General features: G+C 49.8%; 3 protein-coding genes, 1 long non-coding RNA gene, 6 other non-coding genes and 1 pseudogene across 11 annotated transcripts in view; 7 read left to right on the forward strand and 4 right to left on the reverse strand.

Moving 5' to 3' along the window:
• LOC137302132 (ferritin heavy chain, oocyte isoform-like) overlaps positions 1-1,252 on the forward strand; it is an 8,769-nt gene extending 7,517 nt beyond the window's left edge. The window contains exons 3-4 of the mRNA XM_067971803.1: positions 436-561; positions 915-1,252. Coding sequence (XP_067827904.1) covers positions 436-561; positions 915-1,070 — 282 coding nt within the window. The 3' untranslated portion in view covers positions 1,071-1,252. The remainder of the gene's footprint in view (positions 1-435; positions 562-914) is intronic.
• Positions 1,253-31,989: 30,737 nt separating this feature from the next.
• On the forward strand, positions 31,990-32,061 carry trnah-gug (transfer RNA histidin (anticodon GUG)). Its single transcript has one exon. It is a non-coding gene; the product is annotated as a tRNA-His (tRNA).
• A 3,014-nt stretch (positions 32,062-35,075) lies between these two features.
• Positions 35,076-35,148, forward strand: trnaf-gaa (transfer RNA phenylalanine (anticodon GAA)). Its single transcript has one exon. It is a non-coding gene; the product is annotated as a tRNA-Phe (tRNA).
• A 9,889-nt stretch (positions 35,149-45,037) lies between these two features.
• Positions 45,038-45,109, forward strand: trnah-gug (transfer RNA histidin (anticodon GUG)). The gene has a single exon. It is a non-coding gene; the product is annotated as a tRNA-His (tRNA).
• A 5,457-nt stretch (positions 45,110-50,566) lies between these two features.
• On the reverse strand, positions 50,567-50,648 carry trnal-uag (transfer RNA leucine (anticodon UAG)). The gene has a single exon. It is a non-coding gene; the product is annotated as a tRNA-Leu (tRNA).
• Positions 50,649-55,758: 5,110 nt separating this feature from the next.
• trnad-guc (transfer RNA aspartic acid (anticodon GUC)) lies at positions 55,759-55,830 on the reverse strand. Its single transcript has one exon. It is a non-coding gene; the product is annotated as a tRNA-Asp (tRNA).
• Positions 55,831-59,479: 3,649 nt separating this feature from the next.
• On the forward strand, positions 59,480-65,764 carry LOC137302285 (zona pellucida sperm-binding protein 3-like). Its single transcript, XM_067971928.1, has 9 exons — positions 59,480-59,880; positions 60,777-60,892; positions 60,980-61,083; positions 61,175-61,352; positions 61,438-61,564; positions 61,645-61,724; positions 61,806-61,927; positions 62,000-62,134; positions 65,640-65,764. The coding sequence occupies exons 1-9, from the start codon at positions 59,695-59,697 to the stop codon at positions 65,762-65,764; spliced, it is 1,173 nt and encodes a 390-aa protein (XP_067828029.1). The 5' UTR covers positions 59,480-59,694.
• Positions 65,765-67,949: 2,185 nt separating this feature from the next.
• LOC137302371 (uncharacterized) lies at positions 67,950-107,455 on the forward strand. 2 transcript variants are annotated; one of them, XR_010958446.1, is made up of 4 exons: positions 67,951-68,575; positions 68,674-68,865; positions 74,519-74,608; positions 102,893-107,455. It is a non-coding gene; the product is annotated as an uncharacterized lncRNA (long non-coding RNA). The 2 variants fall into 2 exon arrangements; XR_010958445.1 differs by having other exon boundaries at positions 67,950-68,865.
• Positions 92,387-92,558, reverse strand: LOC137302574 (U2 spliceosomal RNA; annotated as a pseudogene).
• LOC137301966 (probable G-protein coupled receptor 139) lies at positions 99,571-101,265 on the reverse strand. The gene is made up of 2 exons (XM_067971683.1): positions 101,252-101,265; positions 99,571-100,522 (listed from the first exon to the last, which is right to left on the reverse strand). Exons 1-2 carry the CDS (start codon positions 101,263-101,265, stop codon positions 99,571-99,573), a joined length of 966 nt encoding a protein of 321 aa, XP_067827784.1.
• An 18,539-nt stretch (positions 107,456-125,994) lies between the features above and the next one.
• Positions 125,995-126,067, forward strand: trnaf-gaa (transfer RNA phenylalanine (anticodon GAA)). Its single transcript has one exon. It is a non-coding gene; the product is annotated as a tRNA-Phe (tRNA).
• The last annotated feature ends 17,025 nt before the right edge of the window (positions 126,068-143,092 follow it).

Here is a 143,092-nt window from a genome sequence, read left to right on the forward strand (position 1 = left end):
GAGTCATCTTGGAGGATATCAAGGTTAGATTTAATGGAGTGGCCTTCTGAATGGCTCCCCTTAAATGGACAATTTTAAATATTTCTAAAGCAATTTGTTCTAATGCACATAATTACATAGAATGTCCAGCACAGAAACAGGACATTTAGCCCAACTGGTCAATGCTGGTGTTTATGCTCCACATGAGCTGCCTCCCACCTTCATCTTGCCCTATCATCACATCCATCTATTACTGTCTCCCTCAGTACTTCTCCTTAAAGACATTTATACTATTTGACTCTTGGTTGTGGTGGTGTAATTCTATATTCTTGGGACAATTGGTTCATGGCAACATGGACATCTGATTGCTTTTCACCCCTATTTTCCTTCAGTACTTTCTTGTGTATTTTGTTTAATCCATTAAGTGAACTGGCTGAGACCTGATTCCCTTTTCAGAAGCCAGAGCAGGATGAGTGGAGCAATGGTCTGGAGGCGATGCAGAGAGCTCTGCAGATGGAGAAGAATGTGAACCAGAGTCTGCTGGATCTGCACAAACTCTCCACTGAGAGGACAGACCCTCATGTAAGTTTTTAATGTGGGCCTTTGGGTAAGTTCGAGGTGGTGGAAATTTACTGTCCTTGAGCCTATTCAAAAGATCTTCATACCCAATAGCTTTGTTGGTGTCATGCTCAAATTTTATTGGGGAGGGGAGACAGGAAAGGGAGATTGCCCTACTGTCTGCATTAGAAGTAAATGTATCTGATCCCAGGATCTAAGCACTTAATAGAGCAAAGTTACTGTATAAAATGCATCAATCTAAAGTGCACCACTTGACTATCCTCCAGACCAAGAAGATTAAAATCCAAACCCTTGGAGAAGCTCAGATCTTCCTCCATCTCTTGCTGGACATAACTATTTTCCATCTTTTCTTCCAGTTGTGTGACTTCCTGGAGACCCACTACTTGGATGAACAAGTGAAGATGATCAAGAAGCTTGGAGATCACATCACCAACCTGAAGAGACTGGGAGCCCCTGAGAATGGCATGGGAGTGTACCTGTTTGACAAGCTCACCCTGGGGGAGAGTGATTGAACTGACTGCAGGGATAAAGCTTATTGTTCAGTACTCCTGTTTATAGTCTGAAGAACCCCTATCCTGTAGCAATGGTGACTTTGTACTAAGAGCTGTGAGACCTGGGCTCTTGATGTGAAATGTAATAGTAACTGGAAATAAACTGTTACAGAAGACTGGGTTTTGGCTCCTTGTAAATTGAGTGATTGCTTATTTTTCAGATTAACATAATTCAGCTGTTGTAACAAATTAAATTGGGCTATGTATTGGCTTTCGGGTGAGATTCTGCCCTATGACATTTTTTCTTCTGGGGTCATATCAATGTAGTGACTTGGGTGTTGAGGGCCAATGGGTCTGCCTTGAGTGTAAATTGTATTTATGCAGTAAAATGATTACTGCTGATTTCAATGCAAAGAACAATACAGTAATGAGTTACTGTTCCTATTCGTACTGCATATTATCAACTGTTTAACTCATTAATGATGCAAAATCAGCTGATTTAACATTTTGTTCCAATAAAACACAAGGAAAGTGAACTAGTAATTTCAGTCCAATCGGCAATTTTTTTAAGAATAGTATCTGCCTGGGGAAGAACAATCCAGATGCTTTTTTTTTCAAAGATGCTACAGACCTCAGTAGGTAGTTGGGGTAGCTTATGAAATCACTCACTATTACTCCTAATAAACTGTGTTTGTTTGGAGTCAAATAGGTCTCATAGGGGGGAGTGCAGGTTCCCTGTTTGTCTATTTCCCTTCATTTTCATCTTCTGCCCCCCCCCCCCCAACCCCCTGTTAATCTCCCCCATGAATAATAAATTGGGTATGGTACAGGAAAAAATACCTCGAACTAAACTCCAGCAAACAAAATCTTCCTTCTGGGAGATGTAGTAAATGCACTAAACAACTAACTTGAACCATTAAGTTGAATAGATAAGGCTCCGAAACTCTTCCATACCACTACTGTTCCATCAATTCATAAACCCAATATAAGCAGCTCATCCATAAATCTATCAATTTGTATTTATCCCATTGTGCAGTTAATACTAGATTACAATTCTAAATTCTACTGGATCACCATTTCATTTAAACCAGGTTAAATAGATATTTTGCCTGAAACTCCACATCCCAATGCCATCAATTCATAAACACAATACAATCAGCTCCTCCATAAATGTGTCGATTTGCCTATAGTCCTATTGGGCGTTCCATACCAAATTGTAATCAACCTTTCCAAATCCTATGGGTTCTCCATTCATCTCCTTCACCCCTATGAATGGATTCAAATGTTGATGCTGTAGCTGTAATTATCCAGTGTTTCCAAGTGAAGTTTAGGAACTTGTGACTTGCACTGGGTGTGATCGAATTGCCGTCTTCAGTCAGTCCATGTTAATATCTTTATATTGATGGAGTAAATAAGGGGAAACTGATTCCAGTAGCAGACCGGTTAGTAACCAGCAAACACAGATTTAAGGTGATTGGTAAAAGAACCAGAAGTGACACGAAACTTTTTTCAGTGTTCTGATCTGGAATGCATTGCCTCATCGGGTGGTGGAAGCAGATTTAATAACTTTCAAAAGGAAATTGGATAAATACTTGAAGGGGGAAAGAGCAGGGGAGTGGGACTAATTGGATAGCTCTTTCAAAGAGGCAGCATAGGCACAATGGGCTGAATGGCTTCTTTCTGTGCTGTAATAGTTGGATATTATGATCTCTAAAGGCACTTTTGGGATATCAATGTCACCACATTTCATACGTTGTTGAGCCATAATTTTACGAGTCAGTGTGGATTATCTGGTAGCTTTGACTGCTGCATAGTTCGCACCTTTGAGGTGTAGTCACTGTTGTAAGGTAAGAAATGCGGCAGTCAATTTGCCTCCAGCAAGGACCCAAAAACAGCAATGAAATATTGACCTGATAATCTGTTTTAGTGATGTTAGTTGAGGGATAAATATTGGTCCAGATATTGGGGAGAACTCCGCTGCTCTTCCTCGAAATAGTGCTGTGGGATATTTTACGTCCACCTGAGAGAGCAGATGAGGCCTCGATTTAATATCACATCCAAAAGACGGCACCTCCGACAGTACAGCACTCCCTTAGTCAGCCTAGATTATGTGCTCAAGTCTCGAGATGATGACTTGAACCCACAACCTTCTGACTCTGAGGTGAGAGTGCTGCCACTGAGCCACAGCTGACACAAATGGAGATGTTTGTGTGGGTGACATTGCATTCAGTAATCTTCACTCCCTCTCATTCTCGCTGAATATCCTGAATTTTACCAAACAACATTTCATGAGAATCAAAACTAAAAATGATGCATCCCACAATGCTTTGCCCAGTTGATGCCCCCATGCTGCCAATCCTCAGACACACCCATTCTCTATATTAGAACTGGGGACGATTCACACCATCCATGGGATGGAATTTCCATTTCTCTGACCAATGGATGGTTTGCAAATTCACTCAAGACAACTTGATTGCTTTGAATATTGTCTCAACATCACAATCACTAACAAGTAATAAACTTGACCAGATTATGAAAAGCCACTTCAGTGAAAATATCAAATTATTATCAAATAATTCAAAGTTATGATTTCAAGAGATTGAAACAAAGAGAAACTTTCAGATTTTTTTTTTTCTTTTTTTTTCACTTTCAGATTTTTTTTTTTCCTTTTTTCTTTTTTTAAATTTTGTTAGGCCCCTCTTTTATAAGAAGGGGCTGTGGGGTGTGCTTAAATACTAAAACCAAACAAACCAAAACCAAGTGTTCAAATTAAAATTTTATTCTCCTCGTCCAGGATGCACTCCAGCCCCTGCGGTGCCCACCGGTCGTGGAAAGCCTCGAGCGTACCGGCAGACACCGTGTGCTCCATCTCCAGGGCCACCCGGGCGCGGAGCATTCCGCGGAAGAGAGGCAGACAGGCCGAGCGACCGCCCCCACGGACCGCGAGCATCCTGGACCTGTGGATGGCCACCTTGGACAGGCCCAGGAGCAGGCCCACGAGAACGTCCACCGACCTGCCCGCTCCCCTCCTCACCGGGCGGCCAAAGATCAGGAGCGTGGGACTGAAATGCAGCCAGAACTTGAGGAGCAGCCCCTTCAAATAATCAAACAGGGGCTGCAGTCTCGCACACCCAGTGCACAGATGGAACACGGACTCCTCCAGGCCGCAGAAATCACAAGCGGCCTGGGTGTCCGTGAAATGGCGTAACCGCCGGTTGCACGCGACTGCTCCGTGCGCCACCCTCCACCCCAGATCCCCGATGGAACACGGGAGGATCCCTGAGTAGAGAGTCCCCCACTGGGAACCCCCGTCTCCGCCGGACGGCAGGATGGTACGCCAGGGCGTGTCCAGCCGAGAGACGAGGGCGAGGAAGTGGATGGTGTGCAGGAGCAGCCCGTACAGGAAATCCCTCCGCGCGGTGTGAAACGGCACGGAGGGAATTTCCGAGAGACGGCTCAAGTTGTGAGGCGCGGCCCCCCGAGGGAGGTTCCGGGGTTTGGCGCCGAGGAGGAACTCCGTCCGAACGGGGGTCAGGTCGGACGGGATGGCTCCGCACGCCTGAGCCGCCTCCACATCCCGAGTGGAGTCAGGGCCGAGCGCCGATTTCAACGCCCGGATGGCGATGGCCGCGTCCCCGGCACGCCACGAGGACATCCGTGCGGCGAGCGCCCACGGCTCCAACCAACCCGACCCACCGCCATCCAGGACGTCCCTGACTCTGGTCACCCGACCGGCCACGGCCCTCCGCACCAACAGCCGCGAGTGGCCGAAGCCGATATCGCGGAGGAACGGATTCCCGAGCAGCGGCTCCTGCAGGACGGCCGCTACCCCTGACGGGCGAGAGCTCCGACCGGAGGCGACCATGTTCCAGACCCTGAGCAGATCCTGGTAAAAGACAGGCAGCTCCTGCAAAGACGTGCGGCCGCCCACCAGCGAGACGAACAGGAGCTGCGTGTCGTAGTTCAGGCCGTGCAGCTGGCGGAAAAAATACGTCGCCAGCGCACGCCATCTAAGAGGACGCTCAACGTACAGGTATTGCCGCAGCGTCCGAAGGCGGAAAGTTGCCACCTGGGTGCGGACGCACACCAGCCCCTGACCGCCCTCCCTAAGCGGGAGACTCAGGACCGCGGCAGCGACCCAGTGTATCCCTCTGGCCCAGAAGAAGTCGACAAACTTCTTCTGAATCTTGGCGACAAACTCAGGGGGGGGGGTCAAAGTGACCAACCGGTACCACAACATGGCGGCCACCAGCTGGTTTATGACCAGCACACGACCCCTGTAGGATAACACTCGGAGCAGTCCTGTCCAGCGCGCCAGGCGAGCGGCGACCTTGGCCTCCAGCTCTTCCCAGTTCGCCGGCCAGGCTTCCTCGGCAGGGCCGAGGTAGACTCCCAGGTACCGGAGGTGCGTGGTACTCCAGGCGAAAGGCCTGAGCTCCTCCGGCAGGGAGTCCACCCGCCACTGACCCACCAGGAGTCCGGAACATTTCTCCCAGTTGATCCTTGCGGAAGACGCCGCAGAGTAGACCTCTTGGCACTCGCGCATCCTCCGCAAGTCAAGGGGATCCGTGACCACGAGGAGCACGTCGTCGGCGTAAGCCGAAAGGACGACCTCCACGTCCGGCTCGCGCAGAGCCAGTCCCGACAACCTCTTGCGCAAGAGGCGCAGGAAAGGCTCCACGCAGACGGCGTATAATTGGCCGGACATGGGGCACCCCTGACGCACTCCTCTCCCGAAGCGAAGGGGCGCCGTCAAGGATCCGTTAACCTTAATCAGACACTCCGCGGCGGCGTACAGAAGTCGGATCCGGGCGACGAAATGCGACCCGAACCCGAAAGCGCGCAGAGTCCCGAATAGATACTCGTGATCCACCCTGTCGAACGCCTTCTCCTGATCTAAGGAAAGGAAGGCGACCGACAGACCAGCCCTCTGGGAATGGTGGATCAGGTCCCGGACCAGATGGATGTTATCGTGGATCTTCCGGCCCGGGACCGTGTAGGACTGGTCGGGGTGGATCATGTGGGCCAGCACGGTGCCCAGGCGAGCAGACATCGCCTTGGCAAAGACCTTATAATCCGTGCTGAGGAGGGAGACCGGGCGCCAGTTTTTAAGGTTGCGGAGATCCCCCTTCTTAGGCAGCAGGACCACGACCGCCCTGCGCCACGAAAGGGGCATCTCCCCGGTCGCCAGACATTCCCCCAGGACCCGCGCGTAGTCGCCCCCGAGGACGTCCCAGAAGGCCCTGAGGAACTCCACGGTCAGCCCGTCCAGCCCCGGGGACTTGCCCCTGGAGAGCTGGTGGAGGGCGCCGGTCAGCTCCGCCAAACTGAGCGGAGCGTCCAGACGCTCGGCGTCCTCCGGGCCGACCTTCGGCAAGTCCTCCCACAAAACTCTGCGCGCCTCCTCGCTGGACGGATCCGGAGAGAACAGAGCCTCGTAGTAAGATCGAGCCCGGGCCCTGACTTCCTCCGGGTCCGAGACGAGGGACCCGTGGTCGGCCAGCAGCGTAAGGAGCTGCTTACGAGCCCCCCGCCGCTTTTCCAGCGAGTAGAAGAAGGGAGAGCCGCGGTCCAGGTCCCGCAGGAGCTGGAGCCGCGACCTCACGTACGCTCCTCGGGACCCGACCAGTTGCAGGTCCCTCAGAGCGTCCTTCCTCTCCTCGGACACCTGCCGCAGGGCCGGATCCTCGGCGGCCTGACCGAGACGGGACTCCAGGCCAAGCACCTCCTGCTCCAACCGCCTGACCTCGGACTCCCGCCTCTTAGTCGACCCCCTCGCGTACTCTTGACAGAAGAGGCGGACGTGAGCCTTGCCCACGTCCCACCATAGCCTCAAGGAGGAGAAGCCTCCCCGCTTCCCTCTCCAGTCGCTCCAGAACAGACGGAACGAGTCCCGGAACCGCGCGTCCTCCAGCAGCCGGTTGTTAAAGTGCCAGTACGCGGACCCCGACCGGGCGCGGAGCAGAGCGAGCTCCATCCACACCAGGTGGTGGTCCGAGCACGACACCGGCCGGATGGAGGCCGACGGGACGCAGGAGGCGTACGCCCGCGAAACGTACAGGCGGTCGATTCTGGAGCTCCCCCCTCCGGCCCTCACAAATGTGAACTGGCCGGAGTCGGGATGGAGATTCCGCCAGACGTCCACCAAGTCGAAGGACCCGACCAGGTCCCTCAACTTCTCCGTCGCCGTTCGGGCACGCGCGGGACCGGAGCGGTCCCTCGCCTCGAGGGTACGGTTAAAATCCCCCCCGAGGATAATGCACTCGCCGGCGTCGACGGAGTTTAGGTAAGTAGACACTTCCTCAAAGAAGCTCACTTGCTCGCCCTCGGACCAGGGGGCGTACACGTTCACCAGGTGAAGCGGCACGTCCCCGTGGCGAAGGGCTACGTGGAGCAAGCGGCCCGGCACCGGCTCCTTGACCCCCAAGATCTCCGGCTGAAAAGTCGGGGCCAACAAGATGGCCACCCCGCTCGAAACGCTGGCGAGGTGACTCAAGTAGACCCCCCCTCCCCATTCCAGGATCCACGTGGCCTCGTCTCCCGGAACGGTGTGGGGTTCCTGCAGAAAGCACACCGCATACTTCCCGTCCCGCAGGACCGAGAACTTGTCAAATCTACGGCGGGCGTCTCTGCCGCCGTTGATGTTGAGGCTGGCTATGGTTATCTCCATGGCAAGAGCACAGCGCAACCTACTTAAACCTAACGCGCGGAGGGAGCGGGGCCGCTAGTCGACCGCCACTCCCTCAAGAGCCCGGTGAGGAGGGATCTGAGCCGACGCAGCCCGACCCCGCCGTCGTCCCCTTCCGCGGCCACGGACGCGACGGCGGCCAGGACCGAGCGGATTAACTGCGCCGGCTCCGACCAACGGTCGAGGGCCAGCCGGACGCCATCGCGACGATGGCTCCAAACGGACACAAAATCCCGGAGCTCCTCAACGGGGATGAGGAGAGACTCGGTGTCGGGCACGAGGGCGTCCACCACCTCACTGGTGGCGAACTCCAAATCCTCCCCAGTGCCCACCACCGAGTCCCCGTCCTCCTCCGGGTCATCGTCGCCCGCGGCCGACCCACTCCCCGCACAAGGTGCGGAGAACGAGACGGCCGCGCCGGCCGGCCCCGCCTCTGTCACGATCCCACCCCCCGGATCGTCGGCAGAGGAGTCCCCCCCGGGCTCTACCGGGGGCTCCGGGTCAGAGGGCGGCGCCGGGCGGGGACCCTCCCCATCCTCCGGGCGGTGAAAAACAGGCACCCGGATATAAGGGGAACCCGGGGAAACCGGGGAGAACGTGTACTCCAGTTCTCCCACCTCCCCCGGCTCCGAGCCCAGATACTGGGAGGAGGGGGTCCCCCCACCCACGTCGCCACCGACCGACCCGGCCGGTGAGATGTTTTTATTAAACCCCGCCACCAGGTCGAGCAGGTCCTGGGAGAGGTCGAGCCGGGGGCAGACGAATCCGGCCTCTTCGGCCTCGCCCACCCCGGCACCCAGGACGCCCGACCCGGTGAACAGGGTAGTGTCGGGTAAATGCGGATCCGCGACCCCCCCTATCGGCGGGGTCTCTCCATCCCCCCCGGGAGGCACGGGCACGATCTCCTCCCCCCGAGAGGTAGATGACCCCCGCCGTTGTTCGGATGTCACGGGCGGGGCCACAGGATCCGCGACCGGCACCGACTCCCCTTCCACGGGGGGCCGTCCCTTAGCAGGGAGCCCGTTCGCTTCCGGGGAGTGGTGCCTCTTTTTCTTCCAGGAGGGTCGCGGAGGGAGGGGGGACTCCATGTCTGCTGGGACCCCCGCCTCCGCTCCCTCCTGATCACCCGCCAGCCCGGGCTCTGTCGCGACCGCGAGATGTTGACTGGCCGCGGTCACGGCCTCGGGCTGACTGAGATCTTCTCTGTCCCGGGGACCAGCCTCTAGATTCTTCCTCTTTCTCCGCGCCTTTCTCTGGCGAGGGTTCCCCTCCTCCCCCCTGGCGGAGGCCTCGACGCCAACCTCCACCCGCGCAGTTGACTCTCCCGACGCGGGGGCGGGGTTGGGGGGAGGAGCGGTGGCGGCGCCAGCCCCGGCCGCCGTAGCTGTTTTGGCGGCCTGAGAGGCAGGGCAGTTCCTCTTCAGGTGCCCCACCTCCTTACAGGCATGGCACCGCCCACCCTCTGCCGTCCAAAAGACGCGGTAAGGGGTCCCCTCGTGGAGGGCGTTAAAGCCCCCCTCCGTAACCTCCTCCCGTGCCAGCTTGACGAATGCCTGGCGACGGAAGGAGTAAACATGCCGGAGGCTGTTCTCCCTGAGTCCGAGCGGCAGCGGCGTTACCCCCGACCTCACCTCCCCCAGTTGACGTAGGTGGGGGAGGAGGAGCTCGTCCGACAGGAAAGGCGGGACGTTGGATAAAATGACTCGCTGCGCGGTGGCCTCCAGCGGGTCCACCGGCAGGAAGGTCCCGCCAACCGTGAGCCCCTTACTAAGGGCCAGGGACACCGCCCGCTCGGACCTCAGGAAGAACACCGCCCTCCCGTACATTTTTGAGGCCGCGACGATGGCCGAGGGGCCGACAACCTCGGCCATGGCCTTTACGCAGGCCTCAATGGTCATGTTGGGGTGGGCGTAGCTCTTCACCCCATGCTTCCTCGTAATGAGGCGGAAAGGCGCCGGCCCAGCAGGAGCGGCACGAACTGTAGGAGCGGCCCCCGAGGTAACCGCCGCATACGTCCTGCTGGGTCCCGGCACCGGCGAAGATGGTGAAGCCATGACCTAAAGAGCCACACCCACCCCAAGTCTCAGGCCTTTGGATGGAAATTGGCCTTTTTTTAAAAGAATTCTTGAGGATACCTCTCTCCCCGAATCCCAGTGCTTGGTTGGGAGAGGGCCCCTTTGTTGTTTTTATATATTCCCAGAATACCCCGGAGAGCAAGGGAATATCCCAGAGAGCAGGAGAAGGTGGGAGGGATGGATGGCAGAATGGGAAGGAGGGAGTCTGCAGGGGTAGGCTGCTGCAGAAGTGGGTGGAAGAGGGGCGGGGTTGCACCTTAAAAGGTGGATCCTCTTCTGCCTGTCTTCCGGTGGGCAGGGGGAGGAGATGTCTTCCCCTAGACAGCTGGAGCTGCCTAGGCTCAGTCCTCCAAAGATTTGAAAAAGAAAGTAACTTCACCCAGGCAGCTCCAGCTGTCCCGGGCCAGACACTTGGGGGGGACCCCTGTCCTCTGAAGTCTTCTTCCTCCCCCTACCTTCAGCCGACACACCTCACTGCACCGACCACCTCTTCCTCCCACTGGTTGGTGCTCTTTTTCTCCTTCTCCCTCCCTCCTTGTTGATGGTGGTTTCTCCTTCTTTCTCCTTCTCCTTCTCCCCAAGGGACCCAGGCAAGGGCCTGCTCTCTCTGCTCTCTCTGCTCTCCACTCCACTCAGTGGCAGTCCAGCCACAAACACCTCCAAGGCCTTGCTGGTCTGTATTGCAAAGCTCTGATTGGCTCTGGATATCAATCTCTCCCCCAGAGCCCTGTCCTTTGTTAATTGGTGCCTGGATTTTTTTTTTTTTTTTTTTGTTTTTTTTGTGTATTAGGCCCCCCTTTTATAAGAAGGGGGGGTGTGGGGTGTGCTTAAATATAAAAACCAAATAAACCAAAACCAAGTGTTCAAATTAAAATTTTATTTTCCTCGTCCAGGATGCACTCCAGCCCCTGCGGTGCCCACCGGCCGCGGAAAGCCTCGAGCGTACCGGCAGACACCGCGTGCTCCATCTCCAGGGCCACCCGGGCGCGGAGCATTCCGCGGAAGAGAGGCAGACAGGCCGAGCGACCGCCCCCACGGACCACGATCATCCTAGACCTGTGGATGGCCACCTTGGACAGGCCCAGGAGCAGGCCCACGAGGACGTCCACCGACCTGCCCGCCCCCCTCCTCACCGGGCGGCCAAAGATCAGGAGCGTGGGACTGAAGCGCAGCCAGAACTTGAGGAGCAGCCCCTTCAAATAATGGAACAGGGGCTGCAGTCTCGCACACCCAGTGTACAGATGGAACACGGACTCCTCCAGGCCGCAGAAATCACAAGCGGCCTGGGTGTCCGTGAAATGGCGTAACCGCCGGTTGCACGCGACTGCTCCGTGCGCCACCCTCCACCCCAGATCCCCAAAGTAACACGGGAGGACCCCTGTATAGAGAGCCTCCCAATGGGGACCCCCGTCTCCGCCGGACGGCAGGATGGTACGCCAGGGCGTGTCCGGCCGAGAGACGAGGGCGAGGAAGTGGATGGTGTGCAGGAGCAGCCCGTACAGGAAATCCCTCCGCGCGGTGTGAAACGGCACGGAGGGAATTTCCGAGAGACGACTCAAGTTGTGAGGCGCGGCCCCCCGAGGGAGGTTCCGGGGTTTGGCGCCGAGGAGGAACTCCGTCCGAACGGGGGTCAGGTCGGACGGGATGGCTCCGCACGCCTGAGCCGCCTCCACATCCCGAGTGGAGTCAGGGCCGAGCGCCGATTTCAACGCCCGGATGGCGATGGCCGCGTCCCCGGCACGCCACGAGGACATCCGTGCGGCGAGCGCCCACGGCTCCAACCAACCCGACCCACCGCCATCCAGGACGTCCCTGACTCTGGTCACCCGACCGGCCACAGCCCTCCGCACCGACAGCCGCGAGTGGCCGAAGCCGATATCGCGGAGGAACGGATTCCCGAGCAGCGGCTCCTGCAGGACGGCCGCTACCCCTGACGGGCATGAGCTCCGACCGGAGGCGACCGTGTTCCAGACCCTGAGCAGATCCTGGTAAAAGACAGGCAGCTCCTGCAAAGACATGCGGCCGCCCACCAGCGAGACGAACAGGAGCTGCGTGTCGTAGTTCAGGCCGTGCAGCTGGCGGAAAAAATACGTCGCCAGCGCACGCCATCTAAGAGGACGCTCAACGTACAGGTATCGCCGCAGCGTCCGAAGGCGGAAAGTTGCCACCTGGGTGCGGACGCACACCAGCCCCTGACCGCCCTCCCTAAGCGGGAGACTCAGGACCGCGGCAGCGACCCAGTGTATCCCTCTGGCCCAGAAGAAGTCGACAAACTTCTTCTGAATCTTGGCGACAAACTCAGGGGGGGGGGTCAAAGTGACCAACCGGTACCACAACATGGCGGCCACCAGCTGGTTTATGACCAGCACACGACCCCTGTAGGATAACACTCGGAGCAGTCCTGTCCAGCGCGCCAGGCGAGCGGCGACCTTGGCCTCCAGCTCTTCCCAGTTCGCCGGCCAGGCTTCCTCGGCAGGGCCGAGGTAGACTCCCAGGTACCGGAGGTGCGTGGTACTCCAGGCGAAAGGCCTGAGCTCCTCCGGCAGGGAGTCCACCCGCCACTGACCCACCAGGAGTCCGGAACATTTCTCCCAGTTGATCCTTGCGGAAGACGCCGCAGAGTAGACCTCTTGGCACTCGCGCATTCTCCGCAAGTCAAGGGGATCGGTGACCACGAGGAGCACGTCGTCGGCGTAAGCCGAAAGGACGACACCCACGCCCGGCTCGCGCAGAGCCAGTCCCGACAGCCTCTTTCGCAAGAGGCGCAGGAAAGGCTCCACGCAGACGGTGTATAATTGGCCGGACATGGGGCACCCCTGACGCACTCCTCTCCCGAAGCGAAGGGGCGCCGTCAAGGATCCGTTAACCTTAATCAGACACTCCGCGGCGGCGTACAGAAGTCGGATCCGGGCGACGAAATGCGACCCGAACCCGAAAGCGCGCAGAGTCCCGAATAGATACTCGTGATCCACCCTGTCGAACGCCTTCTCCTGATCTAAGGAAAGGAAGGCGACCGACAGACCAGCCCTCTGGGAATGGTGGATCAGGTCCCGGACCAGGTGGATGTTATCGTGGATCTTCCGGCCCGGGACCGTGTAGGACTGGTCGGGGTGGATCATGTGGGCCAGCACGGTGCCCAGGCGAGCAGACATCGCCTTGGCAAAGACCTTATAATCCGTGCTGAGGAGGGAGACCGGGCGCCAGTTTTTAAGGTTGCGGAGATCCCCCTTCTTAGGCAGCAGGACCACGACCGCCCTGCGCCACGAAAGGGGCATCTCCCCGGTCGCCAGACATTCCCCCAGGACCCGCGCCTAGTCGCCCCCCAGGACGTCCCAGAAGGCCCTGAGGAACTCCACGGTCAGCCCGTCCAGCCCCGGGGACTTGCCCCTGGAGAGCTGGTGGAGGGCGCCGGTCAGCTCCGCCAAACTGAGCGGAGCGTCCAGACGCTCGGCGTCCTCCGGGCCGACCTTCGGCAAGTCCTCCCACAAAACTCTGCGCGCCTCCTCGCTGGACGGATCCGGAGAGAACAGAGCCTCGTAGAAAGATCGAGCCCGGGCCCTGACTCCCTCCGGGTCCGAGACGAGGGACCCGTCGTCGGCCAGCAGCGTAAGGAGCTGCTTACGAGCCCCCCGCCGCTTTTCCAGCGAGTAGAAGAAGGGAGAGCCGCAGTCCAGGTCCCGCAGGAGCTGGAGCCGCGACCTCACGTACGCTCCTCGGGACCCGACCAGTTGCAGGTCCCTCAGAGCGTCCTTCCTCTCCTCGTACACCTGCCGCAGGGCCGGATCCTCGGCGGCCTGACCGAGACGGGACTCCAGGCCAAGCACCTCCTGCTCCAACCGCCTGACCTCGGACTCCTGCCTCTTAGTCGACCCCCTCGCGTACTCTTGACAGAAGAGGCGGACGTGAGCCTTGCCCACGTCCCACCATAGCCTCAAGGAGGAGAAGCCTCCCCGCTTCCCTCTCCAGTCGCTCCAGAACAGACGGAACGAGTCCCGGAACCGCACGTCCTCCAGCAGCCGGTTGTTAAAGTGCCAGTACGCGGACCCCGACCGGGCGCGGAGCAGAGCGAGCTCCATCCACACCAGGTGGTGGTCCGAGCACGACACCGGCCGGATGGAGGCCGACGGGACGCAGGAGGCGTACGCCCGCGAAACGTACAGGCGGTCGATTCTGGTGCTCCCCCCTCCGGCCCTCACAAAGGTGAACTGGCCGGAGTCGGGATGGAGATTCCGCCAGACGTCCACCAAGTCGAAGGACCCGACCAGGTCCCTCAACTTCTCCGTCGCCGTTCGGGCACGCGCGGGACCGGAGCGGTCCCTCGCCTCGAGGGTACGGTTAAAATCCCCCCCGAGGATAATGCACTCGCCGGCGTCGACGGAGTTTAGCTAAGTAGACACTTCTTCAAAGAAGCTCACTTGCTCGCCCTCGGACCAGGGGGCGTACACGTTCACCAGGTGAAGCGGCACGTCCCCGTGGCGAAGGGCTACGTGGAGCAAGCGGCCCGGCACCGGCTCCTTGACCCCCAAGATCTCCGGCTGAAAAGTCGGGGCCAACAAGATGGCCACCCCGCTCGAAACGCTGGCGAGGTGACTCAAGTAGACCCCCCCTCCCCATTCCAGGATCCACGTGGCCTCGTCTCCCGGAACGGTGTGGGTTTCCTGCAGAAAGCACACCGCATACTTCCCGTCCCGCAGGACCGAGAACTTGTCAAATCTACGGCGGGCGTCTCTGCCGCCGTTGATGTTGAGGCTGGCTATGGTTATCTCCATGGCAAGAGCACAGCGCAACCTACTTAAACCTAACGCGCGGAGGGAGCGGGGCCGCTAGTCGACCGCCACTCCCTCAAGAGCCCGGTGAGGAGGGATCTGAGCCGACGCAGCCCGACCCCGCCGTCGTCCCCTTCCGCGGCCACGGACGCGACGGCGGCCAGGACCGAGCGGATTAACTGCGCCGGCTCCGACCAACGGTCGAGGGCCAGCCGGACGCCATCGCAACGATGGCTCCAAACGGACACAAAATCCCGGAGTACCTCAACGGGGATGAGGGGAGACTCGGTGCCGGGCACGAGGGCGTCCACCACCTCACTGGTGGCGAACTCCAAATCCTCCCCAGTGCCCACCACCGAGTCCCCGTCCTCCTCCGGATCATCGTCGCCCGCGGCCGACCCACTCCCCGCACAGGGTGCGGAGAACGAGACGGCCGCGCCGGCCGGCCCCGCCTCTGTCACGATCCCACCCCCCGGATCGTCGGCAGAGGAGTCCCCCCCGGGCTCGACTGGGGGCTCCGGGTCAGAGGGCGGCGCCGGGCGGGGACCCTCCCCAGCCTCCGGGCGGTGAAAATCAGGCACCCGGATATAGGGGCAAACCGGGGAAACCGGGGAGAACGTGTACTCAAGTTCTCCCACCTCCCCCGGCTCCGTGCCCAGATACTGAGAGGAGGGGGTCCCCCCACCCACGTCGCCACCGACCGACCCGGCCCGTGAGATGTTTTTATTAAACCCCGCCACCAGGTCGAGCAGGTCCTGGGAGAGGTCGAGCCGAGGGCAGACGAATCCGGCCTCTTCGGCCTCGCCCGCCCCGGCACCCAGGACGCCCGACCCGGTGAACGGGGTACGTATATCTATGGGCGGATCCGCGACCCCCCCTATCAGCAGGGTCTCTCCATCCCCCCCCCCGGGCGGCACGGGCACGATCTCCTCCCCCCGAGAGGCAGAAGACCCCCGCCGCTGTTTAGATGTAGCGGGTGGGGCCGCAGGATCCGCGAGTGGCGCCAACTCCCCATCCACGGGGGGCCGTCCCTTAGCAGGTTTCCCCTCCGCTTCCAGGGAGTGGGGCCTTTTCTTCTTTCCGGAGGGTCGCGGAGGGAGGGGGAGCCCCATGTCTGCTGGGGCCCCCACCTCCGCTCCCTCCTGACTACCCGCCAGCCCGGGCTCTGTCGCGACCGCGAGATGTTGATCAGCCGCGGTCACGACCACGGCCTTGGGCTGGCTAGACCCGTTAACGTCCCGGGGACCAGCCTCCTGGTGCTTCGTCTTCTTCAGCGCTTTTCGCGGCCGAGGGTGCCCTCCTTCCCCCCCCGGCGGAGGCCTCGTCGGCAACCTCCGCCCGCGCAGTTGACTCTCCCGACGCGAGGGCGGGGTTAGGGGGAGGAGCGGTGGCGGCGCCAGCCTTGGCCGCCGTAGCTTGTTTGGCGGCCTGGGAGGCGGGGCAGTTCTTCTTTAGGTGCCCCACCTCCTTACAGGCATGGCACCGCCCACCCTCCGCCGTCCAGAAGACACGGTAGGCTGTCCCCTCATGGAGGGCGTTAAAGCCCCCCTCCGTCACCTCCTCCCGTGCCAGTGTAATAAAGGCTTGGCGACGGAAGGAGTAAACATGCCGGAGGCTGTTATCCTTGAGGCCGAGCGTCAGCGGCGTTATCCCCGACCTCACCTCCCCCAGTTGACGCAGGTGGGGGAGGAGGAGCTCATCCGGAAGGAAGGGCGGGACGTTGGAGATGACAACCCGCTGCGCGGTGGCCTCCAGCGGGTCCACCGGCAGGAAAGTCCCGCCCACCGTGAGCCCCTTGCTCAGGGCCAGGGACACCGCCCGCTCGGACCTCAAAAAGACAACAGCCTTCCCGTAGACCTTGGAGGCCGCAACGATGGCCGAGGGGCCGACAACCTCGGCCATGGCCTTCACGCAGGCCTCAATGGTCATGTTGGGGTGGGCGTAGGCCTTGACCCCATTCTTCCTCGTCAAGAGGCGAAACGGCGCCGGCCCAGCAGGAGCGGCAGAAACAGCAGGAGCGGCCGCCGCGGCAACTCCCGCATACGTCCTGCTGGGTCCCGGCACCGGCCAAGATGGTGACGCCATAATCTCAGGCCGATGGATGGAGACGGCCTTAATGGACGTCGGGATAACCGCCTCTCCCACGTCTGCCAATATTAATTTGGGAGAGGGGCTCCTTTGTCCGATGTTTATGCCTTAAGAGGTATAGCTCACAAGAGCAGGAGAGCAAGTGAGGGAGGGATGGCGCCCAAAGAAAGGAGGGAGTCCGCAGGGGTGGGCTGCCGCTGAAGTGGGTCGAAGAGGGGCGGGGCTGCACCTTCTTCCTTCTGGTGGGCAGTGGGGAGGAGATGTCTTCCCCTAGACAGCCGAAGCTGCCTCGGCTCAGTCCTCCAAGGATGGAAACAAAAGAAAAGTAACTTCACCCAGGCAGCTCCAGCTGTCCCGGGCCAGACACTTCGAGGCGGAATCCCCTGGTCGAAAAAGATCTTCTTACCTCCCCCCTACCTTCAGTCGGCCACCCCGATCGCCGTCGACCTCCTCTTCCTGCTGTTTAAGGCTGACAGCAGCAGCAGCACACCCCTCGCAGCTGCCTGATGTTTTTCGCCTCCTTCTTTCTTTCTCCCTCCTTCCCTCTCGATGGCTCTCCTCTCCTCTGTGCTCTGCACCTGCTTGCAGCACTTCCGCAAGGCCACACTCGATTGGCCGGCAAGTGGCTCGCCAATACCGACCGGCCCCAGCACTCTCCTCACAGGCTGGGAAGTTTTTTTTTTTTTTTTTTATTTCTTCTCTAATTAGGCCCCCCTTTTATAAGAAGCGGGGGTGTGGGGTGTGCTTAACAACTAAAAACCAAACAAACCAAAACCAAGAGTTCAAATCAAAATTTTATTATCCTCGTTCAGGATGCACTCCAGCCCCTGCGGTGCCCACCGGTCGCGGAAAGCCTCAAGCGTACCGGCAGACACCGCGTGCTCCATCTCCAGGGCCACCCGGGCGCGGAGCAACCCGCGAAAGAGAGGCAGACAGGCCGAGCGCCCACCCCCGCGGACCGCGAGCATCCTGGACCTGTGGATAGCCACCTTGGACAGGCCCAGGAGCAGGCCCACGAGGACGTCCACCGACCTGCCCGCCCCCCTCCTCACCGGGCGGCCAAAGATCAGGAGCGTGGGACTGAAGTGCAGCCAGAACTTGAGGAGCAGCCCCTCCAAATAATGGAACAGGGGCTGCAGTCTCGCACACCCAGTGTACAAATGAAAAACGGACTCCTCCAGGCCGCAGAAAATGCAAGCGGCCTGGGTGTCCGTAAAATGGCGTAACCGCCGGTTGCACGCCACTGCTCCGTGCAACACCCTCCACCCCAGATCCCCAAAGTAACACGGGAGGACCCCCGTATAGAGAGCCTCCCACTGGGGACCCCCGTCTCCGCCGGACGGCAGGATGGTACGCCAGGGCGTGTCCGGGCGAGAGACGAGGGCGAGGAAGTGGATGGTGTGCAGGAGCAGCCCGTACAGGAAATCCCTCCGCGCGGTGTGAAACGGCACGGAGGGAATTTCCGAGAGACGGCTCAAGTTGTGAGGCGCGGCCCTCCGAGGGAGGTTCCGGGGTTTGGCGCCGAGGAGGAATTCCGTCCAAACGGGGGTCAGGTCGGACGGGATGGCTCCGCACGCCTGAGCCGCCTCCACACCCCGAGTGGAGTCAGGGCCGAGCGCCGATTTCAACGCCTGGATGGCGGCGGCCGCGTCCCCGGCACGCCACGAGGACATGCGAGCGGCGAGCGCCCACGGCTCGAGCCAACCCGACCCTCCGCCATCCAGGACGTCCCTGACTCTGGTTACCCGACCGGCCACAGCCCTCCGCTCCGTCAGCCACGAGCGGCTGAAGCCGACATCGCGGAGGAACGGATTCCCGAGCAGCGGCTCCTGCAGGACGGCCGCTACCCCCGACGGGCGAGAGCTCCGACCGGAGGCGACCATGGTCCAGACCCTGAGCAGATCCTGGTACAAGACAGGCAGCTCCTGCAAAGACGTGCGGCCGCCCACCAGCGAGACGAACAGGAGCTGCGTGTCGTAGTTCAGGCCGTGCAGCTGGCGGAAAAAATACGTCGCCAGCGCACGCCATCTAAGAGGACGCTCCGCGTACAGGTATCGCTGCAGCATCCGAAGGCGGAAAGTTGCCACCTGGGTGCGGACGCACACCAGCCCCTGACCGCCCTCCCTAAGCGGGAGACTCAGGACCGCGGCAGCGACCCAGTGCATCCCTTTGGCCCAGAAGAAGTCGACGAACTTCCTCTGAATCTTGGCGACAAAATCAGGGGGGGGGGTCAAAGGAACCAACCGGTACCACAACATGGCGGCCACCAGCTGGTTTATGACCAGCACTCGACCCCTGTAGGATAACACTCGGAGCAGTCCTGTCCAGCGCGCCAGGCGAGCGGCGACTTTGGCCTCCAGCTCTTCCCAGTTCGCCGGCCAGGCTTCCTCGGCAGGGCCGAGGTAGACTCCCAGGTACCGGAGGTGCGTGGTACTCCAGGCGAAAGCCCTGAGCTCCTCCGGCATGGAGTCCACCCGCCACTGACCCACCAGGAGTCCGGAACATTTCTCCCAGTTGATTCTTGCGGAGGACGCGGCAGAGTAGACCTCTTGGCACTCGCGCATTCTCCGCAAGTCAAGGGGATCGGTGACCATGAGGAGCACGTCGTCGGCGTAAGCCGAAAGGACGACCTCCACGCCCGGCTCGAGCAGAGCCAGTCCCGACAGCCTCTTTCGCAAGAGGTGCAGGAAAGGCTCTACGCAGATGGTATATAATTGGCCGGACATGGGGCACCCCTGACGCACTCCTCTCCCGAAGCGAAGGGGCGCCGTCAAGGATCCGTTAACCTTAATCAGACACTCCGCGGCGGCGTACAGAAGTCGGATCCGGGCGACGAAATGCGACCCGAATCCGAAAGCGCGCAGAGTCCCGAATAGATACTCGTGATCCACCCTGTCGAACGCCTTCTCCTGATCCAAGGAAAGGAAGGCGACCGACAGACCAGCCCTCTGGGAGTGGTGGATCAGGTCCCGGACCAGGTGGATGTTATCGTGGATCGTCCGGCCCGGGACCGTGTAGGACTGGTCGGGGTGGATCATGTGGTCCAGCACGGTGCCGAGGCGAGCAGACATCGCCCTGGCGAAGACCTTATAATCCGTGCTGAGGAGGGAGACCGGGCGCCAGTTTTTAAGGTTGCGGAGATCCCCCTTCTTAGGCAGCAGGACCACGACCGCCCTGCGCCACGAAAGGGGCATCTCCCCGGTCGCCAGACATTCCCCCAGGACCCGCGCGTAGTCGCCCCCTAGGACGTCCCAGAAGGCCCTGAGGAACTCCACGGTCAGCCCGTCCAGCCCCGGGGATTTGCCCCTGGAGAGCTGGTGGAGGGCGCCGGTCAGCTCCGCCAAACTGAGCGGAGCGTCCAGACGCTCAGCGTCCTCCGGGCCGACCTTCGGCAGGTCCTCCCACAAAACTCTGCGCGCCTCCTCGCTGGACGGATCCGGAGAGAACAGAGCCTCGTAGTAAGATCGAGCACGGGCCCTGACTCCCTCCGGGTCCGAGACGAGGGACCCGTCGTCGGCCAGCAGCGTAAGGAGCTGCTTACGAGCCCCCCGCCGCTTTTCCAGCGAGTAGAAGAAGGGAGAGCCGCGGTCCAGGTCCCGCAGGAGCTGGAGCCGCGACCTCACGTACGCTCCTCGGGACCCGACCAGTTGCAGGTCCCTCAGAGCGTCCTTCCTCTCCTCGTACACCTGCCGCAGGGCCGGATCCTCGGCGGCCTGACCGAGACGGGACTCCAGGCCAAGCACCTCCTGCTCCAACCGCCTGACCTCGGACTCCCGCCTCTTAGTCGACCCCCTCGCGTACTCTTGACAGAAGAGGCGGACGTGAGCCTTGCCCACGTCCCACCATAGCCTCAAGGAGGAGAAGCCTCCCCGCTTCCCTCTCCAGTCGCTCCAGAACAGACGGAACGAGTCCCGGAACCGCGCGTCCTCCAGCAGCCGGTTGTTAAAGTGCCAGTACGCGGACCCCGACCGGGCGCGGAGCAGAGCGAGCTCCATCCACACCAGGTGGTGGTCCGAGCACGACACCGGCCGGATGGAGGCCGACGGGACGCAGGAGGCGTACGCCCGCGAAACGTACAGGCGGTCGATTCTGGTGCTCCCCCCTCCGGCCCTCACAAAGGTGAACTGGCCGGAGTCGGGATGGAGATTCCGCCAGACGTCCACCAAGTCGAAGGACCCGACCAGTTCCCTCAACTTCTCCGTCGCCGACCGGCGATCCGCGGGACCGGAGCGATCCCTCGCCTCGAGGGTACGGTTAAAATCCCCCCCGAGGATAATGCACTCGCCGGCGTCGACGGAGTTCAGGTAAGTGGACACTTCCTCAAAGAAGCTCACTTGCTCGGCTCCGGACCAGGGGGCGTACACGTTCACCAGGTGAAGCGGCACGTCCCCGTGGCGAAGGGCTACGTGGAGCAAGCGGCCCGGCACCGGCTCCTTGACCCCCAAGATCTCCGGCTGAAAAGTCGGGGCCAACAAGATGGCCACCCCGCTCGAAACGCTGGCGAGGTGACTCAAGTAGACCCCCCCTCCCCATTCCAGGATCCACGTGGCCTCGTCTCCCGGAACGGTGTGGGTTTCCTGCAGAAAGCACACCGCATACTTCCCGTCCCGAAGGACCGAGAACTTGTCAAATCTACGGCGGGCATCTCTGCCGCCGTTGATGTTGAGGCTGGCGATGGTTATCTCCATGGCAAGAGCACAGCGCAACCTACTTAAACCTAACGCGCGGAGGGAGCGGGGCCGCTAGTCGACCGCCACTCGCTCAAGAGCCCGGTGAGGAGGGATCTGAGCCGACGCAGCCCGACCCCGCCGTCGTCCCCTTCCGCGGCCACGGACGCGACGGCGGCCCGGACCGAGCGGATTAACTGCGCCGGCTCCGACCAACGGTCGAGGGCCAGCCGGACGCCATCGCGACGATGGCTCCAAACGGACACAAAATCCCGGAGCTCCTCAACGGGGATGAGGGGAGACTCGGTGCAGGGCCCGAGGGCGTCCACCACCTCACTGGTGGCGAACTCCAAATCCTCCCCAGTGCCCACCACCGAGTCCCCGTCCTCCTCCGGGCCATCGTCGCTCGCGGCCGACCCAATCCCCGCACAGGGTGCGGAGAACGAGACGGCCGCGCCGGCCGGCCCCGCCCCTGTCACGATCCCACCCCCCGGATCGTCGGCAGAGGAGTCCCCCCCGGGCTCTACCGGGGGCTCTGGGTCAGAGGGCGGCGCCGGGCGGGGACCCTCCCCATCCTCCGGGTGGTGAAAAACAGGCACCCGGATATAGGGGCAAACCGGGGAAACCGGGGAGAACGTGTACTCCAGTTCTCCCACCTCCCCCGGCTCCGTGCCCAGATACTGGGAGGAGGGGGTCCCCCCACCCACGTCGCCACCGACCGACCCGGCCCGTGAGATGTTTTTATTAAACCCCGCCACCAGGTCGAGCAGGTCCTGGGAGAGGTCGAGCCGAGGGCAGACGAATCCGGCCTCTTTGGCCTCGCCCACCCCGGCACCTAGGACGCCCGACCCGGTGAACGGGGTACGTATGTCTGTGGGCGGATCCGCGACCCCCCCTATCAGCAGGGTCTCTCCATCCCCCCCGGGCGGCACGGGCACGATCTCCTCCCCCCGAGAGGCAGAAGACCCCCGCCGCTGTTTAGATGTAGCGGGCGGGGCCGCATGATCCGCGAGTGGCGCCAACTCCCCATCCACGGGGGGCCGTCCCTTAGTAGGTTTCCCCCCCGCTTCCAGGGAGTGGTGCCTTTTCTTCTTGCCGGAGGGTCGCGGAGGGAGGGGGAGCCCCATGTCTGCTGGGGCCCCCACCTCCGCTCCCTCCTGACCACCCGCCAGTCCGGGAACTGTCGCGACTGCGAGATGTTGATCAGCCGCGGTCACGACCACGGCCTTGGGCTGGCTCGACCCGTTAACGTCCCGGGGACCAGCCTCCTGGTGCTTCGTCTTCTCCAGCGCTTTTCGCGGCCGAGGGTGCCCTCCGCCCGCGCAGTTGACTCTCCCGACGCGGGGGCGGGGTTCGGGGGAGGAGCGGTGGCGGCGCCAGCCTTGGCCGCCGTAGCTTGTTTGGCGGCCTGGGAGGCGGGGCAGTTCTTCTTTAGGTGCCCCACCTCCTTACAGGCATGGCACCGCCCACCCTCCGCCGTCCAGAAGACACGGTAGGCTGTCCCCTCATGGAGGGCGTTAAAGCCCCCCTCCGTCACCTCCTCCCGTGCCAGTGTAATAAAGGCTTGGCGACGGAAGGAGTAAACATGCCGGAGGCTGTTATCCTTGAGGCCGAGCGTCAGCGGCGTTATCCCCGACCTCACCTCCCCCAGTTGACGCAGGTGGGGGAGGAGGAGCTCATCCGGAAGGAAGGGCGGGACGTTGGAGATGACAACCCGCTGCGCGGTGGCCTCCAGCGGGTCCACCGGCAGGAAAGTCCCGCCCACCGTGAGCCCCTTGCTCAGGGCCAGGGACACCACCCGCTCGGACCTCAAAAAGACAACAGCCTTCCCGTAGACCTTGGAGGCCGCAACGATGGCCGAGGGGCCGACAACCTCGGCCATTGCCTTTACGCAGGCCTCAATGGTCATGTTGGGGTGGGCGTAGGCCTTGACCCCATTCTTCCTCGTCAAGAGGCGAAACGGCGCCGGCCCAGCAGGAGCGGCAGAAACAGCAGGAGCGGCTGCCGCGGCAACTCCCGCATACGTCCTGCTGGGTCCCGGCACCGGCGAAGATGGTGACGCCATAATCTCAGGCCGATGGATGGAGACGGCCTTAATGGACGTCGGGATAACCGCCTCTCCCACGTCTGCCAATATTAATTTGGGAGAGGGGCTCCTTTGTCCGATGTTTATGCCTTAAGAGGTATAGCTCACAAGAGCAGGAGAGCAAGTGAGGGAGGGATGGCGCCCAAAGAAAGGAGGGAGTCCGCAGGGGTGGGCTGCCGCTGAAGTGGGTCGAAGAGGGGCGGGGCTGCACCTTCTTCCTTCTGGTGGGCAGTGGGGAGGAGATGTCTTCCCCTAGACAGCCGAAGCTGCCTCGGCTCAGTCCTCCAAGGATGGAAACAAAAGAAAAGTAACTTCACCCAGGCAGCTCCAGCTGTCCCGGGCCAGACACTTGGGGGGAAACCCCCTGTCCTTGTATGGTCTTCTTCTTCCCCCTACCTCCAGCCGTCCACACCTCACGGCGCCGACCTCCTCTTCCTCCCTCTGTGTTGACGGCCGAACCCGCAGCAGCACACCCCTCACGGCTGATGTTGATGGTGATGGTGTTCTCCTTCTCCCTCCTTCCCTGTTGATGGTTCCTCTCGTCTCCTTCTCCTCTGGCTGACTGTGCTGTGCTCTGCTCTGCTCTGCTCTGCTCTCAGCAAGTTGTTAGTGTCACAGAGATTAACCTCTCACTACAAAAATCCCCCATGATACCAAACAACTCAACTGTCACTTTACCCACCAACCAGCACCTTTTATACAAAACCTGCAGTCACCTGACTCCAATTCAATGATTCGCTGTTGTGATACGATTGGATGTGTTTCAGAAAAAAACTCAATGTCTTTAGAATCCTCCTTTCATTCAATCATTTCCACTGTCCTATTTCATAAGTTTCATTCGAAAAAAATGAAGAAAAGGAAAGAAAAAATGATGGAGATAGTGAGCGGTGTAACTGAGTTCAGAGATACAGAGAGACACCAGCAGAGGGAGGTAGAGAGCGGTGTAACTGAGTACAGAGATACAGAGAGACACCAGCAGAGGGAGGTAGAGAGCGGTGTAACTGAGTAGAGAGATACAGAGAGACACCAGCAGAGGGAGGTAGAGAGCGGTGTAACGAGGTGCAGAGATGCAGAGAGACACCAGCAGAGTGTCCAGGAAACCAACCTTTTATCTGAAATCTGAGGCGGGATCTAAACTGCACAGTGGAGGAAGCATTACTGTGTATCTAACCCGTGTTGTGCCTTTCCTGGGAGTGTTTGATTTGACAGTGTCGAGGGAGCTTTGCTCTCTATCTAACCCGTGTTGTAACTGCCCTTCTACAACTGGAATGTTTCTCCTTCTTTCCTCTATGAAAACCCTTCACAATTTTGAACACCTCTATCAAATCTCCCCTTTACGTTCTGTGCTCTCAGGAGAACAGCCCCAGTTTCTCCAGTCCCTCATTCCTGGCACCATTCTAGTAAATCTCTTCTGCATCCTCTCAAAGGCCTTGACATCCTTCCTAAAGTGTCCAGAATTGAACACAATACTCTAGCTGAGGTCTAACCAGTGTTTTATCAAGGTTCAGTATCAACTCCTTGCTTTTGTATTCAATGCCTCAATTAATGAAGCCAAGGGCCCCATTTGCTTTCTTAACAGCCTTCTCAACTTGTCCTGCCACCTTCAAAGATTTGTGTAATTACACCCCCAGGTCTCTCGATTCCTCCACTCCATTTAAAATTGTTCCATTTAGTTTATATTACCTCTCCTCATTCTTGCTACCAAAATGTATCACTTCACAATTCTCTGTATTAAATTTCATCTGCCATGTTTCTGCCCATTTCACCAGTCTGTCTCTGTCCTCCTGAAGTCTGTTACTATCCTCAACATTGTTTATTACATTTCTGAGTTTCGTGTCATCTGCAAACTTTGAAATTATACCCTGTACACCCAAGTCCCGGTCATTAGTATATATCAAAACGAGCAGTGGTCCTAATACTGAGCCCTGGGGGACACCACTGTATACTTGCCTCCAGTCTGAAAAACAACCGTTCACCACTACTTTCTGTTTTCTGCCCCTTAGCCAGTTTTGTATCCACGCTGCCATTGTCCGTTTAATCCCATGGGCTTCAATTTTGCCAACAAGTCTATTATGTGATACTTTAACCTCCCTTAATCTCTCCCTGCATAGAAACTCCCCGACCCATATTCATGGCCACCCCCTGGACCTTGCAATCACGTGGCCTCTCTACTCCCGATCGTGTCAATCATGGATAAGGCCATCTCTGATCACTTCCTTGTATCCCTCTCCACCCACATGGAATCATAGAATCATAGAAAGGTTACAGCACGGAAGGAGGCCATTCGGCTCATTGAGTCCATACCAGCTCTATGCAAGATCAATCCATGTAGTCCCACTCCCCCAATGCACATCACAGAATGAACACAGGAATCCCACTTTCTATGAGCGGTAACAGGCTGCGGTTATGGTGCAGACCGGGACCCAGGGCTGAGGCTGTGCTCATCAGTTACTCTGGGAGTGGAACAGTCTGGTTCATGACTAGCCGGGGGTGAGAGTAACACCAGGGAGTCAGGCTGGTGTTTCGAAGGGTGTGGGTTCCAGCTCCCGTTCCAGGACTGGGACACATGATCCAGACTGACTGTTTCGTGCTCAGAGGGAGCTGCATCGTGAGAGGTGCTGTCCTTTGAATGAGGTGTTTAATGGGGGTCCCTTCTTTCTGCTCCGAGGTGTAAAAGATCCCGTGACAATTTGTGAAGAGCCGTGTCTCGTTCCTTGTCTCACTGAGACTCTCAGTTAATTGGTTTGTTCTCTCCACAGATTCGGCCTGACTCGCTGAGTGTTTCCAGAATATTCTGTGAGTGTTTCACTGAGCCTCGGGTTTTACAGTGAATGATAAAAGGATTGTAGTCAAACACTTGGCCATGAGCTGCTGAGTGACCTGTCGGGACATTGTTGCTTTTAGTGCACTGTCCCTTTAAGAGCTGTGGTCTGCCTCATTTCTCAGTGTGATTGTGGGTCTGACACAGAAGCGAGGGAGGAAGCAGCAGCCACAGCCCGAACTGCAGGCAAATTGCGAGGCTGGGACCAAAAAGCTGTTCTGCCCACACCGGGAGTCGAACGCGGGCCGCCTGTGTAAAAACCAGGAATCCTAACCGCTAGACCACATGAGTACTGAAGGGATGGTCAGCAGGAAGGGTACTGAGACTACACCCAGAAGGTTTAATGGAGGTTGACGATTATGACAGGTTTTGATACAATAAATAAGGAGAAACTGTTTCCAGTGATGGAAGGGTTAATAACCAGAGGACACAGATTTAAGATCAATGGGCAAAAAAGCCACGGGCGGGGGAATGAGGAGAGATTTTTTTACGCAGCGAGTTTTTATGATCGGGAACGCACTGCCTGAAAGGGCGGTGGAAGTGGGTTCAATCATAACTTTCAAAAGGGAATTGAGTGAATAGTTGACATGAAAAAATTTGGAGAGATATGGGGAAAGAGCAGGGGAGTGGGACTAACCCACTTCCTTCTGTGTTCATCCCTGGAAAAAACTCTCCCCCAGGTCACTTACAACAGCACTTTCAAATTCCTAACTGTCTGGACTTTGGCCCTCCATTCACCACGACATTTCTGCAGCTACCCATCTGCTCGATCAGACCCTCACCTCCATCTTTGATGCCCTTCTCCCCATTAAAACCATTACTCTTCTCTCACCCTGGTCGATCCTCCTGGTACTGCCCTCATTTCCACTCCTGTGAGCCCAAGGGACGCAGACTTGAACATTTATGGTGGACAACTGGTTAACCATTCATCACCAGATCTGGCTGGACCACATAAAGCACTATCGGGTCCTGCTCTCCTCTGACAAAACTGCTCACTATTCCAGGATCATCCTGGAATGTAAAGATAACCCCCGGCTTCTCTTCTCCACTACAAACCATCTTCTTACACTCCCCTCCCCCCTATCTTCTCAAACATCTCAATTAGATCACCCCTTAACCTCCTATACTCAAGGGAATAAAAGTCTCGTCCACAAGACCTGTCCTCATAATTTAACCCTTTTAGCCCCGGTATCATTCTGGTTAATCTGTTCTACACCCTGTCAAGGCCAATATGTCCCTCCTGGGGTACGGTGCCCAGAACTGAACACAGTTCTCCAGATGTGGTCTAACCAGAGCTTTATGCATCTGTATCATAACTTCCACCCTTTGTATTCCAGCCCCTTGAGATGAAGGCTCACATTCCATTAATTATTTTTTGTACCGATCCACTAGTTTTTAGTGATTTCTGGAGATGGACCCCTGAACCTCTCTGCTCCTCCATAGTTCCTAGTTTCTCGTCATTTAGAAAATACTCTGATTTATCTTTTTAATGTTCTAAGTGGATTATATCACAATTCCCCACATTGAACTCCATCTGTCACAGTTTTACCCTCTCATTTAATCATCAATGTCCCTTCGCTACTTCCCGCTCCCATCTACACTATTTACTGCGCCACCTAACTTGTTGGTTTAAGGGTGAAAACTGCCCTCCGCTTCACTGTAAGTGCAAGAGACAACTTTGTCGATGCCGTGTTGTGTTACAGACCGGCTCGTTGGACCTGCTCGTTTCATCTCATCTCATTTTCAGCAAACCGGAATATTCCTGAAATAGAGGATGGTGAATCACAGCTCGAGAAACCGATCCCCTCGACCAATGGGGACTGCGCCTTCCAACAAATAGGCATTGATGGGGCAAGGTGAGTCTGCTGCTCAGAAATAATACAGCACAGATCATCACTCGTGCAAGTTTCACACCCTTTAGTTTGGAAAAGTAAACTGATGGGAGACAGCTGCTGTCGTGAATGGGTTTCCAAAACTCAAATCAAATGGATTTGTCCTGTGTTGTGAATTACTATTTGTCTGATTCAGGTCATCAGAGCAGTGGGGACTGCATTTTGTACATTCCGAATACCAATGCCCTGTCACGTGAGCCTGTCGTTCTATTCCCGTTCCAAGTCCTCTTTTAAATTTCGATGACTTCCCCGAAATTTGCTTGGAGGACTGTTCGAATCGCAGTCCAGCCCTTCCCACTGTCGCATCCTCTAAATCTCCACCCAGGATTTTCACTGGTGCAACTTTCATCAACTTGGGCTACTTTTTAATTTCAAAAGTAAAGTGCTGCGGATGCTGGAAATCTGAACTATAAACAGAAAATGCCGGATACACTCAGCCGGTCAGGCAGCATCTGTGGAGCGAGTTCTGATGAAAGGTCACCGACCTGAAACATTCCCTCTGTTTCTCTCTCCACAGACGCTGTCTGACCTGCTGAGAGTTCTCAACATTTTCTGTTTCTACTTTTAATTTGTTCTTTGTATCAACTCTGCCGATCCGTGACTCGACCCACTGCGCGGCATCTGGTGGTTCGGATTCGGGGATCTCACCGCCGCGGTGTGGGTTCAATTCCCGGTCAGGAAAATAATTTTCACAAAACAATTATGAAGTTTATTAACTGAACACATGAAACTGAAGAAACTCTGTGAAAAATGAATAATTGTTGTAATCGCCATTAATGAAGCGATAACTTTCTGCAGACTGACTGACGGAAATACTAACATGGTTACCGAGTGACACGTGGGGAAGTTATTGTGTTTTGCATGTGATGAACTTTTATCCGTTCGCATTTTAAAGACTGTATTTTAAGAGAGTGGTTAAAATGTTCAGTGTTTATGACATCAGGAATGTGGGACAGCCGTTGCGAAATTTAAAAGGAAAAGTCAATTATCGCCCCCTTTTCAGAGGAGCAAATTCCCAAATAATGTTTCCACCCAGGATTGAACTGGGAACTTTTCGTGCATGAGGTGAACATGATAACCACTGCACGACGGAAACCGCTTTTCCGTTTGTAGCATCGTGTGGCTTCTCCGTTAAACAACATCACTTCTGTCCCACACTAAAAGCTCTCAATCCTTCCCTTTCACAAACATTTCACGAATCAAAACTTCACAAGTCACACAGGAAAAAGTCTTCATTTCAAAATCATTAAACTCCCGAAGGAGCTGCGGGGACAGACTGAGCAAACCTGCGTTCAGTCGTCAAAGGCGGTGTGTGAAGGGTGTGGGTGTGTTGTCATCCTGAGAGACAGCGACAGGCCCGTGACACAGAGCGAAGGCAGGGACTGAGAAATGTGGCCATTCAGGTCCATAAATAGGCAGACACTTAGTCCCAGTCATTCATTCCGACACACGGTCCGGTAGTTAGTCAGTCAGTCGGGTCGGGAGGCCTGCAGACAGCAAACAAAGAGCCAGAGAATAAAGCAGAGACTCAATCAGACGGATAAACCGGGAGACAGACAGACAGACAGTGAAGCGGGCAGGGACTCAGCCCTGTAGATAAGCAGACTGTATCCTTTGCCTTTGACCCTGATTTGTCAGTAATAATTTAAAACCGCTTCTGGTTCGGTCCCTTCCTTTAATCCTGTACAGCAGCAGTGACAAAAACTTTGTGGATTTGAGGGTTGAGCCGAATCCGAGTCAGTTCCCGGTCCCCGGGAGAAATCCCCCAATTCCTGGGCACTTTGTATCAATCAGCAGTTAGCAGCAAAAAGTGTTATTAATGTGAGTAGTGGGACTGAGAAATATTTAAACAGCCGACACCCTGTAAAACAGAGCTTCAAGTATCGGTTTAAATAAAGTTCTGAACTGACAGAGCGGAGGGCAGATGAGGATTGAATTAAATCCCAATTCACTGAATCTAAACAAGGTTTAAAGAAGTGAATCTGTCCGGAGTGGGATTCCTGGGCCTGTGTGTGAGCTGGACCTGGATCGGTCCCGTTCAGTAAAGAGAGACCGGCAGGCGGCTCCCAGACACGGCTCAGGCCGGGACCGGCAGCTCTCGGCCGGCAGCGGCTGGATTAGAGAGCGGGGATCCTGAGCTGCTGTTGAGGCGGTCTGGCTGCTGCTGCTTCCGCCTCTCGCCCTCCGAGAGTCCCGGCGGCGGTCGGTACCGATCTCCCTCCTCTGGATCCGGATCCACCTCCTGTCGAAACTGACAGCGTCTGATTCCCGATCAGAAAGCTGAGAGTTCGAATCAGGTCGGGATCACAGCATTTTCACAGTGGCTCAGGGTCCTGGGACTGGTTTTAGATCAGTGTTTGAGGGATGGGCTGTTCAGGTTTTATGCTATAATAATGATCAGAATTAAGTTTGATGCTTAAAATACTTTTTTTTTCTGTTACTTACTATTTACACACTCATCAGTTTCAGACAGAAACGGGTAAGAATGTTTCAGGGATGTGATGTGCAGCCTCATCTCCCATCCTTTAAGTCCAAGGTCGCAGACTTGAATGCTTATGGCGGACAACTGGTTCAGCCATTCATCGCCAGATCTGGCGGGAACACTTAAAACACCATCAGGTCCTGCTCTCTGCCAAAACTGCTCAATATTCCAGGATCATCCTGGAATGTAAAGATAACCCTGGCTTCTCTTCACTATGAACCATCTTCTTAAACCCCTCTCCCCTGCCCCTCCCCCCTCACCTCCAACAACAAGTGCGAGGAGCTCATGGACTTCTTTGTCACTAATACTGAGACCATCCGTTCAGCTGCCTCTGCCGTTTCCCTCCCTTCCCCCACCCACAAGCTAAACTTCCCCTAAGGTTCCCCCTGCCCCAGCCCTGAACTTACATCTTTCTCCAGTTTCTCTCCTATCTCCCTTCTTGCCCTCTCTGAGCTCATCTTGACCATGAGACCCATCCCCTACTCCTTCGACCCAATTCACACCAAACTACTGACCACCCAACTTCCCTTCCCGGCCACCATGTTAGCCCAATATTGTTAACGATTCCCTCTCCTCAGGTACTGTCCCCCTCCCCTTCAAATCTGGCGTCATCACACCCTCCTCAAAAAACTCACCCTTGACCTCTCGGTCCTTGCAAACTACTGCCCCCATCTCCAACCGAGTTGAAAAGTGGGATCATTATATCAAATCGAGAGACTTTTCACCTCCCCCTCCAAATATTCAAACCACCGTTCAGGAGGAGAACCCCTCTGCTCGCTGACCTACATTGGTTCCCAGTCCACCAACATCTCAAATTTTAAATTCTCATTCTCGTGTTCAAATCCCTCCATGACCTCGCCCCTCCCTATCTCTGTAACCTCCTCCACCCCGACAACCCTCCGAGATCTCTGAGCTCCTCCAATTCAGGCCTCTTGCGCATCCACGATTTTCATCGCTCCACCATTGGCGGCCGTGCCTTCAACCGATTGGGCCCATAGCTCTGGATTTCCCTCCCGAAACCTCCCCGCCTCTCTACCTCTCTCTCCTCCCTTAAGATGCTCCTTAAACGCTCTCTACTTGCTTAAAAACTGTTTAATCTTCAACCTTTTCCAGTTCTGACGAAGGGTCATCGACCTGAAACGTTAACTCTGTTTCTCTCTCCACAGACGCTGCCTGACTTGCTGGTTATTTACAGCATTTTCTGTTTTTATTTCAGCTTTCCAGCATCTGCAGTATTTTGTTTCTAATATCTCCTTCTGTGGCTCGGGGTCAAATATTGTTTAAAAAAGCTCCTGTGAAGCGCCTTGGGACGTTTTGCTACCTTAAAGGCGCTATTTAAAAAGTTTGGGCAGATCGCTTATCACTGACATGTGGCGCCGTGATCGTATAGTGGCTAGTACTCTGCGTTGTGGCCGCAGCAACCTCGGTTCGAATCCGAGTCACGGCATAGTGTGCGCTGCTTCTTTTGTTCTCCCGCGCTTGCAAATATAATGCAACAATCGATCAATCCTAAATACGTGAAAAAAATTTTTTTTTTGGTGGCGAAAACCTATTTATTCCATCAAATCCCAGCACTCTCACATGCCTGCACTTGATGTTCCACAGTTCAAACCCGCCTCTTCTCCCAGCTTTTTCATCCTTCCACAGTCAATAGGCCGCCTTTACTTTCCTCCTTCCATTTCATGGACACTTTCCTGCTCCATTGCCGACTCCAACATTCACTTTCACGATCTCACGCCTTTAAGTTTGTTCTGCTCCGACCGCTGTTTCTATTGGGCACATGTCCCATTCGCACCAATGTTCATTTGTGCCTTGAAACCAGTCGATACATTTCGATCTGCGTGACCGCTCGACAGACAAACACGACGAAAGCAGGGCTGGTCTCTGGAAAGACAGCCGCCCGATTGTTCACGAAATTTACTTGTGGAATCTTGTGATCCAGGGGATGGTAACTGAAGAACTGGTTTTTGTTTTGATGCTTGTTGGCTCTTTTCTCTCAGCAGTTGATGTGCGTGAGTGACGGGCAGCGCTACAGAGCTGTGAATGGAGGTTGAAAGGTTCACATTTGGCAAGTTGGGGCGGTGCAGTCAGATCGGAAGTGTTCCGCCTTGATCTTAATCTTTCTGTTGAAACCTGTGATTGAATCGAGTAGAGGATAAATGTAAAGAGCGCCTGTGGGGAAAAAGGAGCGATTACAGTCCATGAGTGAAAGGTCTTTCAAATTCTCGTGGCGCAGGACGCTGTGTCCGGAAACGGCAGATTTTAAAACGCGTGTGTCGGAAAGTAAAGTGCGATCTTGTGTGTGAGAAGAGCACAAGAAAGTTGTGCTTGAAGCTGCGCCCTTGAGGCAAGTTGAAGGTTGTCAGGAAAACTGCTATAGTGAAAGCTCAAAAATAAACCCAGAAACTGCTGGTAACACTCAGCAGGTCAGGTAGTATCTGTGGGGAGATACTCAAGTATTTATCCAATTCTCCTTTTAAAGTTACGATTGAATCGAGCTCCACCATCCTTTGAGGCAGTGTGTTCCAGATCATAACAATTCGCTGTGTAAAAAATCTCCGTATTTCCTTCTAGTTCTTTTGCTAATTATCTTAAATCTGCGTCCGTTGGTTGCCGACCCTCCCGCCAGTGGGTGAAGTTTCTCCTTATTTACTCGATCAAAACCCCTCTTAATTTTGAACACGTGGGTTACTTCTACCCTTAACCTTCATTGCTCGAAGCAGAACAATCCCAGGTTCTCGAGTCTCTCCACACAACTAAACCCCACCCCTGGTATAATTCTGGGAAATCTCCTCTCCATCCTCTCCAAGACCTTGACCTCCTTAATAAATTATAGTGCCCAGAATTGGACACAATACTTCAGATGAGGCCTGAACAATGATTTATAAACGTTTAACATAACTTCCTTGCTTTTGTGCTCTATTTCTCTATTATTAAGCCAAGGAACCGGATGCTGTTTTAACGGCTTCACCAACTTGTGCTGCCACATTCAATGATGTTGCTGAAAACTGTCGAAACTTAACACTATACAAATGCATTAACACCCAAACAAGAAGTAGAATGAGAAACTTTATTGAACCCCAACTTGTATACAAGTGGAAGTGCACCTCAAACAATGGTTGAGGGTGCAACTTCGCCGAGTCAATGAAACAGCTCATGTTTGTACAATTCATTCGGCAACGCCCACCTGTTACAGAATATGGGCGTACACGTACATTCTTTATTGGCTCAGGTAGTTGGTCAATCAAGTAGTGAGCCAGCCCCCGAACATCCAGAGCCATCACGGAGGCCTGAGCAGATGTCAGCTCTTTTCTTTCTCTCTACATTCCTGTTCCTTGTTATCAGTAAGGCTGGAGCCAGTCTCAAGGCTTCATGGCCATTCATCAGCTCTATTATTATTATATTCTGTCCTTATCTCAAGGAAGGCCAGGCTGTGCTAGGCCTAATTATCAACATACCAAGGCTCAAACGCAATTACACAATTGTGCTTACTTTGTGTTTGTGGCTAATCCTATCATGTGAGTTAATAAAGAGTTAATATGGTCAAGTATCCCGTCATGCACTTCCACAAAATTACCAGTAACACATTGGGTGAGAACGAATAACACAGCACGGGCCAGGATGGCGGAGAGAGACAGAGACACGGGTTGTGATCTGTAACTTTTTATAAACACTTCAGCTTATTTCACTCCGTGTCCAACACCGTGCGGTCACCCCTGGTGTGTCAGCTTTCAGTGTTTATACACAGTGTAATGTATTGAATTGTCCCTTGGATCACACGGGGTGGGAGACGGGGGTCTGTGTGCGGAGGGTTTGGGGGGTGAGCTCTGATTCCCGCCCTCTTCTGGATTGAAAGGAGAAAAGAATGAATGAGAGAGAGAAGCGATGTGAGAGAAGGGATGATGGAAGAATTTGTCCATGAACCGGATTAAAGTGGCCAAAAATAAGATAATATTAAGATATCATCAGCAGAACATTAATACAAGCTGTAAAACAAAAGCAAAGCAAAATACTGCAGATGCTGGGAATCTGAAGTAAAAACAGAAAATGCTGGAAATACTCAGCAGGTCAGGCAGCATCTGTGGAGAGTTCTGATGAAAGGTCATCGGCCTGAAAGGATGTTTCTCTCTCCACAGATGCTGCCTGACCTGCTGAGTGTTTCCCGCATTTTCTGTTTTTATTATTAATATAACCTGAGCTCTGTCGAGCGTTTGTTGGGCGATTCACTGATAAAGCTGGGAATTGAGGGGAAGCTGGTTCATGGCGAACCCCAGCTCTGAATCCCCCCGGCAGAGAGTTCAAGGAATGTTTAATATAAATGAGATTCAACGACAGTCTCAGAAAATCTCTCCTTGATGGTCGGTCTCATTCTCACGAAGTGAGGAATGAGCGGGAGGGGCAATTCCACCCGGGGTTATATTTTATTACAAGAGGATGACACAAAAAATAGTTTGATGTGGGGCCGAAATAGCTCAGTTGGGAGAGCGTTAGACTGAAGATCTAAAGGTCCCTGGTTCGATCCCGGGTTTCGGCCGTTTTCGGGTTATTTTGTTTCTTCTTCTTTGGGCCGATTCTCGAACAATTATTGACACTGACATTTTTACCCAACACTGAACGGTTGGGGATGGAATAGAGAGACATCAAGGATGTCTGTATTTAGCTTTTATTTCTCTATTTCCTTCTGCCTTTCTCTCTGGTTTTTGTCTCTCTCGGTGCCCGATGAACATTTGATTTGATGCATTTGTCCTAAACTGATGCCTTTTCCACATCTCAGGGCGGTCAGACACGCTCTGTCTGTCTGTTGCTGCTTGTGACCATTAACGGGAACAGGCCGCGAGTTAAACATTTATCAGCAAACCGCCAGAGAGATAACACAGCGGGAATAAAACACATTGCCTCACATTGTTAGACACCGAGTGACACAGATTGCAATGTGAGTCAGTCAACAGACCCGGAAAAGGAAAGAAATAGAGAGATAGAAAAGAGTCATAAAAAGAAAGAAAACCCTTTCTCCACCCCAACAACAACAACAACTTGCATTTATATCGCGCCTTTAACGGAGTAAAACGTCCCAAGGCGCTTCACAGGAGCGATTATCAAACAAAATGTGACACGGAGCCACATAAGGAGATATTGGGACAGGTGAGGTAGGTTTTAAGTGACTTAAGGGAGGAGAGAGAGGTAGAGAGGCGGGGAGGTTTAGGGAGGGAAATCCAGAGGTTTGGGCCCAGACGGTTGAAGGCACGGCCGCCAATGGTGGAGCGATGAAAATCGTGGATGCGCAAGAGGCCTGAATTGGAGGAGCTCAGAGATCTCGGAGGGTTGTCGGGGTGGAGGAGGTTACAGAGATAGGGAGGGGCGAGGTCATGGAGGGATTTGAACACGAGGATGATAATTTAAAATTTGAGATGTTGGTGGACTGGGAGCCAATGTAGGTCAGCGAGCAGAGGGGTTCTCCTCCTGAACGGTGGTTTGAATGTTTGGGGGGCGGGGCTGTGATAAATATCTCGATTTAATATAATGATCCCACTTTTCAACTACCCCGAATTATTACAATGCTGACCTGGAACAATCTAGAACATACCGCAAAACAAGACATTAAGATCAATGGTTACTTGTGCGAGGAGTTTAAAAGATTCTTCTAAGAAGGAGAAGGCTCAAGAAACGGACTGTGAACATTTCATGATGGTCTATTTATTTGTGGCCAGAGAGAGGGATGGAGTCGGTGACTCGGGAACGGAGTTTGTGCGAATATTTAGTTGGAGGAATGTTTTTCTCATCCATTACTGGATGTTGAAAAAGCAGTGTGAGAAATCAGAGACAGTGGAGGGGTCGAGACAGGTGGTCAGGTCGAGGTGGGTGTTGTCAGCGTACATGTCGAACCTGACATTTTGTTTTCGGATGATATCGCAAGAGGCAGCATGTGGATGAGAAATAGGTGGGGGTCAAGGATAGATCCTGAGGGAACTCCAGAGGTCATGGTGCAGGAACGGGAAGAGAAGCCATTCCGTTTGATTCCCTGGCTACGATTGGAGAGATAGGAATGGAACCAGACGAGCTCAGTTCCACCCAGCTGGAAGACGGAGGAGAGACACTGGAGGAGGATGGTGTGGTCAACCGTGTCAAAGGCTGCAGACAGGTCGAGAAGGATGAGGAGGGATAGTTCACCACGGTCACAGTCACAGAGGATGTAAATTGTGACTTTGATTAGGGCCGTTTCAGTATTGTGGCAGGGGCGGAAAACTGATTGGAGGGATTCAAACATGGAATTGCGGTTGAAATGGGCACGGGTTTGGGAGGCGACAACACGTTCAAGGACTTTGGAGAGGAAAGGGAGGTTGGAGATGGGCATTATCGACCTGGATCTGTACTTTCATGGAATATATATTTGAAACGCGAGGTCTCTCTGTTCATTCACAGCGTCTGTGCCGTTCTATTGAGTGTGCACTTCCAGTCCTTGTTTTTCCTCATAAAATATATTATCTCATAATTTCCACATTAAATTCAACTTATCAACTGTCTGCACCTTCTATTAACTTGTCTATAGTAGAATTACATAGAATTTACAGCACAGAAACGGTCCATTGTGCCTAAATGTTCCATGACTGTGTTCATGCTCCACATTCCCACCCTTCTTCACCGCACCCTATCAACATATCCTCTATTCCTTTCTCCCTCATGTGTTTGTCGAGCTTTCCCTAAATGCATCAATGCTAGTATCCTCAACTATTCCTTGTGGTACCGAGTTCCACATTCTAAGAACATAAGAAATAGGAACAGGAGGAGGCCATGCGGCCCCTCGAGCCTGCTCCACCATTCACTCAGATCATGGCTGATCTTCGATCTCAACTCCACTTTCCCGCCCGATCCACATGTCCCTTGATTCCCTTAGAGTCCAAAAATCTATCGATCTCAGACTTGAATACACTCAATATCCACAGCCCTCTGGGATAGAGAATTCCAAAGATTCACAACCCTCTGAATGAAGAAAGTCGTCCTCACCTCAGTCCTAAATGGTTGACCCTTTACCCTGAGACTAAGACCCCTTGTTGTGGATTCCACAGCCGGGGGAAACAGCCTCTCATCATCTACCCTGTCGATCCGTCTCGGAATTTTTCATGTTTCAATGAGATCACCTCTCATTCTTCTGAACTCCAGCGAGTATAGGCCCATTCTACGCAATCTCCACTCATAGGACAACCGTCTCATCCCAGGAATTAATCTAGTGAACCTTCATTGCACCGCAACTAAGGCATGTATGTCCTTTCTTAGATAAGGAAACCAAAGCTGCACACAATGCCCGAGGTGTGGTCTCACCAAAGCCCTGTATAATTGCAACAAGACTTCCTTACTCTTGTACTCCAACCCCCTTGCAATAAAGGCCAACATACCATTTGCCTTCCTAATTGCTTGCTGTACCTGCATGTTAACTTCTTGTATTTCATGTACAAGACAGCAAAATGAACATCAACATGGAAACATGGATAATTTATGGCACAGATGGAGGCCATTCAGGCCATCATGTCTCTACAGGTCGTAAAAGAGCCACCCCGCCTAATCCCACTTTCCAGCACTTGGTCCGTAGCCCTTTAGGTTATGGCAATTCAAGTGCATATCCAAGTACTTTTTAAATGTGATGATGGTTTCTGCCTCTACCACCCTTTCAGGAAGTGAGTTCCAGAACCCCACCACCCTCTGAGTGAATTTTGTTTTCCTCAGCTCATCTCTAATCCTCCGACCAATCCCCTGCTAAATGGGCCCTCTGCTAAGGGAAATAGGTCCTTCCTGTCCATTCTATCCAGGCCCCTCATAATTTTATACACCTCAATTAAACCACACCTCAGGCTCCTCTGTTCCAAAGAAAACAACCCCAGCCTGTCCAATCTTTCCCCATAGCTAAAATTCTCCAGTCCTGACAACATCCTCATAAATCTCCTTTGTACCCTCTCAAGTGCAATCACATCTTTGCTGTAATGTGGTGACCACAACTGTGCACAGCACTCAAGCTGTGGCCTAACTAGTGTTTCATACAGTTCTAGCATAACTTCCCTGCTCTAATATTGTATGCCTCGGCTAATAAAGGAAAGTATTCCGTATGACTCCTTAACCAACTTATCTACCTGTCCTGCTACCTTCAGGGATCAGTGGACACACACTCCAAGGTCTCTCTCTCCCTCCACACCTCTCAGTATTCTCCCATTTATTGTGTATTCCCTTGCCTTGTTTGACCTCCCCAAATGCATTACCTCACACGTTTCTGGATTGAATTCCATTTGCCACTTGTCTGCCCACCTGACCAGTCCACTGATATCTTTCTGCATTCTACTGCTTTCGTCCTCACTATTAACCACACGGCCAATGTTTGTATCATCTGCCAACTTCTTAATCATGCCCGCTACATTTAAGTCTAAATCATTAATATATACCACAAAAAGCAAGGGACCTGGTACTGAACCCCGTGAACCCCAATGGAAACAGCCTTCCAGTCACAATCCGTCAACCATGACACTTTGCTTCCTGCCACTCAGCGAATTTTGAATCCAATTTGCCACTTTCCCCTGGATCCCATGGGCTTTTATTTTTTTGACCAGTCTGCCATGTGGGACCTTGTCAAAAGCCTTGCTAAAATCCATGTACACTACATCAAACGCATGACCCTCATCAACCCTCCTTGTCACCTCCACAAAAAATTCAATCAAGTCAGTCAGACAAAACCTTCGCTTAACAAATCCATGTTGACTGTCCTTGATTAATCCGTGCCTTTCTAAATGAAGGTTCATGCTGTCCCTCAGAATTGATTCCAATAATTTGCCCACCACCGAGGTTAGACTGACTGGCCTGTATTTACTGGGTCTGTCCTTTTCTCCATTTTTAAAGAACGGCCAACTTTAGCAGTCCTCCAATCCTCCGACACCATGCCTGTAGCCAGGGACGATTGGAAAATGATGGTCAGAACCTCCCTTATTTCCTCCCTTGCTTCTTTCAACAGCCTGGGATACATTTCATCCGAGCCTGGCAATTTATCTACTTTCAAAGATGCTAAACCCCTTAATACTTCCTCTCTCATTATGTTTATCCCATCCAATATTTCACATTCCTCCTCCTGAACTACAATCTCTGCATCGTCCCCCTCTTTTGCGAAGACGCAAATTATTCATTGAGAACCATTCCCACGTCTTCCACCTCCACGAATAGGTTATCTTTTTGGCCTCTAATAGGCCCTACTCTTTCCTTAGTTATCCTCTTGCTCTTTATGTATTTATAAAATATTTTGGGTTTTCCTCAATTTTACTTGCCAGTATTTTTTCATGCCCTCTCTTTGCTTTCCTAATTTCCTTTTTAATTTCACCAACATTTAATTATTTCTCACCATTTAAAACATATTCTGTTCTTTTATTCTTCCCATCAAAGTGAATAACCTCACATTTCCACACATTGTACTCCATCTGCCGCCTTCTTGCCCACTCACTTAACCTGTCTATATCCCTTTGCAGACACGTTGTGTCCTCCTCACAGTTTACTTTCCCATCTTGCTTTGTATCGTCAGCAAACTTGGACACATTGCACTCGGTCCCTCCATCCAAGTCGTTAATACAGATTGAAAATAGCTGACACTCAAAAACGGCCGGCATTCCTCTCTGTTCAGTTAAGAGGAACTTCCCTGCTTGGAAATTCGTCCCAGCCTTGTTGAGGTGCAAAACGTCCATCTTGTGCAGGTCTTTAATATTAATCAATACACAATGAGGCCCTGGGAAAGCGAATATCTCTCCACAGATGTTGCCTGATCTGTTGAGTGTTGCCAGTAGTTTCTGGGCTTATTTTCGAGCTTTCACTATAGCAGTTTTCCTGACAATCTGCAACTTGCCTCAAGGGCGCAGCTTCAAGAACAACTTTCTTGGGCTCTTCTCACACACAAGATCGCACTTTACTTTCCGACACACGCGCTTTAAAATCTGCCGTTTCCACACACAGCGTCCTGCGCCACGAGAATTTGAAAGACCTTTCGCTCATGGCCTGCAATCGCTCCTTTTTCATCACAGGCGCTCTTTACATTTGTCCTCTACTCGATTCAATCACAAATTTCAACAGAACTATTAAGATCAAGGCGGAACACTTCCGATCTTACTGCACCGCCCCAACTTGCCAAATGTGCACCTTTCAAACGCCATTCGCAGCTCTGCAGCGCTGCCCGTCACTCACGCAACTCAACTGCTGAGAGAAAAGAGCCAACAAGCATCAAAACAAAAACCAGTTCTTCAGTTACCATCCCCTGGATCACAAGATTCCACAAGTAAATTTCGTGAACATTCGGGCGGCTGTCTTTCCAGAGACCAGCCCTGCTTTCGTCGTGTTTTTCTGTCGAGCGGTCACGCAGATCGAAACGTATCGATTGGTTTCAAGGCACAAATGAACATTGGTGCGAATGGGACATGTGCCCAATAGAAACAGCGGACGGAGCAGAACAAACTTAAAGGCGTGAGATCGTGAAAGTGAATGTTGGAGTCGGCAATGGAGCAGGAAAGTGTCCATGAAATGGGAGGAGGAAAGTAAAGACGGCCTATTGACTGTGGAAGGAAGAAAAAGCTGGGAGTAGAGGCGGGTTTGAACTGTGGAACATCAAGTACAGGCATGTGAGAGTGCTGGGATTTGATGGAATATGAGATTTGCTTTCACGGATCAAAGATGACTGCATTCTATGAGCATGAGAGGCAGAAGACAAAAGAAGCAGCGCGCACTGTGACGTGACTCAGATTCGAATCGAGGTTGCAGCAGCTCACAACACAGATTACGAACCACGATCCGATCACGGCACCACATCCCACCTGTGCTAACGTTGTCTGTACTATTTACCTTTAACGTAGCAAAACGTCCCAAGGCGCTTCACAGGAGCGTTTTGAAACAAAATCTGACACCGAGCCACAGAAGGAGATATTAGAAGCAAAATACTGCAGATGCTGGAAATCTGAAATAAAACCAGAAAATGCTGCAAATAATCAACAAGTCAGGCAGTGTCTGTGGAGAGAGAAACAGAGTTAACGTTTCAGGTCGATGACCCTTCGTCAGAAATGGAAAAGGTTGAAGATTAAACAGTTTTTAAGCAAGTCCAGCGTCAGGAAAAGAGATGGGGGAGGAAGGGGAGGGGAGGAAAGAACAAAAGGGAAGGTCTCTGATAGGGTGGAGGGCAGGAGTGATTAAATAACAAAAGGGATGATGGTGCAAGGAGGGTGGTAATGGGACAAGTAAAGAAACAAAAGATGGGTCTCGAGGAGCTGTAAATGGCAAAATTTGAACCACAATCAGCACTTGCTGTCCGAAAAAATGTGATCAGTGTTTATGATCTGAAGTTATTGAAATCAATGTTGAGTTCAGAAGGTTGTAAAGAGCCTGATCGAAAGATGAGGTGCTGTTTCTCGAGCTTATGTTGAGCTTCATTGGAACGGAGTAAGAGGCCGAGGACAGAGAGGTCAGAGTGGGAGTGGGACGGGGAATTAAAACGGCAAGCGACCGGAAGCTCAGGGTCACGCTTGTGGACTGAGCGGAGGTGTTCAGCAAAGCAATTACAAATAAATCACTGTTTCACCTGGAAGGAATGTTTGGGACCCTGGAAGGTGGGAAGGGAGGAGGTGAAAGGTCAGGTTTTGCATCTCCTGCACTCGCATGGGAAGGTACCGTGGGGAGCAGAGCGGGTGTTTGGAGTGATGGAAGAGTGGACCAGGGTGTTGTGGAGGGAGCGGTCCATTATGAAGGCTGAAAAGGGAGGGGAGGGGAAGATGTTTTTGGTGGTGGCATCGCGCTTGTACGTGGAGGAAATGGCGGAGGATCATACATTGAATGTGGAGGCTGGTGAGGTGGAAGCCAAGGACAAGGGGGACCCTATCATGGTTCTGGGAGGGAGGGAGGGGAAGGGGTAAGGGCAGAAGTGGAGTCAATAGGACCGACACAGTCGAGGGCCCAGTCAACTGCAGTGGAGGGGAATCCTCGATTGAGGAAAAAGGAAGACATATCGGAAGCATTTGTGTGGATGGTGGCATCATCAGAACAGACACGACGGAGATGGAGAAACTGGGAGAACAGAATAGAGTCCTTACAGGAAGCGGGGTGGGATGAAGTGTAATCAAGGTAGCTGTTGGGGTCGGTGGCCTTATAACAGATATTGGTTGACAGACCATCCCCGGAAATGGAGATAGAGAAGTCGAGGAAGGGAATGGAAGGTTCAGAGATGGACCGTGTGAAGGCGAGGGGAGGGTGGAAATTGGAAGCGAACTTGATTGGGGCGAGAGCAGGAAGTGACATCGATGTACCAGAAAAAGAGGCGAGGGGAACAGAGTAGTACTGGAACAAAGAATCTTCCACGTATCCCCCAGAAAAAGTCAGGCATAGCTCGGACCCACATGAGTTCCCATAGTGACATCTTTCATTTGGAGAAAGTGAGTGGAGTCAAAGGAGAAGTTGTCCAAAGTAAGAACAAGTTCAGCCAGACGGAGGAGAGTGGTGGAGGATGGGGATAGGTTGGGCCTTCGTTCATGGAATAGGCGGAGGGCCCGCAGGCCGTCCTGTTGTGGGGGGTGGGGGGTGGGGGGGGGGGTGGTGGTGGAGGTGTAGACGGACTGGAAGTCCATGGTGAAAAGGAGATGGTTAGTGCCGGGGAACTGGAAATTGTTCAAGTGGCGCATGGAGTTGTAAGATTCGTGGATATAGGTCGGAATAGACTGGACGAGGGGAGAGAAAGTAGAGTCAAACTAGGAAGAAATAATTATCCGGGGGCACGAACAGGCTGAGACGATGGATCTCCTGGGTCAGTTCTGCATGTGGATCTTGGAAGGAGTTAGAAGCGGGGTTGGGGGACAATGAGGTGGAGGCCTTGGGGAGGAAGATCTCCAGAGGAGATAAGGTCATTGAAGGTCTGGGAAACTATGGCTTGATGTTCGGTGGTGGGATCACGCTCCAAGGGAAGGTAGGAGGAGGTATCGGAGAGTTGGCGTTCAGCCGCCGCTAGGTAGAGGTCTGTTCGCCTCACAACAACAAGAGCGCCGCCATTGTCAGCAGGTTTAATGACAATGTCAGGGTTGGACCTGAGAGAACGGAGTGCTGCGAGTTCAGATGGAGGGAGGTTAGAGTGAGTGAGGGGAGTAAAGAAATTGAGACGGCCGATGTCACGCTGGCAGTTCCCAATGGAAAGATCAAGAGAGGGTAAGAGGATAGAGGGAGGGGTCCAGGTGGAATGAGAAATCTGAAGATGGGAGACAGGGTCCGCTGTGCGGGGGGAAGACTCCTGGACAAAGAAATGGGCGCGGAGGAGAAGGCGACGGAAGAAGAGCTCAGCATCGTGACCAGCTCGAAACTCATTGAGGTGGGGGCGTAAGGGGATGAAACTGAAGCCTTTGCTGAGGACTGACGTTCGGGGTCAGAGAGGGGAAGGTCAGAGGGAATGGTGAAAACACGACAAAGAGATTGGAGGGAGGGGTGGGGTCAGAGGAAAGTGAAGGGGAAGAAGGATCGGGAGGGGTGTTGGTATCTAAGAGTTGTTGAAACTTGCGGTCCTTGACACCTGAAAGGAAGGAAAAAAGTTTTTTGTTGAAGCGCCGGATGAGGCGAAGGATGAAATGGAACTGCGGACCAGGACAGCTCTGAAGGAGAGAGAGTCGGTGCTGCTGAAGAGAGAGTGTTTGATCAGGTTTCTACTAAAACTCACTTTCACAGACACATCTCCTTCATCAGCAACTGTGTCCGGCTCCGACTTATTCCACGTGGATTCCAACTTAAATTCCACCCTTCAAGTTTCGGATCCACCCATGATTCCAGATATCTCCATGATATTCAGCGTTCCTCCAACCACTGCTCCCGCCGCTTCCTGAGATCCACGCTCAACGCCACGCACCGCCACATGCTCACTCTCGACCTCTCTCTCCACGCATGGTTTTTATCCCATCCGCGCCATTATTGCATTTACCGTTTGATGTGTTGGTTCCTTCATTATATTCATCCAGAAGTCCTGGGTCTTAGTCCAATTCGAAGCCACGGTGGATGAATTTTGCATTGCTCGCTGAACTCTGCTCAAATCAGCAAAGTCCTGATTGGCGGCCGGAGATGCTGCGAGTGTAAGATGTGAATAACGTGAAGTATCAATCAAAGTGCACAATTTCTGTTTAATCTTCAACCTTTTCCAGTTCTGACGACCGATCATCGACCTGAAACGTTAACTCTGTTTCTCTCTCCACAGATGCTGCCTGACTTGCAGATTATTTACAACATTTTCTGGGGTTTTTTTCAAATTTCCAGCATCGGCAGTATTTTGCTTCTAATATCTCCTTCAGTGTCAAATTTTGTTTGAAAACGTGACTGTGAAGCCCCTTGGGATCTTTTGCTACTTTCAAGGAGCTTAATAAATCCTACATGTAGAGCAGTTCCAGTTGTGGTGTGGTGCCGTGATCGTATAGTGGTTAGTACTCTGCGTTGTGGCCGCAGCAACCTCGGTTCGAATCCGAGTCATGGCATAGTTTTTGTCTTCTGCCTCTCTTGCTCATCGAATGCAGTAATGTATCAATCTTTAATGCATGAAGTAAAACTAAATATTCCATCAAATCACAGCACTCTCACATGCCTGTACTTCATGTGCCGCAGTTCAAACCCGCCTGTTCTCCCAGCTTTTTCTTCCTTCCACAGTCAATAGGCCGCCTTTGCTTTCCTCCTTCCATTTCATGAACATTGCCGACTCTAACATTCACTTTCACGATCTTATGCCTTTAAGTTTGTTCTGCTCCGACCGCTGTTTCTATTGGGCACATGTCCCATTCACACCAATGTTCATTTGTGCCTTGAAATCAGTCGACACATTTCGATCTGCGTGACCGCTCGACAGACAAACACGACGAAAGCAGGGCTGGTCTCTGGAAAGACAGCCGCCCGATTGTTCACGAAATTCACTTGGGTGATCTTATGATCCAGGGGATGGTAACTGAAGAACTGGTTTTTGTTTTGCTGCTTGTTGGCTCTTTTCTCTAAACAGTTGAGTTGTGTGAGCGACGGGAAGCGCGACAGAGCTGCGAATGGCGGTTGAAAGATGCACATTTGGCAAGTTGGGGCGGTGCAGTAAGATCGGAAGTGTTCCGCCTTGATCTTAATAGTTCTGTTGAAGCGTGAGATTGAAGCGAGTCGAGGATAAATGTAAAGAGCGCCTGTGGGGAAAAAGGAGCGATTACAGGCCATGAGCGAAAGGTCTTTCAAATTCTCGTGGCGCAGGACGCTGTTTGTGGAAACGGCAGATTTTAAAGCGCGTGTGTCGGAAAGTAAAGTGCGATCTTGTGTGTGAGAAGAGCACAAGAAAGTTGTTCTTGAAGCTGCGACCTTGAGGCAAGTTGCAGGTTGTCAGGAAAACTGCGATAGTGAAAGCACAAAAATAAACCCTGAAACTGCTGGCAACACTCAGCAGGTCAGGTAGTATCTGTGGAGAGATACTCGCTTTCCCAGGGCCTCATTGTGCATTGATTAATATTAAACACCTGCACAAAATGGACGTGTTGCACCTCAACAAGGCTGGGACCAATTTCCAGGCAGGGAAGTTCCTCTTGACTGAACAGAGAGCAATGCCGGCCGTTTTTGGGCGTCAGCTATTTTCAATCTGTATTAACGACTTAGATGAAGGGACCGAGTGCAATGTGTCCAAGTTTGCTGACGATACAAAGATAGATAGGAAAGTAAGCTGTGAGGAGGACACAAAGTGTCTGCAAATGGATATAGACAGGTTAAGTGAGTGGGCAAGAAGGTGGCAGATGGAGTATAATGTGTGGAAATGTGAGGTTATTCACTTTGATGGGAAGAATAAAAGATCAGAATATGTTTTAAATGGTGAGAAATCATTAAACGTTGGTGAAATTAAAAAGGAAAATAGGAAAGCAAAGAGAGGGCATGAAAAAATAGGCCTCTTGCGCATCCACGATTTTCATCGCTCCACCATTGGCGGCCGTGCCTTCAACCGACTGGGCCCAAAGCTCTGGATTTCCCTCCCTAAACCTCCCCGCCTCTCGACCTCTCTCTCCTCCCTTAAGACACTTAAAACCGACCTCACCTGTCCCAATATCTCCTTATGTGGCTCCGTGTCACATTTTGTTTGATAATCGCTCCTGTGAAGCGCCTTGGGACGTTTTACTCCGTTAAAGGCGCGATATAAATGCAAGTTGTTGTTGTTGTTGGGGTGGAGAAAGGGTTTTCTTTCTTTTTATGACTCTTTTCTATCTCTCTATTTCTTTCCTTTCTCGGATTCTGTTTTCCGGGTCTGTTTACTGACACACATTACAATCTGTGTCACTCGGTGTCTAACAATGTGAGGCAATGTGTTTTATTCCCGCTGTGTTATCTCTCTGGCGGTTTGCTGATAAATGTTTAACTCGCGGCCTGTTCCCGTTAATGGTCACAAGCAGTAACAGACAGACAGAGCATGTCTGACCGCCCTGAGTTGTGGAAAAGGCATCAGTTTAGGACAAATGCATCAAATCAAATGTTCATCGGGCACCGAGAGAGACAAAAATCAGAGAGAAAGGCAGAAGGAAATAGAGAAATAAAAGCTAAATACAGACATCCTTGATGTCTCTCGATTCCATCCCCAACCGTTCAGTGTCGGGTAAAAATGTCAGTGCAAATAAATGTTCGAGAATCGGCCCAAAGAAGAAGAAACAAAATAACCCAAAACTGCTGAAACCCGGGATCGAACCAGGGCCCTTTACAATCTGTTGAACGCTCGCCCAATTGAGTTGTTTCAGCCCCACTGTAAACTGCACTTTGGGTCATTCTCTTGGAATAAAATATAACCCCGGGTGGAATTGCCCCTCCCGCTCATTCCTCACTTCGGGAGAATGAGACCGACCATCAAGGAGAGATTTTCTGAGACTGTCGGTGAATCTCATTTATATTAAACATTCCTTGAACTCTCTGCCGGGTGGATTCAGAGCTGGGGTTCGCCATGAACCAGCTTCCCCTCAATTCCCAGCTTTATCAGTGAATCGACCAACAAACGCTCGAGAGAGCTCAGGTTATATTAATAATAAAAACAGAAAATGCGGGAAACACTCAGCAGGTCAGGCAGCATCAGTGGAGAGAGAAACAACCTTTCAGGCCGATGACATTTCATCAGAACTCTCTCCACAGATGCTGCCTGACCTGCTGAGTATTTCCAGCATTTTCTGTTTTTATTTCAGATTTCCAGCATCTGCAGTATTTTGCTTTTGTTTTACAGCTTGTATTAATGTTCTGCTGATGATATCTTAATATTATCTTATTTTTGGCCACTTTAATTAATTCACAGTCAAATTCTTCCATCATCCCTTCTCCCACATCGCTTCTCTCTCTCATTCATTCTTTTCTCCTTTCAATCCAGAAGAGGGCGGGAATCAGAGCTCACCCCCCGAACCCTCCGCACACAGACCCCCGTCTACCACCCCGTGTGATCCAAGAGACAATTCAATACATTACACTCTGTATGAACACTGAAACCTGACACACCAGGGGAGATCGCACGGTGTTGCACACGGAGTGAAATAAACTGAAGTGTTTATAAAAAGTTACAGATCACAACACGTGTCTCTGTCTCTCTCCGCTATCCCGGCCTGTGCTGTGTTATTCTTTCTCACCCAATGTGTTACTGGTGATTTTGTGGAAGTGCATGACGGGATACTTGACCATATTAACTCTTTATTAACTCACATGATAGGATTAGCCACAAACACAAAGTAAGCACAATTATGTCATTGCGTTTGAGCCATGGTATGTTGATAATTAAGCCTAGCACAGCCTGGCCTTCCTTAAGATAAGGACAGAATAGAATAATAATAGAGTTGATGAATGGCCATGATGCCTTGAGACTGGCTCCAGCCTTACTGATAACAAGGAACAGGAATGCAGAGAGAAAGAAAATAGCTGACATCTGCTCAGGCCGACGTGATGGCTGTGGATGTTCGGGGGCTGGCTCACTACTTGATTGACCAACTACCTGAGCCAATAAAGAATGTACGTGTACGCCCATATTCTGTAACAGGTGGGCGTTGCCTAATGAATTGTATAAACATGAGCTGTTTCATTGACTCCGCGAAGTTGCACCCTCAACCATTGTTTGAGGTGCACTTCCACTTGTTTACAAGTTGGGGTTCAATAAAGTTTCTCCTTGTACTACTTGTTTGGGTGTTAATGCATTTGTATAGTGTTAAGTTTCGACAGTTTTCATCAACATCTTTGACTGTGGCAGCACAAGTTGGTGAAGCCGTTAAAACAGCATCCGGTTCCTTGGCTTAATAATAGAGAAATAGAGCACAAGAGCAAGGAAGTTATGTTAAACGTTTATAACTCATTGTTCAGGCCTCATCTGAAGTATTGTGTCCAATTCTGGGCACTATAATTTATTAAGGAGGTCAAGGTCTTGGAGAGGATGGAGAGGAGATTTCCCAGAATTATACCAGGGATGGGGTTTAGTTGTGTGGAGAGACTCGAGAACCTGGGATTGTTCTGCTTCGAGCAATGAAGGTTAAGGGTAGAAGTAATCCACGTGTTCAAAATTAAGAGGGGTTTTGATCGAGCAAATAAGGAGAAACTTCACCCACTGGCGGGAGGGTCGGCAACCAACGGACGCAGATTTAAGATAATTGGCAAAAGAACCAGAAGGGAAATAAGGAGATTTTTTTTTACACAGCGAATTTTGATGATCTGGAACGCACTGCCTTAAAGGATTGTGGAGCTCGATTCAATCGTAACTTTAAAAGGAGAATTGGATAAATACTTGAGTATCTCCCCACAGATACTACCTGACCTGCTGAGTGTTGCCAGCAGTTTCTGGGTTTATTTTTGAGCTTTCACTATCGCAGTTTTCCTGACAACCTGCAACTTGCCTCAAGGGCGCAGCTTCAAGCACAACTTTCTTGTGCCCTTCTCACACACAAGATCGCACTTTACTTTCCAACACACGCGCTTTAAAATCTGCCGTTTCCGCACACAGCGTCCTGCGCCACGAGAATTTGAAAGACCTTCCGCTCATGGCCTGTAATCGCTCCTTTTTCCCCACAGGCGCTCTTTACATTTATCCTCTACTCGATTCAATCGCATGTTTCAACAGAACTATTAAGATCAAGGCGGAACACTTCCGATCTTACTGCACCGCCCCAACTTGCCAAATGTGAACCTTTCAACCGTCATTCGCAGCTCTGCAGCGCTGCCCATCACTCACGCAACTCAACTGCTGAGAGAAAAGAGCCAACAAGCATCAAAACAAAAACCAGTTCTTCAGTTACCATCCCCTGGATCACAAGATTCCCCAAGTAAATTTCGTGAACAATCGGGCGGCTGTCTTTCCAGAGACCAGCCCTGCTTTCGTCGTGTTTGTATGTCGAGCGGTCACGCAGATCGAAATGTATCGACTGATTTCAAGGCACAAATGAACATTGGTGTGAATGGGACATGTGCCCAATAGAAACAGCGGTCGGAGCAGAACAAACTTAAAGGAGTGAGATCGTGAAAGTGAATGTTAGAGTCGGCAATGGAGCAGGAAAGTGTCCATGAAATGGAAGGAGGAAAGGAAAGGCGGCCTCTTGACTGTGGAAGGAAGAAAAAGCTGGGAGAAGAGGCGGGTTTGAACTGTGGAACATCAAGTACAGGCATGTGAGAGAGGTGGGATTTGACGGAATTGAAAGGTTTCACCAAAACATTTTCCTTTCATGTTCTGAAGATTGATTTCTTGCTGCATCCTCTCAGCACATGTGGGAAAGGAAAAAATCGGTAAATGAAACTCTGTGGAGACTCGGATTCGCACCGATGTTACTGCGACCACAACGCAGAGTGTCAACCACAAAACGATCACGACGATGTACATCAGGTGTGGCAGTTGTGCCCCAACAACATTAATGGCACGCATGACACTGCTGAGAAAAGAAAGATTTTGGTGATGAGGGTAAAATAATTAACAGCTCAAATTATGGCAGCGGTGGGATTCGAACCCACGCCCCCGCAGAGACTGGAGCCTAAATCCAGCGCCTTAGACCGCTCGGCCACGCTACCATTTCACAAGGGTGTTGTCTAGAATCTCGGAACTGGTGATTGAAAAGCGGCTTTCCGACTCTGACCTTTGAGTCCAAGATTTTTGCCTTGAAAGAATCAAATAAAAGGGCTTTCTTTGCACTGTTCTTGCGACCAGGTGGCTGAGTGGTTGAGGTGATGGACTGCTAATCCATTGAGCTTTGCCAGCATGGCTTTGTATCCCAGCCGCGCCATTATTGCCTTTTTTTAATCGTTCATGGGATGTGGGCGTCGCTGGCGAGGCCACCATTTATTGCCCATCCCGAATTGCCCTTGAGAAGGTGGTGGTGAGCCGCCTTCTTGAACCGTTGCAGTCCATGTGGTGAAGGTTCTCCCACAGTGCTGTTAGGTAGGGAGTTCCAGGATTTTGACCCAGCGACGATGAAGGAACGGTGATATATTTCCAAGTTGGGATGGTGTGTGACTTGGAGGGGAACGTGCAGGTGGTGTTATTCCATGTGCCTGCTGCCCTTGTCCTTCTATATGTTAGAGGTCGTGGGTTTGGGAGGTGCTGTCGAAGAAGCCTTGGCGAGTTGCTGCAGTGCATCCTGTGGATGGTACACACTGCAGCCACAGTGCGCCGGTGGTGAAGGGAGTGAATGTTTAGGTTGGTGGATGGGGTGCCAATCAAGTGGGCGACTTTGTCCTGGATGGTGTCGAGCTTCTTGAGTGTTGTTGGAGCTGCACTCATCCAGGCAAGTGGAGAGTATTTCATCACACTCCTGACTTGTGCCTTGTCGATGGTGGAAAGGCTTTGGGGAGTCCGGAGGTGGGTCACTCACCACAGAATACCCAGCTTCTGGCCTAATCGTGTAGCCACAGTATTTATATGGCTGGTCCAGTTAAGTTTCTGGTCAATGGCGACACCCAGGATGTTGATGGTGGGGGATTCGGCGATGGTAGTGCCGTTGAATGTCAAGGGGAGGTGGTCAGACTCTCTCTTGTTGGAGATTGTCATTGCCTGGCAATTGTCTGGCATGAATGTTACTTGCTACTTATGAGCCCAAGCCTGGATATTGTCCAGGTCTTGCTGCATGTGGGCACGGACTGCTTCTTATCTGTGGGTTTGCGAATGGAACTGAACACTGCGCAATCATCAGCAAACATCCCCATTTCTGACCTTATGATGGGGGAAAGGTCATTGATGAAACAGCTGAAGATGGTTGGGCCAAAGACACTGCCCTGAGGAACTCCTGCAGCAATGTCCTGGGGCTGAGATGATTGGCCTCCAACAACCACTACCATCTTCTTTTGTGCTCCGTCTGACTCCAGCCACTGGAGAGTTTTCCACTGGAGCGGCAGCTGAACGGATGGTCTCAATCTTTGTGACAAAATAGTCCAGGAGCTCCTCGCAATTTTAGTGGTGAGGGTGGAGGAGGCAGGTGGTGCAAGAAGTCGGTTTGTGGTCGAGAAGAGACACCGGGGGTATCTTTGGATTCCTGGATAATCCTGGAATAATGAGCAGTTTTCTGTCTCTCTCTGTTTCGGGCTGGTGAATTCGCCCGGGTCTGTTCACAGCGAGATTCTGCGTTTTATTTCTTCCTCATTATTGTGGTTCTGTCATCGAGGTGAGGATTTTAAAATCTGTTCGGAGATCAGTGAAATTAAATCGGAGAAAGTGAAAAAGTCCGAGTCCGTTTTTCACCGTATTTTCTTCATCCAATATTGCTGATAAATGAAAGTGAAGCTTCTAAAGGCAGACCTTCCCGTCGGGGAATTGACCCCAGTCTCCAGGGTGATAGACACTGATACTCACCATGATACTAACGAGGAACTGGTGCCGGAAGGGGATGTCCGTTCACCACAGATGCTTCACGTTTCAGTAAATCTGTTTGAACTATTCTTTTGATGACAGTTTGTTTAACTTTCCACGGACCACTGTTGAAAGAAGAATTACCGACCACTTTCCGTCTCATGTTGGATCATGATGTGGGGAGTGCGGGAGAGAGTGAGACAGAGAAAGACCGACTCAAGAAAACATAGAAAATATGAGGCACATACACAGACAGATGGACACAGACATGCATACACATGGAGTGACTCAGAAATATGGAGAGACAGAACATGGATAATTTGGCTGATTTTTGTTCTATTTCTGTGGTAGATTTCGTGAAATCTCACAGATCAATGAGCATAAAACTCGAGGTGTTCAATGCTGTGGAATTTTAATTCACTTCAGAATTATTAATTCCACAAGAAACCTGTTGAATTTTGAAACGCAGAGATGAACACGTTGATAAATGACGGGATCTGAAGTCTCTCAGATTCGAACCTGTGCGAGGGAAATGAATGAAATTTTAATCTGTCACCTTAACCACGAGTCAGTTAAAATCACAATCGCTCTGCATCCAGTCTCCAAACAGTCTCTGTTCAATAATATTCTGAAAGCGACAATCAGCTGTTTATTTTTCTCTGTAGTTTTTTTTAGGAAGAAGCTCGGCGAAGACATAAAATTAAAAGTTGGCGTCTTATAAATGCTCACCACGATAATAGAGAGAAAGAACGAAAGAAAGACAGAGTCAGTTGTTCGTTGTCTAACAAAGAGAAGGAAATGTAAAAGGTTCTTTCAACAGTGGCCCGTGGAAAATTAAACAAACTGTCATCAAATAAATCGTTGAAGAAATTCACTGACACATGAAGCATTTTTAACACCATCTGGGGTGAGTGTAGAATCAATGCAGTAATTCATCGTTAGTCTAGTGGTGAGTATCCCCCCCTGTCACGCCGGAGACCGGGGTCCAATTCCCCGACGAGGACGTTAAATTTTCGCCGCCTGTCAAAGTTTTTATCTGCAACATTGGATGTGGAAAATGCAGTGTGAAACTGACTCGGAGATTCCCACTTTCCTCAATTTAAATGAACTGATAGTCCAGCGGTTTTAAAATCTGCTCTCCGCGTCACTCTTCACCTCGATCTAAGAATTGCTTCTGTGATGGTGGGGATATCGGGAGGAGGCCGAGATGGATCATCCACTCGGCACTTCTGGCTGAAGATGGTTGCTCACAGTTCAGCCTTGTCTTTTGCACTCACGTGCTGGGCTTTACCATCATTGAGGATGGGGATGTTCACAGAGCCTCCTCCCGTTCGTTGTTTAATTGACCACCACCATTCACAACTGGGTGTGGCAGGACTGCAGAAGATCCGTTGGTTGTGGGATCGCTTAGCTCTGTCTGCAGCATGCTGCTTCTGCTGTTTGGCAAGTCGTCCTGTGTTAATTTCAGGTTATTGGAGGGTGTATGTTTGTGTGTACATGCGGTGTGTCTGTGTGTGAGTGTGTATGTAGCTATGGATGTGTGTGTTTGTGTATGTGTGAATATGTCTGCGTGTGTCTCACTTTTTCTACCCGTTTCTGAGTGTCTCTCTCTTTCTTTCTTTCTGTCACTTTTTCCCTGTTCCCCACATAATTTTTCTCTGGACCTTGACTAACAAAGAGATAGAACATAAGTCTTCTTTCAACAGTGGTGCGTGGAAAGTTAAACAAACTGTCATCAAAGAAGTCGTTAAAATAGATTCACTGAAACATGCATCCTTTTCATTGCTGTATGTGAGATCTTCCGAGTCGGTTTTCTCATCTGCGCCTGTTCCGAGACCTGTCTCTCTCTGTATCTCCGTCTTTTTTCTTTCTGAATGTCTCTCTCTCTCTCTGTCGATTGGTCTCTCCCTGTCTCGGGCTGGTGACTCAGACCCGGTCTGTCCACAGTGCGATTCTGCATTTTATTTTTTGTCGATCATTGTGGTTCTGACATCGAGCTGAAGCGTGAGGCAGAGAGCAGATTTTAAAATCACTGTGGAATCAAATTGTGGAAGTGGGAAAGGCCGAGTTAGTTTTTCTTTGTATTTTCAACATCCAACATAAATTAAAGTGAAGCTTCGAAAGCAGCAATAACCTCCTCGTTGGGGAATTGAACCCCGGTCGCCCGCGTGACAGGCGGGGATACTCACCACTATACTAACGAGGAATTGATGCTGGTTGTGATCGTTCATTCACCACAGATGCTTCATGTTTTACTGACTCTTTTTGAACTACTATTTGATGACAGTTTTTTTAATTTTCCATGGGCCACTGTTGAAAGACGGAGATGCAGAGAGAGACAGGTCTCGGAACAGGCGCAGATGAGAAAGCAGACTCGGAAGATCTTCTCTTTGTTCGATTATGTCCAGAGTAAAATTATGTGGGGAGCGCGGGAGATAGTGGGAGAGAAAGAAGGAGAAACAGATGCATTCAGGAAAACATGGAAAATGTGAGACACACACAGACACACGCATGCATCGACAGACAGATACATACACACACAGAAAGACACACCTACACAAAGAAACACACACATACATATGAACATACAGTAACTTAGACATACGGAGAGACAGACCATAGGTAATTTGGACGATTTTTAAAATTCTTTCATGGGATGTGGGCATTGCTGGCAAGGCCAGCAGGTATTGCTCATCCCTAATTGCCCTTGAGAAGGTGGTGGTGAGCCTCCTTCTTCAACCGCTGCAGTCTGTGTGGTGAAGGTTCACCCACAGTGCTGTCAGATGGGGTGTTCCAGGATTTTGACGCAGCGACGATGAACTTCCAAGTCAGGATGGTGTGTGAATTGAAAGGGATGTGCAGGTGGTGTTGTTCCCGTGCACCTGCTGCCCTTTTCCTTCTCGGTGGTCGATGTCGCGGGTACTTTTGTGCTCGGTATGACTCCAGAAACTGGAGAGTTTTCCACTGGAGCGGAAGCTGAACAGATGGTCTCAATCTTAGTGACAGAATAGTCCATGAGCTCCTCGCAATTTTTGTGGTGAGGGTGGAGGAGGCAGGGTTGGGGGGGGGTCCAATAAGTCGTTTTGTCTCGAGAAGAGATACCGGGGATATCTTTGCATTCCAGGATGATCTGTTTCGGGCTGGTGACAGCGCGATTCTGCGTTTTATTTCTTGCCCATCATTGTGGTTCTCACATCGAGCGTGAGGCAGAGAGCAGATTTTTAAAATCGCTGTGAAATCAAATTGGAGAAGTGGGAAAGGCCGAGTCAGTTTTTCATTGTATTTTCAACATCCAATATTGCAGATAAATGAAAGTGAAGCTTCGAAAGCAGCAATAACCTCCTCGTCGGGGAATTGAACCCCGGTCTCCCGCGTGACAGGCGGGGATACTCACCACTATACTAACGAGGAAGTGGTGCAGGCTTTTAACGTACATTCACCACAGATGCTTCACATTTCAGTGAATCTGGTTCGATCAAGGGTTCGATCAAGATGAAATCTCCCTCGACACAGTCACAGAGGATGTAATTTGTGAATTTGACAAGGGTCGTTTCAGTACTGTGGCAGGAGTGGAAGCCTGATTGGAGGGATTCAAACATGGTGTTGTGGGAAAGATGGACACGGATTTAGGAGGCATTGAAGGACTTTGGAGAGGAAAGGGAGGTGGGAGATGGGGCGGTCTTTTGAAAGGACAGAGGGTCAAGTGTGTGTCTTTTGAGAAGGAGGGTGATGACGGCAGATTTGATGAGGAGGGGGCAGTACCTGAGGAGAGGGGACCGTTAACAATGTCAGCAAACATGGGGCCAGGAAAGGAGGTTGTGTATTCAGAAGTTTGGAGGGAATAGGGTCGAGGGAGCAGGAGGTGGGTCTCATGGTCAAGTTGAGCTCAGAGAGGGCATGAGGGGAGATAGGAGAGAAACTTGGTGGGCTCGGGGAAGGGAGGGGAACGGCAGAGGCAGCTGAATGGATGGTCTCAATCTTAGTGACAAAGAAGTCCATGAGCTCCTCGCACTTGTTGTTGGAGGTGAGGGTGGAGAGGGGATGGCAGAGGGGCTTAAGAAGATGGTTTGTAGTGAAGAGAATCCGGGGGTTATCTTTACATTCCAGGATGATCCTGGAATAGTGAGCAGTTTTGTCAGAGGAGACAGGACCCGATAGTGCTTTATGTGGTTCAGCCAGATCTGGCGATGAATGGCCAAAGAATAGACAGTTGGGAATTTGAAAGTGCCGTTGTAAGTGACTTGGGGGGAGAGTTTTTTCCAGGGATGAACACAGAAGGAAGTGGGTTAGTCCCACTCCCCGGCTCTTTCCCCACAGCCCTGTGAATTTTTTCCGGTCAAGTATTTATCCAATTCCCTTTCGAAAGTTACTATTGAACCTGCTTCCACCTCCCTTTCAGGCAGTGCATTCCCGATCATAAAAACTCGCTGCGTAAAAAAATCTCTCCTCATTCCTCCCGCCCGTGGCTTTTTTTCCCATTTATTTTTAATCTGTGTCCTCTGGTTATTAACCCTCCCATCACTGGAAACAGTTTCTCCTTATTTCGTCTGTCAAAACCTTTCATAATTGTGAACACCGACATTAAATCGCGCCTTAACCTTCTGGGTGTTGTCTCAGTGCCCTTCCTGTTGATTCCTCCTTCCATTCCCATGTGGTCTGGTGGTTAGGATTCCTGGTTTTCCTGCAGGTGGCGTGGGTTCAACTCCCGGTGTAGGAATAACAGCCTTTTAATCCCAGCCTCCCAATTTGCCTGCAGTCCGAGCAATGGCTGCTGCTTCCTCCCTCGCTTCTGTGTCAGTCCCACAATCACACTGAGAAATGAGGCAGACCACAGCTCTTAAAGGGACAGTGCACCAAAAACACAGTCCCACAAGCTGAAGGGAAGCAAGCAACAATCTCCCGACAGGTCACTCAGCAGCTCATGGCCAAGTATTTGTCTACAATCCTTTTATTATTTACTGTAAAGCCCGAGTCTCAGTGAAACACACACAGAACATTCTGGAAACACTGGGAGCTGGAACCCACACACTTCTAAACGCCAGCCTGACTCCTTGGTGTTACTCTCACACCCGGCGAGTCATGAACCAGATTGTGCCACTCCCAGACTAACTGATGACCACAGCCTCAGCCCTGGATCCCAGTCTGCACCATAACCGCAGCCTGTTTTGCTAACAAGTCTATTATGTGATACTTTATCCTCCCGTAATCTCTCCCTGCATAGAAACTCCCCGACCCATAGAAAGTGGGATGGGATTCCTGAGTTCATTCTGTGATGTGCATTGGCGGAGTGGGACTGCATGGATTGATCTTCCATAGAGCCGGTAATCACTCGATGGGCCGAATGGCCTCCTTCCGTGCTGTAACCTTGCTATGATTCTATGAATCCATATGGGTGGAGAGGGTTACAAGGAAGTGATCAGAGATGGCCTTATCCATGATTGAGACGATGGGAGTAGAGAGGCCACGTGAGATGGCAAGGTCGAGGGGGTGGCCATGAATATGGGTCGGGGAGTTTCTATGCAGTGAGAGATTAAGGGAGGATAAAGTATCACATAATAGACTTGTCAGCAAAATTGAAGCCCATGGGATTAAAGGGACAATGGCAGCGTGGATACAAAATTGGCTAAGGAGCAGTAAACAGAGAGTAGTGGTGAACGGTTGTTTTTCAGACTGGAGGCAAGTATACAGTGGTGTCCCCCAGGGCTCGGTATTAGGACCACTGCTCTTTTTGATATATATTAATGACCGGGACTTGGGTGTACAGGGTATAATTTCAAAGTTTGCAGATGACAGGAAACTCAGAAATGTAATAAACAATGTTGAGGATAGTAACAGACTTCAGGAGGACATGGACAGACTGGTGAAATGGGTAGAAACATGGCAGATGAAATTTAATACAGAGAATTGTGAAGCGATACATTTTGGTAGGAAGAATGAGGAGATGTAATGTAAACTAAATGGAACAATTTTAAATGGAGTGGACGAATAGAGAGACCTGGGGGTGTAGTTACACAAATCTTTGAATGTGGCAGGACAAATTGAGAAGGCTGTTAAAAAAAGCAAGTGGGGCCCTTGGCTTTATTAATTGAGGCACAGAATACAAAGGAAGGAATTAATACAAAATCTTGATAAAACACTGGTTAGGCCTCAGCTGGAGTATTGTGTTCAATGCTGGGCACCAAACATTAGGAAGGATGTCAAGGCCTTAGAGAAGATGCAGAGGAGATTTACTAGAATGGTGCCAGGAATGAGGGACTTCAGTTCTGTGGAGAGACTGGATAAACTGGGGCTGTTCTCCTTAGAACAGAGAACATAAAGTGGAGATGTGATAGAGGTGTTCAAAATTGTGAAGGGTTTTCAAAGAGTAAAGAAGGAGAAACTTTCCAGTTGCAGAAGGGCAGTTCCAGGTCAGATAGGGAGCAAAGCTCCCTCCACACTGTGACATCAAACACTCCCAGGGAAGGTACAGCACGGGTTATATGCAGATGTAGCTCCCTCTACACTGTCAAATCAAACACTCACACGGCAGGTACAACACGCGTTAGATACACAGTAATGCTTCCTCTACACTGTGCAGTTTAGATCTCGCCTCAGATTTCAGATAAAAGGTTGGTTTCCTGGACACTCTGCTGGTGTCTCTCTGCATCTCTGTACCCAGTTACACCGCTCTCTACCTCCCTCTGCTGGTGTCTCTCTTTATCTCCGTACTCAGTTACACCGCTCTCTACCTCCCTCTGCTGGTGTCTCTCTTTATCTCTGCACTCAGTTACACCGCTCTCTACCTGCCTCTGCTGGTGTCTCTCTGTATCGCTGTACGCAGTTGCACCGCTCTCTCCCTCCGTCTTTTTTCTTTTCTTTTTTGCTTATTTTTCTAAAGAAACTTATGAAATAGGACAATGGAAGTGATTGAATGAAAGGAGGATCAGAAAGATATTGAGTTTTTTTCTGAAAGACATCCAATCGTATCACAACAGCGACTCATTGAATTGGAGTCAGGTGACTGCAGTGTATAAAAGGTGTTGGTTGGTGGGTAAATGAATAGTTGAGTTGTTTGGTATCATGGGGGATTTTGTAGTGAGAGCTTTGTTCTCGGTGCTGGTGTTAGTTGGAGTGGTTTGTTGCTCTGATATTTGGGAACAGTTTCGAGGCCAGAGATTTCCATGGAGAAGAGTAAAACCCACCCCTGTGCCCCAGAGAGTCCCTCTCCCTGTGCCTCCCTTTGGTTCCCATTTCAGTGTGTCTGAGGGGAGAAGTCTGTCTCCACTGCAGACTGTGATGGTGCAGTGTGGAGAGCAGAACCTGCTGGTGAGGGTAGACATGGATTTATTTGGAACCAGGCACCTGATTAAAGCTGCTGACCTGACCCTGGGGACAGCAGGTTGTCGGCCAACTGGGATCCACTCTCAGAACCACACTGTCCTCTTTGACTATGGGCTCCATGAATGTGGCAGCAGATTGCAGGTAATGTGATTCCTCAACTCTTGCTCTAATTTCACTGTGTAGTTTACTGTCCACTCTGAATTCATTAACGTCGGCTGAAACTCCAGCCACTGAGGAGATCCCTGAATGAAATCTGTGTATAAATTCTTGCCCACTGTTGAATATCACCCTGTGTGAAACTACTACTTTATATTGACCTGTTAATCTTAGCTTTATATTTAAAAAGAACTTCAACTTGTCACTGAGGGACTGCATCTTTCTTAAATGGGTCATTACTACTCTCTAACTCTGAGATTCAGTTCTATTGACCTTGAACCTTTAATGACATTCCTCCAAACCAGTCTGTTCTTTTGTGCCTCAATTGATTTATCTTTTCCGTGCCTTCTCGTGGATATTCAGGCCTGTTGCCTCAACTTGTGGTCAATGAATGTTCAATGTGGAAGTTCCTGTTGAGACTTCTCTTGAAAAATGAAACAAGTGGAATAATAATTGGGATACAATGTATTAAAGGGGAACTCCACTTTTGGTTATTACTCCTGCCAATCCCCTTGATTCCACGGACACAGATGAGATTTAAAAGTGATGTTGTTTTGTGCTCCATATCAGGGTTAACTTGAAGCCCCTTAAGGTTAAAGCTCTATTCTATATGGGAAAGAATGCTCATCAAATCTGGCAGTGCCAATCATTTCAGGGTTTCTGACTGCAGGCCTGAAGTCCCCTGTAATAGAAAGTGGACTGAGCAGAGTAACAGAGGCTGCTCGAGGGAACTTCAACCAATGGTGGAGCTGCTTCAATCATGTGTCATTGAGGAACAGCAGAAACCCCTCAAACTGCTGCTTAACAGGGCAGGAAAATGACCAGAAATAGCTTTTGTCCAATGAGACCAGCTCTTCATTCCTTAACCTGATGTCTTTCAGATGGCTGGCGATTTCCTGGTCTACACCACCCACCTGAACCACACCCCAAATGCTCATGGATCTGTCATTGTGAGAACGAATGGAGCCATCATTCCAATTGAGTGCCATTATTTTAGGTAAGAATCTTTACTCTGTGGCAAATAAGGTCTACAGCAGGTGCAGTTCTCTGAAGTTGTCCTGAAATTACTCTCCTGTCCTTCCAGGAAGGGCAATGTGAGCAGTGACCCTATCAAGCCCACCTGGATCCCATTCAGCTCGACCAAGTCTGGAGAAGGGCTTCTGTCATTCTCACTGCGTCTTATGAACGGTATGTGATGGGTGGATGGGGAGTGCTTTTCTGTGGTCTCCCACTAGGAGTTTCACCCACTGTCTCCAACCCTTGTCCTCTTGTACTTCAGATGACTGGCTTACAGAGCGCACCTCGACTGTCTACTACCTGGGTGACCTAATTCACATTGAGGCCTCTGTTTCAATGACCAACCACATGCCCTTGAAGCTCTACATTGACAGCTGTGCAGCTACATTGAGCCCAGACAAGGATTCCACCCCAAGATACAATATCATTGACTCCCATGGGTAAGGAGCTCTCTGCTTTCTCCAGCTGGTTATGTCTCAATGGGTTCACTAAATTCACTTTGTCCCTTTTTTAATCTTTCTTCAGTTGCCTCCTGGACAGCAAAACTGAGGACTCCTTTTCAACCTTTGTGTTGCCAAGAGGTGAACGTGAGCTGGACAAACTCCAGTTTGACCTGGATGCGTTCCGCTTCTTTGGAGATGACCGTTCCTTGGTAAGAGGAAGCCAAACATTGGGTTCCCCATGTTGGGAGGAGGTCACCAAATAACAACTTGTATTGAATGTGTCCCTCAGATTTTCATCACCTGTCACCTGAAAGTTGCTGCAGTGGATCGGAGAGATTCCATGAACAAAGCTTGTATTTTCCAGAATATGTAAGTTCCCTCTCTCGCTCAGGGATGTGTTGATTAAAGGGTGATGGACAACCTGGTTGATAAACAGATTCTCTGGTTTAGCTGGACCCCATTGGAAGAATCCAACAATGACGTGTGTGCCTGTTGTCATCTGGGTAACTGCAGTGCCACGAGGGAATTCCGACTTGATTCCAGAGGAAGGAGGGATCTTGTATCTGGACCTGGTAGGACATTGATCCTCTTGATTGTTGGAGGTCACCCTTTACCCTCTCTAACTGGAATGTTTGATATTGCAGGGAATGATGCTGAATTGAAGTGGGAGGGTGAGGCCTCACTTGGACCCCTGGTCATTCTGGATCCTTATGTGACAGACGTGGCAACTGAGCCCCTTAATGAGGTTGAGCAAAGGATGCAGGAGAGGTCTCCGGGTGGTGAGTTGGCCGACTGCTAGTTTCCATTTTCCCCTCAGTATTTCCTTCACTGACCATTGGTTTCTTGTTGCTTTTTAGGTGTGGAGTCTGAGGTGGTCCTGATCCTGGCCCTGACTGTGACCGCTGTCTCTCTGATCTCTGCTTCTTTGATCGCCTTGTTCCTGTACAGGAAACACAAGCAAACCCAGTTCAACTAGTTATCAAATGACCAATAAATCAGTGACTACTTGTATCTTCTAATGGCTGGTTGCTCATTTTTCATTATCTGGCTCCAATCAGCATGCAATGAGTGCTCAATACTGTTCGTAACACTCTGCACTCCTCCACAGTTCCTCCTGTTAGTGAAATGGGTTTTAATGGGTCCATGTAAGTAGTTGCAGAATGGTTGGTAATAGTGTATCCAGACCCAGTCCAGGGATGGCTGCAGCAATGGGTGAAGGCTTGCCAGGCCCTCATTGTGCAGGTCAATGAACTTTAAAGGGACAGTGGGACTGGCCTGAGGTACTGGTGCCGGCTGGTTGACTGCCCAATCATTCCCTTGGTGCTCTGCAGTCATTGATCACTCGAATCCCCACACGGGCTCCAAACTCCAGTTAAACTTTCCCGTTCGGATCTAATTGTCCAAACACCAATACAATTGACAGTCAGTGGCCTTGGAACTCTCTTCCAAGATTGAAGATCTCTGCCCCTGGTGTAAAGATTCTTGTTTAGTGGGGCTGGGACTCCGGGTAGATTTCAAATGCTCAGTGTAAATATGTACACGGGAGGCAATGTTGTGCCCATTGGGTACAGGCACAGTGAGAGTGTGAGGGATGGGGAGCCCAGCGGTTGTGTTTTAACTCTGTTGGATGTGAATTTCACCTGTCTTCTTGTGAGCACAGGCTGAAGTTTCGATATCTTCAGCTTCCCCTCACGACAGGCCCTCAGGATTTTATTGTATGTAGTTAGTCCTATTTTCAGATTACATTATTTATCGTTCACTGTATTTGAGGGGTGGTCACAGGAACAGGATTAGGCCATTTCGCCCCTTGAGCCTGGTCCACCATTCAATGAGATCATGGTTGATCTGTGACATAACATCGAGCGGGAAGAGGTATTGGCGGTTTTAGCAGGCCTAAAAATGAATAAATCCCCAGGCCCGGACGAAATGTATCCCAGGCTACTGTGTGAGGCAAAGGAGGAGATTGCGGGAGCTGTAACACATATATTCAGAACCTCTCTGGCCACAGGGGATGTGCCAGAGGACTGGAGAACCGCTAATGTAGTACTATTATTCAAGAAGGGGAGTAGGGAAAAACCGGGGAACTACAGGCCAGTGAGCCTAACATCAGTGGTAGGAAAATTATTGGAAAAAATTCTGAAGGACAAAATTAGTCTCCACTTGGAGAAGCAAGGATTAATCAGGGATAGTCAACATGGCTTTGTCAAGGGAAGATCATGTCTGACTAATTTGATTGAATTTTTTGAGGGGGTGACTAGGCGTCTGGATGAGGGTAACGCAGTGGATGTGGTATACGTGGATTTCAGTAAGGCCTTCGATAAAGTCCCCCACAGGAGACTGGTCAAGAAGGTACGAGCCCATGGAATCCAGGGTGCCTTGGCACTTTGGATACAAAACTGGCTTAGTGGCAGAAGGCAGAGGGTGATGGTCGAAGGTTGTTTTTGTGACTGGAAGCCTGTGGCCAGTGGGGTACCACAGGGATCTGTGCTGGGGCCCTTGCTGTTTGTGGTCTACATTAACGACATGGATATGAATGTAAAAGGTATGATCAGTAAGTTCGCTGATGATACAAAAATTGGTAGGGTGGTAAATAGCGAGGAGGATAGCCTCAGTCTTAGGACGATATCGATGGGTTGGTCAGATGGGCGGAACAGTGGCAAATGGAATTTAACCCGGAAAAGTGCGAGGTGATGCACTTTGGAGGGACTAACAAGGCAAGGAAATACACAATGAATGGGAAGACCCTAGGCAAGACAGAGGGTCAGAGGGATCTTGGTGTGCAAGTTCACAGATCCCTGAAGGCGGCAGAACAGGTAGATAAGGTGGTAAAGAAGGCATATGGGATACTTGCCTTTATTAGCCGAGGCATAGAATATAAGAGCAAGGAGGTTATGATGGAGCTGTATAAAACACTGGTCAGGCCACAGCTGGAGTACTGTGTGCAGTTCTGGTCGCTGCACTACAGGAAGGATGTGATCGATTTGGAGAGGGTGCAGAGGAGATTCACCAGGATGTTACCAGGGCTGGAGTGCTTCAGCTATGAAGAGAGACTGGGAAGATTGGGTTTGTTTTCCTTGGAGCAGAGGAGGCTGAGGGGGGACATGATTGAGGTGTACAAAATTATGAGGGGCATAGATAGGATGGATACTAAGGAGCTTTTTCCCTTCGTTGAGGGTTTTATAACAAGGGGGCATAGATTCAAGGTAAAAGGCGGGAGGTTTAGAGGGGATTTGAGAAAGAAATTTTTCACCCAGAGGGTGGTTGGAGTCTGGAACTCACTGCCTGAGAGGGTTGTGGAGGCAGGAACCCTCACAACATTCAAGAAGCATTTGGATGAGCACTTGAAATGCCATAGCATACAAGGCTACGGCCCAAATGCTGGAATATGGGATTAGATTAGACTGGGCTTGATGGCCGGCGCGGACACGATGGGCCGAAGGGCCTCTATCCGTGCTGTATAACTCTATGACTCTATAACTCCATATACCTGCCTTAGTCATATCACTTACCTTTTGGTTAACAAAATTTTATTCTGAGATAATAGATTTAACAATTGAGCTTGCATCAACTGCCCTTTGTGGAAGAGTGTTCCTAACTTCTCCCACTCTTTACGTGTAGAAGTGTCTCTTCACTTCACTCCTGAAAGTCCTGATTCTAATTTTTAGGTTCTGTCCCCTGGTCGCTAAACTGGCTGTTTTTATAACTTTACAGTGAATTGGGTCCAATCCATGTCTGGGACACCCTTTACTTTGAAATATTGAAATTTGTTCATAAAATGTTCTTCAGATTAATAAGAGAATGTTTAACTTTACTGAGCTGGGTTTTTCTTTTTGGTAAATCAGACATTCAGGGGGCCTATTAAACAGGATGGGAGCTGTTAGCAGTAAACACCCTCGCTTCAGACAACATTCTTTGGCAGGTGGAGACCACGCCTCCATTTAAATCAAATCATGGTAATATTTTACTTGAGCTATAATCACTGAAGTTTAGTGTTTAAACATAGCAGGAGATCCAGGCTTGTTCTGTTAAAGTAGAATAACAATAAGTTAGTGGGAACTTTTAACAATAGCAATTCATTTCTGCTCACTACACACAAGGTGATTTTTCTTCCAGTGGAAACTGCAGTCAGACGGCCCCTCCTCACTTTCACTCTCAGTTTCCTCACACTATTGATAAATAGTGTTCGGAAACTTTAAACCCAATAGATGACAATACATTCAAGTGTAGTGTAGGTCCATCCTACCCTCTTCTGACTGTTGTCTGATTTACATGTAAACATTTCAGGGAGACTTTACAAACTAGATATACTGGCCAGGACACCAGGAGAACTACTTTGGGATTTTGTTTACTATGTTGCAAAAAAATACTATGTAGGAATGCTTAAAGAATTCATTCTCAATGAAGCTTAGGATCTTACAGCACAGAAACAGGTGACTTTCCTCTTGCTCCTCATCCAATTTAATGTTCCTCTGTTCCAAGGTCCCTGGACACGACACAAAGCTGGGGTGGAATGTGAGCTGTGAGGAGGATGGAAAGAGGTTCCAATGTGATTTAGACAAGTTGTGTGAGTGGGCAAGAACATGGCAGATGCAATATAACATGAATAAATGTGAGGTTATCCACTTTGGTTGTAAAAACAGAAAGGCAGATTATTATCTGAATGGAGATAGATTTGGAAAAGGGGAGGTGCAACGAGACCTGGGTGTCCTTGTCCGCCAGTCGCTGAAAGCGAGCATTCAGGTGCAGCAAACAGTTAGGAAGGCGAATGGTATGTTGGCCTTCATTGCAAGAGGATTTGAGTATAGGAACAGGGATGTCTTACTGCAGTTATACGGGTCTTGGTGAGACAACATCTGGAGTATTGTGTGCAGTTTTGGTCTCCTTATCTGAGGAAGGATGTCCTTGCCATGGAAGGAGTGCAATGAAGGTTTACCGGACTGATTCCTGGGATGGCAGGACTGACGTATGAGGAGAGATTGGGTCGACTAGGTCTATATTCAGTAGAGTTTAGAAGAATGAGAGGTGATCTCATCAAAACATATAAAATTCCAGCAGGACGAGATGCAGGGAGGATGTTCCCGATGGCTGGGGAGTCCAGAACCAGGGGTCACATTCTCAGGATACGGGGTATGCCATTTAGAACAGAGATGAGGAGAAATTTCTTCACTCAGAGGGTGGTGAACCTGTGGAATTCTCTACCACAGAACGCAGTGGAGGCCAAGTCATTAGATGTATTCAAGAAGGAGGTAGATATATTTATTAATGGTAAAGGGGTAAGGGGGAAAAGTGGGAACAGGATACTGAGTTAGAAAATCAGCCATGATCATTTTGAATGGTGGAGCAGGCCCGAAGGGCTGAATGGCCTACTCTTGCTCCTATTTTCTATGTTTCTATACTCCCGTTTAAAATAATTCATGGAGTCTCTGTCAATAACACTGTCGGGCAGAACTCTACATTGTCCCTTCCCTCTCTGTAAAGATTTTTTTTGAACCATAAACATGTATCATGTCACATTTGACCCAAGGGGTTATAGAATGATAGAAATTTACAGCACAGAAGGAGGCTATTCGGCCCATTGTGTCAGTGCCAGCTGAAAAAGAGCTCTCCAGCCTAATCGCACTCTTGGTCTTGGTCCGCAGCCTTGCAGGTGACGGCACTTCAAGTGCACATCCAAGTATTTTTAAAAAGCGATGTGGGTTTCGGCCTCGACCACCCTTTCAGCCAGTAAGGTCCAAACCTCTGGCTGAAAGGGTGGTAGAGGCAGAAACCCACCCTCTGGGTGAAAAAAAATTATCCACAGATCCCCTCTAATCCTTCTACCAATTACTTGAAATATATGCTCCCTGGTTATTGGCCTCTCTGCTAAGGGAAATAGGACCTTAATATCCGTTTTTTATTTGTTCATGAGATGTGGGCTTTGCTGGCAAGGCCAGAATTTATTGCCCATCCGAAATTGCCCTTGAGAAGGTGGTGGTGAGCTGCTGTTTTGGAAGTGATGCAGTTCGTCTGTCCCTCAATAATTTAAACACCTCAATTAAATCCCCCCTCAGCCTCCTCTGTTTCAATGAAAACAACTCCAGCCGATCCAATCCTTCCTCACAGCTAAAATTCTCCAGTCCTGGACCATCCTTGTAAATCTCCTCTGGACCCTCTCTGGTCCAATCCCATCTTTCCTGTAATGTGGTGACCTGAACTGGACACGGGTTAAATTTATTAGTCCGCCTGTTCCCACAGGTCCCAGTCGAGTTTCTTCATTCCTTTCCTTGGTTCAATCCGTCATTCACCGATTGGGTTTATGACCGGTCACCACCTCCTGTGATTTCCCCAATTGGCTGCCCCTCTTCTCAGAGATTCTCTCGCTCCACAGACCACCTGCACTCTGTCGGTTCCACCAATCCGGGAAGCTTCACCTGTGATTGGATGAACTCGGTGACCCGGGCCCGTCATGGCGGCCGAATCTCCCACAATGCAGAGCGGCAGAGAAAAGGCCCCATCTGTGAGACAGGCCGCACTGTACTCTGGGAGAATGTTCGCACATGCGCACATCACCCGCCGGATCAGCGGCCGCTTCCTGTTGTGTCGCGAGACAAACTTTCCGTTTTTTCGGTTGAGAACGAGCGGTTTTTATTGTGACGGAAACTGACGTCACTTTTCCTTTGAATCGCGCGGTTTGATTTAAATAAACGGCGCACATGCGCAGTGTGGCGCGTCCCTCTTAAAGGGCCCTGGACCGGCCGAGAGTCCCCGAGCCCGGGGACAGGACCGAGAGACGGGCAATGGGATTAGAGCGGAGGGCGGCCCCGGGGAGGGGGAACTTGCATTTCTCCAGCGCCTGTCACATCCTCAGGACGACCCAAAGCCTCGCAGCCAATGGGGGGCTTTGGAAATGAGGTCACTGTTGTCATGTGGGCAGCCATTTTGTGCACAGCAAGATCCCACAAACAGCAATGTGATAAATGACCAGATAATCTGTTTATAGGTGTTGGTGGAGGATTAAATATTGGCCAGGACACCGGGGAGAACTCCCCTGCTCTTCTTCGAATAGTGTCGTGGGATCTTTTACATCCACCTGAGGGGCCGGACTGGTTTAACGGCTCGTGCAAAAGACGGCACCTCTGACAGTGCAGCACTCCCTCAGTACTGCACTGGAGTGTGAGCCAAGATTTTGTGCTCAGGTCTCTGGAGGGGGGCTTTATTCCTCAATCTTTATGATTCTGGAGGTGAGAGAGTGCTACAAATGAGCCAAGGCCGACACCGAGTACTTCAGAAGGATCGTTAATTCTTCCGTCCCGTAACACGATGTGACTTTCTTCTACAGGAGAATTCATGCCTGAACTTCCAGGAGTTTTGAGGAAAACCGTGCCGGATTTGAAACAATCTGCTGGAAAATACTTGAGGCTGACTGGAAATCTCTTTGGATGTTCACACGGCCGGGAGGCACCAAGACAATTCGATGAGACTGTGAAGGATGTCAAGTGTAATCAGGGACATGGCGAGCAACGGTGTGAAGGTAACTGGGGGATCCCCGGGGTAATGCCCAGTCTGTTCAGGTGGGCCGTTTAAAAGGAAATGGAACAGTGCGGGGAGAAAGTTGTCTGGGGACCGGAAACAGAGGGTCCGGGTTAATGGGAGTTGCTGAGATTGGAGAAGGGTTAGAAGTGGTTACCCCAGGGGTCAGTGCTGGGCCCACTTTTATTCTCCGTATTTATGGACCATTTAGAATTACATAGAATTTACAGCACAGAAACAGGCCATTCGGCTCAACTGGTCTGTGCTGGTGTTTATGCTCCACACGAGCCCCTCTCGCACCTCTTCATCTGTCCCTTTCTGTATATCCTTCTGTTCCTTTCTCCCTCATGTACTTATCTAGCTTCCCCTTAAAGGCATCAATGCTATTCACCTCAACTACTCCATGTGTTAGCAAGTTCCACATTCTAACCACTCTCTGGGTAAATAAGTTCCTCCTGAATTCCTTACTGGATTTATTAGTGACTATCTTCCATTCATGGCCCATAGTTCTGGTCTCCCCAACAAGTGGAAACATCTCGATGTCCACCCTATCAAACTCCCTCATAATTTTAAAGATCTCTATCAGGTCACCCCTCAGCCTTCTCTTTTCGAGAGAAAAGAGCCCCAGCCTGTTCAGTCTATCCTGACAGTTATAATCTCTCAGTTCTGGTATCATCCTTGTCAATTTTTTTTGCACCTTCTCCAGTGGCTCTACATCCTTTTTGTAACATGGAGACCAGAACTGTGCACAGTGCTCAGTGTGGTCAAACCAAGGTGCTAGACAAGTTTAACATAACTTCCCTGCTTTTCAATTCTATTCCTCTGGAAATGAACCCCACTGCTTTGTTTGCTTTTTTATGGCCTTATGACCCTGAGTCACTACATTTAATGATTTGTGTATCTACCCCTAGACCCCACTTTGCTCCTCTATCCCATTTAGACTCTTATTATCCAGGAAGTATGTGGCCTCCTTATTCTTCCTACTAAATTTGTACCACCTCACACTTATCGATATAGAAATTCATTTGCCAATTACATGCCCATTCTGCAAGTTTATTAATGTCTTCCTGTATTTTATCGCAGTCCTCTTCACTATTAACTATATCCCTCAATTTGGTGTTGTCTGCAAATTTTGAAATTGTTCTTCCGATTCCCAAGTCCAAACCGTTGATGCAAATGGTGAACGACAGTGTTCCCAGCACTGATCCCTGTGGAACACCACTTCCCACCTTTTGTCAGTCTGAGTGACTCTCATTAACCCCTGCTCTCTTTTCTGTTTTGTTATCAGCTTGCTATCCATTCTGCTACCTGTCCCCTGTCCCCACAAGCTCTGACCTTGGTCATGAACCTACAATGCGGTACCTCATCGAAGGCCTTTCAAGATCTTTCATCTTTTCTTCTTCAGATATTGATTCACTTCCCTTTTAAATTCTGCTTCCCTCATTGTTTCTGGTCAGACATTCCATTGTCCTAACAACCCTCTGCATCAAAAAGAAAACCAACCTCTCTTAATTTGATGCCCTCCAGTTACCGACTCACGAACTGGGATGTGGGCGTCGCTGGCAAGGCCAGCATCTATTACCCTGCCCAGTTGCCCTTGAGAGGGTGGTGGTGTGCCACCTATCTTGAACAATTGAGTGGCTTGCTAGACCATTTCAGAGGGCGATTAAGAATCAGCCACATTGCTGTGGGTCTGGAGTCACACTTAGGCCAGAGCGGGTAAGGACGGCAGGTTTCCTTCCCTAAAGGGCATCAGTGAACCAGATGGGTCTTTACGACAATCCGGTCGTTTCATGGCCACCATTACTGATAGTATTTTTTTTTAAATTCCAGATTTTATTTAATTAATTGAATTTAAATTTCCCAGCTGCCGTGGATTTGATCTCATGACTCCGGAATATTAGTCCGAGCCTCTAGGATTACTAGTCCAGTAACATAACCACTGTGCTACTGTACCCGTACTAGTGGAAATAGTTTTCCCTCATTTACTTTATCAAAACCCCCTCATAATTTTGATCCCTCTCTCTGATCTTATTTAAACTTCTCTGCTCTCATGAAAAGTTATGTGAAGACTCTCATCCTTGGGATCATCTTAGTGAATCTCTTCTGCCCCTCTCCATGGCTGCGACATTCTTACTAAAGTAATGCACCAAAAACTGGACACAATATTCTGACTGTGGCCTAACCAATGATTTGTCCAGGTGTAGCATTAACTCTTTCCTTTTATACTCTATGCCCCTATTTATAAATCCTAGGATCCCATGGGGGTTTTTGTAAAACAGCTTTATCAACTTGTCCTCCCACTTTTAAAGATTTGTGTATCTGAATCCCTAAATCTCTCTGCTCCTCTTCTCCTTTTACAGTTTTACAGTATAGTGTCTATTTCCTCTCCTTATTCTTCTCACCTCACATCTCTCCCCATTAAATTCCATCTCACATCTCCCTGCCCAATCTGCTCACCTGTCTGCCTCCTCCTGAAGTTGTTGATAATCCTCTTCATGGTTAATCTCACTCCTTATCTTTGTGGCAGCTGCAAATTTTGATATTGTGCCCCCTACACCCAAGTCCAGATCATTTCTATCCACAGATATTGAGAAAAGCAATGGTGCCAACACTGACCCCGGGGATCGCCACTGTTTAAATCCTTCCAGTGCAAGAAACATCTGTTAACCACAACTCTCAGTTTTCTGTCCTTTTATCCATGCAATCTCTCATTTCTCTCCAACTTCTCACATTTCTATCCCTTAGTTGCATGCACAAACAGGCTCTCTTCCCCTTTCCTCTCTCTCTTACACACAGACTGTTTCTCTTTCCTGTCTCCAATATTCTCTCTTGCCCGTTCTCACAAACCCTCTCTCCCTCTCTCTCTCCCTCCCACCCTACCTCTCAGACTCTCCTTCATCCAGATGTAGACTCTCCGAGACACACTCTCAGACTCTCCGAGACTCACTCCCTCTCTCACACAGACTCTCTGTGACTCACTCCCTCTCTCACACACTATTTTACCCACTTTTCATTGAAACTTACAGAACAGAAGGAGGCCATTCATCGTGCCTTTGAAAGAGCTGTCCAATTTAGTCCCACACTCCAGCTCTTTCCCCATAACCCTGCATATTAGTCCTCTTCAAGTAGATGTCTAATTGCCCTTTCAAAATTCCCATGGAATCTGATTTCTCCCTTTCAGGGAGTGCGTTTCAGATCTTAACAACTCTCTGTATGAAGAAAAACTTCTCCTCATTTCCTCTCTAGTTCTTTTGCCAATTATTTTAAATGTATGACCTCTGGTTACCGACCCGCTTGCCAGAGGAAACAGAGCAAGTAGGGAGAAACTATCAAAACCCCTCTTGATTTTGAACACCTCTATTAAATCTCCCCTTATCCCCGGCTCTAAGGAGAATAATCCCAGCTTCTCCAACCTCTCCACATAACTGATGTCCCTCATCCCTGGTACCATCCTGGTAAACCTCCTCTGTACCCTCTCCATGACCTTGACATCCTTCCTGAAGTGCAGTGCCCAGAATTGTCCACAATACTCCAGCTAAGGCCTAACCAGTGATTTGTAAAGGTTCAGCATAACTTCCTCGTTTTTGTATTCAATGCCCCTATTTACAAAGCCAAGTTTCCCATACCCTTTCTTAACCACCTTTTCAACTTGCCCTGCCACCTTCAAAGATTTGTGACTCTGTACCCCAGGTCCCTCTGTTCTTGCACTCCCCTCAAAATAGTCCCATTGAGATTATGCAGCCTCTCCGTTTTGTTCCTCTCAAAGTGCATCACTTCACACTTGTCCGTCTTAAATTGCATCTGCCCTGTGTCTGCCCATTTTACCAGTCTGTCTATGTCCTCCTGAAATCTGCGACTGTCCTCCTCACTATTTACTACGTTGCTAAGTCCTGTATCAGTCGCAAACTTTGAAATTGTGCTCCCGAAACCCAAATCCAGGTCATTTTTATATGACAAGAAAAGTAATGGTCCTAATACTGACCCCTGGGGGACCCCACTGCATACTTCTGTCCAGTCAGAAAAACATCCGTTCACCACTGCTCTCTGTTTCCTTTCCCCTAGCCAATTATGTACCCAAGTTACCACCAATTTTTTCCTTTAATCCCATGGGCTTCTGTTTTCCAAATAAGTCTGTTCTGTGGTACTTTATCAAATGCCTTTTGAAAGTCCATATATACAACAGCTACTGCACTACCTCCATCAACCCTCTCTGTTACTTCATCAAAGAATTCAATCAGGTTCGTCAGACATGATTTGTCTTTAAGAAATCCATGCTGGCTGTTCCTTATTAACCCATGCCTCTCCAAGTGAGAATTAATTTTGTCCTTGACAATGGTCGCCAGTAGTTTTCCCACCACTGATATTAGACTGACTGGCCCGTAGTTACCAGTTTTATCCCTCTCCCCTTTTTTGAAAAGGGGTGTAATATTTGCAATCCTCCAGTCCTCTGGCCCCACTCCCATATCCAAGGAGGATTGATAGATTGTGGTCAGAGCTTCTGCTATCTCCACCCTTGCTTCCCTCAGCAGCCTGGGATGCATCCCACCTGGACCGGGGGACTTGTTCACTTTGAGTGATGCCAACCTATTTAGCACCTCCTTTCTATCTATTTTGATCCTATCCAATATCTCTGCTCCCTCCTCCTCCACTGCGACATTAACTTCATCCTCTTCTTTTGTGAAGACAGATGCAAAGTCCTCATTCAGTATCTCAGTCATGCCCTCTGCCTCCACAAGCAGATTTCCTATTTTGTCCCTGATTGGCCCCACCATTCCTTTTTGATCCTTTTACTTTTTGATTTTTGGGTTTCCATTTATGTTACCCACTAATCTTTTCTCATATTCTCTCTTTGCCCTTCTTGTTTCCTTTTCAATTTCCCCCTGCACACTCTCCTGGTTTTGTGCTGTATTCTGTACCTGACCTTTTTCTGTTTTATTTTAAGCTCTATTTCCTTTGTCATCCAGGGAGCTCGAGCTTTGGATGCCGTATCTTTCCTCCTTATGGGAAAATCCTTGGTTTATACCCGAACTACCTCCACCTTGAAGACCTGCCATTGCTCGTTTACTGTTTTTTTTTGGCCAATCTTTGTTTCCAGTCCACCTGTGTTCGATCCCTTCTCAAATCACTGAAATTGTCTCTCTTTCAGTTGGATATTTTCACCTTTGATTTTTCTTTGTCCCTTTCCGTAACTACTTCAAACCAAATTATATTATGATCACTATTACCCAGATGTTCCCCCACTGAAATACACTCCACTTGCCTTACATCATTCCCTAAAACTAGATCCAGCACTGCTTCCTCCCTTGTTGGGCTAGAAATATACTAATTAAGAAAGTTCTCCTGTACGAATTTTTGGAATTCTTCACCCTCCTTGCCTTTCAATTACTACAATCCCCTGCGTCTGTCTTTAAGGGACCACATTACTCTTAGTCACCTTTTTCTTAATATACTTGTAAAAACCTTTAGTGTTGTCCTTGATATCCCTCACAAACTGGAGTTGGCAGCTGATATTGTGAGTGAATTTAATCCAAAAAAGAGTGGAAAGAAAAGAACAATTTAATGTTAAAGTAAATCAATCAAATGCCATTAATGACAAATATATTCAAATTAAATATAACCGTTTGCTCAAAAATAATCCTATTGTATTCCAGTGACAGATTCTCGAATCTAATCAGCCGCTCGGAGTTGTCGGACAGCTGCCCAGTGAGACTCGGCCTGTGATGGTTCCTCCCTTCCTCTGGGTAAGCACCTTGGCCAATATCGCCTTCAATGCAGTAAAACATCCTAAGGTGCTTCACAGGAGTGATTATCAAACAGAATTTTTCACTGAGCCACATAAAGAGATATTAGGACGGGTGACCAAAAGCTTAGCCAAAGAGTTAGGCTTAAGGAGCGTCTTAAAGGAAGAGAGGTGGAGAGATGAAGAAGTTTAGGGAAGGAATTCCAGAGCTTAGGATCTAGGCAGCCGAAGGCACGGCCGCCAATGGTGGAACGATTAAAATCAGGGATGCACAAGAGGCCAGAATTGGAGAGCGCAGAGTTCTCGGAGGGTTGTAGGGCTGGAGGAGGTTACAGAGATAGGCAGGGGTGAGGGCCATGGAGAGTTTTGAAATGAAGGATGAGAATTTTAAAATCGAGGTGTTGCTGGACCGGGAATGAATGTAGGTCAGCGAGCACAGGAGTCTTGGGTGAACGGGACTTGCTGCGAATTAAAATACGGGAGTTTTGGACGAGCTCAAGTCTATGGAGGATGGAAGATGGGAGGCCGGCCAGGAGAGTATTGGAATAGTCAAGTCTAGAGATAACAAAGGCATGGATAAGGGTTTCAGCAGCAGATGAGCTGAGGCAGGGACGGAGACGGGCGATGTTATGGAGGAGGAAGTAGATGGACTTCGTGATAGAGCAGATATGTGGTCGGAAACTCATCCCAGGGTCAAATAGGACGCCAAGGTTATGAATGGTCTGGTTCAGCCTCAGACAGTGACCGGGGAGAGGGATGGAGTCGGTGGCTCGGGAATGGTGTTTGTGGCGGGGCCCGAAGACAATGGCTTCGATCTTTGTTCTTCGATCTTCAATCTTTCGATCTTCGATCAATGAACATAATTTAACAGGACAAAGTCAGCATGGCTTTACGAAGGGGAAGTCATGTCTGACAAATTTGCTTGAGTTCTTTGAGGACATAACGTACAGGGTGGATAAAGGGGAACCAGTGGACGTAGTGTATTTAGACTTCCAGAAGGCATTCGACAAGGTGCCACATAAAAGATTATTGCTCAAGATAAAGAATCACTGGATTGGGGGTAATATTCTGGCATGGGTGGAGGATTGGTTATCTAACAGGAAGCAGAGAGTTGGGATAAATGGTTCATTCTCGGACTGGCAACCAGTAACCAGTGGTGTTCCGCAGGGGTCGGTGCTGGGTCCCCAACTCTTTACAATCTATATTAACGATTTGGAGGAGGGGACCGAGTGTAACATATCAAAGTTTGCAGATGATACAAAGATGGGAGGGAAAGTGGAGAGTGAGGAGGACATAAAAAACCTACAGGGGGATATAGACAGGCTGGGTGAGTGGGCGGAGATTTGGCAGATGCAATACAATATTGGAAAATGTGAGGTTATGCACTTTGGCAGGAAAAATCAGAGAGCAAGTTATTATCTTAATGGCGTGAAACTGGAAAGTACTGCAGTACAAAGGGATCTGGGGGTCCTAGTGCAAGAAGATCAAAAAGTTAGTATGCATGTGCAGCAGGTGATCAAGAAGGCCAACGGAATGTTGGCTTTTATTGCTCGGGGGATAGAATATAAAAGTAGGGAGGTATTGCTGCAGTTATATAAGGTATTGGTGAGACCGCACCTGGAATACTGCATACAGTTTTGGTGTCCATACTTAAGAAAAGACATACTTGCTCTCGAGGCAGTACAAAGAAGGTTCACTCGGTTAATCCCGGGGATGAGGGGGCGGACATATGAGGAGAGGTTGAGTAGATTGAGACTCCACTCATTGGAGTTCAGAAGAATGAGAGGCGATCTTATTGAAACATATAAGATTGTGAAGGGGCTTGATCGGGTGGATGCGGTAAGGATGTTCCCAAGGATGGGTGAAACTAGAACTAGGGGGCATAATCTTAGAATAAGGGGCTGCTCTTTCAAAACTGAGATGAGGAGAAACTTCTTCACTCAGAGGGTAGTAGGTCTGTGGAATTTGCTGCCCCAGGAAGCTGTGGAAGCTACATCATTAAATAAATTTAAAACAGAAATAGACAGTTTCCTAGAAGTAAAGGGAATTAGGGGTTACGGGGAGCGGGCAGGAAATTGGACATGAATTTAGATTTGAGGTTAGGATCAGATCAACCATGATCTTATTGAATGGCGGAGCAGGCTCGAGGGGCTGATTGGCCTACTCCTGCTCCTATTTCTTATGTTCTTAGCAATATTTAGTTGGAGGAAATTGCTGCTCATCCAGTACTGAATGTTGGACAAGCAATGTGACAAATCAGAGACAGTGGAGGGTTCGAGGGAGGTAGTGGTGAAGTAGAGCTGGGTGTCGTCAGTGCACATGTGGAACCTGACATTGTGTTTTCGGACGATGTCGTCAAGGGGCAGCATGTAGATGAGACATAGGAGGGGGCCAAGGATAAATCCTTGGGTGCTCCAGAATTGACGGTCTGGGAGTGGGAAAAGAAGCCATTGCAGGAGATTCTCTGGCTACGACTGGATAGATAAGATTGGAACCAGGCGAGCGCAGTCCCACCCAGCTGGACGACGGACGAGAGGAGTTGGCGTCTCAGTAAAGGAAGATATAGTTGAGATACTGGATGGGCTAAAAATTGATAAAGGAGAGGTACTAGAAAGGCTAGCTGTACTTAAAATAGATAAGTCACCCGGTCCAGACGGGATGCATCCTCGGTTGCTGAGGGAAGTAAGAGTGGAAATTGTGGAGGTACTGGCCATAATCTTCCAAACATCCTTAGATACGGGGGTGATGCTGGAGAATTGCAAATTTTACTCCCTTGTTCAAAAAAGGGTGTAAGGATAAACCCAGCAACTATAGGCCAGTCAGTTTAACCTCTGTGGTGGGGAAACCTTTGGAAACGATAATCTGAGACAGAATTAGCAGACATTTGGATGAGTATGGATTGATTTGGGAAAGCCAGCATGGATTTGTTCAAGGCAAAATGATGAGGTAACGGAGAGGGTAGTTGGGGGAAATGCAGTTGATGTGATGTATATGGACTTTCAGTAGGCGTTTGATAAAGTGCTGTTATTAGGCTTATCAAGATTGTGGCCCATGGAATAAAGGGGGCAGTAGCAACATGGATACAGAATTGGCTAAGGAACAGGAATCAGTAGTGGTGAACAGTTGTTTTTTGGACTGGAGGGAGGTGTACAGTGGTGTTCCCCAGGAATCAGTGCTGGGACCATTGCTCTTCTTGATATATATTAATGACTTGGACTTGGATGGACAGAGCACAATTTCAAAATTTGCAGAAGACACAAAACTTGGAAAGGAAGTAAACAGTGAGACAGATAGTGATAAATTTCAAGAGGATACAGTCATGCTGGTGGCATGGGTGGACAAGTGGCAGATGAAATTTTTTGCAGAAAAATGCGAAGTGATATATTTCGGTAGGAAGAACAAGGAGAGGCAATATAATCTAGAGGGCACAACTCTAAAAGGGGTACAGGAACTGAGAGATCTGGGGGTATATGTGCATAAATCGTTGAAGGTGGCAGGGCAGATTGAGAAAGCGGTTAAAAAAGCTTCCAGGATTCTGGGCTTTATAAATAGAAGCATAGAGTACAAAAGTATGGAAGTCATGATAGACCTTTATAAAACACTGGTTCGGCCACAACTGGAGTATTGTGTCCAGTTTTGGGCACCTCACTTTAGGAAAGATGTGAAGGCCTTAGAGAGGGTGCAGAAGAGATCTACTACAATGATTCCAGGGATGAGGGACTTTAGTAACGTGGATAGGCTGGAGAAGCTGGGGCTTTTCTCCTTGAAGCAGAGACGGTTACGAGGAGATTTGATAGAGGTATTCAAAAATCATGAAGGGTCTCGACAGAGTCGGTTGAGAGAAACTGTTCCCATTGGTGGAAGGGTCAAGAACTAGAAGACATGGATTTAAGGTGATTGGCAAAAGAACCAAAGGTGACATGAGGAAAAACATTTTACACAGCGAGTGGTTAGGATCTGGAATGCACTGCCTGAGGGGGTGGTGGAGGCAGATTCAATCGTGGCCTTCAAAAGGGAACTGGATAAGTACTTGAGAGTAAAAAAATTTCAGGGCTACGGGGGTAGGGCAGGGGAGTGGGACGAGCTGGATTGCTCTTGCATAGCACAGACTCGATGGGCCAAATGGCCTCCTTCCTTGCTGTAACCTTTCTATCATTCGAAGAGGATGATGTGGTCAACCATGTCAAAGGCTGCAGACAGGTCGAGAAGAATGAGGAGGGAGAGTTTACTATGGTCACAGTCACATAGGATGTCATTTGTGGCTTTGATTCGGGCCGTTTCAGTACTGTGGCAGGGGCGGACTTTGGAAAGGAAAAGGAGGTTGGAGATGGGGTGGTGGTTTGCAAGGACATAGGGGTCAAGGGTGGGACTTTTCAGGAGCAGGGTGATGATGGCAGGATCAGGCGCACAGGGACACGGGGTCAGGCGCACAGGGACACGGGGTCAGGCGCACAGGGACACGGGGTCAGGCGCACAGGGACACGGGGTCAGGCGCACAGGGACATAAAAAAAAATGTACAAGGCTCCAGTTAGCTCAGTTCCTGTGGACAGCAGGTTGCACACTGGGCGTTATCACTGATTTATGAATAACCCTGTTAGTTACTGAATGACAAACTTCAGGAGTTTGTTGGATCCCTTTTGTACAATGTGTAACTTTACCAGTAAGGGGTTGGAATGTGTAAGAAATCTCCCTGTGCTGTGTTGCTAAAACTCTGCTCCTGCTGTCACTGGGGACCTGCTCTCTCTTTACTGTAATAAATCTCCAGGTGTTGACACACCCCGTACTGGGTTAATGAAACTCTCCATCCCACTCCAACTGGGGCTCGCTCACTATTGTTTTCAAAATGTTTTACAAAAGTGTACACAGAATGAAACTCCACCCCAGACCCTGTAAATTACATTCCATGCACTGGAAGCAAAATTGTAGATCCTCCCAACTAAATCCCAGATCCTGTCACCCTATCGATTGAGCCAAGTGTTACTCTGAACACTGCACGTGATCTGCTGCAGAAAATGGATCAACTGATTTAGCAAATGAGATCCCCTGCCATTCAATAATAAATGCCCCTTATCTCAATAAAATGAATCATCTGTGAATCAAAATAGCTGAGATAATCTTAAAGAATGGCTGACCTGCAACATGGTGTCTGTATGCCTCTCTGTCTGTATGCCGTGCTCGCTCTCGCTCTCTCTCGCTCTCTCTCTCGCTCTCTCTCTCGCTCTCTCTCTCGCTCTCTCTCTCGCTCTCTCTTGCTCTCTCTTGCTCTCTCTCGCTCTCTCTCTCGCGCTCTCTCGCTCTCTCTCTCGCGCTCTCTCGCTCTCTCTCTCGCGCTCTCTCGCTCTCTCTCTCGCGCTCTCTCGCTCTCTCTCTCGCGCTCTCTCGCTCTCTCTCTCGCTCTCTCTCTCGCGCTCTCTCGCTCTCTCTCTCGCTCTCTCTCTCGCTCTCTCTCTCGCGCTCTCTCTCGCTCTCTCTCTCTCGCTCTCTCTCTCTCGCTCTCTCTCTCTCGCTCTCTCTCTCTCGCTCTCTCTCTCTCGCTCTCTCTCTCTCGCTCTCTCTCTCTCGCTCTCTCTCTCTCGCTCTCTCTCTCTCGCTCTCTCTCTCTCGCTCTCTCTCTCTCGCTCTCTCTCTCTCGCTCTCTCTCTCTCGCTCTCTCTCTCTCGCTCTCTCTCTCTCGCTCTCTCGCTCTCGCTCTCTCGCTCGCGCTCTCTCGCTCGCGCTCTCTCGCTCTCTCTCTCTCGCTCTCTCTCTCTCGCGCGCTCTCGCTCTCTCTCGCGCTCTCTCTCTCGCTCTCGCTCTCGCTCTCTCTCTCGCTCTCGCTCTCGCTCTCTCTCTCGCTCTCGCTCTCGCTCTCTCTCTCGCTCTCGCTCTCGCTCTCGCTCTCGCTCTCGCTCTCTCTCTCGCGCTCTCGCTCTCTCTCTCGCTCTCGCTCTCGCGCTCGCTCTCGCTCGCTCTCTCGCTCTGTACCTGTCTCCGTCTCTCCCTGACTCTCTCACTATTCCTGTTTCCCCTGCTTCTTTTGCCTCCCACTACCTGCATGCTGGTTTCTCTCACTTCCTCCCTGTCCCATTTCATTTGCTCCCCGTCCCATTTCATTTGCTCCCCATCCCTCTCCACCTTGCTCCCCACCTCCTATTCTCTCCCAACCGAGTTCTCATCTCTGTGTCCACCTCACTCTGTTTCCTTACCCCTCCCTCTCTCCATTTCTTTTTGTCCCTCTCGTTCCCATCAATCACTTTTTACCCTCTCTCTTTTTTTCTGTGCCTGACCCTGCTCTCTTTTTAATTTCTCGGACACATTCTCGACGCAATCCCCACGTTTTGCCCTGTCCCTCGATCTCTCTGTCTGCAGTCCATCCCTTTCTGGAGGAGGGCCTATTTCAGTGGGATGAGAACAGATCTGGCCCAGGTAAATTGGAATCATAGATTGGCAGGCAAAACTGTAATTGAACAGTGGGCAGCCTTTAAAGAGGAGATGATTTGGGTACAGACAAGGTACATTCCAACGAGGGAGAAAGGTAGGGCAACTAAAGCCAGAGCTCCCTGGATGACAAAGGAGATCGAGAGTAAGATGAAGCGGAAAAAAGTGGTGTATGACAGGTGTCAGGTCGATAACACAAGTGAGAACCAGGCAGAATATAGAAAGTTCAGAGGGGAAGTGAAAAAGGAAATAAGAGGGGCAAAGAGAGAGTATGAGAATAGACTAGCGACCAACATAAAAGGGAATCCAAAAGTCTCCTGCAGACATGTTAACAGTAAACAGGTAGTAAGAGGAGGGGTGGAGCCGATTATGGACCATAAAGGAGATCTATTCATGGAGGCAGTGGGCACAGCTGAGGTATTAAATGAGCACTTTGCATCTGTCTTTACCAAGGAAGAAGATGCTGCCAGAGTCTCGGTAAAGGAAGATATAGTTAAGATACTGATGGGCTAAAAATTGATAAAGAAGAGGTACTAGAATGGCTAGCTGTACTTAAAGTAGATAAGTCACCTGGTCTGGATGGGATACACCCGAGGATGCTGAAGGAAGTAAGGGGGGAAATTGGGGAGGTACTGGCCATAATCTTCCAGACATCCTTCGACATGGGAGTGGTGCCAGAGGATTGGAGATTTGCAAATGTTACACCCTTGTTCAAAAAAGGGTGTAAGGATAAACCCAGCAACAATAGGCCAGTCAATTTAACCTCAGTGGTGGGGAAACTTCTGGAAATGATAATACTGGACAGAATTAACAGTCACTTGGACGAATGTGGATTGATTCGGGAAAGCCAGCATGGATTTGTTAAAGGCAAATCGTGTTTAACTAACTTGATAGAGTTTTTTGATGAGGTAACAGAGAGGGTAGATGAGGGCAATGCGGTTGACTTTGTGTATATGGACGTTCCAAAGGCATTTAATAAAGTGCCACATGGTAGGCTTGTCATCGAGGTTGCGGCCCATGGAATAAAGGGGGCAATAACAACATGGATACAGAATTGGCTAAGTGACAGGAAACAGAGAGTAGTGGTGATCGGTTGTTTTTCGGATTGGAGGGAGGTGCACAGTGGTGTTCCCCAGGGGTCGGTGCTGGGACCACTGCTTTTCTTGATATATATTAAGGACTTGGACTTGGGTGTACAGGGCACAGTTTCAAATTTGCAGATGACACGAGACTTGGAAGGGTAGTGTGCAGTGAGGAGGATAGTGATAGACTTCAAGAGGATATAGACAGGCTGATGGCATGGGCGGACACGTGGCAGATGAAATTTAAACCAGATAAATGTGAAGTGATATATTTCAGTAGCAAGAAAGTGGAGAGGCAATATAAACTAGAGGGCACAATTCTAAAAGGGGTACAGGAACTGTGAAATCTGGGGGTATATGTGCACAAATCGTTGAAGGTGGCAGGGCAGGTTGAGAAAGCGGTTAAAAAAGTGGTCGGGATCCTGGGCTTTATAAATAGAGGCATAGAGTACAAAAGTAAGGAAATCATAATAAACCTTTTCAAACACTGGTTTGGCCACAACTGGAATATTGTGTGCAGTTCTGGGCACCGCACTTTCGGAAAGATGTGAAGGCCTTGGAGAGGGTGCAGAAGAGATTTACTAGAATGATTCCAGGGATAATGGACTTTTCTTACATGGATAGACTGGAGAGGCTCGGGTTGTTCTCTTTGGAACAGAAAAGGTTGAGAGGATATTTGATAGAGGTGTTCAAAATCATGAAGGGTCAAGACAGAGTAGATAGAGAGAAACTGTTCCCATTGGCGGAAGGGTCAAGAACCAGAGGCTTAGACTTAAGGTGATTGGCAAAAGAACCGAAGGTGATATGATGTAAAACTTTTTTACACAGCGAGTGGTTATGATCTGGAATGCGCTGCCTGAGGGGGTGGTGGAGGCAGATTCAATCATTGCCTTTAAAAGGAGACTGGATAAGTACTCGAAAGTAAAAAATTTTCAGGGCTATGGGGATAGGGCGGGGGATTGGGAGGAGCTGGATTGCTCTGGCATGGAGCCGGCGTGGACGAGATGGGCCGAATGGCCTCCTTCCGTGCTGTAATCTTTCTTTGATTCTACGCTTTGAAAATTAAAAAGTATGACTCTGCCTAATCATATTATGATTTTCGAGGTGCCCTGTTACTACGTCCTTAATAATACATTCTAGCATTTTTCCTACGATTGATGTCAAGCTAACTAGCCCACAGTTCCCTCTTTTCTCTCTCACTCCTTTCTTAAATGGCAGGGTTACATTTGCTGCCTTGCAATCCACGGGGACCATTCTAGAATCTGGGGAATTCTGTAAGATCACAACCAATGCATCCACTATCTCTGCAGTCACCTCTTTTAAAACCCGAGGATGTCGGCCATCAGGTCCAGGGGGTTTCTCGGCTTTTAGTCCCATTAATTTCTCCAGTATTTTTTCTTTACTAATATTAATTACTTTAAGTTCCTCACTCTCATTAGGCCCTTGGTTCCCCACTGTTTCCGGTATGTTTTTTGTGTCCTCTACTTTGAAGACAGATATCAAATATTTGTTTAACATCTCTGCCATTTCCTTTCTCCCCATTATAATTTCTTCTGTCTCTGCCTCGAAGGGACCCACGATTATTTTCACTCATCTCTTCCTTTTCACATACTTGTGGAAGCTCTTACAATCTGTTTTTATATTTCTTGTTGGTTTCCTGTCAGATTCAATTTTCTCCCTCTTTATGAATTTTTGGTCATCCTTTGCTGATTTCTAAAACCCTCCCAATCCTCAGGCTAACTACGCTTTTTGACTACATTGTAAGCCTCTTCTTTTAATCTAATATTATCCTTAAATTCTCCAATTAGCCACAATTGTACCACTTTTCCCATGGAGTTTTATTCCTCAAGGGAATGTATATTAGTTGAGAATTATGAATTATTTCTTTAAATATTTGCCATTGTTTGTCTACTGTTATATCTTTTAATCTAATTTCCCAATCTACCTCAGCCAACTCGCCCCTCAAACCTACATAATTGGCTTTATTTATATTTAAGACCCTAGTTTCGGACTTAACCACATCACTCTCAAACTGAATATGAAATTCTATCATATTATGTTCACTCTCCTCCAGAGGATCCTTTACTATAAGTTTGCTAATTAACCCTGTCTCATTACACAATACGAGATCTAAAATAACCTGTTCCCTCGGTGGTTCCTCCACCAATTAAGTACTTTTGAAGTGTAGTTGCTGCTTTACTGTAGGAAACACGGCAGTACATTGCACACAGCAAGGTCCCACAAACAGCAATGTGATAATGACCAGATCATCTGTTTTAGTGATGTTGGTTGAGGGATAAAAATTATAATTGAATTTAAAAGACCGGTCCAGCAGTAAGATACGGGTTTTCACCCACCTGCCATGTTTCTAAACCCGACCTTATCACTGGGGAAGATACCAAGCAAAGGCTGGGCCAGGGAGGCAGGGACTCTCCACAGGTGGTGGGGGGAGATCAAGGGAGAATTGCCCAGGTTGCTCTTACACCCTCTTCCAGTGGCTGGATTCAGACCAGAAATGGTGGAGGTCTTAGACCCAGAGAAGGGGAGAAACGGCCTCAGATATAGAAATGACTGAGGCTCAGTGTTAATCACTGTGGAATAGTTTACAATTCAGCAAATATATTGACCACACGGAGAAAATTGTCCACCGCAGCCAACGTATCAGGCGGGTTGAAGTGAACTCTTCGAGGAGTCGCGTTTCCCTTAAAAACTCTCCAGCCAAATGGTAATGTCCCTTTAAATTTACAATCCTGCCACACCAGTCATCGCCAGCTTGAATGTGTTGTGTCAGATCCTCTATCCAAGCAGTTTTCTGCTCCTGTCACTGTGACTCATTTCTGTTACACACCAGAGAGAGAGAGAGAATGTACTGCAAGTCTATTTATAAATCTCAGCCCATCTCCCCATCACTCACTGAAACATTGTTGGTGCAGAGGGGTGATTTAGCAACACATATTTCTCCCTGTACCTTTCTGCCAGCTGAAATGTGTCCATTATAATGAGAACAGGTGATTTGCCACATAAGTACAGTGCCTGGCATGTGATCCTTGGCACATTTATACACAGAGGCACCCTCAGAAAAGGTGGCAAATACCATGGCACTATTTTGGATGGAGAGGGCCTGAGGCTTAATTGCGACAGGCCTTTCCCCACAATATATGTGTGAGTGACAGGAGACACAGACGGAGACACGGGAGAGACAGACGGGGAGAGAGAGACAGACAGACAGACATGGGAGAGACAGACGCAGATATTAAAACGTACCCTTGTTTTAGATGGAGTATGACTTAAAAGCAAAGTAATGCATTGTTTCATTGACTAGTAATGTGGTGAATAGTTACGAATAGACCCGAACTCATTCATAACACCTGGAAGAATAACTTGCAGTTATAGCTTTCCCTCCAGTGGCACATGTGGACTATCATGCAATGTGAAACAGGGTGATTTTAACTCTCCCTGATCGCAGGAGCAGTTAAAATGGAGCAGCTCCATTTCCTGCTCCATTCCCGTCAATCGGCCGTTTTAACGCCACTCATCTTGGCTTTTAACGAGTCTCCCGCCGGACTCCTCGGTCACATCATAACCCCTGAAATTTAACCCACTTCTGAGCAGGAAGGCCACCCCACAGGGGGAACCTGTCGAGAAGCCTGCAAGACACACTGAGGTAAGTTTAAAAAATAAACTGACCTTTGAGTAAATAAGGAGAAATTGTTTCCACTGACAGGAGGGTTGATAACCAGAAAAAAACAGATTGAAGATAATTGACATCTAATCCAAATACATTGGGCCCGGGGTTACCAGGGCTGCGGGTTCTCGGCGGGGGGGCTATCGGGCACGTGGGTAACGCACCCGGCGAAATCAGTCAGCTCCCCGCGCGATCGTAGCATAAGTGGATCCATTTACCTGGTCTTCCGGGTTCCCCACTGCTGATCTGCGCGTCGGGCGGACTGCGCGTGCGCAGTCAGATCCGTCAGCTGGAGGAGCTCTATTTAAAGGGACAGTCCTCCACTGACAGATGCTGCAACAATTAGAAAAAATTACAGCATGGAGCAGCCCAGGGGGAAGGCTGCTCCCAGTTTAATGATGCCTCACTCCAGGTATCAATGCATGGGTTGAGGTGGAGGGGGAGGACCGAGATCTTCCCCACCCCCCGGCGGGTGGGAGGAAGCGGCCTGCCTCTGCCACCAGGAAGGCCTGGCTCGAGGTGGCAGAGGAGGTCACCAGCACCACCAACATATCGCCCACCTGCATACAGTGCAGGAGGCGCTCCAATGACGTCAGTAGGTCAGCCAAAGTGAGTACACTGACTCATTCCCCTACACTCCATCTGCCACATCACTGCCCCCACCCCACATCTCCTTCTGCACTGCCAACACTACTCTGTCACATCACCCCTCATACCCACTCAAACCTCATCCTCATCTTACCTGCACCTACTCACCTCGCCAGTACTCATCCCGCCACTACCACTCAACCCAATCCTCATACAATCTCATGGCTCTATCTCATACTCACCCTCTCATGCATCTCTTTCACAGTCAGCCTCACTCAACCTGCCACTACCTGTGCTGCAGCCACAGGGCATGCATCACATATGTGCAGCAGGAAGCGTAAGGCAAACGTGTCGTGAGCATGAAGGGGATGCACAAGGGTGTTTGAGGGTTTGTCATGGTGTTTACCTGTATTTAATTTCTGAGCAACTCACATCACATATTATATTGGCACCACTGCTGCCATGTCTTCGCGAATCTTGTCTGGTTTGTGCAATAATGCCCTTTCCTGAGGATCACTATGAAGACCCACAACTGATGCCATCCATTGTGTCACTGCAGAGTGGGTGTAGGTGCATTTGCAGGGCTTTTTTGTGCAGACGGCTGAGAGACGTCGGCGATGTCCCCGGTTGCACCCTGGAAGGATGCGGAGAAGTTGTTGAGGGCAGTGGTGACTTTGACAGCGACAGGTAAGAAGATGGTGCTCGGGCCAGCCAGGAGCAGCTTGGCATGAAGGAGGCTGCAGATGTCCACGACTACATGTCGAGTGACTCTGAGCCTCCGTGTGCACTGCTGCTCAGAGAGGTCCAGGAAGCTGAGCCTCGGTCTGTGGACCCTGTGGCGAGGGTAGTGCCCTCTGCGACGCATCTCTCTCTGCGGTAGCCCTCCCTCCTGCTGTACAGGTGGATGTGTCACAGCGCACTGTTGTGGAGCTCCACGTGTCAGAGGTGGACGGTGAGGCTGGTGATGCTGTTCGCCCTCCGAGGAGGTCATGACTGCAGCTACGGCGGCCCCCATCCGGAAGATGTACATCTGAGGGGGTCCACAAGGTAGGTACATATCTCTGGACCCCGGGGTAAGTGTGCAAGTTGGTGACTTTGGTTGTCAGGAGGAGGGTGGTGGAGGCCAAACTTTGTCCCAAGTGACTGAGTGGCCTCCTGCAATGGGTGAGGGTCTCCCCCACCCCCAACCTGTCAAATGGACCTTTGCTGCTGCCACAGGCTGACAGCTGCAACAGGTCCATTTGAACTGGGAGTGTTTCCCCCAGTGTGGGAAACAGTCCCAGTTTCCTTTAAAATCCCACCCCTCCTCACATAATCCCTGAATCAGGTCAGTTAATGACCTGAACAAGCAAAATAAATACGTTCAAGTGGCATCCCGCTGGCTATAATTGCCTGTGGGATTCCCACCAGCGGGGGCTGCGCGTTAGTGGGGAACCCGGAAGTGCGTGGTCCCACTCCGGGATTTCCCGATTTTCGGGGCCCCCCCGCCAGGAACGCACCCGATAGCGGGTGCTAAAATGCTGCCCATTATATACAAGATGGGTAAAAAGAGTTAAGATACAGATTAGCCATGATCTAAATGAATGGCAGAACAGAATCGCGGGAATGAATGATCTACTCCTGAGGGTGAGCGTGCAGTTCAATGGGCCCTTCCTCTCACTTGATTCAGTTCTATGGGCGCCTACATTCACAGGGGTACAGTTCCATGGACCCTGACAGTCACTGGGGGACAGTTCCATGGACCCTGACAGTCACTGGGGTACAGTTCCATGGACCCTGACAGTCACTGGGGTACAGTTCCATGGGCGATGATTCTCACTGGGTACATTTCCATGGGCACCTACTCTCACTGAGGTACAGTTCTGTGCACTCTGACTCTCACTGGGGTACAGTTCTGTGCACTCTGGCTCTCACTGGGGTACAGTTCTATGCACCCTGACTCTCACTGGGGAACAGTTCTATGCACCCTGACTTTCACTGGGGAACAGTTCGATGCACCCTGACTCTCACTGGGGAACAGTTCCATGAGGACCTACTCTCTCAGTTCCATGGACATTGTCTGTCACTCGAATACTATTCTGTGGATCCTGACACACTCTGCGAACAGTTCCATGAACACTGACACTGGGATACAGTTTCATGGACACTGACACTCACTGGGATACAGTTCCACGGACACTGACACTCACTGGGATACAGTTTCATGGACACTGACACTCACTGGGATACAGTTCCACGGACACTGACACTCACTGGGATACAGTTTCACGGACACTGACACTCACTGGGATACAGTTCCATGGACACTGACTCTCACTGGGATACAGTTCCATGGACACTGACTCTCACTGGGATACAGTTCCACGGACACTGACACTCACTGGGATACAGTTCCACGGACCCTGACACTCACTGGGATACTGTTCCACGGACACGGTCTCTCACTGGGATACTGTTCCACGGACGCTGACACTAATAATGAAATACCATGGATGAATAAAGAGATAAGATCAGAATTGAAACTAAAGAAAAAGGCATACACTCAGCACCTGGACAATAAAGAAGAGGATGACAAAAGGGAATATGAAGAGGTTAGGAAATAAGTTTAAAAAACCTATTCGGAAGGCAAAGAGGAATTACAAAATTAAATTATCAAAAAATACTTTTTAAAAAGTAAAGTATTCTACAGACACATAACTAACAAAAGGAAAATCATGATAGGGGTAGGGCCAGTAAGGGATGCACAAGGTAAACTCACAGGTAACGGCAGAAATGTGGAATCATTACTTTGCCTCAATATTGACACTAACAAGATGGATAAGACATTAGAAGCAGAAATCAAAAATGTTGTAAAGACATTTATGATAGAAAAGGGGAGATAATTGATAAACGAGTCAAACATAGAAAAGAATAGAAGGATATGCTGATAGGTTCAGATGAAGTACCTGAACTATCTCCTCCTTGAAGGCCTCCCTTTGCTCTTTAACTGTTTTACCTGTTAATCTTTGTTCCCATTCCATAAGGGCCAGATCCCTTTTCAACTCACTGAATTTAACCCTCTTCCGGTTAAGTATCTTCAACTTTCATTGTCCTTGTACTTTTCCATAATTACTCTAAACCTAATCATATTGTGTTCACTGTTTCCAAAACACTCTCCCATTGAAACTTGCTCCACTTCATTCCCCAGAACTCGATCCAGCACTGCTTCCTTCCTCGTTAGGCTGGAAACATACTGATCAAGAACCTCAGACATTTACAAAAGCTGAAACTATCCCAGCAGCTCAATCTAATACAGCACCTCCAACTAACCCAGTAACTTAAGCTAAAACTGCACTTGCAGTAAATAGATTACCTCAAACTTAAGCTGCTGCCCTAAGTAATCCAGCACCTCAACATAATCTAATACCTCAAGCAAAAACAGCACCTCAGACCAGCCCAGAACCTCAATATAACCTAATACTTCAAAATAATACAGCCTCCAAACTAATCCAACACCTCAAGCTAACCTAGCACCTCAAGTTAGTCCAGCACCTTAACCTAACCTAGCTCTTCAAGTAGTACAGTACCTCTAACTGGCCCAGCACCTCAAGCTAATACAGCACCTCAAGCTAAGACCATGTATCTCTGAAACTGACCACAGCACCCTGAAACTGACTCTGGTACTGCAAACTGTGTTCAGGGACCATAACTGAGGCAGTGTTCAATGACTGACTATCCCATCTCCCCAAATGAGTCAGCATCCTAAAGCTGTCCACATTACGCCCCAAACCAATCACATCATCTGCAAAAAAACACAATACCCAGAAACTGACCCAGTCCCCACACACTTACCTCACCATCCACACATTGATCAAACACCCAAAGCTAACGATCGCATCACACATTGGGCTTCTGCCTCCTGTAAAATGATAACTGCACTGTCACAGCAAACCACAGCATCTGTAAACGGACCTGAAACAGTGCACATTACCCCAATACTGAGCAGAGAAACCCCAAACCACAACACCCACAAACTGACACAGAACAACAAACATAGACAACGATCTCTGATGACTCAACACGCCCAGACTGATGCCAACACTGAGGGATTGTAGAAATCCCTGACGCTCAGCCTTCGGTCTCAGCCTTGTCATGTGGGTTCATTCTGGGTTCGAGATATGTTTCGTGCGTTGAATATTTTTAGGCTGATGAATCAGTGTAAGACTTTGGTTCAATCTTGGATTCTGGGCTTGTTTTCAGTTTCAACACAAATTTGGGTTCTTGGCTTTTCTTTGTTTATAATTCATTTTACATGAGTTGGTCACTTTAGAATTGGGATTGGTTCAGGGTCCCAGTTCAGTTTTATATTCTGGGTTAGTTTGGTCAATTTGAGATTCTGTTGTTTTGAGTTTCTGGCTCAGTATCTGGTTGTAACATACTGCACTCAAACTGACCACAAGAGCTCCAATTAACTCAGGACCCTCAAGACTAACATTCTCCACGCATCCAAAAACACCCAGCACTGCAAAATATTCCACAGGACCCCGGCAAAGACTGATACTCACAGACTGATCTCAATGATCCCTAACATTACATCATATCTCAAAAACAGCAGAAGAGCCTGAAACAAACTACAGAACCAACAAGTGAACCAGTGGAGTCAGCTGGGGTTCTGGGCCAGGTCGGGTTTCCAGGTCTGCTTGGTGTTTCGGGTCTGTTTCGGGTTTGCTGTATTTTAATATTCTGAGTCCGTTTAGGATAATGGATCAGTTTAGGGTTTAGATCAGCCTGTGATTCTGAGTTGGTTGCAGTTTTGCTTTGGTTCAGGGTTCCAGGTCAGTTTAGGATTCTGGAACAGTTTAACGTTCTTCCACTCTGAGAGGGAAATCCAGAGGACCGGAGCTCTTGGATTGACTCGAGTTCCTTTGGAACTGTAACAATTTAGGCTACGGAAAGTGTCAGTATGAGGGTCTGGGTCAGTTTATGTTTCTGTACAGGTTTAGGGTTTTATCTTCGATTTAGGGCTCTGGATCACTGGGTTTTGGGATGTTTCGGGTATCCAGTCATTTCAATTTACATATTAATTTGGGGCTTAATGTGAGTTTAGAATTGTGGGTTACTTTGTAGTTATGTTGAATGTAAGATTCTGGATCATTTTCAGGTTCTGATTCAGTATTTCGTTGATGGTCAGTTTAGGGTACCTGTCACTTTTGGGATTCTGGATCAGTTTGGGGTTCCAGGTCAGTTTAAGTTTCTGGGTCACCAGGGGTTCGTGAGCTGATTTAGGGTTTTGTGCAGCTTAGTGTTTTTGGTCTCTAAAGTACTTTGGATCAGAGGGTCTCAAGAAGGGCAGAGGGCTCTTGTTCACAGGGAATTCTGTGTATGTTCAGGATTCCAGGGCACTTTTATGTTCCAGATCAAATTGAGGTTGTTCAGAAGTTTGGGCGTTCATGTTCGGTTCAGTTTAGTTTGGGTTCAGGTAGGGTTGTGTCTCTGGGTCATTTTACAGTTCCTGGTTTATTTGAGGTTTGTATGTGAGTTTAGGGTCTTCCACTGTTGGGCACCGTGTTGTTTCGGTTTGAGGATCAGATTGAGAGTTGTTGCTTGTTTTGTTCAGAGTCATTGTTGGGTTCTGGTTAAGTTTAGGTTTGTGACTCGCTCTGGTTCTGCTTCAGTTTGGGGAAATGGTTCAGCGTCTGATTAAGGGTTAGTTTGGGGATTTAGGTCAAGTTATGTTTCAGTGTCAGTTTTGGATTGTAACATTGTGTGTTTGCCTTGTCGTGCAAGTGTCTGCAGGAGATTGGGGTTCTGGGTCACTTTGTAATTCTGGTCAGTTTAGGTTTCAGGTCCAGTTTGGAAATCTTCAACATCATTTCCACCTCAATATTTATCTAATTAATCTTCACAGCTTTAATTGAGGATTTATTCCACATTTTTTTTAAGTACAAAATATCAACTTTATTCTCAGTAATAATACATACAGAGACACTGGAAAAACCTGTTTTTCATTTTGAATATCTCCCCACAGGGAGGTGCACCGTTCCCAGAGACACTGCAATACTGGGTCGGTGCGTGGAGTGGACGGAGCAAGCCCCTATTCCATCTCCCTGTTCCAAAAATCAAATTAATATACGGTCCCCAGATAGGGGACGTATCAGATATTAAACTGATAAGAACAGATTTTTTTTTCAAAAAATATACTTTATTCATAAAATTTGTCACAATACATACAATACAGTTGTCATATCACATTTCAAACATACACAATACAGAATATACTTTTTGCAAGATACATAAAGTACAGTTCAATTATGATTCCAACAATACAGTTACACATTGTTCATAATTACAGTTCATGACACTCGAGGGTGCCTTATTGCATTACAATCAATAAGCTTATTGATTACAGATTAATTACAGGTACATTACATTTCATTACATAAATTTGTATTTTACATTCTGCCCGAGGTGGGTTTTCCCTGATTGCAGCCCCTCGGTTTACAATGGCGGGAGAGCTCTAAACGATAGCCTTTCCCCACAGAGCCTTTGCGGCGGCCGCACCCAGCTTCAGTGCATCCCTGAGCACGTAGTCCTGGACCTTGGAATGTGCCAGTCTGCAACACTCGGTCGAGGACAGCTCCTTGCGCTGGAAGACCAGCAAATTTCGGGCAGACCAAAAGGCGTATTTCACCGAGTTGATGGTCTTCCGGCAGCAGTTGATATCTGTCTCAGAGTGCTTCCCTGGTAACAGCCCATAAAGCACAGATTCATGTGTTACAGAACTGCTCCCTTGTGGGAGAAACTCGAACCAGTTTAAAAATAAGGGGTCTCCCATTTAAGATGGAGATGAGGAGAAATTTTTCTCTCAGAGGGTCGTGAGTCTGTGGAACTCCCTTCTCCAGAGAGCAGCGGAAGCAGGGTCATTGAATATTTTTATGGCTAAGTTATATAGATTCCTGATTAACAAGGGAGTCAAAGGTTATCGTAGGTACACGGGAAAGTAGGGTTGTGGTCACAATCAGATCAGCCATCATCTTATCAAATGGCAGAGCAGGGCTCGAGGGGCCGAATGGCCTACTCCTGCTCTTAATTAGTATGTATGAACCTGGACAGATACCACTGCATCTCTCTCCAGATCTTCTTTGCAAAGGGACATTCCAGGAGGAGATGGGTGACGGTCTCGTCCCCATCGCAACTTCGTAGTGGCACTGAGAGGTCAGGAGTGCATGAAGGATCTGGCGGGAAGGGCCCTTCTCACCACCAGCTAAGCTACGTCTTGGTGCTTGTTTGAAAGCTCTGGTGATGAGGTGTTCTGTCAAATGACTTTGGCAGAAAGCCTCATCGCCACACAATGGGGGAATCCTTCCAATCGAACACGAAGGATTGTTAATGTTGTATCCACATCACGTACTTCTGTGCCCCAATAGTTTGTTGTGACACGCAATCCATTTCTCTTGTTGTATTTTATACGATTACTGTGCGCGTTTCTGTTCTTATGGAGGTGTCTGTGGGTTCCTGTGGGCTTGATGTTGGTAATTTCAGCCTCTAATGCCTGTGTTTGAATACAGCCCACACTGACAGGAGGTAAATCTGTTCTACCTGCTGCTTGTAAGGATCCCACATTAAATCAGTCTGGGCAGCATCAATCCATTACTTACTGGGAATGGGCCCACTGCAAAAATTGTATTTAATTAATGATCTCACTCAGATAAGATCAGAGCAGGTGGAGTCGGGACAAAGAGCAGAATTATTAGCAAGCTGGGTACAAAACAGAAAATAGAGAGTAAGTGTTAAAGGTAGTTACTCAGACTGGCAAAAGGTCTGAGTGGTGAACCACAGGGATTGGTGCTGGGACCACTGTTCTTCACCATTTATATAAACGATTTGGACTTGGAAATTGGAAGTATAATTTCAAAATTTGCGGACAACACCAAACTGGGGGGTATAGTTAATACTGAGGAGGAGTGCGACACAATACAGGAAGATATAAATAAATTTGCACAATGGGCGTGTAACTGGCAAATGAATCTCAATATAGATAAGTGTGAGGTTTTAAATTATGATGGGAAGAATAAGTGGGCCACTGCTTCAATAATGGGGTAAAGGAGCAGAGGCGTCTCGGGGTACAGATACACAAATCACTAAAAGTAATGACACAGGTTAATAAGGCCATTAAAAAAGCAAACCAACACTGGGGTTCATTTCTAGAGGGATAGAATTGAAAAGCAGAGAAGTTATGTTAAACTTGTATAGAACCTTGGTTAGACCACACTTGGAGTACTGTGAACAGTTCTGGTCTCCATATTATAAAAAGAATATAGAGGCACTCTATAGAGTAGGTGAAAAAAAGATTTACGAGGATGATACCAAAACCGAGAGGTTATGCTGAACAGGAAAGATTGAACAGGCTGGGGCTCTTTTCTCTAGAAAAGAGAAGACTGAGAGGTGACCTGATGGAGATCTTTAAGATTATGAGAGGGTTTGATAGAGGAGTCATAGAGAAGATATTTCCACTTGCGGGGGAGACCAGAACTAGGGGCCATAAATATAAGATAGTCACTAATAAATCCAATAGGGAATTCAGGAGAAACCTATTTACCCAGAGAGTGATTAGAATGTGGAACTCGCTGCCACAAGGAGTAGTTGAGGCGAATAGCAGAGATGCATTTAAGGAGAAGCCAGATCAGCAGATGAGGGAGAGAAGAATAGAAGAATGTGCTGATAGGGTTAGATGAAGCAGGGAGGGAGGAGGCTTGTGTGGAGCATAAACACCGGCATGGACCTGTTGTGGGGAATGGCCTATTTCTGTGCCGGACATTCTATGTCAGATAGGCTGCAGCATGGCTGGTGTTAAAAGTGAATCAGTGTCAAACTGGTGAAAATGTCGGTGGTATTGGGGTGTTGGGGCCGCATCACCTTCCTTAGAATTAATAATAATAGTAACAAAACTTCACTCATTTAATCTTCTAATATGCAGAGCATATCTTTGCTTAGTTCGTGAATAATGAACCTAGGCCCTGCGAGTACAATTGCAACTGACTGTCCATAAAGTTTAATGGAAACTGAGCAACTTGTGTTGATGTATCACCAGCCTGAAAATATAGGGCTCGATTTTAAAAGTAAAGAACAGGTGGGTTGGGGGTGGGGGTGCATTGAAAATTGTCACCATTTCAGACCCGCCTCCAACCCGCTCATTTCCGGTTTTCACGGGGGTGGGCGAGGGGCGGGCGACCAACCCGCTCCCAGGGGGCAGGGCGGGCCTTAAAACCTTTCATGGAGGCTTCAGGCATCCAATTTTTACTAATTCCAGATTTGAACCCCGGGGGGCTCATTCAGGATTCCTGGGCCTTCTATTTTACTCCTTGTGAAAGGAGGTGAGAAGGCCATAGAGTAACAGGTAGGTGCCTAGAAAGGCACAGTTTGTGGGTCCTGAGGAGCAGGAGTGCTTCCCCTAGGCCCAACAAGCCTAACTGCACCGACACCCCACCCCCCCGCCGATCACTGATCCCCGACCCTGATCCTCCCCCTCCGACCCCGATCCTTCCCCTCCAACCCCCGACCCTTTCCCTCAACAATCGCTGACCCCTGCAATGACCCTTGATCCCGCACCCCCCCCACCATCACTGACCCCCGATCCCATCCCACATGACTTGCGACCCCCGTGCCCACCCATGCCCATCCGTGCCCTCCCATCCATGCAAACAAAGATGTACCTGGAGACGTCCTCTCCTTGGCTGGTTTCCTGTCCCACAAAGACCAGCCTGTCAATCAACCGATCAGTCAGACAGGAAACTGACAAAAAAAAATAAAAGACGTCCTTCCGTCAAAATCGTAAGGACATCCGGGAAACCCGTCCTCATGGGTTTCCTGACCTCAAATTGACCCCCGCCCCTTTCCCGGCTCCGTTTTAAAATCACCCTCATAATCTCTGAACATCAACCACGGAGTGGAGTGAACAAATAGGTGGCAGCTGCAGTTAAAGGCAGAGAAATGGAATATATAGAGAGAGACGGGTAGGGAGAGGGAGGGATGTGGAGAGAGAGAGAAAAGTAAATTCCGAAAGAGGGAGGGTGGATAAAGAAAAGGAGTGACTTAAACAGAGAGGGGTGGACGGCAGACAGAGAGATCCAGGAACGGGGCAAAATGAGGGGATTGTGTAGAAAATGGGTCTTCAAAATTGCAGAGAACAGAGCCAGGCACAGAGAGAAAGTGGATCGGGACAGAGTGGGAGGGAAGAGAGAGGGTAAAGAGCGATTGATGGGGATGATAGAGAGGGACGAAAAGGAAGTGAGAGAGTGAGGGGTAGGAATACAGTGAGGTGGACTCAGAGGTGAGAACTCGGTTGGGAGAGAATAGGAGATGGGGAGCAAGGTAGGGAGGGGTGCGGATCAAGTGAAAGGGACAGGGAGGAAGAGAGATACACTAGTGTGCAAGGAGTTGGAGGCAAATAAGCAGGGCAACAGGAATAGTGAGATAGGCAATGGGAGATGGAGAGGGATGAAGACAGATACAGACCGTGTCAGAGAGAGAGAGAGAGAGAGAGACTCGAACGGGAAGGGGGAGACAGAGAGACAGGCTCACGGACAGCTGTGTTCGTGCTGCAGGTCAGCCATTCTTTAAGATTATCTCAGCTATTTAGATTCACAGATTATTCATTTAATGGAGATTTCTTACAGTAAAGAGAGAGCAGGTCCCCAGTGACACCAGGACCTGAGTTTTATTAACACAGCACATGGAGATTTCTTACACAGTCCAACCACTTACTGGCAAAGTCACACATTGTACAAAAGGGATCCAACAAACTCCTGAAATTTGTCACAGTTACAAAGAAGGTGATTCATATATTAGTGATAACACCCTGTGTACAACTTGCTGTCTACAGGAACTGAGCTAACTGGAGCTATGTTTACTTTTTAAAAAAACTGTGTCCCCGACCCTGTCTCCCCGTGTGTCCCCGACCCTGTCTCCCCGTGTGTCCCCGACCCTGTCTCCCCGTGTGTCCCCGACCCTGTCTCCCCGTGTGTCCCCGACCCTGTCTCCCCGTGTGTCCCCGACCCTGTCTCCCCGTGTGTCCCCGACCCTGTCTCCCCGTGTGTCCCCGACCCTGTCTCCCCGTGTGTCCCCGACCCTGTCTCCCCGTGTGTCCCCGACCCTGTCTCCCCGTGTGTCCCCGACCCTGTCTCCCCGTGTGTCCCCGACCCTGTCTCCCCGTGTGTCCCCGACCCTGTCTCCCCGTGTGTCCCCGACCCTGTCTCTCCGACCCTGTATTTGGCGTTTTCTCCCTTTCCCTGTCTCCTTCTCTTTCTCTTTCTGACTGAAACTTGTCTGATGAGTGGTAACACTGTCATACAAGGTACTTTCTGAATCCTCACTGCCTGTCTGTACAATTCACCTTCTCCCCCTAACCTCTGTGGTGTTGCCGTGGATTTCTTCCAAACACACATTGGCCTCACCCCTTTCTGCTTTGTCAACATCTCTTCCTTTGAGCATTATCTCTGGACTCCTCCCCTTCGATCACCTCCCTGCCGATCCCCATACCCCGCCCTCCCATTGCTCCACTGATCAGATCTCATTGACTTCCATTGGTTTCCTGACCCTCAACACATTCCCTATAAGTCCCTCCAAGGTTTGCCTGTCCGACCTCTGCAAACGCCTCCATCTCCATGTCCCACACTCTTTGATCCTCCAACACTGGCCTTCTGTGTATTCACTCATTCCTCAGTTCTCCTTCTGCGGCAGTGTCTCCAGCTAACCCGGCTTTACTCTCTGTTAATCCCTTCTGACTGACGGAAACTTCATCTACTCCTGTTAAATTCCTCTATTGACTATTCTAACTGAGTCATAAGTCATTATTAAAAAAATATCAGGCTAATCGGCCGTTTTAAAACAGCAACGGACCTTCTGCGGCCTGGATGAGTCCGTGTTTCATGTCTACAAGGAGTGTGAGAGGTTGCAGCCCCTGTTCCACTATTTAAAGGGGCTACTCCTCAACTTCTGGCTGCGCTTCAGTCCCACGCTCCTCATCTTTGGCCACCGGGTGAGGAGGAGGGCGGGTCAGTCGGAGGATCTGTTCCCGGGCCCGGCCAAGGTGGCCATCCACAGGTCCAGGTTAGGCCTGGCCCGAGGGGGTGGTAGCTCCGACTGCCGGCCTCTCTTCCGTGGCGTTGTCCGCCCCAGGGGGCCCTGGAGAAGGAGCACTCGGTGTCCGCCGGTTGCTTGAGGCGACCGGTGGGCACCGCAGGGTTTGGACCGTACAGTCAACATCAGCAACAACTTAATGATTTAATTAAATTAGTTTCTTTTGTCCTTCTTTGTACGATTTGGGTTTAATTAGTTGTGCCCCTTAAAAAGAACAGCGACTGAATGTGGAAACATTCCTTCACTGTGATCAACACCAGTCATTCCCAGACTATTGAGGACCAACGGCTGTTAAAATATCAGACACGGAGTTACAGGAATGTTTTAAGGGGGCCCAGAAATAGTTAAAAGAGAGAATTAACCCCACAGATGCTGTAGGCGGGCTCGATTATTAGTCCAGTCCAGTCCCCGACCCTGTCTCCCTGTGTGTCCCCGACCCTGTCCCCCCCGTGTGTCCCCGACCCTGTCCCCCCCGTGTGTCCCCGACCCTGTCCCCCCCGTGTGTCCCCGACCCTGTCCCCCCCGTGTGTCCCCGACCCTGTCCCCCCCGTGTGTCCCCGACCCTGTCCCCCCCGTGTGTCCCCGACCCTGTCCCCCCCGTGTGTCCCCGACCCTGTCCCCCCCGTGTGTCCCCGACCCTGTCCCCCCCGTGTGTCCCCGACCCTGTCCCCCCCGTGTGTCCCCGACCCTGTCCCCCCCGTGTGTCCCCGACCCTGTCCCCACCGTGTGTCCCCGACCCTGTCCCCCCCCGTGTGGAAACTAATATCCAGTCGCTAATTCACAGCCCTTCCTCCGGACAATTACATTTCGGGTCAGACTCCCTGAGGACGTGTTTAAAAAATGATCTGAATACAGAACATGTTTTGATAATGTTACTGTCTGTTGCTTTTGCTCATTTTATGTCGGGTGCTATTAAATTTAATTTTGATCTAACTTATGACAACAAATTAGTTTAAAGGAGATATCGATGGCCCTGATGCTGAGTCCCTTTGGTAAATTGAGGTGATAATTGTGATCTGGAATTGAGTTGTGATGTTGGGAAGTCAGTTCCCGCTTCACTTCAGCCGTTTTCCTCATTTGACCAATTTACCAATTAGAGTAAACGGATATTTAATCACATTGAGCAGCTCCTCTCTGAACTTACTCTGGGTCACTGTGTAAATGGCCGTGTTCGTGCAGGAACTCAGAAGCTGAAGCAGAATTCCCGCTTGTTCGAAGGTTGCAAAAGGGTTATAGAAAGATCTGTGTTTAAAGATGCTTTTAATTCGATAACATAAAAAATATACGACCGTTGTCATCCAGAGCAGGATAAAACTGCCGGATATGGCAAAAAGTAAAACGATGGACCTTCTGCGGTTCTTCATCTCAGGGTCCTTGTCATTCTCACCATTGCTGAGGTCCCGGAGGCTCCTTCGGGCCCGACTGGCCACTAAAATGCGTCTGACGGTGAGAGCATTAAACAATAAAATCAAACAGAATGGAAGCAACGGGGTTAACAGCTGTTCAATCCAAGAAAATGCGATCCATGTGGGTAGATTATAAAACTGTGATGATACAAGGCAACCCCACGGTATATTGTTAATTGTTACATACGGATACGAATTATACACGAAGGGCCGGGGAATGTTCTTTAAACCGAACAGCGCGCTCAAAGTCACGATAATCACAAGTGAAGTTTTCTCGGTGCAATATTTTGTTTTCAGCTTCTGACAACTAATGGCTACAAAACGATCAAAGGTAAAAGCGACCGTTAACCAAACAGAACTGTCTGTGGCAGTCGGAGCCAGGAAGAGAATGAATCTGCAAACAGGAGTGTAGAGCAGGAAAGTGTCCCACCAATAAAGATGAGCAATCCGATATAAGATCACATTACAGGCAATCACCAGGAGATCCGCCGTCGCCATGGCCACCAGGTAGCGAGTGATACATTTGGAGAGACCGCACTTTCCACGGGACAGGATCACAATCGCCAGCAAGTTCACTGAGAGAAAGAGAGAAACAGAAACAGTGAAATCACTAACCGGGCTGATCAATGAGCTCTCAGTTTAACCGATGTACATGGGCTATGATTGTGTTTATTTATTGGTTTTGCCCCTTGGCTTCTGCCTCCTGTTCCGAAGGGGCAGCTCATTCTGGGAGGTTCCTTTTGGGTGACGGTGGCCCCGGGATCCCTCACCCGACAGCTGAGTCCTCACTTGTGATCCTTGAGATTAAGTTTATTCAGTCGATTCCGACACTGGGAGGTCCACGGGACAGAACGTCAACAAATTTGAAAGCAAATGCGACAAGATAATTTCCCGTAAATTAGGCAGACAGGCAGGTGGAATGGGCGGGACATGGCAGATGAAATTTAATGCAGAGAATTGTGAAGTGATACATTTTGGCAGGAAGCATAAGGAGAGGAAATATAAGCTAAATGGTACAATTCCAAAGGTGGTGCAGGAACGGAGAGATCTGGGGATATATGTGCACAATTCTTTCAAAAAGGAATTGGATAAATACTTGAAAGGAAAGAAAATTGCAGGGCTGCGGGGAAATGGGACTAACTGGATTGCTCTGACAAAGAGCCGGCACCGGCTCGATGGGCCGAATGGCCGCCTCTGTGCTGTAACAACTCTATGATTCTCAGAGATGGATCCCAGAAGCCGCGCTATATAAGAACAAATGACCGCCAACTCTCATTCATGTTCTCCAGCTAAACCCCTCTTGAATTAATGCCAAGTCTGGTTTCCCCCACTCTCCACAATAACATACATGGGCAGCAGCATGCAGTCATTAGTACATAAGTACATAAGAACATAAGCAATAGAAGCAGGAGTAGGCCATCCAGCCCCTCGATCCTGCTCCGACATTCAATAAGATCATGGCTGATCTTCGACCTCAACTCCACTTTCCCGCCCGGTTCATTCTCTTGGAATCTAAAAATCTATCGATCTCAGTTTTGAATATATTCAATGACTCAGCATCCACAGCCGACTGGGGTGGAAAATTCCAAAGATTCACAACCCTTGGAGTGAAGAAATTCCTCCTCATCTCAGTCTTAAATGTCTGACTCCTTATCCTGAGTCAATTATCTCTAGTTCTGGACTCTTCAGCCAGGGGAAACAGCCTCACAGCATCTACCCTGTCAAGCCCTCTCAGAATCTTACATATTTCAATGAGATCACCTCTCAATCTTCTAAACTCCAGAGAGTATAGGTCCATTCTACTCAATCGCTCCTCACAACCCTCTCATCCCAGGAATTAATCGAGCGAACCTTCTATTTATAAGCTATAGTTCAATTGGGAGCACTCTCGCCTCTGAGTCAAATGGTGGTGGGTTCAAAGCCCCATTCCACGAAAGTTGCACCAACAATCTCGGCCGATCTTCCAGTGTCGGACTGAGGGTGTTGCTCTGTCAGTAGATACTGTCTTTCAACCAACATCACTAAGAAATCAAATTATTTGGTGATTATCACATGGCTATTTGTGGGACTGTACTATGAGCAAATGAGCTGCTGTGGTTCCTACATTACAACAGCAGCTACACTTCAAAAGTACTTTATTGGTTGTAAAGCGCTTTGGCAGGTCGGGAAAGGCGTTAGGTAAATGCAAGACTTTCTTTCTTTTCTTCATTGCATCCCCTCGAAGACAAGTATATCCTTCCTTAGGTAAGGAGACCAAAACTGTACACAGTATCCAAGTGTGGTCTCACCAAAGCCATGCACAATTGCAGCAAGACTTCCTTACTCTTGTACTCCAACCCCTTGCAATAAAGGCCAACATTCCATTTGCCTTCCCAATTGCTTGCTGTAACTGCATGTTAACTTTCTGTGTTTTGTGTACAAGGACACACAAATCCCTCTGAACATCTACATTTAATAGTTTCTTATCATTTAAAAAAAATCTGTTTTTCTATTCTTCCTACCAAAGTGAATAACCTCACATTTCCCCACATTATACTCCATCTGCCACCTTCTTGCCCACTCACTTAACCTGTCCATCTCCCTTTGCTCACTCTTTGTGTCCTCCTCACAGCTTACTTTCCCACCTAGCTTTGTATCGTCAGCAAACTTGGATACATTACACTCGGTCCCTTATCTAAGTCATTCATATAGATTGAAAATAGCTGTGGCCCAAGCACTGATCCTTGTGACACCCTACAAGTTACAGCCTGCTAACCTGAGAATGATCCGTTTATTCCTACAGTCACCTTTTTTCACCAAGCCCTTACAATACTTTAAACATCAAATGCATAAAAGTCCTGTAAAGTCATTGCAGGAATATAATTATGATCTGAGAGGAACATTTGATGGGAATACAAGATTGTACCTTCAACTCAGGAGGACAGTTTCTGTCACATGTTTTATTTATCTGATGCGTATTCCATTTGTTCCCTGTCCTTCTATCCTGAAGATCTGAATCATGCCGGGATACACAGCCGCAATCTGCTCTCCGGAACCCCAGGCGATCGGTCCTCGGGAAACACGACAATCTCACCCGGTCCTTCCTCACCCGATCTCCACAACAGGCGCGCTTTCCACCAGGAGGTAGTGGATTACACTCAGGACTGTGCGCCCTGCCTGTTTTACCCCTGCCTGGCCAGGGAGCACCAAGGACACATTTAGACCCCAGACTCGACAGGTCAGCACAGAGCGAGGGTGAGTTACTCGGTGCATTGACCAATGGGATAAGAATGAAAGTTTTAGCTGTATCACAAAACTTTGCAAAATAACATTCTATGTTTACCAGACTCAGCGTTGAAATAGTTCAATGTTCTGTTACTTACACCATACGTGCTGATAATGACCTACCAGGTAACCCAATTGCTGCGAGAATAGGGTAATAAACTGCTTCTGTCTCCGCAATTGCAGGCACATGCATTTCTCTGTGGAGACGATTAATTTCGATGCTGTAAAGAGGTATGCGGACTTCAATGTCAGGTAACGAAGTTAAAGCAGCGAGATACTTATAGTTTAAGTAAACCTCTCATGAGACAATTAGATCGCATATCTGCTGATATTACTTACAGACTCTTGAACAAACAGGTTTTGGTCCCATCTGACCTTTGACTATCACAATCATTAAGGTGACGGAACATTACACATCGACCAGCTGAGTAACCTTTTGGAACAATGAATTGTACAAAGGCAGAGCCACAATTTCTAAGTTAAATATATTAAATGAAGATTCAAACCACAAGCACACCGTGCAAGAAATATCGAAACTCAGTTCACCAATGTGAAAGTTCCACTTGAATTTTCTGTACTCCCATTGCCAGCCTGGTCCGACTATTCCCTCTATCGCCACCGGTAGTTTGTGAATTGTAATTCAGTTTAAATGGAAAAAAACAAAATTAACCTGGAACAAAAAGTGACCACGAAGCTGTCAGGTTATCCTAAGTGGTTCACTATTGTCGTTTAAGGCAGGAAACCTGCCGTGCTTACCGGTCTGGCCGATACGTGATGATGAACTGCCCTCTGAAATGGCCAAGCAAGACACTCAGTTGAATCAAACCGCTATAAAAAAGGTTAAGGAGAATAAAATCGGACGGACCACTTGGCTGCCTCCCAAGCATCGAATTCGGACATGACAAAGGCACACCCAGCGCAGTCCAGCATGAAAACTCTTCCAACATCTGGGGACTGGCGCCAAAGTTGGGACAGCAGTCCCACATTCTAGTCAATCTTACAGAATCAAAGCTATCAGCAAAAGTCCCACCATCATCCTTGGGTACATCCTCCCCCACCGGCAGGCCTGACCCACCTGAAGTGGATATACAGTGTGGTGCGAGTGACCCTGGAATTCTTCAACATTGACTCTGGACCACATGAAGTCTCAAGGCCTCAGGTCAAACATGGGCAAGAAAACCTCTTGCTGATTATCACCTATCACCTCGCCTCAACTGATGAATCAGTTCTCCTCCATGTTGAACACCACTTGGAGGAAGCACAGAATATACTTTGGGTGGGGATTTCAATGTCAGTCACCAAAAGTGGCTCAGTAAAACCACCATTGACAGAGCTGGCAGAATCCTGAAGGATATAGCTACTAGACTGGGCTTGTGACAGATAGTGACAGAAACAACACGAGGTAACAATCTACTTGACACCGTCCTCACCAATCCACCTGTCGCCAATGCATCTGTTCATGACAGTATTGGTGGGAGTGACCACCGCACAGTCCTTGTGGAGACCAGGTCCCAACGAGGAAGCCCTCCATCGTGTCATGTGACATTCTCAACTTGCTAAATAGGAAAGATTAAGAACAGATCTAGCAGCTCATAACTGGGCATTCACGAGGCACTGTTTTGCCATTGGCAGCAGCAGAATTTTAATCCACCACAATCCGTAACCTCATGTCCCGGCATATCTCTCACTCCTCCATCACCATCAAGCCAACCCTGGTTCAATGAGTAGTGTAGAAGTGCATCTCTGGATCAGCATCAGGTGTAGCTGAAAATGAGATGTCAACCTGGTGAAGCTTCAACACAGGACTACATGCTAAACAGCGGAATCAGTAGGCGATAGACAGAGCTAAATGATCCCATAACCAACGTATCTGGTCCAAATTCTGCAGTCCTGCCATATCCAGTCAAAAATGGTGGCGGAGAATTAAGAAATTAACGGGACGCAGAGGCTCCCTGAACATCCCCATCCTCAAAGGTGGTGGAGCGCAGTATGTGAGTGCAAAAGACAAGGCTGAAGTGTTCGCAGCCATCTTCAGCAAGAAGCACCAAAGGGATGATCCTTCTCGGCCTCCTCCTGAGGTCCCCACCATCACAAATGCCAGTCTTCAGCCAATTCGATTCACTCAACAAGATATCAAGTCACGGATGAACGCACTAGACACAGTAAAACTATGTGCCCCAACAACATCCCAGCTGTAGTGCTGAAAACATATGTTGCAGAACCAGCCAAGCTGTTCCACTACATCGACAACACTGGCATCTACCAGTAGGAAGAATAAGGAGGCCTCACACTACTTGGATAATAAAAGTCCAAATTGGATGGAGGACCAAATGGTCGAGGGGGACAGATACACAAATGACTAAAAGTAGCGACGCAGATTAATAAGGCCATAAAAAGGCAAATCAAGCACTGGGGTTCATCTCTAGAGGGAAAGAATTCAAAAGCTGAGAAGTTATGTTAAACGCTTATAGAACACATGGAGTACTGGTCACAGTTCTGGTCTCCATATTATAGAAAGGATATAGAGGCATTGGAGAGGATGCAAAAAAGATTCACAAGTATGATACCAGAACTGAAAGAATATATGATGTGGAGATGCCGGTGATGGACTGGGGTGGACAAATGTAAGGAATCTTACAACACCAGGTTATAGTCCAACAGTTTTAATTGAATATCACAAGCTTTCGGAGCTTTCCTCCTTCGTCAGGTGTGTGAAGGTTTCCATAAAAGCTCCGCATATATAGTAACAGAACAATGCCTGGTGATTACAGATAATCTTTCCAACTGCCTGTTATCACACCTCTGCATGGATGGTGTTCAGACAGGGGAACATTACACCCAAGACCACTGAATACGCAAGCGGTCAGATTACAAAGACATAAGAACATAAGAAATAGGAGCAGGAGTAGGCCAATCGGCCCCTCGAGCCTGCTCCGCCATTCAATAAGATCATGGCTGATCTGATCCTAACCTCAAATCTAAATTCATATCCAATTTCCTGTCCGCTCCCCATAACCCCTAATTCCCTTTACTTCTGGGAAACTCTCTATTTCTGTTTTAAATTTATTTAATGATGTAGCTTCCACAGCTTCCTGGGGCAGCAAATTCCACAGACCTACTACCCTCTGAGTGAAGAAGTTTCTCCTCATCTCAGTTTTGAAAGAGCAGCCCCTTATGCTAAGATTGTGCCCCCTCGTTCTAGTTTCACCCATCCTTGGGAACATCCCTACCGCATCCACCCGATCAAGCCCCTTCACAATCTTATATGTTTCAATAAGATCGCCTCTCATTCTTCTGAACTCCAATGAGTAGAGTCCCAATCTACTCAACCTCTCCTCATATGTCCGCCCCCTCATCCCCGGGAAAAAAAGAGACAGAGAGAGAGACAAAGAATGGCCAGTTGTATTAAAAACAGATAAGTTTTTTTTTCCTCTCCCCCCCCCCGCCCGCGGTGGGGTTACATGTAGCGCGACATGAACCCAAGATCCCGGTTGAGGCCGTCCTCATGGGTGCGGAACTTGGCTATCAATTTCTGCTCGACGATTTTGCGTTGTCGTGTGTCTCGAAGGCCGCCTTGGAGAACGCTTACCCGAAGATCGGAGGCTGAATGTCCTTGACTGCTGAAGTGTTCCCCGACTGGGAGGGAACCTTCCTGTCTGGCGATTGTTGTGCGGTGTCCGTTCATCAGTTGTCGCAGTGTCTGCATGGTCTCGCCAATGTACCATGCTCCGGGGCATCCTTTCCTGCAACGTATGAGATAGACAGGCACCTTAGCCAGTGGGTGAAGTTTCTCCTTATTTACTCTATCAAAACCCCTCTTAATTTTGAACACGTGGATTACTTCTACCCTTAACCTTCATTGCTCGAAGCAGAACAATCCCAGGTTCTCGATTCTCTCCCATCCCTGGTATAATTCTGAAAATCTCCTCTCCATCCTCTCCAAGACCTTGACCTCCTTAATAAATTATAGTGAGATGAACTAACATATCACAGGCCGGGGATCCAACTTGCCCTGTGGGGCTCAGTACCACACGGGTGAATCCAGGTAACTTAGCTCAGGCCGAGGACTGAGCCTCGGCTTTTCTTGCTCCGGGGCTCAGTAGCACACCTCGTGAGATCAGCTAACTCAGTACAGGCTGGAGATTGAACATGTGCCCATCCTGCTCTGTGTGGGACTCAGTACCACACCAGTTGAGATCAGCTCACTCAGCACAGGCCGGGATGGTGGAGAGAGACAGAGACACGTGTTGTGATCTGTAACTTTTTATAAACACTTCAGTTTATTTCACTCCGTGTCCAACACCGTGCGATCTCCCCTGGTGTGTCAGCTTTCTGTGTTCATACAGTGTAATGTATTGAATTGTCTCTTGGATCACACGGGGTGGTAGACGGGGGTCTGTGTGCGGAGGGTTCGGGGGGTGAGCTCTGATTCCCGCCCTCTTCTGGATTGAAAGGAGAAAAGAATGAATGAGAGAGAGAAGCGATGTGGGAGAAGGGATGATGGAAGAATTTGTCCGTGAACCTGATTAAAGTGGCCCAAAAACAAGATAATATTAAGATATCATCAGCAGAACATTAATACAAGCTGTAAAACAAAAGCAAAATGCTGCAGATGCTGGAAATCTGAAGTAAAAACAGAAAATGCTGGAAACACTCAGCAGGTCAGACAGCATCTGTGGAGAGAGTTCTGATGAAAGGTCATCGGCCTGAAAGGATGTTTCTCTCTCCACAGATGCTGCCTGACCTGCTGAGTGTTTCCCGCATTTTCTGTTTTTATTATTAATATAACCTGAGCTCTGTCGAGCGTTTGTTGGTCGATTCACTGATAAAGCTGGGAATTGAGGGGAAGCTGGTTCATGGCGAACCCCAGCTCTGAATCCCCCCGGCAGAGAGTTCAAGGAATGTTTAATATAAATGAGATTCACCGACAGGATCAGAAAATCTCTCCTTGATGGTCGGTCTCATTCTCCCGAAGTGAGGAATGAGCGGGAGGGGCAATTCCACCCGGGGTTATATTTTATTCCAAGAGGATGACCCAAAGACCAGTTTGATGTGGGGCCGAAACAGCTCAGTTGGGAGAGCGTTAGACTGAAGATCCAAAGGTCCCTCATTCGATCTTGGGTTTTGGCAGTCTTTGGGTTATTTTGTTTCTTCTTCTTTGGTTCGATTCTCGAGCATTTACTTCTGCTGACATTTTTAACCGACACTGAACGGTTGGGGATGGAATGGAGAGACATCAAGGATGTCTGTATTTCGCTTTTATTTCTCTATTTCCTTCTGCCTTTCTCTCTGGTTTTTGTCTCTCTCGGTGCCCGATGAACATTTGATTTGATGCATTTGTCCTAAACTGATGCCTTTTCCACATCTCAGGGCGGTCAGACACGCTCTGTCTGTCTGTTACTGCTTGTGACCATTAACGGGAACAGGCCGCGAGTTAAACATTTATCAGCAAACCGCCAGAGAGATAACACAGCGGGAATAAAACACATTGCCTCACATTGTTAGACACCGAGTGACACAGATTGTAATGTGTGTCAGTCAACAGACCCGGAAAACAGAGTCCGAGAAAGGAAAGAAATAGAGAGATAGAAAAGAGTCATAAAAAGAAAGAAAACCCTTTCTCCACCCCAACAACAACAACAACTTGCATTTATATCGCGCCTTTAACGGACTAAAACGTCCCAAGGCGCTTCACAGGAGCGATTATCAAACAAAATGTGACATGGAGCCACATAAGGAGATATTGGGACAGGTGAGGTAGGTTTTAAGTGTCTTAAGGGAGGAGAGAGAGGTCGAGAGGCGGGGAGGTTTCGGGAGGGAAATCCAGAGCTTTGGGCCCAGTCGGTTGAAGGCACGGCCGCCAATGGTGGAGCGATGAAAATCGTGGATGCGCAAGAGGCCTGAATTGGAGGAGCTCAGAGATATCGGAGAGTTGGAGAGGTGGAGGAGGTTGCAGAGATAGGGAGGGGCGAGGTCATGGAGGGATTTGAACACGAGGATGAGAATTTAACATTTGAGATGTTGGTGGACTGGGAGCCAATGTCGGTCAGCGAGCAGAGGGGTTCTCCTCCTGAACGGTGGTTTGAATGTTTGAGGGGCGGGGCTGTGATAAATATCTAGATTTGATATAATGATCCCACTTTTCAACTCCCCCGAATTATTACAATGCTGACCTGGAACAATCTAGAACATACCGCAAAAGAAGACATTAAGTTCAATGCTTATTTTAGCAAGGAGTTTAGAAGATCCATCTGAAGAGGAGAACAAGACTTAGTGTCAGTTCGGATATGGGCAGCAGAGTTTTGGATTCAACAAATGGACTGTGAACATTTCAGGATAGCCTATTGTCTTTTCAGAAAACATGGGACAGAAATTGATCTTGGGCAATATTGGATCAGTCCAGAGCTTAGGGCCTTGGCAGCTGAAGGCACGGCCGCCAATAGTGGAGTGGTGAAACTTGGGGATGCGCAAGAAGCAACAACTGGAGGAGCGCAGAGATCTCGGAGGGGTGTCGGGCGGAGGAGGTTACAGAGATAGGGAGAGGGGGGAGGTTACAGAGATAGGGAGAGGGAGGATGTTACAGAGAAACGGAGAGGGAGGAGGTTACAGAGATAGGGAGAGGCGAGGCCATGGAGAGTTTTGAAAACAAGGATGAGAATTTTACGATCAGGAGCCAATGTAGCTCAGCGAGCACAAGGGTGATGAGTGAACAGGACTTGTTGTGAATTTGGATGTGGGCAGCAGAGTTTTGGATGAGCTCAAGTTTATAGAGGGTGGAAGATGGGAGGCTGCCCTGGAGAGCTTTGGAGTAGTCGAGCCTAGTGAAACAAAGGCATGGATGTGGATTTCAGCAGCAGATGAGCTGAGGTGGGGCGGAGGCATGCGATATTATAGAGGTGGAAGTAGGCGGTACTGGTGATGGAGGGGATATGGTGTCGGAAACTCATCTCAGGATCAAATAGGACGCCAAGGTTGCGGTCTGGTTCAGCCTCAGACAGTGGCCAGGGAGAGGGATGGAGTCGGTGGCTCGGGAACAGAGCTTGTGGTGGGGACCGAACGCAATGGCTTCACTTTTCCCAATTATTATTTGGAGGAATGTTTTGTTCATCCATTACTGGATGTTGGACAAGCAGTGTGACAAATCAGAGACAGTGGAGGGGTCGAGACTCGTGGCGAGATAGAGGTGGGTGTTGTCAGCGTACATGTGGAACCTGACGTTGTGTTTTCGGATGATATCGCAAGGGGCAACATGTCGATGAGAAATAGGCGGGGGCCAAGGATAGATCCTTGGGGGACTCCAGAGGTAATGTTGCAGGAATGGGAAGAAAAGCGATTGCAGGTGTTTCCCTGGCTCCAACTGGATAGATAGGAATGGAACCAGGCGAGCTCAGTCCCACCCAGCTGGACTACGGAGGAGAAGCTTTGGAGGAGAATGGTCAACCGTGTCAAAGGCTGCAGACAGGTCGAGAAGGATGAGGAGGGATAGCTCACCACGGTCACAGAGGATGTCATTTGTGACTTTGATAAGGGCCGTTTCACTCCGGTGGCAGGGGCCGAAACCTTATTGGAGGGATTCAAACATAATTTTGCAGGAAAGATGGGCACGGATTTGGGAGGCGACAACACGTTGAAGGACTTTGGAGAGGAAAGGGAGGTTGGAGATGGGGTGATAGTTTGCAATGATAGAGGGTCAATGATGGATTTTTTGAGGAGGAGGGTGATGATGGCAGATTTGAAGGGGAAGGGGACAGAACTTGAGTCGAGGGAACCATTAACAATATCAGATAACATGAGGGCCAGGAAGGGAAGTTGGGGTTCAGCAGTTTGGTGGGAATAGGGCTGACGGAGTAGCGGGTGGGTCTCATGGTCAAGATAATAAAGAGGGAGAAAATAAATTATGAGAGTAAACTAGCAAGATATATAAAAACTGACAGTAAAAGCTTCTACAAGTATATAAAAAGGAAGAGGGTAGCTAAAGCAAACATTGGTCCCTTAGAGGATGAGACCGGGGAAATAATAATTGAAAACAAGGAAATGGCAGAGGAATTGAACAGATATTTTGTATCTGTCTTCACAGTAGAAGACACTAATAATACACCAATAATAGTAGAAAATCAAGGGACAAAGGGGAGGGAGGAACTAAAAACAATCACTATCACTAGAGAAAAAGTACTAGGTAAACTAATGGGTCTAAAGGCTGACAAGTCCCCTGGACCTGATGGCTTGCAGCCAAGGGTCTTAAAGGAAGTGGCTACAGAGATAGTGGATGCATTGGTTGTAATCTTCCAGAATTCACTTGATTCTAGTCAGGTCCCAGCAGATGGGAAAACCGCAAACGTAACAACCCTATTCAAGAAGGGAGTGAGACAGAAAGCAGGTAACTATAGACCAGTTAGCCTAACATCTGTCATTGGGAAAATGCTAGAATCCATTATTAAGGAAGTAGTAGCAGGACATTTGGAGATACATGATACAATCCAGGAGAGACAACATGGTTTTACGAAGGGGAAATCATGTCTGACAAATTTATCACAGTTCTTTGAGGAAGTAACGGGCAGGATGGATAAAGGGGAACCAATGGATGCAGTATATTTGGATTTCCAAAAGGCATTCGATAATGTATCACATAAAAGATTACTGCACAAGATAAGAGCTCATGGTGTTGGGGGTAATAAACTGGCATCTATAGAGGATTGGCTAACTAACAGAAAACAAAGAGTCGGGATAAAAGGGTCATTTTCAAAATGGCAATTTGTAACCAGTGGGGTGCTGCAGTGCTTAGTGCTGGGGCCTCAACTATTTACAATATATATCAATGACTTGGATGAAGGAACAGAGTGTCTTGTGGACAAATTTGCTGATGATACAAAGATAGGTGGAAAAGCAAGTTGCGATGAGGACACAAAGTGTCTGCAAAGAGATATTAACAGGTTAAGCCAATGGGCAAAAATTTGGCAGATGGAATATAATGTGGGAAAATGTGAAGTCATCCACTTTGGGAGGAAAAATACAAAAGCAAAATATTATTTGAATGGAGAAATACTACAAAATGCTGCGGTACAGAGGGATCTGGGTGTCCTCGTACATGAAACATAAAAAGTCACATACAGGTGCAGCAGGTAATCTGGAAGGCAAACGGAATATTGGCCTTTGTTTCTAGGGGGATGGAGTATAAAAACAAGGAAGTCATGCTTCAACTGTACAGGGTGCTGGTGAGACCACACCAAGAGTACTGCGTACAGTTCTGGTGCCCTTATTTAAGGAAGGACATACTTGCATTGGAGGCAGTTCAGAGAAGGTTCACTCGGTTGATTCCGGGTATGGAAGGGTTGTGTTATGAGGAAAGACTGAACAGGTTGGGTCTATACTCATTGGAGTTTAGAAGAATGAGAGGAGATCTTATTGAAACATACAAGATTCTGAGGGGACTCGATAGGGTAGATGCTGAGAGGATGTTACCCTCATGGAGGAATCTAAAACTGGGGGACATAGTCTCAGAATAAGGGGTCGCCCGTTTAAGACGGAAATGAGGAGGAATTTTTCCTCCCAGAGGGTCGTGAATCTTTGGAATTCTTTACCCCAAGAAGCTGTGGAGGCTGAGTCATTGAATACATTCAAGGCTGAGTTAGACAAACTTTTGATCAGCAAGGGAGACAAAGGATATGGGGAAAGGGCAGGAAAGTGGAGTTGAAGTAAAAATTAGATCAGCCATGATCTCATTGAATGGCGGAGCAGGCTCGAGGGGCCGAATGGACTACTCCTGCTCCTATCTCTTATGGTCTTATGGTCTTATGAGCGCGCGGAGAGGGCATGAGGGGAGATAGGAAAGAAAGGAGAGAAAGTTGCGAGTTCAGGGCTAGGCAGGGGGGAACCTTAGGGAAAGTTTGGCTCGGTGGACTAGGGGAAGGGAGGGAAGCAGCAGAGACAACTGAACGGATGGTCTCAACCTTAGTGACAAAGAAATCCATGAGTTCCTCGCACTTGTTGTTGGAGGTGAGGGTGGCCGGGGGAGGGGAGAGGGGTTTAAGAAGCCTGTTCGTAGTGAGGAGAAGCCGGGGTTATCTTTAAATTCCAGGATGATCCTGGAATAATGAGCAGTTTTGGCAGAGAGCAGGACCTGATGGAGCTTTAAGTGTTGCCTGATCTGGCGATGAAAGGCTGAACCAATTACCCGCCATAAACTTTCAAGTCTGCGACCTTGGACTTAAAGGATGGGAGATGAGGCTGCACATCACATCCCTTAAACATTGTTACCCGTTTCTGTCTGAAACTGGTGAGTGTGTAAATAGAAAGTAACAGAAAAAACATTTTAATCCATCAAACTTAATTCTGATCATTATTATAGTATGAAACCTGAACAGCCCATCCCTCAAACACTGATATAAAACCAGTCCCAGGACCCTGAGCCGCTGTGAAAATGCTGTGATCCCGACCTGATTCGAACTGATCGGGAGTCATAAGCTGTTAATTGCGGCACGAGGTGGATCCGGATCCAGAGGAGGGAGATCGGTACCGACCGCCGCCGGGACTCTCGGAGGGCGAGAGGCGGAAGCAGCAGCAGCCAGACCGCCTCAACAATGGGCTCGATTTTATAAGTAAAGAACAGGTGGGTTGGGGGCGGGGGTGCATTGAAAATTGCCACCATTTCAGACCCGCCTCTAACCTGCCAATTTCCCGTTTTCACGGGGGCCTGACGAAGGGCGGGCGAACAGCCCGCTCCCAGGGGGCGGGTCGGGCCTTAAAACCTTTCAAGGAGGCTTCAGGCATCCAATTTTACTAATTCCCGATTTCAACCCTTGGGGGCCAGGATTCCTGGGCCTTCTGTTTTACTCCTCGTGAAAGGAGGTGAGAAGGTCTGAGAGGAACAGGTAGGTGCCTAGAAAGGCACAGCTTGTGGGCCTTGAGGAGCAGGAGTGCTTCCCCCAGGCCCAACAAACCTTCCTGCACAGACACCCAGCTCCCCCTCTGACCGCCGATCCTGATCCTCCCCCTCCGACCCCCGACGCTCCCCCTCCGATCCCGGACCCTGCCCCTCAACGATTGCTCACCCTTGCAATGACCACTCATCCCGGCCCCCACCCCATGACTGACCCCGGATCCCATCCCACATGACTTGTGACCCCCGTGACCACCTATGCCCGTCCATGCCTCGTGCCTACCCATGCCCCCCACCCCATCCATGCAAACAAAGACTTACCTGCAGACTTACCTGAAGACATTCTCTCCTTGGCTGGTCGACCGTCCCACAGATACCAGCCTGTCAATCAACCGGTCAGTCACACGGGAGACCGACAAAAAAAAATAAAAGATGTCCTTTCGTCAAAATCGTAAGGATGTCCAGGAAACCCGTACTAATGTGTTTCCTGACCTCAAATTGACCCGCCCCTTTCCCGGCTCCGTTTTAAAATCACCCTCATAATCTCTGAACATCAACCACGGAGTGGAGTGAACAAATAGGTGGCAGCTGCAGTTAAAGGCAGAGAAATGGAATATGTAGAGAGAGATGGGTAGGGAGAGGGAGGGATGTGGAGAGAGAGAAAAGGAAATTCAGAAAGAGGGAGGGTGGATAAAGAAAGGGAGCAACTTAAACAGAGAGGAATGAACGGCAGGCAGAGAGATCCAGGAACGGGGCAAAATGTGGGGATTGTGCAGAAAACGGGTCAGCAAAATTGCAGAGAACAGAGCCAGGCACAGAGAGAAAGTGGATAGGGACAGAGTGGGAGGGAAGAGAGAGAGTAAAGAGCGATTGATGGGGATGATAGAGAGGGATGAAAAGGAAGTGAGAGAGTGAGGGGTAGGGAAACAGTGAGGTGGACTCAGAGGTGAGAACTCGGTTGGGAGAGAATGGGAGATGGGGAGCAAGGTGGAGAGGGATGCGGATCGAGTGAAAGGGACAGGGAGGAAGAGAGATACACTAGTGTGCAAGGAGTTGGAGGCAAATAAGCAGCGCAGCAGGAATAGTGAGATAGGCAATGGGAGATAGAGAGGGATGAAGACAGATACAGACCGTGTCAGAGAGAGAGGGAGATAGAGACGTGAACGGGAAGGTGGGAGACAGAGAGACAGGCCCACGGACAGCTGTGTTCGTGCTGCAGGTCAGCCATTCTTTAAGGTGATCTCAGCTATTTAGATTCACAGATTATTCATTTAATGGAGATTTCTTACAGTAAAGAGAGAGCAGGTCCCCAGTGACACCGGGACCAGAGTTTTATTAACACAGTACATGGAGATTTCTTACACAGTCCAACCCTTACTGGCAAAGTCACACATTGTACAAAAGGGATCCAACAAACTCGTGAAATTTGTCACTTAGTTACAAAGAGGGTTATTCATATGTCAGTGATGACGCCCTGTGTACAACTTGCTGTCTGCAGGAACTGAGCTAACTGGAGCAATGTTAACTTTTAAAAAAAATTCTGTGTCCCTGACCCTGTCTCCCCGTGTGTACCTGACCCTGTCTCCCCGTATGTCCCTGACCCTGTCTCCCCATGTGTCCCTGACCCTGTCTCCCTGTGTGTCCCTGACCCTGTCTCCCCGTGTGTCCCTGATCCTGTCTCCCTGTGTGTCCCTCACCCTGTATTTGGTGTTTTCCCCTTTCACTGTCTCTTTCTTTGACTGAAACTTGGCTGATGAGTGGTAACACTGTCATACAAGGTACTTTCTGAATCCTCACTGCCTGTCTGTACAATTCACCTTCTCCCCTAACCGCTGTGGTGTTGCCATAGATCTCTTCCAAACACACATTGGCCTCACCCCTTCCTGCTTCGTTAACTTCTCTTCCTTTGAGCATTATCTCTGGACTCCACCTCTTCAATCACCTCCCCGCCGGTCTCCATACCCCGCCCTCCCATTCCTCAATTTATCAGATCTCATAGGTAATATGTTGAGGGACAGGAAACAAATCAGTCCCTCCAAGGTTTGCCCTATCCTACCTCTGCAAACGCCTCCATCTCCATGTCCCACACTCTTTGGCCCTCCAACACTGGCCTTCTGTGCATTCACTCGTTCCTCGGTTCCCCTTCTGCGGCAGTGCCTGCAGCTAACCCGGCTTTACTCTCTGTTAAACCCTTCCGCCTGGCGGCCTCTCTCCTCCCATTATAGAAAATAAATATACTGACTGATGGAAATTGCATCTCCTCCTGTGAAATTCCTCTATCGACTATTCTAACTGAGTCATCAGCCTGATAATTTTGTTTAAAAGACTTAACGGCCGTTTTAAAACAGCAACGGACCTTCTGCGACCTGGAGGAGTCTGTGTTTCATGTCTACAAGGAGTGTGAGAGGTTGCAGCCCCTGTTCCACTATTTAAAGGGGCTACTCCTCAACTTCTGGCTGCGTTTCAGTCCCACGCTCCTCGTCTTTGGCCACCGACTGAGGAGGAGGGCGGGTCAGTCAGAGGATCTCCTCCTGGGTCTGGCCAAGGTGGCCATCCACAGGTCCAGGTTAGACCTGGCCCGAGGGGGTGGTAGCTCCGACTGCCGGCCTCTCTTCCGTGGCGTTGTCCGCCCCAGGGGGCCCTGGAGAAGGAGCACTCGGCGTCCGCCGGTTGCTGGAGGCTTTCCGCGACCAGTGGGCACCGTCGGGGCTGGACCGTACAGTCGACATCAGCAACAACTTAATGATTCAATTAAATAAGTTTCTTTTGTCCTTCTTTGTATGATTTGGGTTTAATTAGTTGTGCCCCTTAAAAAGAACAGCGACTGAATGTGGAAACATTCCTTCACTGTGATCAACACCAGTCATTCCCAGACTATTGAGGACCAACGGCTGTTAAAATATCACAGACACGGAGTTACAGGAATGTTTTAAGGGGGCCCAGAAATAGTTAAAAGAGAGAATTAACCCCACAGATGCTGTAGGCGGGGCTCGATTATTAGTCCGGTCCAGTGGAAACTAATATCCAGTCGCTAATTCACAGCCCTTCCTCCGGACAATTACATTTCAGGTCAGACTCCCTGAGGACGTGTTTAAAAAATGATCTGAATACAGGAACATGTTTTGATAATGTTACTGTCTGTTGCTTTTGCTCATTTTATGTCGGGTGCTGTCAAATTTAACTTTGATCTAAATTTTGACAACAAATGTCTTTAAAGGAGATATCGATGGCCCTGATGCTGAGTCCCTTTGGTAAATTGAGGTGATAATTGTGATATGGAATTGAGTTGTGATGTTGGGAGTCCATTCCTGCTTCACTTCAACCGTTTTCCTCATTTGATCAATTTATCAATTAGAGTAAACGGATATTTAATCGCATTGAGCAGCTCCTCTCTGAACTTACTCTGGGTCACTGTGTAAATGGCCGTGTTCGTGCAGGAACTCAGAAGCTGAAGCATAATTCCCGCTTGTTCGAAGTTTGCGAAAGGATTATGGAAAGATCTGCGGTTAAAGATGCTTTTGATTCGATAATATAAAAAATATACGACCGTTGTCATCCAGAGCAGGATAAAACTGCCGGATATGGCAAAAAGTAAAACGATGGACCTTCTGCGGTTCTTCATCTCAGGGTCCTTGTCATTCTCACCATTGCTGAGGTCCCGGAGGCTCCTTCGGGCCCGACTGGCCACTAAAATGCGTCTGACGGTGAGAGCATTAAACAATAAAATCAAACAGAATGGAAGCAACGGGGTTAACAGCTGTTCAATCCAAGAAAATGCGATCCATGTGGGTAGAATATAAAACTGTGATGATACACGACAACCCCACGGTATATTGTTAATTGTTACATACGGATACGGAACATACACGAAGGGCCGGGGAATGTTCTTTAAACCGAACAGCGCGCTCAAAGTCACGATAATCACAAGTGAAGTTTTCTCGGTGCAATATTTTGTTTTCAGCTTCTGACAACTAATGGCTACAAAACGATCAAAGGTAAAAGCGACCGTTAACCAAACAGAACTGTCTGTGGCAGCAGGAGCCAGGAAGAGAATGAATCTGCAAACAGGAGTGTAGAGCAGGAAAGTGATCCCCCAATAAAGATGAGCAATCCGATATAAGATCACATTACAGGCAATCACCAGGAGATCCGCCGTCGCCATGGCCACCAGGTAGCGAGTGATACATTTGGAGAGACCGCACTTTCCACGGGACAGGATCACAATCGCCAGCAAGTTCACTGAGAGAAAGAGAGAAACAGAAACAGTGAAATCACCAACCGGGCTGATCAATGAGCTCTCAGTTTAACCGATGTACATGGGCTATGATTGTGTTTATTTATTGGTTTTTCCCCTTGGCTTCTGCCTCCTGTTCCGAAGGGGCAGCTCATTCTGGGAGGTTCCTTTCGGGTGACGGTGGCCCCGGGATCCCTCACCCGACAGCTGAGTCCTCACTTGTGATCCTTGAGATTAAGTTTATTCAGTCGATTCCGACACTGGGAGGTCCACGGGACAGGACGTCAACAAATTTGAAAGCAAATGCGACAAGATAATTTCCCGTAAATTAGGCAGACAGGCTGGTGGAATGGGCGGGACATGGCAGATGAAATTTAATGCAGAGAATTGTGAAGTGATACATTTTGGCAGGAAGCATAAGGAGAGGAAATATAAGCTAAATGGTACAATTCTAAAGGTGGTGCAGGAATGGAGAGATCTGGGGATATGTGTGCACAATTCTTTCAAAAAGGAATTGGATAAATACTTGAAAGGAAAGAAAATTGCAGGGCTGCGGGGAAATGGGACTAACTGGATTGCTCTGACAAAGAGCCGGCACCGGCTCGATGGGCCGAATGGCCTCCTCTGTGCTGTAACTACTCTATGATTCTAAGAGATGGATCCCAGAAGCCGCGCTACATAAGAACAAATGACCGCCAACTCTCATTCATGTTCTCCAGCTAAACCCCTCTCGAATTAATGCCAAGTCTGGTTTCCCCCACTCTCCACAATAACATACATGGGCAGCAGCATGCAGTCATTAGTACAAAAGTACATAAGAACATAAGCAATAGAAGCAGGAGGAGGCCATCCAGCCCCTCGATCCTGCTCCGACATTCAATAAGATCATGGCTGATCTTCGACCTCAACTCCACTTTCCCGCCCGGTTCATTCTCTTGGAATCTCAAAATCTATCGATCTCAGTTTTGAATATATTCAATGACTCAGCATCCACAGCCTACTGGGGTAGAGAATTCCAAAGATTCACAACCCTTGGAGTGAAGAAATTCCTCCTCATCTTAAATGTCTGACTCCTTATCCTGAGACAATGCTCTCCAGTTCAAGACTCTTCAGCCAGGGGAAACAGCCTCTCAGCATCTACCCTCTCAAGCCCTCTCAGAATCTTACATATTTCAATGAGATCACTTCTCAATCTTCTAAACTCCAGAGATTATAGGTCCATTCTACTCAATCGCTCCTCACAACCCTCTCATCCCAGGAATTAATCGAGCGAACCTTCTATTTATAAGCTGTAGTTCAGTTGGTAGCACTCTCGCCTCTGAGTCAAATGGTGGTGGGTTCAAAGCCCCACTGCACGAAAGTTGCACCAACAATCTCGGCCGATCTTCCAGTGTCAGACTGAGGGTGTTGCTCTGTCGGTAGATACTGTCTTTCAACCAACATCTCTAAAAAATCAAATCATTTGGTGATTATCACATGGCTATTTGTGGGACTGTGTTATGAGCAAATGAGCTGTTGTGTTTCCTACATTACAACAGCAACTACACTTCAAAAGTACTTTATTGGTTGTAAAGCGCTTTGGCAGGTCGGGAAAGGCGTTAGGTAAATGCAAGACTTTCTTTCTTTTCTTCATTGCATCCCCTCGAAGACAAGTATATCCTTCCTTAGGTAAAGAGACCAAAACTGTACACAGTATCCAGGTGTGGTCTCACCAAAGCCATGCACAATTGCAGCAAGACTTCCTTACTCTTGTACTCCAACCCCTTGCAATAAAGGCCAACATTCCATTTGCCTTCCCAATTGCTTGCTGTACCAACATGTTAACTTTCTGTGTTTTGTGTACAAGGACACACAAATCCCTCTGAACATCTACATTTAATCGTTTCTTATCATTTAAAAAAAATCTGTTTTTCTATTCTTCCTACCAAAGTGAATAACCTCACATTTCCCCACATTATACTCCATCTGCCACCTTCTTGCCCACTCACTTATCCTGTCCATCTCCCTTTGCTCACTCTTTGTGTCCTCCTCACAGCTTACTTTCCCACCGAGCTTTGTATCGTCAGCAAACTTGGATACATTGCACTCGGTCCCTTTATCTAAGTCATTCAAATAGATTGAAAACAGCTGTGGCCCAAGCACTGATCCTTGTGACACCCTACAAGTTACAGCCTGCTAACCTGAGAATGATCCGTTTATTCCTACAGTCACCTTTTTTCACCAAGCCCTTACAATACTTTAAACATCAAATGCATAAAAGTCCTGTAAAGTCATTGCGGGAATATAATTATGATCTGAGAGGAACATTTGATGGGAACACAAGATTGTACCTTCAACTCAGGAGGACAGTTTCTGTCACATGTTTTATTTATCTGATATGTATTCCATTTGTTCCCTGTCCTTCTATCCTGAAGACACTGACTCATGCCGGGATACACAGCCGCAATCTGCTCTCCGGAACCCCAGGCGATCGGTCCTCGGGAAACACGACAATCTCACCCGGTCCTTCCTCACCCGATCTCCACAACAGGCGCGCTTTCACCAGGAGGCAGTGGATTACACTCAGGACTGTGCGCCCTGCCTGTTTTACCCCTGCCTGGCCAGGGAGCACCAAGGACACATTTAGACCCCAGACTCGACAGTTCAGCACAGAGCGAGGGTGAGTTACTCGGTGCATTGACCAATGGTACAAGGATGGAAGTTTTAGCTGTATCACAAAACTTTGCAAAATAACATTCTATGTTTACCAGACTCAGCGTTGAAATAGTTCAATGTTCTGTTACTTACACCATACGTGCTGATAATGACCTACCAGGTAACCCAATTGCTGCGAGAATAGGGTAATAAACTGCTTCTGTCTCCGCAATTGCAGGCACATGCATTTCTCTGTGGAGACGATTAATTTCGATGCTGTAAAGAGGTATGCGGGCTTCAATGTCAGGTAACGAAGTTAAAGCAGCGAGATACTTATAGTTTAAGTAAACCTCTCATGAGACAATTAGATCGCATATCTGCTGATATTGCTTACAGACTCTTGAACAAACAGGTTTTGGTCCCATCTGACCTTTGACTATCACAATCATGAAGGAGACGGAACATTACACATCGACCAGCTGAGTAACCTTTTGGAAAAATGAATTGTACAATGACAGAGCCACAATTTCTAAGTTAAATATATGAAATGAAGATTGAAACCACAAGCACACCGTGCAAGAAATATCGAAACTCAGTTCACCAATGTGAAAGTTCGACTTGAATTTTCTGTACTCCCATTGCCAGCCTGGTCCAACTATTCCCTCTATCGCCACCGGTAGTTTGTGAATTGTAATTCAGTTTAAATGGAAAAAAACAAAATTAACCTGGAACAAAAAGTGACTACGAAGCTGTCAGGTTATCCTAAGTGGTTCACTATTGTCGTTTAGGGCAGGAAACCTGCCGTGCTTACCGGTCTGGCCTATACGTGATGATGAACTGCCCTCTGAAATGGCCAAGCAAGACACTCAGTTGAATCAAACCGCTACAAAAAAAGGCTGAGAAGAATAAAATCGGACGGACCACTTGGCTGCCTCCCAAGCATCGAATTCGGACATGACAAAGGCACACCCAGCCCAGTCAACCATGAAAACTCTTCCAACATCTGGGGACTGGCGCCAAAGTTGGGACAGCAGTCCCACATTCTAGTCAATCTTACAGAATCAAAGCTATCAGCAAAAGTCCCATCATCATCCTTGGGTACATCCTCTCCCACCGGCAGGTCTGACCCACCAGAAGTGGATATACAGTGTGGTGCGAGTGACCCTGGAATTCTTCAACATTGAGTCTGGACCACATGAAGTCTCAAGGCCTCAGGTCAAACATGGGCAAGAAAACCTCTTGCTGACTATCACCTATCACCTCGCCTCAACTGATGAATCAGTTCTCCTCCATGTTGAACACCACTTGGAGGAAGCACAGAATATACTTTGGGTGGGGATTTCAATGTCAGTCACCAAAAGTGGCTCAGTAAAACCACCATTGACAGAGCTGGCAGAATCCTGAAGGATATAGCTACTAGACTGGGCTTGTGACAGTTAGTGACAGAAACAACATAAGGTAACAATCTACTTGACACCGTCCTCACCAATCCACCTGTCACCAATGCATCTGTTCATGACAGTATTGGTGGGAGTGACCACCGCACAGTCCTTGTGGAGACCAGGTCCCAACGAGGAAGCCCTCCATCGTGTCATGTGACATTCTCAACTTGCTAAATAGGAAAGATTAAGAACAGATCTAGCAGCTCATAACTGGGCATTCACGAGGCACTGTTTTGCCATTGGCAGCAGCAGAATTTTAATCCACCACAATCTGTAACCTCATGTCCCGGCATATCTCTCACTCCTCCATCACCATCAAGCCAACCCTGGTTCAATGAGTAGTGTAGAAGTGCATCTCTGGATCAGCATCAGGTGTAGCTGAAAATGAGATGTCAACCTGGTTAAGCTTCAACACAGGACTACATGCTAAACAGCGGAATCAGTAGGCGATAGACAGAGCTAAATGATCCCATAACCAACGTATCTGGTCCAAATTCTGCAGTCCTGCCATATCCAGTCAAAAATGGTGGCGGAGAATTAAGAAATTAACGGGACGCAGAGGCTCCCTGAACATCCCCATCCTCAAAGGTGGTGGAGCGCAGTATGTGAGTGCAAAAGACAAGGCTGAAGTGTTCGCAGCCATCTTCAGCAAGAAGCACCAAAGGGATGATCCTTCTCAGCCTCCTCCTGAGGTCCCCACCATCACAAATGCCAGTCTTCAGCCAATTCGATTCACTCAACAAGATATCAAGTCACGGATGAACGCACTGGACACAGTAAAACTATGTGCCCCAACAACATCCCAGCTGAAAACGTGTTGCAGAACCAGCCAAGCTGTTCCACTACATCGACAACACTGGCATCTACCAGTAGGAAGAATAAGGAGGCCTCACACTACTTGGATAATAAAAGTCCAAATTGGATGGAGGACCAAATGGTCTAGGGGTACAGATACACAAATGACTAAAAGTAGTGACGCAGATTAATAAGGCCATAAAAAGGCAAATCAAGCACTGGGGTTCATCTCTAGAGGGAAAGAATTCAAAAGCTGAGAAGTTATGTTAAACGCTTATAGAACACATGGAGTACTGGTCACAGTTCTGGTCTCCATATTATAGAAAGGATATAGAGGCATTGGAGAGGATGCAAAAAAGATTCACAAGTATGATACCAGAACTGAAAGAATATATGATGTGGAGATGCCGGTGATGGACTGGGGTGGACAAATGTAAGGAATCTTACAACACCAGGTTATAGTCCAACAGTTTTAATTGAAAATCACAAGCTTTCGGAGCTTTCCTCCTTCGTCAGGTGTGTGAAGGTTTCCATAAAAGCTCCGCATGTATAGTAACAGAACAATGCCTGGCGATTACAGATAATCTTTCCAACTGCCTGTTATCACACCTCTGCATGGATGGTGTTCAGACAGGGGAACATTACACCCAAGACCACTGAATACGCAAGCGGTCAGATTACAAAGACATAAGAACATAAGAAATAGGAGCAGGAGAAGGCCAATCGGCCCCTCGAGCCTGCTCCGCCATTCAATAAGATCATGGCTGATCTGATCCTAACCTCAAATCTGAATTCATATCCAATTTCCTGTCTGCTCCCCATAACCCCTAATTCCCTTTACTTCTAGGAAACTCTCTATTTCTGTTTTAAATTTATTTAATGATGTAGCTTCCACAGCTTCCTGGGGCAGCAAATTCCACAGACCTACGACCCTCTGAGTGAAGAAGTTTCTCCTCATCTCAGTTTTGAAAGAGCAGCCCCTTATGCTAAGATTGTGCCCCCTCGTTCTAGTTTCACCCATCCTTGGGAACATCCCTACCGCATCCACCCGATCAAGCCCCTTCACAATCTTATATGTTTCAATAAGATCGCCTCTCATTCTTCTGAACTCCAATGAGTAGAGTCCCAATCTACTCAACCTCTCCTCATATGTCCGCCCCCTCATCCCGGGGGAAAAAAGAGACAGAGAGAGAGACAAAGAATGGCCAGTTGTATTAAAAACAGATAACTTTTTTTTTTCTCTTCCCCCCCCCCCCCGCGGTGGGGTTACATGTAGCGCGACATGAACCCAAGATCCCGGTTGAGGCCATCCTCATGGGTGCGGAACTTGGCTATCAATTTCTTCTCGACGATTTTGCATTGTCGTGTGTCTCGAAGGCCGCCTTGGAGAACGCTTTCCCGAAGATCGGAGGCTGAATGTCCTTGACTGCTAAGTGTTCCCCGACTGGGAGGGAACCCTCCTGTCTGGCGATTGTTGTGCGGTGTCCGTTCATCCGTTGTCGCAGTGTCTGCACGGTCTCGCCAATGTACCATGCTCCGGGGCATCCTTTCCTGCAACATATGAGGTAGACAGGCACCTTAGCCAGTGCGTGCAGTTTCTCCTTATTTACTCGATCAAAACCCCTCTTAATTTTGAACACGTGGATTACTTCTACCCTGAACCTTCATTGCTCGAAGCAGAACAATCCCAGGTTCTCGAGTCTCTCCACACAACTAAACCCCATCCCTGGTATAATTCTGAAAATCTCCTCTCCATCCTCTCCAAGACCTTGACCTCCTTAATAAATTATAGTGAGATGAACTAACATATCACAGGCCGGGGATCCAACTTGCCCTGTGGGGCTCAGTACCACACGGGTGAATCCAGGTAACTTAGCTCAGGCCGAGGACTGAGCCTCGGCTTTTCTTGCTCCGGGGCTCAGTAGCACACCTCGTGAGATCAGCTAACTCAGTACAGGCTGGAGATTGAACATGTGCCCATCCTGCTCTGTGTGGGACTCAGTACCACACCAGTTGAGATCAGCTCACTCAGCACAGGCCGGGATGGCGGAGAGAGACAGAGACACGTGTTGTGATCTGTAACTTTTTATAAACGCTTCAGTTTATTTCACTCCGTGTCCAACACCGTGTGATCTCCCCTGGTGTGTCAGCTTTCTGTGTTTATACAGAGTGTAATGTATTGAATTGTCTCTTGGATCACACGGGGTGGTAGACGGGGGTCTGTGTGCGGAGGGTTCGGGGGGTGAGCTCTGATTCCCGCCCTCTTCTGGATTGAAAGGAGAAAAGAATGAATGAGAGAGAGAAGCGATGTGGGAGAAGGGATGATGGAAGAATTTGTCCATGAATCTGATTAAAGTGGCCCAAACACAAGATAATATTCAGATATCATCAGCAGAACATTAATACAAGCTGTAAAACAAAAGCAAAATACTGCAGATGCTGAAAATCTGAAGCAAAAACAGAATATCTCCTTTTTCTGATGAAAGGTCATTGACCTGAAAGGATGTTTCTCTCTTCACAGATGCTGCCTGACCTGCTGAGTGTTTCCCGTATTTTCTGTTTTTATTATTAATATAACCTGAGCTCTGTCGAGCGTTTGTTGGTCGATTCACTGATAAAGCTGGGAATTGAGGGGAAGCTGGTTCATGGCGAACCCCAGCTCTGAATCCCCCCGGCAGAGAGTTCAAGGAATGTTTAATATAAATGAGATTCAACGACAGGATCAGAAAATCTCTCCTTGATGGTCGGTCTCATTCTCCCGAAGTGAGGAATGAGCGGGAGGGGCAATTCCACCCGGGGTTATATTTTATTCCAAAAGGATGAACCAAGGCACAGTTTGATGTGGGGCCGAAATAGCTCAGTTGGGAGAGCGTTTGATTGAAAATTTAAAGGTCCCTGGTTCGATTCCGGATTTCAGCAGTTTTTAGATTATTTTGTTTCTTCTTTGGGTCGATTCTCGAACATTTATTTACACTGACATTTTTACCTGACACTGAACGGTTGGGGATGAAATGAAGAGACATCAAGGATGTCTGTATTTAGCTTTTATTTGTCTATTTCCTTCTGCCTTTCTCTCTGGTTTTTGTCTCTCTCGGTGCCCGATGAACATTTGATTTGATGCATTTGTCCGAAACTGATGCCTTTTCCACATCTCAGGGCGGTCAGACACGCTCTGTCTGTCTGTTACTGCTTGTGACCATTAACGGGAACAGGCCGCGAGTTAAACATTTATCAGGAAACCGCCAGAGAGATAACACAGCGGGAATAAAACACATTGCCTCACATTGTTAGACACCGAGTGACACAGATTGTAATGTGTGTCAGTAAACAGACCCGGAAAACAGAGTCCGAGAAAGGAAAGAAATAGAGAGATAGAAAAGAGTCATAAAAAGAAAGAAAACCCTTTCTCCACCCCAACAACAACAACAACTTGCATTTATATCGCGCCTTTAACGGACTAAAACGTCCCAAGGCGCTTCACAGGAGCGATTATCAAACAAAATGTGACACGGAGCCACATAAGGAGATATTGGGACAGGTGAGGTCGGTTTTAAGTGTCTTAAGGGAGGAGAGAGAGGTCGAGAGGCGGGGAGGTTTAGGGAGGGAAATCCAGAGCTTTGGGCCCAGTCGGTTGAAGGCACGGCCGCCAATGGTGGAGCGATGAAAATCGTGGATGCGCAAGAGGCCTGAATTGGAGGAGCTCAGAGATCTCGGAGGGTTGTAGGGGTGGAGGAGGTTACAGAGATAGGGAGGGCGAGGTCATGGAGGGATTTGAACACGAGGATGAGAATTTAAAATTTGAGATGTTGGTGGACTGGGAGCCAATGTCGGTCAGCGAGCAGAGGGGTTCTCCTCCTGAACGGTGGTTTGAATATTTGGGGGGCGGGGCTGTGATAAATATCTAGATTTAATGTAATGATCCCACTTTTGAACGACCACCGAGTTATTACAATGCTGACCTGGAACAATCTCGAACATACCGCAAAACAAGACATTAAGATCAAAGGTCAGTTTAGCAAGGAGTTTAAAAGATTCTTCTAAGGAGGAGAAGGCTCAAGAAACGGACTGTGAACATTTCATGATGGTCTATTTATTTGTGGCCATGGAGAGGGATGAGACACATGAAATGTTTCACACATTTCAAATCTCCTCGGTCAGACTGCCGATTGTTTATTGATCATTGTAAACAATTTTACAACACCAAGTTATAGTCCAGCAATTTTATTTTAAATTCACAAGCTTTCGGAGGCTTCCTCCTTCGTCAGGTGAACGATGTGAAAAATGATTTATTGATCAGGAAGATGGCTGGTAATAATCTGAGACCCAGTGAAGAGGTGAGAACAGAGCAGCAGGGAATGATCCCAGAACAATAGGAGCCAGCAGCTCACCGCCTGGTCCCTGTGTCAGGGACAATACACAACACCTCAGCTCCAGACCAGGAACAGAGAGCTGCTGTTAACGTGGCCCAGCCCTCGCAAACTGCTGGAACTGTGGTATGGAAATCAGACTTTGGATCTTGGAGGCTGCTTTAGTGGCTCAGTGGCTCTTCGAAAGAATGATTTCTATTAAAGAGCAGGGCTCTGCTCCATCACAGACTGATACTGTACAGTACATGGCAGAGTAAAGCTCCCTCTACACTGTGCCATCAAACACTCCGTGGGCAGGTGCATCAAGGGTTAGATCAAGATTAAATCTCCGTCCACACAGTCACAGAGGATGTCATTTGTGACTTTGACAAGGGCCGTTTCAGTACTGTCGCAGGAGTGGAAACCTGATTGGAGGGATTCAAACATGGTGTTGTGGGAAAGATGGACATGGATTTGGGAGGCGGCAACACTTTGGAGAGGAAAGGGAGGTTGGAGATGGGGTGGTAGTTTGCAAGGACACAGGGGTCAAGGGTGGGTCTTTTATGAAGGAGGGCGATGAGAGCAGATTTGATGGGGAGGGGGACAGCACCTGAGGAGAGGGGATAATTAACATTGTCAGCTAACATGGGGCCAGGAAGGGAGGTTGGGTGGTCAGCAGTTTGGTGGGAATAGGGCCGAGGGAGCAGGATGTTGGTCTCATTGTCAAGAGAGCTCAGAGAGGGCATGAGAGGAGATAGGAGAGAAACTTGGTGGGCTTGGGAAAGGAGGGGAGCGGCAGAGGCAGCTGAATGGATGGTCTCAATCTTAGTGACCAAGAAGTCCATGAGCTCCTCGCACTTTTTGTTGGAGGTGAGGGTGGAGGAGTGAGGGGAGTGGGGTTTAAGACGACGGTTTGTAGTGGAGAAGAGAAGCCAGGGGTTATCTTTACATTCCAGGATGATCCTGGAATAGTGAGCAGTTTTGTCAGAGGAGACAGGACCCGATAGTGCTTTATGTGGTCCAGCCAGATCTGGCGATGAATGGCCAAACCAGTTGTCCACCATAAATGTTCAAAGCTGTGTCCCTTGGACTTGGGGGAGTGGAAATGAGGGCAGACCCAGGGAGAACGACCAGGGTGAGGGGGAGTGATTGTTTTAATGGGTGTACAAGAGCGTCAAATGTGGAGGTGAGGGTGTGATTGAGCAAATCAGTAGCTGCAGAAATGTCGTGGTGAATGGAGGGACAAAGGCTGGACAGTTGGGAATTTGAAAGTGCCGTTGCAAGTAACTTGGGGGGAGAATTTTTTCCAGGGATGAACACGGAAGGAGGTGGGTTAGTCCCACTCCCCGGCTCTTTCCCCACAGCCCTGTGAATTTTTTAAACGTCAAGTATTTATTCAATACCCTTTTGAAAGTTACTATTGAACCTGCTTCCACCTCCCTTTCAGGCAGTGCATTCCCGATCATAACAACTCACTGTGTAAAGAAATCTCTCCTCATTCCCCCGCCCGTGGCTTTTTTGCCCATTTATCTTAAATCTGTGTCCTCTGATTATTAACCCTCTCATCACTGGAAACAGTTTCTCCTAATTTACTCTATCGAAATCTTTCATAATTGTGAACACGTCCATGAAATCGCCCTGCAACCTTCTGGGTGTAGCCTCAGAGCCCTTCCTGCTGGTCCTTCCTTCAGTTCCCATGTGGTCTAGCGGTGAGGATTCCTGATTTTCACCCAGGCGGCCCGGGTTGGACTCCCGGTGTGGGAATACCAGCCTTTCAGTCCCAGCCTTGCAATTTGCCTGCAGCCCGGGATGTGGCTGCTGCTTCCTCTCTCACTTCTGTGTCAGTCCCACAATCACACTGAGAAATGAGGCAGACCACAGCTCTTAAAGGGACAGTGCACCAAAACCCCAACCCTGAAAGCGAAAGGGAAGCAAGCAACAATGTCCGGACAGGTCACTCAGCAGCTCATGGCCAAGTGTTTGACTACAATCCTTTTATCATTTACTGTAAAACCCGAGTCTCAGTGAAACACACACAGAACATTCTGGAAACACTCAGCGAGTCAGACCGAATCTGTGGAAAGAACAGACCAATTAACTGAGAGTCTCAATGAGACAAGGAACGAGACACGGGCTCTTCACAAATTGTCACGGGATCTTTTACACTTCGGAGCAGAAAGAAGGGACCGCCATTAAACACCTCATTCAAAGGACAGCACCTCTCACGATGCAGCTCCCTCTCAGCACGACACAGTCAATCTGGATCATGTGTCCCAGTCCTGGAACGGGAGCTGGAACCCACACCCTTCTAAACACCAGCCTGACTCCCTGGTGTTACTCTCACCCCCGGCTAGTCATGAACCAGACTGTGCCACTCCCAGAGTAACTGATGACCACAGCCTCAGCCCTGGGTCCCGGTCTGCATCATAACCGCAGCCTGTCACCGCTCATAGAAAGTGGCGTGGGATTCCTGAGTTCATTCTGTGATGTGCAATGGGGGAGTGGGACTACATGGATTGATCTTGCATAGAGCTGGCATGGACCCGATGGGCCGAATGGCCTCCTTCCGTGCTGTAACCTTTCTATGATTCTATGATTCCATGTGGGTGGAGAGGGATACAAGGAAGTGATCAGAGATGGCCTTATCCATGATTGACACGATCGGGGGGAGAGAGGCCACGTGAGATGGCAAGGTCGAGGGGGTGGCCATGAATATGGGTCGGGGAGTTTCTATGCAGGGAGAGATTAAGGGAGGATAAAGTATCACATAATAGACTTGTTTTAAAAATTGAAGCCCATGGGATTAAACGGACAATGGAAGCGTGGATATAAAATTGGCTCAGGAGCAGAAAACAGAGAGTTGTGGTGAACGGTTGTTTTTCAGACTGGAGGCAAGTATACAGTGGTGTCCCCCAGGGCTCGGTATTGGGAGCACTGCTCTTTTTGATATATATTAATGACCGGGACTTGGGAGTACAGGGTATAATTTCAAAGTTTGCAGATGACACGAAACTCAGAAATGTAATAAACAATGTGGAGGACAGTAACAGACTTCAGGAGGACAGAGACAGACTGGTGAAATGGGCAGAAACATGGCAGATGAAATTTACTGCAGAGAATTGTGAAGTGATACATTTTGGTAGGAAGATTGAGGAGAGACAATATAAACTAAATGGAACAATTTTAAATGGAGTGGATGAATAGAGAGACCTGGGGGTGTAGTTACACAAATCTTTGAAGGTGGCAGGACAAGTTGAGAAGGCTGTTAAGTAAGCAAATGGGGCCCTGAAAGACATCCAATCGTTTCAAAACAGCGACTCTTTTTTTTCTTTTTCTTTTTTTCTTCTTTTTTGTGTGTTTTTAGGCTCCCCTTTTATAAGAAGGGGGGTTTAGGGTTTGTTTATGTGCAAAAACACCCAAAGAAAACCAAAAACCAGTGTCAAATTAAGATTTTATTATTTTTGTCCAGAATGCACTCCAGCCCCTGCAGTGCCCACCGGTCGGGGAAACCGGGGAGTAAGTGAACTCCAGCTCCCCAACTCACCCGGCACCGTGCCCAGAGACCGGGAGAAGGGGCTCCCTCCACCCACACCGCCACCAACCGACCTGGCAGGTGAGACGTTTTTACTAAAACCGTCCACCAGGTCGAGCAGGTCCTGGGAGATGTCGAGCCGCGAGCGGGCGAATTCAGCCTCATCGGCCTCGTCCACCCCGGCACCCAGGACACCCGACCCGGTGAACTGTATACTCTCCTCCACACCCGGATCCGCGACCCCCCTCATAGGCAGGGTCTCCCCATCCCCCCCGGGAGGCACGGACTCGGTCTCCTCCCCCCGAGTGGTGGACGACTCCCGCCGATGGTGTGAAATGGAGGGTGGGGCCCCAGGATCCGCGTCAGGCGCCAACTCCCCTTCCACGGGGGGCCGTCCCTTTGCAGGGTTCCCCTCCGCTTCCAGGGAGTGGCGCCTTTTTTTCTTTCCGGAGGCTCGCGGAGGGAGGGTCTGCTGGGGCCCCCTCCTCCGCTCCCTCCTGACCAACGATCTGCCCGGCCTCCGTCGCGACCACGAGATGTAGATCGGCCGCGGTCACAATCGCAGCCTCGGGCTCACTCGATTGTTCAGCATCCCGGGGACCAGCCTCCAGATGTTTGATTTTCCTCCCCGCCTTTTTTCCGCGAGAGTGCCCTCCTTCCCCCCCGGCGGAGGCCTTGTGTTGTTTTTTTTATTCTTCGAGTGTGTTCATGTGCAGTAAACAATAAACCCAGAATATGTGTCATAATAATTTTTTTCCCTTGTGTTTTCGGCCCTCTTTCATAAGAAGGGGGGGTTTGGGTGGTTTTTTTTGTCGACTGGAAGTTCAGTCAGAATGAGGCTTTTTTTCCCCCTTTTTCCTTGTGTGTTTTTAGGCCCCCCTTTTATGAGCAGGGTGGGGGGGTTCAGGGTGTGTTCATGTGCAGTAAACCAAAAAACCCAAAATAAGTGTCAAATAATAATTTTTTTATTTCGGTCCAGGATGCACTCCAGTTTCGTCTAGTTTTCTCGTTTAGCCTCATCTGGGACAATTGGAGTCAGTTGACTGCAGGTTGTGTATAAAAGGAGCTGGTTGGTGGGGAAAGTGATCGTTGAGTTGTTTGGTATCATGGGGGATTTTGTAGTGAGAGGTTAATCACTGTGACACTGACAACGAGCAGAGCAGAGCAGAGCAGAGCACAGCACAGCACAGCACAGCCACCCAGCCTGAGGAGAGAAAAAAAAAAGGTGCTGGTTGGTGGGGAAAGTGATAGTTGAGTTGTTTGGTATCATGGGGGATTTAGTGGTGAGAGGTTTGTTCCCGGTGCTGGTGTTAGTTGGAGTGGTTTGTTACTCTGACATTTGGCAACAGTTTAGAGGCCAGAGATTTCCATGGAGAAGAGTAAAACCCACCCCTGTGCCCCAGAGAGTCCCTTCCCCTGTGCCTCCCTTTGGTTCCCATTTCAGTGTGTCTGAGGGGAGAAGTCTGTCTCCACTGCAGACTGTGATGGTGCAGTGTGGAGAGCAGAACCTGCTGGTGAGGGTAGACATGGATTTATTTAGAACCAGGCACCTGATTAAAGCTGCTGACCTGACCTTGGGGACAGCAGGTTGTCGGCCAACTGGGATCCACTCTCAGAACCACACTGTCCTCTTTGACTATGGGCTCCATGAATGTGGCAGCAGATTGCAGGTAATGTGATTCCTCAACTCTTGCTCCAATTTCACTGTGTAGATTACTGCCCACTCAGAACTCATTAACATCGGGTGAAACTCCAGCCACTGAGGAGATCCCTGAATGAAATCTGTGTATAAATTCTTGCCCACTGTTAAATATCACCCTGTGTGAAACTACTTCTTTATGTTGACATGTCAATCTTAGCTTTATATTTAAAAAGAACTTCAAATTGTCACTGAGGGACTGCATCTTTCTTAAATGGGTCATTACTACTCTAACTCTGAGATTCAACTCTATTGGCCTTGAACCTTCACCTACATTTCTCCAAACCACTCTGTTCTTTTGTGCCTCAATTGATTTATCTTTTCTGTGCCTTCCTGTGGATATTCAGGCCTGTTGCCTCAACTTGTGGTCAATGAATGTTCAGTGTGGAAGTTCCTGTTGAGACTTCTCTTGAAAGATGAAACAAGTGGAATAATAATTGGGATACAATGTATTAAAGGGGAACTCCACTTTTGGTTATTACACCTGCCAATCCCCTTGATTCCATGGATACAGGTGAGGTTTTAAAGTGATGTTGTGTTTTGTGCTCCATATCAGGGGTAACTTGAAGCCCCTTAAGGTGAAAGCTCTATTCTATTTGGGAAAGAATGCTCATCAAATCTGGCAGTGCCAATCATTTCAGGGTTTCAGACTGCATGCCTGAAGTCCCCTGTAATAGAAGGTGGACTGAGCAGAGTAACAGAGGCTGCTCCAGGCAACTTCAACCAATGGTGGAGCTGCTTCAATCATGTGTGATTGAGGAGCAGCTAAAACCCCTCAAACTGCTGTTTAACAGGGCAGGAAAATGACCAGAAATAGCTCTTGTCCAATAAGACCAGCTCTTCATTCCTTAAGCTGATGTCTTTCAGATGGCTGGAGATTTCCTGGTCTATACCACCCACCTGAACCATACCCCAAATGCTCGTGGATCTGTCGTTGTGAGAACTAATGGAGCAGTCATTCCCATTGAGTGCCACTATTTTAGGTAAGAATCTTTACTCTATTGCAAATGAGGTCTACAGCAGGTGCAGTTCTCTGAAGTTGTCCTGAAATTACACGCCTGTCCTTCCAGGAAGGGCAATGTGAGCAGTGACCCTATCAAGCCCACCTGGATCCCATTCAGCTCGACCAAGTCTGGAGAAGGGCTTCTGTCATTCTCACTGTGTCTTATGAATGGTATGTGATGTGTGGATGGGGAGTGCTTTTCTGTCGTCTCCCACTGGGAGTTACACCCACTGTCTCCAACCCTTGTCCTCTTGTACTTCAGATGACTGGCTTACAGAGCGCACCTCGACTGTCTGCTACCTGGGTGACCTCATTCACATTGAGGCCTCTGTTTCGATGACCAACCACATGCCCTTGAAACTCTACATTGACAGCTGTGCAGCTACATTGAGCCCAGGGAAGGATTCCACCCCAAGATACAACATCATTGACTACCATGGGTAAGGAGCTCTCTGCCTATTCCAGCTGGTTATGTCCCAAAGGTTCACTTAATTCACTTTGTCTGTTTTTTTAATCTTTCTTCAGTTGCCTCCTGGACAGCAAAGCTGAGGACTCCTTTTCAACCTTTGTGTTGCCAAGAGTGAACGTGAGCTGGACAAACTCCAGTTTGACCTGGATGCATTCCGCTTCTTTGGAGATGACCGTTCCTTGGTAAGAGGAAGCCAAACATTGGGTTCCCCATGTTGGGAGGAGGTCACTAAATAACAACTTGTATTGAATGTGTTCCTCAGATTTTCATCACCTGTCACCTGAAAGTTGCTGCAGTGGATCGGAGAGATTCCATGAACAAAGCTTGTACTTTCCAGAATATGTAAGTTCCCTCTCTCACTCAGGGATGTGTTGTATTAAAGGATGATGGACAACCTGGTTGATAAACTGATTCTCTGGTTTAGCTCGACCCCATTGGAAGAATTGACCAATGATGTGTGCGCCTGTTGTCATCTGGGCAACTGCAGTGCGAGGAGGGAATTCTGACTTGATTCCAGAGGAAGGAGGGATCTTGTATCTGGACCTGGTAGGACATTGATCCTCTCTGTGTTGGTGGTCACCCTTTACCCTCTCTAACTGGAATGTTTGATATTGCAGGGAGTGATGCTGAATTGAAGTGGGAGGGTGAAGCCTCACTTGGACCCCTGGTCATTCTGGATCCTGAAGTGTCAGACCTGGCAACTGAGCCCCTTAATGATGTTGAGCAAAGGATGCAGGAGAGGTCTCCAGGTGGTGAGTTGGCGGACTGCTGGTTTCCATTTTCCCCTCAATATTTCCTTCACTCACTGACCATTGGTTTCTTCTTCCGTTTTAGGTGTGGAGTCTGAGGTGGTCCTGATCCTGATCCTGGCCCTGACTGTGACCGCTGTCTCTGATCTCTGCTTTTTTTTCTTAGGCCCCCCTTTTATAATTAGTGGGGGTTCAGGGTGTGTTTGTGCAGAAAACCAAAAACCAGTGTCAAATTAAGATTTTATTATTTTTGTCCAGGATGCTCTCCAGCCCCTGCAGTGCCCATTGGCGGAGATGGTGTCGCCATATTCCATCGAGCTACACCCACCCCAAGTCTCAGGCCGACTAATAACAAAGGCCTTGCAAAAGAAAACCTCCTCTCCCCAATTCCCACTGTGTTTGGAGAGGGGCTCCTTTGCAGGATTTTGTAAAAAAGAATATCCGTGATAGTGGGAGGGATGGTCGAATGGGAAGGAGGGAGTCTGCAGGGGTGGGCTGCTGCAGAAGTGGGTGGAAGAGGGGCGGGGTTGCACCTTAACAGGTGGATCTTCTGGATGTCTTCCGGTGGGCAGGGGGAGGAGATTTCTTCCCCTAGACAGCTGGAGCTGCCCAGGCTCAGTCCTCCACAGATTGAAAAGTAACTTCACCCGGGCAGCTCCAGCTGTCCTGGGCCAGACACTGGGGGGAAACCCCCTGTTCTGTATGATCTTTCCTCCCCCTACCTTCAGTTGGTCACACTGCACCGCACCGACCTCCTCTTCCTCCCTCTGTTGGATGGTATCGGTCAGCAGCAGCACACCCCTCACAGTGAATGGTGGTCGTCTTCTTCCTTCCCTCCCTGTTGGTTGTTTGTTCCTCTCCTTCTCCTTCTCCTGGATTCAGTTATATAAGCAAGGGCTAGTACTTTTCACCCTGCTCTCCACCCAGAGCTTTAACTCTGACCTCTGCTCCACTCAGCAGTATTAACTGGCAAGTTCAGTCAGGCTGATTCCTGGATGGATTGATGGTCTGTCTGAAAGACATCCAATCGTATCCCAACAGTGACTCCTTATTTTTTCCTTTAGAAATTTATGAAATGGGACAATGGAAGTGATTGAATGAAAGGAGCATCCGAAAGACATTGAGTTGGATCAAAAACAGTTTTTTACTATTTTCACCACTCCGCTCAGCTCAGGAGTGTGGGATGGAAGAGCAGCCGGGGGTTTATCAGCTACTCTTTTTTTCTGATGAGTCTGAAAGACATCCAATCGCATCAAAGCAGTGACCTTTTTGCTGTTTTTAGCAGCCAGGATTTTTCGCGACTTTTTTCCATTCCCAACAGCGACATTTTTTAGGCCCCCCTTTTAAAAGGAGGGGGATTTACGGTGTTTTTATGTGCAAAAATCCCAAAGAAAAACCAAAACCAGTTTCAAATTATAATTTTATTTTCCTCTTTCAGGATGCACTCCAGCCCCTGCGGTGCCCACCGGTCGCGGAAAGCCTCGAGCGTACCGGCAGACACCGCGTGCTCCATCTCCAGGGCCACCCGGGCGCGGAGCATTCCGCGGAAGAGAGGCAGACAGTCCGAGCGACCGCCCCCACGGGCCGCAAGCAACCTGGACCTGTGGATGGCCACCTTGGACAGGCCCAGGAGCAGGCCCACGAGGACGTCCGCCGGCCTGCCCGCCCCCCTCCTCACCGGGCGGCCAAAGATCAGGAGTGTGGGACTGAATTGCAGCCAGAACCTGAGGAGCAGCCACTCCAAATAATCAAACAGGGGCTGCAGTCTCCCACACCCCGTGAACAAATGAAACACTGACTCATCCAGGCCGCAGAAATTGCAGGCAGCCTGGGAGTCCGTGAAATGGCGTAAACGCCTGTTGCACGCGACTGCTCCGTGCAACACTCTCCACCCCAGATGCCCGATGTAACACCGGAGGATCCCCGAGTAGAGAGCCCCCACAACTGGGGACCCCCGCCTCTGCCGGACGGCAGGCCAGGGCGTGTCCGGGCGAGAGACGAGGGCGAGGAAGTGGAGAGTGTGCAGGAGCAGCCCGTACAGGAAATCCCTCCGCGCGGAGTGAAGAGGCACGGAGGGAATTTCCAAGATGGCTCAAGTTGAGGCGCAGCCCTCCGAGCCAGACTCAGCGGAGCGTCCAGCCGGTCGGCGTCCTCCGGGCTGACCTTTGGCAGGTCCTCCCACAAAACTCTGCGCGCTTCCTCACTGGACGGCTCCGGAGAGAACAGAGCCTCGTAGTAGGATCGAGCCCGGGCCCTGAATCCCTCCGGGTCCGAGACGAGGGACCCGTCGTCGGCCAGCAGCGTAAGGAGCTGCTTACGGGCCCCCCGCCGCTTTTCCAGCGAGGTCCAGTTGCAGGTCCCTCAGAGCGTCCTTCCTCTCCTCGTACACCTGCCGCAGGGCCGGATCCTCGGCGGCCTGACCGAGAAGGGACTCCAGGCCAAGCACCTCCTGCTCCAACCGCCTGACCTCGGACTCCCGCCTCTTAGTCGACCCCCTCGCGTACTCTTGACAGAAGAGGCGGACGTGAGCCTTGCCCACGTCCCACCATAGCCTCAAGGAGGAGAAGCCTCCCCGCTTCCCTCTCCAGTCGCTCCAGAACAGACGGAACGAGTCCCGGAACCGCGCGTCCTCCAGCAGCCGGTTGTTAAAGTGCCAGTACGCGGACCCCGACCGGGCGCGGAGCAGAGCGAGCTCCATCCACACCAGGTGGTGGTCCGAGCACGACACCGGCCGGATGGAGGCCGACGGGACGCAGGAGGCGTACGCCCGCGAAACGTACAGGCGGTCGATTCTGGTGCTCCCCCCTCCGGCCCTCACAAAGGTGAACTGGCCGGAGTCGGGATGGAGATTCCGCCAGACGTCCAAGTCGAAGGACCCGACCAGGTCCCTCAACTTCTCCGTCGCCGTTCGGGCACGCGCGGGACCGGAGCGGTCCCTCGCCTCGAGGGTACGGTTAAAATCCCCCCCGAGGATAATGCACTCGCCGGCGTCGACGGAGTTCAGGTAAGTGGACACTTCCTCAAAGAAGCTCACTTGCTCGCCCTCGGACCAGGGGGCGTACACGTTCACCAGGTGAAGCGGCACGTCCCCGTGGCGAAGGGCTACGTGGAGCAAGCGGCCCGGCACCGGCTCCTTGACCCCCAAGATCTCCGGCTGAAAAGTCGGGGCCAACAAGATGGCCACCCCGCTCGAAACGCTGGCGCGGTGACTCAAGTAGACCCCCCCCTCCCCATTCCAGGATCCACGTGGCCTCGTCTCCCGGAACGGTGTGGGTTTCCTGCAGAAAGCACACCGCATACTTCCCGTCCCGAAGGACCGAGAACTTGTCAAATCTACGGCGGGCGTCTCTGCCGCCGTTGATGTTGAGGCTGGCTATGGTGATCTCCATGGCAAGAGCACAGCGCAACCTACCTAAAAACTAATGCGCGGAGGGAGCGGGGCCGCTAGTCGACCTCCTCTCCCCCCACGAGCCCGGTGAGGAGGGATCTGAGCCGGCGCAGACCGACCCCGCCGCCGTCCTCCTCCGCGGCCACGGACGCGACGGCGGCCCGGACCGAGCGGATCAGATGCGCCGGCTCCGACCAACGGTCGAGGGCCCGCCGGGCGCCATTGCCATGATGGGTCCAACCGGACACAAAATCCCGGAGTTCCTCAACGGGGATGAGGGGAGACTCGGTGTCGGGCACGAGGGTGTCCGCCGCCTCACTGGCGGCGAACTCTAAATCCTCCCCAGTGCCCACCACCGAGTCCCCGACCTCCTCCGGGCCATCGTCTCCCGCGGCCGACCCACTCCCCGCACAGGGTGCGGAGAACGGGACGGCCGCGCCGGCCGGCCCCACCTCTGTCACGATCCCACCCCCAGGATCGTCGGCAGAGGATTCCTCCCCGGGCTCTACCGGGGGGTCCGGGTCGGAGGGCGGCTCCGGGCGAGGACCCTCCCCAGCCTCCGAGCGGTGGTAAACGGGCACCCGGATATAATGGGAAACCGGGGAAACCGGGGAGAACATATATTCCAGCTCTCCAACCTCCCCCGGCTCCGCGCCCAGAGACTGGGAGAAGGGGGTCTCCCCACCCACACCGCCACCGACCGACCCGGCCCGTGACATTTTCGTGTTAAAACCCGCCACCAGGTCGAGCAGGTCCTGGGAGAGGTCGAGCCGAGGGCAGACGAATCCGGCCTCTTCGGCCTCGCCCGCTCCGGCACCCAGGACCCCCGGCCCGGTGAATGGGAAGCTCGCGTCGGCGCACGAATCCGCGGCCCCCCCTTTCGGCAGGGTCTCTCCATCCCCCCCGGGAGGCACGGGCACGATCTCCTCCCCCCGAGAGGTGGATGACCCCCGCTGGCGGTGGGAAATGGAGGGTGGAGTCGCAGGATCCGCCGCCGGCGCCGACTCCGATTCCCTTTTCGCGGGGGGCCGTCCCTTGGCAGGGTTCCCCTCCGCTTCCAGGGAGCGGCGCCTTTTCTGTTTTCCGGAGGGTGGCGGAGGGAGGGCGAGCCCCATGTCTGCTGGGGCCCCCCACTCCGCTCCCTCCTGAATACCCGCCAGCCCGGGCTCTGCCGCGACCGCGAGTTGTCGTTTGGCCGCGGTCACGACCACGGCCTCGGGCTGGCTGGAAGGCTTTCCAACCCGGGGACCAGCCTCCCGATGTCTACTCTTCTTCCGCGCCTTCTTCGGGCGAGGGTTCCCTCCCTCTCCCCCGGCGGAGGCCTCGTCGGCACCCTCCGCCCGCGCAGTTGACTCTCCCGACGCGGGGGCGGGGTTGGGGGGAGGAGCGGTGGCGGCGCCAGCCTCGGCCGCCGGAGCTGCTTTGGCGGCCTGGGAGACGGGGCAGTTCTTCCTCAGGTGCCCCACCTCCTTACAGGCATGGCACCGCCCACCCTCTGCCGTCCAGAAGACGCGGTAGGCGGTCCCCTCGTGGATGATACTAAAACCCCCCTCTGTCACCTCCTCCCGCACCAGCTTAACAAACGCCTGGCGCCGGAAGGAGTACACGTGACGGAGGCTGTTCTCCGAGGCCGAGCGTCAGTGGTGTCAACCCTGACCTCACCTCCCCCAGTTGACGTAGATGGGGGAGGAGGAGCTCGACCGGTAGAAAGGGCGGGACCGTTCGATAACACCACCCGCTGCGCGGTGGCCTCCAGCGGGTCCACCGGCAGGAAGGTCCCGCCAACCGTGAGCCCCTTATTAAGGGCCAGGGACACCGCCCGCTCGGACCTCAGGAAGAACACTGCCCTCCCGTACATTTTCGAGGCCGCGACGATGGCCGAGGGGCCGACAACCTCGGCCATGGCCTTCACGCAGGCCTCGATGGTCATATTGGGGTGAGCATAACATTTCACCCCATGGAGCCTTGTCAAGAGGCGAAATGGTGCCGGCCCAGCAGGAGCGTCCGAAATCGAAGGCTCGGCCGCCGCGGCGACCCCCGCATACGTCCTGCTGGGACCGGGCACCGGCGAAGATGGCGTCGCCATGGTCTCAGGCCGGTGGATGGCAAAAAATGGCCTTGTGTTAAATGTAAATAGAAACCGCCTCTCCCCTGTATCCCAGTACAAGTGTGGGAGAGGGGCTCCTTTGTCCGATATTTGGTTCTGTCTTTGTCTGAAGCTACTGCTCAAAAGAGCACGAGAGCAAGAGAGGGAGGGATGGCACAGGGAAAACGGAGGGAGTCCGCAGGGGTGGGCCGCTGCGGAAGTCGGCCAAAGAGGGGCGGGGTGGCACCTTCTTCTGGCTTCTTTCTTCCGATGGGCGTGGAGGGGAGGAGATGTCTTCTCCTAGAGAGCCGGAGCTGACTCGGCTCAGTCCTCCACAGATGACAAAAGTAAGGAACTTCACCCAGGCAGCTCCAGCTGTCCCGGGCCAGACACTTGGGGGCGGAATCCCCTGGTCGAAAAAGATCTTCTTACCTCCCCCTACCTTCAGTCGGCCACCCCGATCGCCGTCGACCTCCTCTTCCTGCTGTTTGAGGCTGACAGCAGCAGCAGCACACCCCTCGCAGCTGCCTGATGTTTTTCGCCTCCTTCTTTCTTTCTCCCTCCTTCCCTCTCGATGGCTCTCCTCTCCTCTGCTCTGCACCTGCTTGCAGCACTTCCGCAGGGCCACACTCGATTGGCCGGCAAGTGGCTCGCCAATACCGACCGGCCCCAGCACTCTCCTCACAGGCCTCTCTCCGTGGGAGACGTGTGGATGTTGTCAGAGTCCGTGAGCCACGGACTCTGCTTCAGGCTGATTGGGACAGACAATTACTGCCAGTTAACAGCCCGCAGTTCGCACCGTCACTGATGTTGAGTCCAGACCGCGGGTCAATCCTTTTTTTTTCCAAAGAAACTTGTGAAATAGGACAATGGAAGTGATTGAAAAAAAAAGGATTCTAAAGACATTGAGTTTTTTTCTGAAAGACATTTTTTTTTTCTCTTTTTTTTTCTTTTTTTTTCGGAAAAGATAATCAAAAGGCTTTTCTTTTTTTTTCCTTTTTTTTTAATTAGGCCCCCCTTTTATAAGAAGGGGGGTGTGGGGTGTGCTTAAATACTAAAAACCAAACAAACCAAAACCAAGAGTTCAAATCAAAATTTTATTTTCCCCATTCAGGATGCACTCCAGCCCCTGCGGTGCCCACCGGTCGTGGAAAGCCTCGAGCGTACCGGCAGACACCGCGTGCTCCATCTCCAGGGCCACCCGGGCGCGGAGCATTCCGCGAAAGAGAGGCAGACAGGCCGAGCGCCCACCCCCACGGACCGCGAGCATCCTGGACCTGTGGATAGCCACCTTGGACAGGCCCAGGAGCAGGCCCACGAGAACGTCCACCGACCTGCCCGCCCCCCTCCTCACCGGGCGGCCAAAGATCAGGAGCGTGGGACTGAAATGCAGCCAGAACTTGAGGAGCAGCCCCTTCAAATAATGGAACAGGGGCTGCAGTCTCGCACACCCAGTGTACAGATGAAACACGGACTCCTCCAGGCCGCAGAAAATGCAAGCGGCCTGGGTGTCCGTGAAATGGCGTAACCGCCGGTTGCACGCGACTGCTCCGTGCGCCACCCTCCACCCCAGATCCCCAAAGTAACACGGGAGGACCCCCGTATAGAGAGCCTCCCACTGGGGACCCCCGTCTCCGCCGGACGGCAGGCTGGCACGCCAGGGCGTGTCCGGGCGAGAGACGAGAGCGAGGAAGTGGATGGTGTGCAGGAGCAGCCTGTACAGGAAATCCCTCCGCGCGGTGTGAAACGGCACGGAGGGAATTTCCGAGAGACGGCTCAAGTTGTGAGGCGCGGCCCTCCGAGGGAGGTTCCGGGGTTTGGCGCCGAGGAGGAATTCCGTCCGAACGGGGGTCAGGTCGGACGGGATGGCTCCGCATGCCTGAGCCGCCTCCACACCCCGAGTGGAGTCAGGGCCGAGCGCCGATTTCAACGCCCGGATGGCGGCGGCCGCGTCCCCGGCACGCCACGAGGACATCCGTGCGGCGAGCGCCCACAGCTCCAACCAACCCGACCCACCGCCATCCAGGACGTCCCTGACTCTGGTCACCCGACCGGCCACGGCCCTCCGCTCCGTCAGCCACGAGCGGCCGTAGCCGACATCGCGGAGGAACGGATTCCCGAGCAGCGGCTCCTGCAGGACGGCCGCTACCCCTGACGGGCGAGAGCTCCGACCGGAGGCGACCATGTTCCAGACCCTGAGCAGATCCTGGTACAAGACAGGCAGCTCCTGCAAAGACGTGCGGCCGCCCAACAGCGAGACGAACAGGAGCTGCGTGTCGTAGTTCAGGCCGTGCAGCTGGCGGAAAAAGTACGTCGCCAGCGCACGCCATCTAAGAGGACGCTCAACGTACAGGTATCGCCGCAGCGTCCGAAGGCGGAAAGTTGCCACCTGGGTGCGGACGCACACCAGCCCCTGACCGCCCTCCCTAAGCGGGAGACTCAGGACCGCGGCAGCGACCCAGTGCATCCCTTTGGCCCAGAAGAAGTCGACGAACTTCCTCTGAATCTTGGCGACAAACTCGGGGGGTGGGGTCAAAGTGATCAACCGGTACCACAACATGGCGGCCACCAGCTGGTTTATGACCAGCACACGACCCCTGTAGGATAACACTCGGAGCAGTCCTGTCCAGCGCGCCAGGCGAGCGGCGACTTTGGCCTCCAGCTCTACCCAG

The sequence above is a fragment of the Heptranchias perlo genome, chromosome 35 (genome assembly GCF_035084215.1).
Source record: "Heptranchias perlo isolate sHepPer1 chromosome 35, sHepPer1.hap1, whole genome shotgun sequence".
Classification (NCBI taxonomy): Eukaryota; Metazoa; Chordata; class Chondrichthyes; order Hexanchiformes; family Hexanchidae; genus Heptranchias; species Heptranchias perlo.

Bases quoted from the DNA above. Each gene is read 5' to 3' on its own strand.
- LOC137302285 (XM_067971928.1), top strand. From the start codon at position 59,695: ATGGTGCAGTGTGGAGAGCAGAACCTGCTGGTGAGGGTAGACATGGAT. The intron at 59,881-60,776 runs GTAATGTGATTC...GATGTCTTTCAG, and splicing joins AATGTGGCAGCAGATTGCAG to ATGGCTGGCGATTTCCTGGT. The intron at 61,353-61,437 runs GTAAGGAGCTCT...ATCTTTCTTCAG, and splicing joins AATATCATTGACTCCCATGG to TTGCCTCCTGGACAGCAAAA.